Source organism: Macrosteles quadrilineatus, unplaced genomic scaffold (genome assembly GCF_028750875.1).
Source record: "Macrosteles quadrilineatus isolate MER2022 unplaced genomic scaffold, UCM_ALF_1.0 Scaffold_1__1_contigs__length_201487025, whole genome shotgun sequence".
Lineage (NCBI taxonomy): Eukaryota > Metazoa > Arthropoda > Insecta > Hemiptera > Cicadellidae > Macrosteles > Macrosteles quadrilineatus.
The window spans coordinates 79,119,284-79,263,462 of record NW_026542594.1 but is presented as its reverse complement, the minus strand read 5'-3'; the positions used below and the strand labels follow the sequence as shown (position 1 = coordinate 79,263,462).

Here is a 144,179-nt window from a genome sequence, read left to right as displayed (position 1 = left end):
AAGGCAAAAATTGAGGGTTCCCCGACTAACATTGCCTTATTTTTACAGAAAAAACGTAATATTTCAGTTACCTTTTGTCCGATCTTTTTGATCTTGGTATTGTTCGATAGGCAATTAAAAATGCTAAAAGAAACTACCCTTAACTTTTTTCATAGAATTAGCCGTTTTTGAGTTACTTAAGTTAGAAAAATTCAAATGGCCGCCATTTTGAAATTTACAATCGGAACAAATTTATAATTTTTTCTATTATAGGTATTGTGTATGTTAACATGTTTACCAAATTTCATAATCATCGAATAAAAAACTTCACAGATAAAAATATTTTTGTATAAAAAACAAAATGGCGGATATCTGGGTAAATATGCATTTTCGGACATACCTTCCCATAAACTTTTTTCTTCCTTTTAGTATGGGGATCCATTTCCCAAAGTCCTGAAACGTTTTTTATGGACACCCTGTATATCTCAAGTGTGTATTAATGTCAATTTTATATAATACTAGCTGACCCGGCGAACTTCGTATCGCCTAAGTTATAGGTTTCCCCTAAGACAGACCGATGGAAAGAAAGTACCGTTACGTTTAATTTTCAAGATGATCTCGTTCGGATCGCTCAATCACGACCTGGTTCAAGTTCGTTCGCTACGCTCACTAACCTTTGGGTTGGAGCTCGTTCGCTATGCTCACTCACCTTTAGGTTGGAGCTCGTTCGCTGCGCTCACTTGCCTTCAGGTTAGCTCGTTCGCTACGCTAACTCGCCTCCAGGTTGAAGTTCGTTCGCTACGCTCACTCACCTTTTGGTTGCAAATTAGCTGTTGTCATTAATGTAAAAGAAATAATAGTGCTGCACCCTGTACGTTTAATTTTCAAGATGATCTCGTTCGCATCGCTCAATCACGTCCTGATTGAAGTTCGTTCGCTACGCTCACTCACCTTTGGGTTGGAGCTCATTCGCTACGCTCACTCACCTTTTGGCTGCAAATTAGCTGTTGTCATAAATGTAAAAGAAATAATAGTGCTGCACCCTGTTGGTAATCCTTGTAACTTTAATGCTATTGAACATCATAGAACAGAACCAACATGTTTAATTGAAACAGCTGTTAAGATTCATTAATTCCATTTCTCATAAGGTTAACATGGGAAACTCCAGAGCCACTGGGGCGGAGCCCTTTTAAGAATTTCGAAACGGGAAATAGTTTACTTCCTATTCGCATACCTACAGAATTTACACACCAAATTTCATAACGATCGGTGAAGTCGTTCCGGAGGAGTTTGCAGACAAACACTGTGACACGAGAATTTTATATATTAGATTTAAAATATATTAAATATATAAAAAATATGTTTTTGAATCTATTAAATATTAAAAAAATATGTTCCAATAATATATTTTAGTGAATAATATTTAAATAAAAAATGTATTTAATATCTCTTCCAAACATCCCATGGGGCCTAAACATAAAAACACAAAATAATAATGATTTAGTATGAAAAACACAATTATCAGTTGAGTAAATTGATTAAATAGTTCATAAAAACAAATTTTGAAAAAATTACTGGATAATCTTTTGAGCTTATGAGCCTCCTACCTTACCTCTGAGCTACTTGTGACTGTTGTTAGCATTGGTTTTCAAATGGCGAAAGAGTGGCCCTCAGTTGCAATGGTTGCAATACTTGAAATATTTTTGATACTACAGTATAATATGATTCTGTTAATCTGTTTTGGCATCAAGTAGTTGAGTTGAATAGTGCTGTAGTGAATAGTGAGTAGTCTCCACGAATACAAATACAGTAAACTACAAAAATTAATTTAAATACTATGACAAATATTATGTTATTTATGGCATATGTAAATCAAATAATTATTTTCAGAACGTCATATACAACCGTAATTAGTTTCTTAAAAGGTTGCCAGTCACTAGCACCCTTTTCTAGCCAATCATTCGAGATTTCTATGATCACATTCATTGTCACATATTGCAATTAAAAAAATAAAACCCATCAACACTTTTTTTCGTTTGACCCTAATGTAGCTGTCGAACATGTATACTGCCTCTTGACTATATGCTATTTTTTTCTTTACGTGTATGATAGAGTGACACCATTCAGAGTACGTATAAATATTAACTTAATTTTAACGCTTTCACAATAGCAATTACAAAAAATGCATGTATAAATTGATAGACACTATAAAAAACAAAAAGATGCAAATTATTTATTTGCTAATTATAAAAGATTATAGGCTATATATTCTACAAATATAATATTATTTTATTAATAAAAATATCTGACGTGTTTCAAAATATATTTATAAATAATTTAAATATAAAATATAGTTTCCAAAATATTTTATATATATATATTTAAAATATTCTCAACACATATTTTTTTAAATATTTAATAGGAAAAATATACATATAAAATATGTATATTATAGATTCTATACTTGTTTTCTATGTAAATAAAATTAGAGTTTTGTCTGTACTTTGCTCAGAATTATATACTTTTAGGTTATGTTTACGTTTTATACATTAAAGAAGCAGAAACGAGTCTTATCTCTATTTCTGTCTGTCTGTCTGTCTGTCTGTCTTTCCCTTTGTCTGTAACACTCAAGATGGCATTTTACGCAATCTTCTCCGTGAAAACCAGAGTACCTATCAAGATCCAAGTCATTTTAATGTATTCACTGGATTGGCGAGAGTGTCTTTAGTGGTTTAAATATAGCCTCACTACTTTGTAAATAAAATTACGGACGTTCAAAAATGCAGTTTTGTGCGATTTTTGTCAAATTTTTGTTCAATTTTTATCACATAATCGTCTATGAAATAACGAACAGCTGTTCGGATCAAGATTATTATTTCTAGCTGTCAATGATATGTTTACAAATGTTGTTTTCAAATACCGCAACCATTTCGAATCACGTTTTGAAAGCAAATCCCAACCAAGTGAGATTAAAAACATTTTTCTTACATAACGGATTTAATTAATCGCAAGTGCAATAATATAGTCTAATAGTGTAACCGTAAATGAAATTAAATAACTAGACATCGTCCAAATCAGAACCAGAAATTCTTTGAGTATAAAATGTTTCTTGAGTTTTGACAACCAGAAAGAAGACCTTGAATCAGTGTTGTATAGGGCTGGGACACTGAAATGATCGTCGCCAATAGCTTACAAAAAAGGTTTCCACTCATTGACGGCGCTTCAATGGCGGTTGTGTAAAGTGTTAAGTAAAAAATCACAACTGCAGTGGGTGATTGTAACAGAGGTTTAACAGAGGAAGTGCTAAACTCGCTTTTCCAATGTGTCACTTTCTGTTTCTACTCACCGTGTGATGCAATCGCTGGACCATACAGCCAATAGGCCCATAGCTCATATCTTGGGTACGTAAGCCTACATATTTATTCATAACAACCTTTTTGACGACGATCCTTGATACCGGTACTTTTCCATAGAATACATGGCCTACCTACTTAAGAAATATAATTACAAATGACCAAAACCCCAACATTGTGTGATTTTTGTCACATTTCCTTCTAATGTTAATAGATATACTAATCATTGTTTAGAGAATGCGTAATCTATTAAATAACAAAAAGTTGTTTGGGTAAGGTTGTTTTTTTTTTTTCAAACTGACACCGATAAGTTTACCCTATAACTTTTTACGAGAAAATCCAAAAGCAAGAGATCAATAACCTTGGGACTAGATATTAATGTATTTAATTGGTCGGATGTACTATAGTTCTTAGGTAGGTTCTTACGTAGGTACTGGTTCTTTTCCTTAGAATCGTTGGTTGCTGCTAAAATCATTTTTACGTAGGTACCAACACATCACTGTAGTTTACAAATTAGTTATCGTTGGTGTTGCACCTTATTTATTAGAGCCGTCCGTATTCAATTTAAGTGATGTCTTAACTCTGTATAAGTTTTGCTTTTTCTGTCTGGATTCCAAATCTTAGCTTACCCGGTATGCTAAGAAAATGATAACCTATTTGAGTAAAACATTTGTTGGGCAAACCATCATGAATTGCAGGGGTGCCCATCCCCCCTAGACTCATGACGCACCCCCCCCCAAATTAAGCAACAGCCCCCCCCATAAATGAGGTACACAACAAATGAGAAACATTATTTCCCCGCCCAGCACTATTTGTAAAACTAAAAGAAGTTTTATACATTTTTTTAGATATTGAAAACTTAAACCCATTTAATCTATATAAAAAAGTTATGGTTTTTTCTGTATATTGCTCAGAATTATACATATTTTGGGTTATTTTTACGTTTTATACATTGAATAAGTTGAAACATGTCTTATCTCAATTAATGTCCGTCTGTCACGGCCCAGAATGCATTTTACGCAGCCTACTCTAAAGAAAACTAGAGTACCGATTATGATTCTAATGGTTTAATTGTATTCACAGGATTGGCGAGAGTGTCCTTAGCCATTAAAATATGGCCTCACTATTATGGAAATAAAATAACGGACGATCAAAAATCCAATTTTTTGTGATTTTTCTAGTTTTTTTCCTCCATGTTTACTACATACGTAATTTATGAAATACTAATAATCTGTTAAAAGAACAAGTCATATATTAAATTACGAACAGCTGTTTTGATAAAGATTCATTTTTCTAGCTGTCACTGATATATTTAAATAAACTAGCTGTTACCCACGGGCTTCAACCCGTTTGACTTCATAAGTATTATAAAAAACTATTGATTGGTTAAGTTAAGCTGAAATAAAACAAAACAGAATCAGTTATTTATGAAAGGGCTGTTGTCATTGAAACCAAATTTTTGGGAAATCAAGAAAAACTGTTTGGTTGCTAAGTTACAACACTTAGTTTCAGTTTTTTTGCTATTTTAGATATATTAATCCTTTAAAATATTAGAATTTGGTTTTTGTAACTTTAATGTTATATTTAATTTTTATACAAATTTTTAAAAACTACTGACATGAGCCCTTTCATAAAAAAAGGTTTGAAAACATAAAACCCATTTTTTATTTTCAAGCGTGACTAAAATACAAATTTATTTTTGGTAAAAAAAACACACATTATTACATTTCATAATGAGTTAAAATAGAATCGAGTTAGAAAAAGTCTTATTTAACTGTCTTTCTCAATTGTTGGCCAACAAACAAGCTCATGGTAAAAGGCTAGGTGTTCTTGAGGAACGTATTGGACAAGCTTCTTGATGTCATCCATTTTCTTCTTTGGTATAGGAACTTTTTCTTTATACAGAATGTCAGTGGGAGGTGAAATTTCAACCTGTTGATTTGATTGGTTAGCAAGATTAAAGGTCTTTGAAGGAAATCCACCAATAAAATCCGAAACAACCACTTGACCTTTCTTGGAATGGTGAAAAGAAAACTCATGATAAGAAGTTATGGTAAAATACTCCCTTTTCCCCCTCTTTTCAGTTTTGGTTTCCTCTGAGAAAGTGCTTTTTTTATAAAAGTTGGGCCATCACTTTTGGAAATCCAAAATGTCATCTTTGTCTACCAAGTCCACCGTAAACTTCCCTTGTACTGAAGCACTTATTATCATTTCCGTTACCTCTTTTACGGTATAGTAGCGATCGCATCTTCTTAATTTTCTTTTTACAACGCCGAATACCCTATCACATGGCAGGTACGAGTGTCCTCTTATTGGAAGTCGATACACAATTTTTTTAAATCTTCCACTGTCTATGAGATATTGCAAAAACCTGATCATGGTGTGGTTTTTGTTTTGACCTGTGCAGTTATCACTGTATAGGTACAATTCATCAACATTTGCAGGTACATTGTCATTAATGTATTTTTGTATGAAAGAGCAAACTTCATTGCAACCTTTAGCAGCAACACCTTGATGGTATAGGTAAAAAGTTGCTGAGTCATTATTGCTATTGTGAATAGCGAATGGGTAAACTGACAACTGTCTGAGGTAATACACGTCCTGAACTGGAAGGGTTGGCAAAGATATGTTAGCACAGTAGTCAAAACATAAAAGTAAAGCGTTTTTGTGTGAGGCGCAGTAATCTTTGGTCTCACTAATTGATTTATAAAATTTGTTACTACGCTTCTTGTGAACTAATAGCTGTGCTTCAGCTACTCGTTTAGCAGTCTCATTTAGTTGAGGGTTTTTAATGCGAGTATTAAGCATTTCACACTCACAGCATGTGTCAATCTGGGGCCTTCCAAACCGATAGTTAAAATGCTCTTTAAATACTTTATAATAGTAGCTATAAACTACATCGCTTCCCTCAAATTTGTCTAAGAACAGATTGTACATTTTCTTGATATCAAGGTTGGCATCTAAGTACTTAATTTCCTTAGATGAGTAGTGACTTATTTTTAAAGGGAAGGACTCAATGTGCTTTTTTATTTGATCCGTATAATCTTTAGGAAACGTTTTCCTATTCATCTGCTGTCCTCTTAAGTCTCTAGGCGACTTACCTTTTAAAAGTAAATTTTTAAGTCTTCTAACCTTTTTATCGCCTATTCCATACAAACTCAAAAAAGCCTTTTTGCAAACTTTAGTTCTTTTTTCACCAACCAGTACATGAAAGGTAAAAGAACTTTCATGTGCAACAGAATGCTTAGGCTTAGGTTCTTCTTCAGTTTGTGTAGTAACTCTTGATCTTCTAGTTTTAACAGGATGGGCTTCTATTAATGACTGATAAAATAAATCTTGTTCATCTTTGTTTTGAAAGCTTCCTCCTCTATTTAGAATATCTAATTGATCCTCTTCAGTTATACGTTCAAAACATTTCATTCTGCACCTAAAAAAATTAGAATGTATCAGGCCTTAACGTCTTAAGGTCTTTTCGGTTTAGAGATGAATTGGTGACTACATTTTTAACAAACTTTGGTCTCTAGGCTACTATGTATTAGAGAAAATAAAAAATTTGTAGGCCTAAAGTTTTTCCAACAAAATAATCAAATAAAGACATAACCTAATTCTTAGGAAACAACATAATAAAAATTGAAAGGTGATTTGACTTTGTTTCTAAGTTAGGAATGTTGGTAACTTAGTGTAAAGCATAGATAAACATTCAACATACGTGCATGGTATTCCAGTTGTACGTGCTTCTGTAACATTTCCTTTGTAGTTGACGTATTCATCTCCTCGAATTCTGGCCTTTTTAATAACAATTCACTTTATATTTTTCAATATTTCGTACACCTCTTTTTCGTTTATTTGTTTCTTTACCTAGGCCTTCGTCGTCAGGACTTTCACTTTCTAACATTTTAGAAAAAGCACTTGAGTAGGCTAAACGAGTATAAAGTAGCTTGAATACCAAACAAACAGGGCCGGACTTAGGACTTCAGGGGCCCCGGGCAAATTTTCCAATGGGGCCCTAGGATTTCAGTGTGGGGGGCTTCCGGGGGGATTGGGGGGTATGGAATACCCTCCAAGACAAAGGGGGGTCCGGGGGTCCTCCCCCGGGGAAAAATTCTAAATTTAGGCTTCAAATAGAGCAATTTAAGGCCAAATAAGCAATAAGTTATATCAAAAATCGTTCTTAAAATATAACTATTTAAACATTTTTATATATACAGCATCTTTTAATTTTATACACAAAAAATAAAAATGTTTGAAACCTAATCTATGGCATTCACTATTTAAACAAACTCTGACCAAATGTTTCAATTGCTTTGTAGTACCAGTGACGGCATATTTGGTATGGTAGCATGGTAGGCTACCATAATATATTTGGATTAGAAGCATTGATATATTTTTGTTTATTACGTATTTAAATTATCGATTATTGCCGTCGATTTGTATTTTTCAATATTACTACAATGTAGGTGTGATTATTTGATTATTTTATTTTCATAATGGTTTTGGTACCTACCTATGGCATTCTCGTTTTTATAATATGTTATGTTTAAGTCTTAGCATGAAAATTACCATTGAGGACTTTCAAGTTTGAGTTTTTTATTGACGAGCAAAATCTTGCAATGTCTAATAAACACTCACAAGCTAACTATTTATATGAGTAACTAAAAGATGTTTAAATGGTTCCAATATCGATTAATACAACATAAACATAGCATTGAATGCAACATTACTCACTTCAGCTTTGTTTTCGTACTGTTAGTTTGCAGAATTACAATATAATAACTCAAAAAGTAAGACAATTTCAACCAACTTGACGTGACCACTAGTCTCAAAGGGAAATGACAAACTATGGGAGAAAAGTGATTTAAATTGTTTTGGATAGGCGATAAGGCATTTTATGTGTGTGTATGCGAGTGCGTGAGACTGACAGGACTAGACAGGATCCCTTATCAGCTCATTATCATTGATTGTTGCAGCTGCTTCTGCTTATCGCTTGTTTACGATTTCAGTCGACAACGCCCGCCCACTCCCAATAAATGTAATTTTTTTGTTAACATCAGACGACTCTAGTTGTTTTAAAGTGTCTATATAGATGTAAAGAATCTTACTGGCGCTGCATGATTTTGACTCCAAATACTAAATTGGAGATCAGCATTTCGACGCATAACTTAATTAATTACTATTTTACAAAACCTCTAAATTGAACGCATAATATACTTCTACCCCTTAAAATCCTGATTGGTATATACTTATAGGTAAAAGAAAAGAATAACATTTGATAAAACATAAACGGAGCAATGTTTTTTTTTTATTTTTAAAAGTATTTGAACTCCAGTGAATCTCCATTTAACACAACACAATTTTACAAGTTACGTTCTACGTTGGGGCTAGAGTTTTCATTTTTATTGTATTTTTGCCCCAAGCGTGGGGCCCCCTTCAACTCATTCGCCGCGGCCGTACGTTCGGGCGAGCGGCTTCATTGAAACTGAAACTTGTCCATCACAGCCTAGCACATATGCTCGTGTAAACCAGGCCTAAGCGTGGGGCCCAGTGCAACTGAGGAAAAGTCCCTTAGGGTCAAGAATTTCGTTCCTAGTAATGCCTTAAAATGTACCTAACAATAAACTTAAATATACGATAACTAAAATAAAAATAAAGCTGTTACAAAAGAAGGCCATTTGGTAAGTGTCTGATAATTTTTTTTAAGTTATTAATAAAAACTACTGTGCAAGGGGGCCCCTGTCGGGGCCCCCCTTGGCCCGGGGGCCCCGGGCGATCGCCCCCTCCGCCCATAGGTAAGTCCGGCCCTGCAAACAAACATAACCTCTAACCTCAACTCTCTTAGAATAGAATGGTGCAGTAGAAAAGTAAGAAAAACAAGCCCAGCAGAAGCTCAGCTGAGGAAAAAACTTCCAATGCGCATGCGCTGCCAACCTAACTTTGTTCATGAAAGGGCTCCTGTCTCTGACATGAGCCGTTTCATAAACAATTACAGATTTCAGCTGGCTTCAATGTGCATTACAACAGGTTTGACAAGAGCCCGTTCATAAATAAATATGCAGATATGTATGTTTTATTGATTTTCGACCAAAAGCCAATTTGTAAAAAAAAATGACATGAGCCCTTTCATAAATAACTGATTCAAGTATTATAAAAAACTATTGATTGGTTAAGTTAAGCTGAAATAAAACAAAACAGAATACAGCAAAGTTACAAACAAATAATCACACCAGATTTTAATAAGGTAATAAATTGAAAGAATAACATACAAATAAGAACAGCTGAGGTATTTTTAACATTAAGTACATGGAAAGTTCCCTTTGGAACGCAATTATGACCTTAAAGGGCAATTTATGAAAAAATGGATAGTTTTGCACAAAGTTTCTCGTCATGACGAACATTTTAAGCAAATGGTTAATGGGAGTGTGAATTGTAGTTTTCTCAAAAGTTCATGGGTACTTTTGGCTTTATATACTGTATAGATGTTTTTTATACGAATACTGTGTAGGCCCTAATCATTTCTGATCACGTTTGTAAGCAAATCCAAAACCCAGTGAGAAAAATAACCGTGTGGCTTTGGCTTACATAACGGGTTTGACTTATCACGGGTACTAAAATGTATATGTAACTGTAAATTAAATTGAATAACTAGCCATCATCCAGGTCGGGAACCGGAGATTCTGTGTGTATCAAGTTGTACTTGAATTTTGATTACCGGGAAAAGGCCTTGAATCAGTGTTGTACAGGACTGGGAAACTTATCTTTCTATATAAATAAAAATAGAGTTTTATAGGTCACCTCAATTTAAGGAATTTTGTATTGCCAGAATATCTGTATAGCGTCCTTAACCTCTGCTTAACGAATTGTGAGCGTCTTTATCTTGATATAATCCCCTCTCCCTCCCTTTGGAAACATCATAGCTCCTTTGATGAAAATGAACGGAAACAACGCTTACGCCAACAATCGGCTGCTCCGTTTTACACTTCTGTCTGCTGTGCGCTATGTTACAACAGATTTCAGATACAACAGCTGGGGGATGATGACGATAATGCTTAGTAAACTGTGATTGAGTGATTAGTAAATATGAATTGAAGAGAAACCTAATAAAGAACCTAAGAACAAAGAAAAGGAATAACAATATTGTTCTCGTCACATTTTTTTAAGAGTGTTTTATTATCTCTAAATATAATTTTACACATTTTTATTACTAATCTATCAACTCCTATGCTGTGATACAGCACCTACCGGTAGCCTATCCGTCTATCATGAGCAGTAGCTTTTAACACTTTCTAAAGGGTCCTTTAATATTTACATTATTTATAGCAATGCAGTGTTTGGCTAGTTATTAGTTGAGTTTGAGTTGGCCGTAATTTAAACGTTTCCGTTTGTACAACTGAACCAAGATAGATGATTTGAAATGTACAATAATAATGATTGTGCAATATTGAATTTCGTTTATAAAAATGCAAATCGTGACGGGTTTGTCATCTGTTTATTTATACTATAATGGATTACCGTATTTTCATTACCCCCCTCCATATTCACTCAGGTAATCGAGTATCTACACAATAGTGTAAAGTATTGTAGCCTATGCTACTTGATTGTATTTTAACGAGTTTTATGTCAACAAAGCGTTTTGTGCCGAGTCGCAGTGTAGCTGGACGTGTCTGTACCACGCGCGTTATCTTTATCTATCACAGCAGTTGAGCCATTCCGTGCCCTCCCTCTTAGATCTCACGTCTTGCTAATCTTGAATAATAACTTCCTACACGTATCCTAAACTATCCTAAAATCCTATTTTAACTAATTGAATTCAATAATATAACTATTGTCATTAATTAATCAACTTTATATCTGGTGACTTCATAATATATTTTTGATTGTCGTCACGTTAAACACTGTTGCAATTAACTTTAGCCACCCCCCCCCCATTTGAAATTTTGCAACCCCCCCCCAAGAATTTCAATGACGCAGTCTGCGTCACAGCCCCCCCTAGTGGGCACCCCTGTGAATTGTTTACGCCTTTATATTGTTTATGTATCAATAGTTCGTGGCCTTTTTTGGATTGTTGTGTGTATGTCTGTTGGTAACGCATTAATGTCTTTATTTCTCAGTGTTTCACGGAATGGACAAGAGCACCTTTGATACTGAAAATGTCAACCGGAATAAAGTGTTAAATGGTGAGGTTGAGGTAGTACTTTACGTTTAAGTTAACCGATGTGGAAAGTAACTTTCAATTATAGGCCTACTTTAGGGCTACGCTTCATGGATCTATAAAACATTTTTTAGTTTAATCATTGGACATATGGACCATAACGATCCGGGTGACATTTAATTGCGAAGCATTTATTTTGGCTTGAACTGTCAGATACTGTATTTGCGAAGGTTTATATATAATAGTTTTGCCAGCATATCTGCAAATATGCAAACTAACTGCTGTTCTTAATCTTAATATAAGAAGGTTTCAACTGACTACTATAAGATCCCCGTGCGTAGAACGGGCACACAGCTAGTATCAATATATATTATGAATCTATTTTATATATTCAAAACTTATATTTAATTTATATTTTGCATTGCTTTTTGGTAATATTTTAAATATATATTTGAATATATCAAACCATTATTAAAGATATATTTTATATATATTTTATTCGAGGTTCTATCAAATACAACTTTAAATATATAAAATATTTATAAAATACATATTTGTGCTACTAGGGTAGATAGGTTGGTTTAATTTTGGAATCTTTGTGTTAAGTATGTTCTTGGAGTCCTTTTTATTGTGAAGATAAATATTTAGCTCCTTCTTTTACATTAAGTTTCTCACGTTCTTTTTCATATTCTAAAATTGTTAGATTTTCTTTCATGTTTTTATAACTGTGGTCTGAGTTCATTATATGGTTGGCGAAGTTCGACTTCATTGATGTTAGATTTTTTGATTTCAATGCTTGTAGATGTTCTTTGAATCTTGTTTTAAAACTTCGAGATGTTTGACCTATATAATAATTGCTACAGTCACTACGGTTTATCTTATAGATTCCTGATTAATTGTAAGAGTTACTATAAAATGATTGTCAACTGATTTCGTAATGGAACGTTAAATTGCAAATCATGGCATAATACAGAAGAAAATAAATTTTAAAATCAGTAAATAACATTGCAAATACTTCTTTTGGACGAATCAATAACTCCCAATAAGCGTGTGTTGTTTAAAATTCAATTTAAGAATTAACAGCTGTTTAATTCAAAAGTTTTACTATCCACATGATCAAAATGTAAACAAATCTGTGGAGGGATCTTTAAGGGCTTCTGGGGCAGAGCCCTAACGGGATTCACTAAGTTTTTCTTTTGATAACTTATCTAGAGGCCAAGACCTTTCTTTGGACACCTCTACCAAGTTTCTACGCCCAGCCGTTCTCTCAAATTAGAGCCTTATTATGCGCGGCCACTCGAGTGGCGCGCGACCGCGACTGCTCAAAGGCCACTTTTAGCGGGCCATGTTATCATATGGAGCTTATTAAGCGGCGCGACTGCGGTGGCGAGGCACGCGACAGTTGCCACGACTGGCCACTCGTCGCGCATCCTCGCTACTAGTCGCGACTGTCGCATCACCAGCGGGCCATGTTATCATAATGCTGTTTATTACGCGCAGCCACAGTCGCGGGCCGCAGCGCACCACTCTCTGCCATCGCCTCAGTCCTGATTTTTGTTTCAACATTTTATTATATTAATTATGTTATCTATATTAATAAATATTGGTTTTCTTTTCCGAGTCGGTTCGGCTCTTCTACCTGACCAATTTTCATAATTTTGGTCTTAAATTAAACGGTTTCACGAACAGATTTGCCACCAAGCATCATTATTCATGTATCTACTGTATTACTCGACCCAAAAAATAAATACGGTTTTTTCAAATTCTTACTTCAATTAAAGCGGTATTGCACCAATTCTGATTAGGCCTACATTATCCTATATATTTTGGTCTAAGAACCTTCAGTGAAATGCCAGCTTTAATTTTGAGCTGTTGATTATTATGATTGGGCGTACGTGAAGCACGCTAGTGAATCACGAATCAACAATAATTACTATTATTTTAACAGTTATCTGAAATCAATGATACGTAACTCCATTTTTATTTAAGTTATTCTACATGTCTTGGTCTTAAAATAAGCTACCCGTCAAAACAAAGGCTTTCATTGGAATGTTGGCCATTTGAATAAGTTAAGTTCAAGTAACTGTCTGTATTAGCCTACTCAATTATTACCATTATTGTGAATTTTATGTTAACCCGGGTAACGCCGAGTTTTGCTGCTAATATTGTATTAATATTATGATTATATCAAATCAAAACCATTATAATATATTCAATTTAAGGTAAGTGCTAGACACTCCTTAGCTGAAATAAAATTATTCATTTTCTTTTGCGATACGGATAAGTTGCCTTCTATTTTTCCTAAAAGGTTATCAAAAGAACGTCTCGTCTCCCGAAAACAACCAAAATACATCTTGTCATCCTCTCTGAGATCATTATATATAAAAACTGAAAAATTCTCCTGAAGGTCTTACTTTTAGCAACGGATTGCCTCCCAATACTTTTGTTTCGTCTACGTTTACGACGCTTAAGTAAAACAGTAATAGTAAATAAATAGTTCAGCTTCTTTACTTATTCACTCTGAGAAAATACATGCAAGTCTGTATAAAATTCGGTTAGACGCGTGACCTTGCCACACCTGTGGCAACCCTAAGCGACTGGCAGTCGCGGTCGCGCGCGTCTCGAGTGTCGAGTGGCCGCGCATAATAAGGCTCTTAGTGGAGACAAAGTTTCCAATTAAATATTTGGATTCCCCCTTGTTAATCTTATGGGAGAAAACCCAACTTTGATGGATGATCCTGCACAAACTAATAGATTTCAAAAAATGAAAAACATTTTGCAAAACTACAGATCAGGGCTATTATTTTGACTTTTTAACCATTAAAATCGGTCCAAAAATGAGGGAGGAGTTCTGTTCACAAAAATTGGCTTAGCGCATTATAGTTGTCTTTATGTGAATCTTTGTTATATTTGTTTTTCTCTATTATGGTTTCAACTGTTTCAAGTAACTTTGGCAGATGAATGACCTATAATCTATTCTATATATAATCTTACTAATATTATAAATGTGAAAGTTTGTGTCTTTGTTTGCTTGTTTCAAGTTCAATCACGCATTAACAACTGGACGGATTGGGCTGAAATTTGGCATGATGATAGCTCACATTCCCAAATAACATATAGACATATTCTTATCTGAAAAATCCTTTCGGGCTCCGCCCCAGTGGCTCAGTAGTTCCCCATGTTAACCTTATGGGTACTCATATTTAAATGGAATTAAAGAATTTAGTCAGCTGTTTCAACTAAAAAAGTTGGTTCTATGATTTGCAAAAGCAATAAAGTTATCAGATTTACTAACAGGGTGCAGCACTATATTTTTTTGTATTTATGAAAACAGCTAATTTAAACTAAGCAGCAACAAAAACTGTGATACGCAATGAGAACTAACTGCGTCAAAGTAGGATTGTTTACAGTTAAGTTTATGTTTTTAATTTCATCAATAATTTGTGATATTTTGTGAATTATTTGATGACTTATTTTTCTCTATTGATTAGATGAAGTGGTAGAACATTATGGCTATAGTAGATGTGTAATACTATAGAATACTGTAAATTTAAGGAAGCAAATTTTATCAAACTGTGTTCTCCCTTATTGCAAACGCAAAGCTTGAGTATAACTGCAATAATAAGCATTTTTATACTTAAATGCCAACCCTGTACGAAGGACCGGTACTCTGATAGTTCTATATAATTCAGTTTTAAAAATCTTTGTACAACTAAATCTAGAGTTCTACTGGACCGATTTGATTAATAAATGGGTCGTTGGAAAGCTTAATTTGAGTAGATTTGCAAATAATTATGAAAGTTTGTTTTTGTTATGATTTATGGAGTAAAATTTAAAAAAAACATGTTTTCCATAAGGAAATACATTGAAAACGGTGTTTTACACTTTTAATTTGGGTGCGACTTTTGGCTGCTTATTTTGAGTATTTCTAAGAAGTGCATGGTATCAATTTGTAGGAAATGTTATTCTCTTTCAGAATATCACCTTCCATTATAGTCAATTTCCTCACCATTTAAAAGTTATTTGCATAAAAGCTAAGCAACCTCCGAATTTATAGTAATGAGAAAATACTGAGTTAGGGATATTTTTGTTAAACTTTGTACTGTACAACTAAATCTAGACTTCTACTGGACCGATTTGGTTAACTAATAGGTCATTGGAAAGCCCAACTCATGTAGATTTGCAAATAATTATGAAAGTGGGATTTTAATTAATATTTGTGGTGAAAAAGTAAAAATAACAAATATACATTAAAAACTGCCTTTTCAAGTTTCTGTTTTGAAGTTTCTATTTGTAGCCAGCTTTTGGCTGCCTTTATTAAGCATTTTCAAGAAATGCATAGTAGTTATTTGTAGTAATTTTTATTCTCTTTCAGAATATTACAACCACTTTGATCGATTTTCCCTCCATTTAAAAGTTATTGGCAATAAGCTTAGTGATCTCCAAATTTGTAGTGGTGAGAAAATACTAAATTAGATAAATATTTGTTAAACTAACCGGACCCATTTTGTTACTTAATGGGTCGTTGGACTAATTTGTGTAGATTTGCAAATAATTATGAAAGTTTTATTTTATTACATATTTGAGGAAAAAAAATTAAAAATAAACAATTATACATTTAAAACGCCTTTTTTCCAAGTTAATATTTCCAAGTTTATATTTGTAGCCAACTTTAGGCTGCCTTTATTGAGTATTTTCAAGAAATACTTAATAGTAATTTATTTATTTATTTTTTAATAGTAATTTTTTAAAGCTTTATTTTAAGACCAAAATTATGAGAATCGGGCGGGTAGAAGAGCCAAACTAACTCGAAAAAACCAAATTTTACTCCCATAAGAAATGTACAGGGACGCATTTTGTGCATAACTCAAAATATACGTCAAAATGAATGCCGATGCTTGATGGCAAATCTGTGGTGTGTCTATACCTTTAGTTTAAGGCCAAAATTATGAAAATCGGTCGGGTAGGAGATATAACCCGACTCGGATAAGAAAAACCAAGAAATTTTATAGATGAAAATAATAATTGGTTTACCAGTATGCATAATATAATCTTACGAAACATGTGTTAATAATTTGACAGCTTATTGTTATATTGTTATTTAATTGATTTTTCTTTGATTAAATGTTATTTTTAACATTTTACATTTGTGTTTAAAGTATGTTCCTTATATTAAGTGTGTGATTCTAATGTTATGTGCTTAATCTGTACCATTAATATTAGTGAGTAAAGTGGTGTATGGATTTCATAACCATTATTTTACTAGAGACCGTTGTATTTGACCACAACAGGCTCTGTTGCTAGTCCATATAAAGCCCAAAGTACCCATGGACTTTTGAGAAAACTACAAGTCATACCCCCATAACCATATACTTAAAATGTTCGTCATGACGAGAAACCTTGCGCAAAACTATCCATTATTATTTTATAAATTGCCCTTTAAGGTTGTAATTGGTTTCTAAAAGAAACTTTTCATATATCTAAATGTTAAAAATGCCTCAGCTGTACTTTTGTTTGTTATTCTTTCAATTTATTAGCTTATTAAAATCAGAGTGATTATTTGTTTGCATTACTGTATTCCGATTTGTTTATTTCAGCTTAACTTAACCAATCAATAGTTTTATTAATACTTATGCAGGGGTGAAGCCCCAGGGTAACAGCTAGTTGACTATAATAGGGGATTAGAGGTAGAAAACAAGTTTTTTTTTTCAAAAACTGTTTTGGTTCAAAGTTATGTATTTGTTAACGTAGAATCCGATTCTGTGATCGAAATTGGTAGTTTACATCTAAAAAAGTCGAGTTCCGGTCTGAAAAAGCCCCCCACTTCAAATAAGATTTTGGAATAGAAATTATCACCGTTTGGTAGAACGTGCCCAATTTATCTAGTTCTGAGTTCCCAGATAGCAAAAAAAAATTGCCATGACAAATTCTAATGTTTGCAACAAAATTGTCATGGCTTCATAGTTTCATAGGGGCAAAGTTACCTGCAAAGTTGTCATCCAAATTTGCAACAAAGTTGTCATGACAAAGATGAAACAAAGTTGTCATGGCAACAATGCAACAAAGTTGTCATGGGAAACATGAAAAGTTGTGTCAGCTTTGTGGCAACTTTTCCAGTTTCATAGGGGCAAAGTTGTCATCCAATTATCATACGTATATAGGGCCTATCATGAAATGATAAACTGTTAAAATAGTTAAAATACCTTCAATCTGGTTTTAGCTTGGTTCAGCCACATTGTCACATTTTTCTTGGTAGTTGCCTCGGAGAAACCATCTTTGAATACCCTTTGTGTAGCAACTGAAATCAAGAAAGGAAGGCAAAATAATGTCTGACGAGTGACTTGGTACAGTTGTAGTATGAGGCATTGGCATATAAGACTTGCCTGAGAGTGTTTAGAGAATGGAGTTAAAGTGAATTGTGAATAATTATTTGCTATTTCCTTGGAATTAGCTTTGTAACTATGTAGTTGTTAGTGCTGGGCCTAGACAATCCAACACAATTGGTTAATCAACTAAGGGCTAACTGAGTCATTATTCAAAAACTTAATTGGTTTAATGCTGAGATAGATAACTATGAAAGGAATATGATACAGTTGTAACTGCACTGGAAATAATCACTTTCAAACATTCATTTCATCACACCAAACTGTAATCAAAACAACACGATAATTTAGTAAAATATGATGTAAGGTAAATACATTCAACTATTTACAAACAATTTGTTGTCAAGTTTTGCTAGGAAACTCTTTATTTAAGAAACAGATTTAGTTAACAGATGTTTAGATAAAAATATAAAATTCCGGCTTTGCTCTGGAATAAATAAGTCCTGCAGTCTATGGCCAAAATTAAAAACTAATAATAAAAAGAATTAAATATTTATTCTTACTAAACACTTTGTTGTCTAGTATTGATAGGATGCTCTTCATTATGAACCAGACTTAGTTAACAGATTGAAACAAAATATAAATTCCAGCTTTGCTCTGAAAGTTTTAAGTCCTGCAGTCTGTGGTTAACCTTAAAAAGTATTTCAAACTATGTCCATATTTTATTTGTAAACAAAGGGAAATGAGTTTGATCAAATGTCAACAGATGGCGCCGCCTTCCAAACTTTAGCCCTTAACTGCACTTAAGTGGTGCCCTTTCCAAATATTCTGAGACGTATTTGCACATCTACATGAAAGTACCTTTAATTTGACACCTCAAACTTTGAGTTATGACTGTGAAAACAAAACTGCTTGCGTATTAATATATTTATCTAATGTATTACTCAACAAAAAATATGAATTTGATTTTAATTGATTTTTTACTTAAATTATAGATGTATTCCAGCAGTTCTAATTACATTATTACAGTACCGGTACCCTATACCTATGTTTTGGGCTAAAATACTTCAGTGAAATACCAGCTTTCATTTGAGCTATTGATTATTAAGATTCCGATCTTAACAATTCTACCTAAAGCACACTGCTGGACCACAAATCAACAATAATAATAATAATCGTTTTAGTACTTATCTGCAATTAACGATACGTAACTAAAATTTTATTTAAGTTATTTTATATGTCTTGGTCTTAGAATACTTCAAAGGCTTTCACTTGAGATATTGATAGTTTTAATCAGTTAAGTTAAAGATATGCTGTATCGCTCAATCAGAAAACATAAATTTTATTATATCTTGAATATGGAATTTAGTTTTAGATATATTTTCTCAATTCTAATAATTACGTTCTTCTATTTGTGTTGACCTAAGAACCTTCAGTGAAATACGGTACCAGCTTCCATTTAAAATATTGATTATTAAGATCGGACGTACCTAAAGCACACTGCTAAATGGAGGAGAAATCGACCAAAGTGGATGAGTTATTCTAAAAGAGAATAAAATTTACTACAAAAATAACAACTGAACTATGAATTTCTTGAAAATGCTTAATAAAGGCAGCCAAAAGCTGGCTACAAATAGAAACTTGAAAAAGTAGTTTTTAATGTATTTTTGTTATTTTTACTTTTTCACCACAAAGATATAATAAAATCACACTTTCATAATTATTTGCAAATCTACATGAGTTGGGCTTTCCAATGACCTATTAGTTAACCAAATCGGTCCAGTAGAAGTCTAGATTTAGTTGTACAGTACAAAGTTTAACAAAAATATCCCTAACTCAGTATTTTCTCATTACTATAAATTCTGAGGTTGCTTAGCTTTTATGCAAATAACTTTTAAATGGTGAGGAAATTGACTATAATGGAAGGTGATATTCTGAAAGAGAATAACATTTCCTACAAATTGATACCATACACTTTTTGGAAACGCTCAAAAAAGGCAGCCAAAAGTCTCACCCAAATAAAAAGCGTGAAAAACACTGTTTTCAATGTATTTTAATGGAAAACATGTTTTTTTTAAATTTTTCACCATAAATCATAACAAAAACTTCATACTTCATAATTATTTGAAAAATCTACACGAATTAAGCTTTCCAACGACCCAACCCATTAATTAATAAAATCGGTCCAGTAGAACTCTAGATTTAGTTTGTACAAAGATTTTTAAAACTGAATTATATATAGAATAGATGTTTACATTCGGGTGAGTGGCATCATTTTTCATGTTTACGATCCATACATGTTAGTCAGGCATTCGATAAGGTGCGGCATGTCGGCTTATTATATAAAGTAAAAATGTTGTTGTAAAAATGTGTTGTTATCCATGTGACAAGGTAGTCATGACATAAATCTCAAAAAGGTATCACACTATTTAAACACAGGAAAAATTTTAAAAGAACTTGGATTAAATGACACTGGGTTTTGCTTAATGGATGGCTGTGTGTTCAGAGGGAATAGAAATATGTGTACCTTTAACAATAAAAGCTAACAAGAAAACAAGTTCTCAACGAGTTGCATGCTGGTCATGGGCATGGGGAAGATGAAACTTCTGGCTAGAAGTTACTGCTATTGGCAAAATATTGATCAGGAAATAGAAAATTTAGTCAAACATTGCGATTCATGCCAACAAAAACTCAAAAGTCCACCTAAGGAAACGATCCACCCATGGGAACTTCCAAGCGGGCCATGGGAACGTATTCATGTAGACTTTGCATGACCAATAAAAGGCTGGAGTTACTTCATTGTTGTCGATGCTTACAGTAAATGGGTAGAGATGATCTTGCCTAAATCGACAACAACTGACTGGTGCTTAAAACAACTAGACAAACTATTTACAACATTAGGTTTCCCTCATGTCCTTGTTTCAGACAACGGGACTCAGTTAACATCAACTTTGTTTGAAAACTACCTCAAGAAGTATCAAATAATACATAAAACCATCGCTCCTTTTTGTCCAAAATCTAATGGTCAAGCAGAAAGGGTAGTTCAAACTGTGAAGAACCTCTTACATGCTTGTGGGGGAGGTCACAATAATGATAAGATAAACACGATACTGAAACAGCTAAGGAAGACCTTTGACTATTAATAAAACATTCTATCCCCATGTTAATGTTGTCGCCAGGTTTTTGATCAAATTTGTCTTAGTTGATGTGAGCCACCTACAGATTGCACTGATATAAATTACTGATTGCTGCCGATTACACGATAGTTTTTACCAAGTCGAACAAATGGAATGACTTATTATGACCTATAGCAACTGTTATGACCCAGTAACCATGTCAGTAACAAAAAATAAGGTACAAAATAGTTTTAGACACTAGAGCAATCTGTGACTGGCTCAAACAACTACATTAGTTTATAGTAAAATACCCCCGCCGCAGCAAACCTGCATACTAAGCGAATTTCCATTTGTCTGAGTTGATTTTTAAATAAATCTACTTAAATAACATATATATCCATAAACTAAACAAGCAAACAACAACATTTTAAAATATTCTCCATAAGAATAACATGGGAATTTTAAATTTACAATTTTTTGAATTTTCTCCGTTACCAATAATTGTACAAAAACACTTTAATATACTAAATTATTTGTTTTTTTAAGCTCTTTAAAAAGGTCTAGAGAGAAATTGGGAAATTTTGTATTTTGAGGGTCAAAAATGAGAAAAACCATTTTTTACCCCATAAAACCCTGTTCCCATGGTCCGATCATGCTGCTTCGCTAACTCATTCAAGTTTATCTCGCATTACACCTTTAAACTAAATTTCATCAAAATCGGACAAAAATTACTCAAGTTATCGCGTTCACGGACGTATATATATATACACACAAGTCTATATATATAGGCCTATATATATAACATATATAAAAATTTGAACGAATGGTGTTTTTAGCCTCTGGGGACATCAAAATGAAAAAGTAAATCGGTCCCAGGCCTGGGTCTTACCGTGCCACCTACAGTAATAGCTACTTCCCTATAGGGAAATTCGCTAAAATTGGCGACAGCTGATCCATATAGATGGGATGTCTTCTTCTGTATCCAATAGTCAATGGGAAGACACACCATTCAGCAACAACATCTAGAACCAAGCTCTCGAATATTTTCACCAATGCTGACTGGATAACTAAAAGCCTATTATATTTGTTGGCGTCATTTGCATTACCATCCTTGTGAATACGGACTACAAATTAAGGCTTAAGGTTACGTGGAAATATGCCTCTTCTAAGTAGGGAAGAGAAGAGGGGCCAAGCTGTCGGAACAAAACTTGAGTGCAGCTGGAGTTAGGTTGTCAGGACCTGCACCAGTAGAGGAGACATTTAAATTCTTGAGTTTCTTTTCCACATCTGTAGCAGAAATTTGCCAGAATGAGAGAGTTGGACCTGCCATAAGTGAACAAGGAGCAGGATGAGCTGAACCAGGATTCTTATGAGTGGTTGAAAAGTAATCAGCAAACAAGTCGCACATCAGTTGATACACCATTGTACTACCATTGGATACTACTGGGAATGCTTTTGATTTTGTTTAACACACTCACTCCCGTGTGGAGAGAGACCTTGCATACAGAGGAGTGTGTCGTTTGTGTCGGTTGGGACTGAACCTGTTAAAGATTTTACATGACCCCAGAAATATTTTTTATTAGATGGAGTGTGTGCCACCCAGGAGTACCAAGATTTTACCACTGGACTAGATCGGAAAACTTACCTTTTTCATCCATGTTTTGCCTCCTGGATTGACCTTTTTCACTGGAAGAAGTTCGTCGTACTACAGCACAAACTCGAATTTGTGCTTAACTTAAGCCCATGTTTGGCCAATATGAAGACACGTTAATCAAAGCTACAGCATATTTTGTGTGTCTGAACTTTGACTTTAAGGCCCAATTCCAAGAGCTACACAAAACAAGTTACTGTAAATATTAAATATCTTAGAGGAGGATTCAAGATATTCATTTGCTTTCCCCTGTCGATACATGAATTGTAATTGAGAAACTGAAAGAACTCATTACAATATTCAGTATACCTTCGTTCACCCTTTCAGATCGAGGGACATCATTAATGTCGCAAAAATTAAAATCTTTCCTACAAACTCATGGCATTGCGTCAAGCCACTTCCCTGCTTATAATCCTAGAGGGAATGGCCTGGCCAAGTAGGGATATTCAATGACACTACATAGAAGACCATTATGGTTGCTTTTTTTTAAAAGAGGTTGGCGGCCTCTTTTCTGCCCGTGCGTGTGGATCGTCTACAGCAGTGGAGTGAGCCGGTACCATACAAAGGTGATCTGTACTGATAAAATGTTTTTAGCAGTAACCAGGATCCGAACCCACGACATCGCTGCCTTGGGCCTGAAGTCCGCGACGCTACCGACTGAGCCAACAAATCACTATGCTCTCAGAACACAGTACTTACCTAAGTATTAGAAACAGTTCTTCCTGAAGCACTTTACTCAATATGATCGTTATCATGCACATCAACCAACACAACACTTCATGAACTGATGTTTAAGCACCCCAGGAGATCATATTATGGAGGTTGAGTTTCTTATTGTTAAAATCAATTCAGATTGAACATTAATTCACCTAAAACAAGGAGTAGAGAAGGGGAAGGAAAGAAGCCTTTAACACAAATATCTATTTAATCATTTTATACATTTACAACAGGGTATAAATACAGCTCTTTTAAATAGATTTTAAGATATAAAAGTAAACAAATAATTATTAGTAAAAAAGCATTTAAGTATTGTTTATTTTTTACTACAAATTATAAAACCTGTATACAGAAGGAAGATAGAGATACAGAAAACCACGAAATCTCGCAAACTATTTATATTTACAATATTTACAACGCATTTTTCGAATAAACATAATTACAAAAGACTTAATCATTATTAAATATAATACTTAATCAATTAATTTGTTGGATACCTAAAATAATTTAAGAAAAATGCACTTTATTAAATGGGGAAAACTAAAATTTTACATCAGAAATAAATAACACTACTCATATTATACAGTCTTAAAGACAAAGCATCTCATTCTTTGAATGCTGGAAAAAAAAAACTATACAATAATCACTAATTGATTTTTATTTTGTATAATAAATATGAACAAATAACACACTTTGTCATAACAAATTTATTAATATCACAAAAAGAAAATATTTAACTAAAATGCAAATATATGAGTTTATTATCTATTACCGGAGGTCAGCGTTAACAAAATTAACTACAGTAATCCTAATCATCTTGTGATATTCTGTTTTCATGGAGGGGACCTCTTGTCAAATCTGTGATGTAATCGAGATATCCGCTTGTGTTTTGCCATGGTTAACATGATGGTTGAATGAGGCCTGTGGCCATTACTCGACCATCTCACCATTTTCTTTATTAGTGTTACTAGTAGGTGATTGGTGTACGCCATATCACATACGATCTTTAGTTCGGCAAATGTTTTGCTAATTAGTTATAATAAAACGCAAGTGGATCAATCGATAATTTCACAGAATTACCGAAATTTATGACTTTTTAAAAACAAAGAAACATGACAACGCAACTGTAAGAGATTGATTTACTATAGGCCTATATAATGATACTTTAATCAACATTATTTGAATACAATATGATGACAATATTTTGGTGTGAATATAAATACTTTAAAACTTGGTTGATAGAAAAAGTTATAAACGGTAATTTTGACAAGATTAGGTAAATAGAAAAAGGTTGTTAAGATAAGTATGCATCCTACTTGTGAATCATGTCATAAGCGTAAATAACAACTTTCTGGACAAGGATAAGAAGTTGTAGGTTGCAAAAAAAATACTAACTATCTTTATAAAGAGATCAACTGACTAAAAAGTTTCTGAAAAATAATGAAAAGAGTTACGAAGAATCTTTTACCAAGGGAGGAAGAAAAAAGATTATGACAAGCAATAATATGAAATATGAAGAGGGACCTTTCAACACTAGAACCTAAAGAACTGAGTTTAAAAATAAATTGTAAAAAAGTAGAAGGACAAATCTATTTGAAAATAAATATAATAATGAATTATGGAATTGTTTTGTTAAATAATGAATTAATTTATTATTCAACCCTCCAACTGGCTGCCCCGACTATTATGGTCGCGTTTTGCAAGGTTTTGGTTAACTCCGAATAAATAGTTAAAAATAATTGTAAAATGGAATAATTTTTGTATCGTTATAAATATAAGATTCTAAACTTGCACTTTGTTTTATAGATAAACTTAGTCTCATTTTGTATGTCTTAAATTTCACATAAAGAATTGTTGGTTCATTCAGCAAAGAGCAAAGTTTTACTTTCAAAAATATTCAATTTTTTTTTTCCATCTTATGTCAAGACATACCTGTTCTAAATATTTATTTTGTTGCCATTTTAGCGAATTTCCCATATAGGGAATAAGCTATTACCGAAGGTCTCATGGTAAGACCTGGACCCGGGGCCGATTTACTTTTCCATTTTGAGGTCCCCAGAGGCCAAAAACACCATCCGTTCAAATTCATGTGTGTGTCCATTAGCAGGATAACTCGAGCAAAAATGATGCGATTTTGATTAAATTTGCTACGAACGTGTAAGCCTAAATTAATTTGATCAAGTTCGCGAACCAGCATAATTGGACCATGGAAACGGGGGTTTATGGGGGTTTTATGGGGTAAAAATGGGGTTTTCCCATTCTTGACCCTAAAAACAAAAAAATTTGCAATTTATTTTTAAAACTTTTGTAGAGCTTAAAAAAGAAATAATTTAGTATATTGAATCGCTGTTTTATGACTAACGGTCACGGAGAAAATTCGAAAATAGTGTCATTTAAAATTCCCATTTTATTCTTATGGAGAAAATGAAAACTGTTGTAGTTTACTTGTTTACGGATATATGTTGATAAAATTTGGAAAATTTATTTTTTTCATCCTATACTATTGTCGTATGGTCAAAAAACACTTTTTACCTTCCCCGTAGCAGCAAACCTAAGCACTCGTTAAATCTAATGTTATTTAAATTGGGAATAAATATGTCTTATTTATGGAAATATTTGAGTAATAATGTAATCAGACAAGTTGAAATTCGCTTAGTCTGTAGGTTTGCTGCGGCGGGGGTATTAAAATTCCTCATTTCATTACAAACAATTTAAGTATTAAGTGCAATAGGTTTGCTCTGTTGGTTTAGTTTATATGAATTTTCTAAAATATGACTGAAGAATTGCCAAAAATGCCTTGTCACTACAGAGTTTGCCCATTGCCAGTTGGAGGGTTAATTTTTAAGTCACACATGATCTGTTGAATTATCATTTACATTAAAATTTACACACTGGAAAATGCAACATACAATTGTTGGGTTAATCATTGACATAAACTGGAATCAACCAAATAATAAAATATTTACAATATGCAAGCAATGACAGAGTAATACAGCTGGGTTATTAAAACACTACCAGTATCTTAGTATCACATTGGAACAGCAACAACAGATGCTGATGACGCCATGAGACTACCGGCATAGATAAAACACTCCCTTAGTAGATTTGTCATCCTTATGGAACAGCTGAAGCCAATTTTATTGTTAGTTCTGTACGTCCAACTGTAGAAGTTATGTTTTGGAAATTTGTTTCTTGATATTTCAGTCATTTAAAACATCATTTAACCAAATAAAACTGCATAATCATAAACAATAACTGGTCTTCTAGTCATATAACCAAATAGTAAAGCACAAATCATGAAAATAACACTTAAATAATAGAAACAAAATTTTGTTTACACTAGCGATCTGCGTGGACGTACGTACATGAACTAGACACAAAAAACAAGCTTCAAAATGTACAATGGGATGAGGAGTCTACTTGTGTTGATTAGTCTATGCTACCGGCACAACATTGGCTTACACTTCCCACATGATCAAAGGTTATTGGATGAGAACAAAAGGAAAGAAATGGAAAAAAGGAAATTTCAGTCCCATCTACTCTCAAGTACAATGAATGCAGTATTTGTACTTAACAATTAATTCCAGAGCTTTAACAGTACAAAATAGAATTCCAACACAGTGTTTAATATTTAGTAGAGTTTAGATTATCTGACCTTCTGTAGTATATCACCCTTCCTACAAAAGATCAAGAATACCATTTCAGTGCAGTAAGACAACCACTTTTGAAACTCTGTCTGTACTCCATTACACAGTTTTTTAACACTTTGCACTGCATATCTCTCTGTTACACCATACTTCTTATGGTCTTAGTGGGAACGGGAGACCTGTGGCTGAGCACTGCTCGTGTTATATTTAACAGTTATAGACATGCAGTTTTACTTTGTTGTATTTTCTTTTTTTTTTGTTATTTGTGATTGCTTCAAAAAAGAAAAAAATTGTGGTTTAAATGTTGGGTTAAATGAATATGTTTGACAACAAGTAACTTTTATTCATTTTATGATTTACAACAAGTTTACAATTATGATTATTTTCCATAATTATCTTTCCGCTTATCCGACATGGCTCGACTGGTTTAGGTCGGATAATAAGAGTCTCTATTATCCGACCTAAACCAGTCGAGCCATGTCGGATAAGCGGAAAGATAATTATGGAAAAAAATCATAATTGTAAACTTGTTGTAAATCATAAAATGAATAAAAGTTACTTGTTGTCAAACATATTCATTTAACCCAACATTTAAACCAAAATTTTTTTCTTGTAACTGTAATGTGTTTAATCGTATAGTTCATATCTTCATGGAGGCCTACATTTGACTTTAATTTCTGTAACTTCATTGTCTAGCTTGAGTGTTAAGGCAGCAAGAGAAATAGCTGATTATTATTTATTCAGTAATAACTATATACAATCCTGGTAATGCTAGTTAAAGTCACCTTTCTTCTATCTATATAAAACCCTCTTAAGAATCACAGATACTCAAATTTATGCATTTATTTTGATAATTATACTTTTGAGCAGGAACCCGTCACTGATATCCTCTGATTTATAACCCAATAATTGTTATCCCTCCCTTGCCTAATTAATTGGTAATTTACATTAAAGCACACTTAAAAAACTACATGTTTCTAGTTGTTTGAGGACCTTCCAAGATTACAACATTAGATTTATATAACTGACAATATGGTTTGTAATGTAAGTAAAGGTGTGTCAGTCTGGTATTTTCAATTGGGTCAAGCTTATGATCAAATATTTAGGACTTTACCTTTTTTTAAAGTTAAGCATTGCATACAATTGCAAAGAACTGGGTTTAAAAGATAGTTAAACTAACAAAATACGCCTAGGAATTGAAAATAAAATAAATTAACCTAAATAAATGTGAATTAGCATAAAAATTATTCAAAACTAAGGGAAGAATTAAAATCCCTTTAGAAATAAAGTAACCAAAAGTTTATCATAATAAACCATTATTTAAAAGAAATAAAAATTATAAAAAATCGCTGAGGAGATTTCTTAAAAGTAGGATACGTCACTCAAGCCTCTAATAAAAAAAGGATTTTGCGGACTGACACTTTTAGTAGGTGGTGTTAGAAAAACATCTTAATAAAACCATAATACCCCCGCCGCAGCAAACCTGCAGACTTAGCGAATTTCCATCTGCCTGATTGGAGTTACATTAAAATGTCTCCTTTAAAATATCACATTTTATTCCCTATTTAAATATAATTAGTTTAACGAGTACTTAGGTTTGCTGCAACAGGGGGGGGGGGGGGTAAAAAGTGTTTTTGTTGTAAAATCTTAATAGTTTAGTAAGAAATGAATGTATTTTCCAAATTCAAACAAAATTTGTTCATAAACAAGCAAACTACAACAGTTGACTTATTCTACATAAGAATAACATGGCAATTTTAAATTTACAATTTTTTCTCCGCAACCATTAGGCGCATAATAACACTTCAATATACTAAATTATTTGTTTTTTGAGCTCTACAAAATGGTTTGGAAAGAAATTGTGAAATTTTGTGTTTTTAGGGTCAAAAATGGGAAAAACCTATTTTTACCCCATAAAACCCCTTATAAACCCCTGTTCCCATAGTCCGATCATGCTGATTCGCAAACTCATTCGAATAAATGTAGGTTTACACGTTTGTACCAAATTTCATCAAAATCGGATCATTTTTGCTCGAGTTATCGTGCTGACGGACACATATATATATATATATGAATTTGAACGGATGGTGTTTTTGGCCTCTAGGGACCTCAAAACGAAAAAGTAAATTGGTCCCGGGTCCGGGTGTTACCATGAGTACTACGGTAATAGCTTATTCCCTAAATGGGAAATTCGCTAAAAACCACTGTCTACAGTTGGCGTCAAAGTAGTGTTTTGTTCACTTGATTTGATTTTGTTAATTTGTTAGCAAAACAGCTGAGTTTCAATCATATTACTTTGCCCACTACTGTTGAATTATTATCAACAGAAACTAGGCTGTATTTAGCTCATTCAAAATTTTATTTGAATAATGGATCATTTAATTATAATTAGCAAATTACTCATAAAGGTAATAAGCTATTACCGAAGGTCTCAATGTAAGACCCAAACTTGGGGTTGATATTTTTTTCATTGTGATGTTCCCAGAAGTAAAAAATACCATTTGTTCAAATTCATATAGGCCCTAAATATATATATATATATATATAGGTATGTATGTACGATATATGTGTATGTGTGTATGTATCTGTAATCACAGTAAAAATAAAAATCATCCGAGTTTGATGAAATTTGGTACAAACGAGTTAACAAACCAGCATGATCTGAGGGAACATGGTTCTTCAATTTTCATGCTCAAAATATAAAATTTTACAATTTCTTTCTTAAACGTTTTGTAATATTTTTCTGAGATCACAGAAGACGATTATGTTGTCACAATATTACCTCGTCCCTCGAGTTTCAATTGATTGAGGCACACCACTAATAATAAAATTTTCTTTTTGATATTTGTTTATAATTTCTTTATTTTCCTTTGATGTAATATTTTTTAATGTGTTTAAAGGGGTTTAAATTTTTATTGGCTAGTAAGAATTTTTCATTGCTGGATTATTTTTTCTTTACTTGAAAAACCTCAATTATTGACCTTTAAATTGCTTTGTCTGAGAACATAAAGATAAGGGTTGGTGTAGCATAGCATAAGCAATTCATAAAAAAAATTGGTGGAATTGAAAAATACCCCTGCCACAGCAAACCTGCAGACTAAGCGAATTTCCATTTGCCTGATTGGATTTACACTAAAATGCCTCCTTAAATATATCACATTTATTCCGTACTAGCTGTAACCCGCGGGCTTTGCCCCGTTTAACTTCTTCCAAGATTATCTCGATCGCATGGCTCAATCACGTCCTGGTTGAAGTTTGTTCGCTACGCTCACTCACCTTTAGGTTGGAGCTCGTTCGCTGCGCTCACTTGCCTTCAGGTTAACTCGTTCGCTACGCTAACTCGCCTCCAGGTTGAAGTTCGTTCGCTACGCTCACTCACCTTTTGGTTGCAAATTAGCTGTTGTCATAAATGTAAAAGAAATAATAGTGCTGCACCCTGTTGGTAATCCTTGTAACTTTAATGCTATTGAACATCATAGAACAGAACCAACTTGTTTAATTGAAACAGCTGTTAATATCCAATAATTCCATTTCTCATAAGGTTAACATGGGAAACTCCAGAGCCACTGGGGCGGAGCCCGAAAGGATTTTTGAAATAAGAATATGCCTATATGTTAATCGGGAATGTGAGCTATCATCATGCCAAATTTCAGCCCAATCCGACCAGTATTTTTCGCGTTCACTTGTCACAAACATACATCCAAACTTTCTCATTTATAATATTAGTAGGATTTAAATAGAATTAGTTTAACGAGTACTGTACTTAGGTTTGCTGCAACAGGGAGGGTAAAAAAGTGTTTTTTGTTGTAAAATGTTAATAGTTTAGTGAAAAATTCATGTATTTTCCAAATTCCATCAAAATATGTTCATAAACAAGCAAACTACAACAGTTGATTTATTCCCCTTAACTATTATTAAGAATAACATAGGAATTTTAAATTTACAATTTTTTGGAATTTTCTCCGTAACCATTAGGCGCACAATAACGCTTCAATATACTAAATTATTTGTTTTTTTTAAGCTCTACAAAATGGTTTGGAAAGGAATTGTGAAATTTTGTGTTTTTAGGGTCAAAAATGGGAAAAACCTTTTTTTACCCCAATAAACCCCCCATAAATCCCCGTTCCCATAGTCCGATCATGCTGGTTGCGAACTCGTTTGAATGAATGTAGGTTTACACGTTTATGCTAAATTTCATCAAAATCGTATCATTTTTGCTTGAGTTATCGTGCTAACGGACACATATATATATAAATAAATATAAAAATATATATATAAATATATATATATATGAATTTAAACGGGTGGCGTTTTTGGCTTCTAGGGACCTCAAAACAAAAAAGTAAATTGGTAAAATCGGTTCTGCGTCCAGGTCTTACCATGAGTACTACGGTAATAGCTTATTCCCTATATGGGGAATTCGCTAATATTGCCTATATGGGAAATTCGCTAAAAAGTAATTTCATCATGATTATACAGTAATTTTTAAGGATTCTTATATAATTAATGGAGTATACCAAATGTTAATAGTGTTATAGTTATGTTTAAATCATATAAAATAGTAACGTAAAGTATTAATTTGTTCATGTACAATAACATATTTACACATGAGAGAACACAGAGTAGAGAATGAAGGAAGGCTGCATGTAGAACCATTCAGCTGAAGCAAGGCACAGACAGGAGGCTATTGCCAGGCTATGCAGTCGTCAGCCTGCATCCTTGGACAGGTTTAGAGGTGTATCTGTGAACAAAGTGAATATGATTAGGCAACATACACACAGAAGTATTAACAAGGCTTCGCTGCTGTGTTGTCGACTGAGGCAGCATGTGAAGAGTGCACAATGAGGATGAGTAATTTAAAACAATGAAGGTCATTTAGAGCTTGGCGAGTAAATTAATTAGTCCGTTACTGTCCTATCTTGGTAATAACTTAGTATATATTAGGTGCATCTAAAAAGCTCAAAATGTAAAACAACTCATTGTAATATTTAAACAAACTAAGAATCAGTGGCGACGTTAGCGGGGTTAAGGGGCCCGCGAGCAAGGGGTCCCGTGAGCCTTGACCGGGATTTTAGGTAAATTTTACCGGCACACGGGCCCGCGATAGTGTGACAGGCTCAGCCACACAGGTCCCCTATCATGACAATATAATATTTATATGAGAATTAAAATACGTTTTTTATTATGAAAATTTGTTCAAACCTATAGTTCGAGTAGTTTACAACAGCTAAACTAACACTATTATTATATTTTACTTGACCGATCGATATAAATTATCTACCAACCTACCAAGTAAAAGAATTGTCTTCAGTCATGCAGGTTGCATTAACTGTCCTCGTGGATTGTGTGAAGGCGCAGTCAAAACTGGTTGCATAATAATAGGGCCGTATTTATAACCAATGTGGCCTCTGGCCTAGGAAGATAAAACATTAATGTTAATCCTCCTAGCCCCCAGCGGGTGACACCATTAAGGATCCGAAACTGCACGGTCACAATATTTGATGGCTCTTCTCCGCTGGCGGAATCCGCACTGCTACTGCTCTCAGACCAGTATGATTTCTCCGCCATGCGGAACGGAAATTTCGGGATGCGGAATCCAGGGTGTCTACTACATTCTGGATAAAAAATTCATGGACAATTCCCGTACATTTAAGGACACTTTGCCGTAACCTTTGTCGGTGTCATTAGGCCTACCGAATAATTTTCCTGATTTGTCAAACTGTATTAATCTTGTTATTCACTGTAGTTGTACCAGAGAGAAAAGTAAATAATAATAGATAAAAGTTAAAAATTACAAAATAGAAATTTATTGAAAGTAACACAAACATAGGCCTACCTATACTTTAGGTAAAGCTTTTATAGTGTAACAGAGAAACGCAATCATTGTCTCCTGCGATAGCGACAAATATCTCCATCCATCACGTAAACTTCATAACATAGCTTATCCGATCCAGGCGGATTAATTTGGCATGATTCGCCCTGGCACAACGTTAGGATCTCGACTACTTTTGAAAAAAAAATCTTTAATGCATATTGTTACTCAATTCTTAGTACAAAATCAAGGTATGGTAAGCGGCTATTAATAAGCAATAAGCACAGAGTAAGATTATTGTATTTTCATTTGTAAAGTTAATATCGACACATAGCTATCATTAGTTGTTTATCTTAGGCTCAATTACATTTTCTTAATATATTATACAGCTCTTTCAAGAATCAAAATACCCAGGCCTAGACCTAATTATTTAGGAGGGCCTATATAAACTGAGTAACAAACAATGAGGTTATAATAGCAGCAAAGTTACTATCATCATTCTAGTTCATAAGATTTTGATTGCTTAAAGCATACAACTCAATAAATAAATATATGGGAAACAAAAAACATTGAAACCTGAATAGCCAACAATATAAGACAAAGATACAGAAAATGCAATGACATAATTTGAAACCAAGCAGGCCTACATAGTGATAAAACATTAATGCAAACAACAATGCTTGTGGTTTTGTCAATTGAAAGATAAAATGTCCATAAAAAAGGGTTAACTTACAACAGCCATTATAAAGCTATTATTTTCAAGATAAAATAGGTTTGGGATCTAATAATAATTACCCTAGTAATAAAAAAAGAAGTTGTAAAGGAATAAAAGTGATACAACTTTTATGAGCTAGCTGCTGAGTCAACAGTTCTTGGAAGTACTTGACTTGACACTTGATTGTGATAAAATATTAATGGGTTTGAGATTGTTAATGGGATTTTTATTGCATAATTACTCTAGTAATAAATTATGAAAATGTAAACAAACATCTGATAAACCTTTTATGTGCTCCTAACCAACTAGCGATCAATAAAATTATGGCCCATCAAACATTTAAGGACATTGTCTGGCATTGAGAATGAGAATGAGAATGAGATTTTTATTTGCCAGTTAATATTCCATACAAATACATTGGCACGTCAAATTAGTCATAAAATATAACATTAATTGAAATCTAGTGGAGTCAGTGTTCTTGACATATAATCTTCTATTGAATATAATGGCTGATTACAAAGAAAGTTATTTATTTTAATCTTGAAATCCTTATCATTAAGTAATCTTATGGCTATTGGTAACTTATTGTAAAATTTACTGCTTAAAATTAATGGTTTTTTATCAGTTTTAGCAAGTCTAACATAAGGAAGATTTATATTACATTTATGGCGAGTATTATGGCAGTGTATATCTCTCCTATAATCTAACTTATCTAATTGTGGTCTTAAGTATAACAGGCATTGCTTAATAAATAGAGAAAACAGTGTTAATATTTGGTATTCTTTAAAAAATTCAGTGCAATCATGGTGCCTATCTACAGCAGCTATTACCCTAATTGCCTTTTGCTGCAAATTGAAAATTTCTTTTGCATGAGCAGAAGACCTCCAAACAAGCAACCCATAGCTTATATGGCTATGAAAAAGTCCATAGTATGCCTGTATGAGAGAAGGCCGTTCTAGTTCGCCACATAATTGTTTAAGAGCAAATATACTTGAACTCAGTTTATTTTTTAAAACTATAACATGGTCATGCCAGGTCAAAGTAGAATCAAAAGTTAATCCTAAAAATTTTGGATTTCTCTCATCCATTGGCCTACTGTGTACTTCACGAAGGTTAAACAAAACAGTTTTTGTCTTATCATTATTTAGAAGAAGATTATTAGAAATTTATCAGTTTTCAGCTAGCTTTAGATTATGCATAGAGTCAACCAAAAGTTGTTCATGATCTGCATGTCTAGTAATGATGGTTGTGTCGTCGGCATATAATACAATATTTGCAGGGATATTAACACTTAAATCATTAACTACTACCAAAAACAACAGAGGCCCAAGCACAGATCCTTGGGAAACTCCACAATACACAGGCTTAATAGATGATGCATCCTCTCCCAAAACTACATACTGTGTTCTGTTTGACAAATAAGATCTAAATAAATCTAACGGGTCTATCCATATCAAGTTATCCAACAGGGGTTGCTTGACCATTTTTAAAATAAATAATATTTTTATCCTAGATACCTTTATCAATTCTGGGTTCAAAAGTGATTTTAAAAATTTTTTATCTATTTTGTTACTCCTACGGCGGCCATTTTTGTTTTGCGGAACACACAAATTTTTGCTCATGTAAGGGTTTGTGTTAACTTGCACAACTCGGTAACCATGAACACTAGAGTGATGAAACAAAAAGCATTTTAATCTGGAAGAAACAGCCTAAATATTATGTTCAGTACATATTTATTGAAATGTGTATCAAAAACAGTTTTAAACCCATCTCAACATTTCATAAGAAAACGGGAAAATTTCAACTTTTGAAGGCGTATTACCATTGGAACGAATAAAATCTCAGACTTGATTTTTTTTGTGTGTGTAGCAACTCAGTAGAACTGTTTGTATTTCAAATATCAACCATGAGACTTAATTCCTTTAAAAGTTATCATTTTTCAAAAACTGAAATTTTTTGAAAAATTCAAATTTTGAGTCTCAATATCTTTGTTGGGACAAAGTTAAAAAATCTGAATTTTTTTACCAAAAACCCCTCTTATGGTTGTTATACTGCTGTATGAATTTCATCTTTGAAATTTACTTTTAAGCTAAGTTACAGTATCATGAAAATCGCAAAAACCCCATAAGCTCGGCCAACGCGGCTAGTACTGTAGATAGCTTAAAAATTAATTTATAGGTGTAGGTAATTATTTTATTTAATGTAAACTTACCGAACTTACTTTAAAGTAATGTATAGCCTTTTCTTGCAAATTTCTTGTCTTATGTGAAATTAAAAAAAAACTTTTTATCAGATTATTTTTATTCAGGTTTACACCTTTTTTCAATAGGCCCAAATATTTTGAACTCATTTATTAATTTATTGAACCACTTTCATTTTAATAAAGAATATTAGAAATTTCACATACAAAAGCTGTTTGAAAGACAAGTTCTTAAAGTATACAACTTTTTTTACTTGTTAGTGTTTTTTTGTTCTACTTTGGTCATGCTAATTAGGAAGTTTGGATGTTTCTTCATTCAGTTTGGGTTTGTCCTTCCAGTGGTTTTTTTCAGTTAAAAGAGATTTAATTTTCTCAAAACTTTGTTTATAGGCACCCAAGCTTGGTCTTTCTAATTTGTTTTAAAGGCGGTTGGTTGTTGGTCCTGCTGGATCTTTATTTTGATAACTGATGTAAATCACCTCTGCCACCCACCACTGTCATACACAAATGCAATAGAGTCTTTGGTATGAAGTGTAATTTTTACAGCTTTCAGTTGCTAGTGAGGTTACAAAGCGCCTAACATTACTACTGTCCGGTACAGGAATAAAACAATGGAAGCTTCTTGTTCCAGTAATCTTTAAACAGTTCTCAAATCGGTCAAGGTGATTGTTGTTGTAGTGTTGAGTGATTTCTTCATCTGTTATCAAAATGAATTATTTTGTTAAGAAAAACTGTGTTTTGTGACTCATTTACGACTTCTTGTAGGTACTGGAGACTGTATCAGTTCCCACAGAATATGAGTTATTTTTTTTCAAAATACCACAATAAACACTTTATTGATTTGTGTTATACAGGTTACGGTACATTAAATCTAAATGGAAAATAAATTTTAAGACCTCAATATAAATAGAATTAACTAAGTTTTATTTAAGTTAAATGATGAATAAAACTTAAAATTTAGAAGGATTTTATTTATTTTTAGTACCGTAGCGGTACATATAGGCCTAATTTGTACTTTGGGCACAAAGTTTTAAGTTAAAAATCTGTTTTGGATTTTCGAAATGTACATTAAGATAAGTTTACATTAAATAAAATAATTACCTACACCTATAAATTAATCTTTAAGCTACCTACAGTACTAGCCACGTTGGCCGAGCTTATGGGTTTTTTGTGATTTTCATGATACTGTAACTTAGCTTAAAAGTAAATCTCAAAGATGAAATTCATACAGCAGTATAACAACCATAAGAGGGGTTTTTGGTAAAAAATTCAAATTTTTTAACTTTGTCCCAACAAAGATATTGAGACTCAAAATTTGAATTTTTCAAAAAATTTCAGTTTTTGAAAAATGATAACTTTTAAAGGAATTAAGTCTCATGGTTGATATTTGAAATACAAACAGTTCTACTGAGTTGCTACACACACAAAAAAAATCAAGTCTGAGATTTTATTCGTTCCAATGGTAATACGCCTTCAAAAGTTGAAATTTTTCCGTTTTCTTATGAAATGTTGAGATGGGTTTAAAACTGTTTTTGATACACATTTTAATAAATATGTACTGAACATAATATTTAGGCTGTTTCTTCCAGATTAAAATGCTTTTTGTTTCATCACTCTAGTGTTCATGGTTACCGAGTTGTGCAAGTTAACGCAAACCCTTACATGAGCAAAAATTTGCGTGTTCCGCAAAACAAAAATGGCCGCCGTAGAAGTAACAAAAGAGATAAAAAAAAATTAAAATAACTTTTGAACCCAGAATTGATAGAGGTATCTAGGATAAAATTATTATTTATTTTAAAAAATGGTCAAGCAACCAATTATTTTATTTCTGGATCACTTGATATGGATTGACCCTAACACTTTACCTTTAATGTTATAATATTCTAATTTTTTTAACAAAATTTCATGTGATACTCGATCGAAAGCTTTACTAAGATCACAGAATGTAATTGCAGCAAAATCCTTATTTTCATAACAGTCGAGAATTTCATCAACCAAGGAAGTAATGGCATGTGTCGTTGAAAGCCCTTTACGAAATCCAAACTGTTCTGTACAAAGGAGTTGATTTGATTCTAAGTATTGCATTAACTGTTTACCAATAACTATTTCAAGAACTTTAGACAGAACAGGAACAATAGCAACAGGCCTATAGTTACCTATTTCATCTTTTTTTCCTTTTTAAGGAAAAAAAGGACAATTAAGGAATTTAAGGAAATTAAATTCCTGAAATATTTAAGGAATTTAAGGACAATTCCCGTACATTTCATGGCCAGTAAAAATGTAAGTACAATTCCCGGTTTTCCCGGATTTCCCGGTTGGTAGACACCCTGGGAATCGCTAGTCAGTGGAACCGCATACATGGGAACTCCATTAAACCAGTGTCGTTTTAATTCCGCAGCGGAAAAAATCGCACCGCACGGCGGAGATTCCGCATCCTGTGGAACCATAGCTTTAGCCAAGTGTTCGCATCTGTGCCTGCAGGATATGTTCAAATAAGGAAACAAGATGGATCTCAATAAACAGACTATAGAGGACTATAGAGCAGGTGCTCATTTGCTTAATGAAAAGCTATGTAGGTTTGACTCGGGACCGTGGTATAACTGACACCGTGCTCACCCGATGGACACTAGGAACGATATAATTTATTTGTAGAATATAAGTGCTGAGGTTGAGGAGTAGGCCTACTACAATGTTAAGGCACATACAAATGAGCAGCATGTGGAAATAAGACCCTCACGAGTCACTCGAGTTGAAGCGGATACAGAGAAGCTGTGTGACTGGTTACTTTGTCACCCTCCATTCCCTAATACTGATGTTATAATGTTCTTAAGCAGTGGAATTGTTGGAGGGAAACTGTCAACTGTCATATGGCTAGAGATATTGGCAAGGAAGCGATGTTGAGAGTTTTATGAGGAAAATATGAATAAGTCAGATACAAAAGGAAGAATTAAGTAGTTGTATCTCTTTCTTCTGAAGTTAATACTGTGACTGTTGGCAATATAAAGGCGACTATTGACCCGCTCATACTGTTTCACAGGGTATGCGTTCTCTGTAGTTTTAAAGTAATTATGGTTGTTTTAATAAAAAATAATGAGAAAGTTATGCTTAAGGGTTAACGTTAGCCAAACTTAAAAAAGTTCAAAATTTGGTAATTTTATTTATTATTTGCTGTGCCATATCTTGAAAACTATTAGGCCTATATTAACCATTTTGGTCTTAAATGATAGGTAATCTAATGTACTTTTAAAATGGTTACGGTAGTTTTCTATGAAAAAGTGATGCTTCAGGGTCAAAATCGGACAAACGTAAAAATAGTGCAAAATTCCGCCAATTTTTAAGGTTTTTGGAGGTGATCCGGGAGGTTGCCGAGGTCGAAAATTTGGATTTAGCATCTCGGTACTATTACAAACAACGTAAGAAACCTACTACCCCATTTCATGCAAGGTAAAATGTGTTAGGTTACTGGGTTAAAAGACAAGTGTAATACAATTTTCTGCAAGTTTAATTTAGTTTTAATATTACAGTATGTTATTATGGTTACCACTGTTTGGTCTCTCAGCTTCCAGTCCGGCCCGACTTCCTCTCCCCTCAATTTTTTCAACAGCTGTACTGCATAGACGAGTATTAAGCACATTTTTATCAGTTTATATAACTTGATGTAGTATAAAACAATCACTTTACCACAATAATACTAGTTGCTCTGAATGTTTTTTTCTTATGACCCATGTATCTCGTTAAGTGTTGATTTTAGGAACACGATGTAATGAGCATTATTGTTGGAAATTTAATGCTCTTCATTTTTGTATAAGTACATTTTACCGCTAGAGGGCACTGTTTTCGAGATATTTACAGAAAACCGAAAAATTGTGCATTAACACCCCCCTCCACCCCATAGCTCACACCCCATCAGTCAGGACTTTTAGTATGTTGTTCAGGAGGGTATCCCCTACAACTGTGCAAAAATCCGGGACTACACCATTTTTTCCCACTCATTCAGCTTCGTTGACTGGACTAAAATGAAGGTTTACTTATAACTAGCTGTTACCCACGAGCTTCACCTCCGTTTGACTTTATACGTATTAATAAATTATTGATTGGTTAAGTTAAGCTGAAATAAACAAAACAGAATACAGTAATACAAACAAAAAAGTACAGCTGAGATATTTTTAACATTAGATATATGGAAAGTTCCCTTTAGAAAGGAATTACGACCTTAAAGGGCAATGTATGAAATAATGGATAGTTTGCGCAAGGTTTCTCGTCATGACGAACATTTTAAGTATATGGTTTATGGGGGTGTGACTTGTAGTTTTCTCAAAAGTTCATGGGTACTTTGGGCTTTATATATAGATTTTTAATTATAAAATTAATTTGTAAATGTTTAATGATAAAATTAAACTGTCTTAACCTAACCTTACCAACCAAACTTGTTGATGATATAAAAAAAGATATAATATAATTTTTCTTAAGTCGACGTGAGGATCTCTCGCACAATGCCAGACTTCTTCGCAGAAGAGGTTTACATCGGCTTCTGACCAGGCGCCTGAGACGTCAGTCTAGGCGCGCCGTGTCCTATTTTTGATTATCGACTCTACTCGGACAGTTGAAAACTCGGACACTTGATATTTCGATATTTTTTAAAAATAATTTAATAAACTCGGACAAATGAAAACTCGGACAGTTGATTTATCTAAATATTATTAGTTATTTATCAAAACTCGGACAGCTGATTTTTCAAATATTTTGTAATTTTTTACAAACTCGGACAGTTGAAAACTCGGAAAAATTATGTGATCCCCTCTTAATAAGTCATTCCATAAGTTTGACTTGGTAAAAATCATCGTGTATTTTAGAGAAATTAGTCATCAAGATCAGCACAATCTGTTGGTGGCCCACATCAACTACGACGAATTTAATTATCACTCGCGACAACTTAACATAGGGATGGAGTGTCTAGTTGTAAATCAAAGGTACAGGCTTCTCTATTTTCACCACACGCTGTAAATAGAACATGTGATTGTATAATTTCTTCCATTTGTTTTGATTTTCTGTTGATATTTCGTTGTTATTGAGTCACCAGCATAGCAACCCATAAAGCCCATGTTATTTTTTTTTAATTAAAAATTCATTTTTTGTGCTTAGGCCTATATATGATTTTAATTTTTAAAGAGATTCTGCACAACTACAGGAAAAACAGTATGCGTAGATTTTCCCTGCGATGCACACGAGCTGAGAAAAAAGGTTTTAAAGAAACATGCTTGCCTATTAATATGTAGATGGATACCATAAGGAATGTGTAGATAATGAATGTGGATAATGAAGTAGAAACGAGTGTAAATCAAAGATGGGAAGTTTAAAAAAAGCTTGTACAAGAAACAGCTAAGGAAGTGTTCGGAAAGAAAAAGAAAGTAAAGAAAACACCTTGGTTTGATAAAGAATGTAGGGTTTAAATAGAAGAAGGAACATCAAACAAAAGGATGTGGTTGGAAACACAAACTGAAGAAAGCAGAATGTTGTTTAGCAGGATACAAAATGAATCTACCAAAATGTTAAGAAAAAAGAAGAGGGATTATATTAACAGTCTATTAGAAAGAGCTGAAGCAAATAACTCCTAAAAACCCTAGGGACTTTTACAAGACAATTAACATTTTCAAGAAGGGATACACACCAAGTTCATATGGCGTTAAAATGAATGGAAGTATCACTACAGAAAGAAATAAAATTCTTAATGTGTGGAAGGAATATTTTGAAAACTTGCTAATACTTGGTTAATAGGGACATGCCATTGTATCAGGATACACAAACTGAAGTTGAATAAATAAGGGACATGTACCATTCCCCCATTCCCCAGACATAGTAGGAGAAACAACGAGCAGAAGACTAAGGTGGGCTGGCCATGTATGGAGGAGGGAAGATGGCAGACTAATAAAAGAAGTATGGAGACAATACCCACCAGGAAGAAGACCCCAAGGAAGTCCCAAGAATCGATGGAAGGAACAGGTGAAGAAAGATTTGCAAAGATTGAGAGCAAGGAAAGAAGATTCAGAGAACAGGGAGAGATGGAGGCAACTTATTGGCGAGGCCAAATACCGCCTAGGGTATCCATGGCCATGGGAATAAGAGTAAGTAAGTATGTATAAGCAATGTTTGTGTTAATTACTGTTTTTGAGTTTTATAGTAAATTTTTAAATAAATTTATTATTTTACTACCCAAAAGTAATATTTTTTTAGTAAATTTTAGGGATGGACAAGTCCTGAAATTTCGGGAATTTTTCGGGAAGAGGTTTGATCCAATCGTCGGCAATTTTGCCACTTTGCGAGTGACGATGACGCGGCTATCGCTAGAGATGTTCATGCTATCGCAGGAGGCGAAGTCATTTCGATGATCGCGCTGTGACCGCAAGTCATTTTGACGATCACCCCGTGACCGCCGAGTCATACCGACGATCACACCGTGGCTGTGAGTCATACCGACGACCACACCGTGGCCGTGAGTCATACCGACGATCACGCCGTGACCGTGAGTCATACCGATGATCACGCCGTGACCGCGAGTCATACCGATGATCGCAATGTGACATCGGAGTCATACTGACGATCGCGCTGTGACCGCAAAACCATACCAATGATCACGCCGTGACCGCGAGTCATACCGACGATCAAGCCATGACCGCGAGTCATTTTGTAGATCGCACTGTGACGGCGAGTTACTTCGACCGCAAGTCACAAGTAACTATACATGTACATTTTTACCCATTTTTTGTTTTTATAGATCAGTACCACAAATGGTAAAATTGATCTTGTTGACCTTGAAACATAAGGAAATTCCAAAGACAAAGCAGTAATGGTGAATCTGCGGTTTCCTTTCACCATTCTGTCAACACGTTGATCAGGTCATCTGAAATGACAGATTTGCGTCCTTGTCCCCCTTCATCGTGCACATCATTACGGCCGTATTTAAACTTTCGACACCATTCACGCACAACACCATCACTCATAAAGTTTTCCCCATACACACGACTCATTCTCCGATGGATTTCTGCAGCACTATGGCCTTCAGCCTGTAGAAAACGAATAACACTTCGCAATTCACACTTAGCGGGAGCATCAATGGTGGCAGCCATGTTTATGTTGCTGTAGCACCTCGCCAACTGACACGCGAATGTCAACAATGGCAACAGCTGTAGTGGAAGAGTTGCGCAATCGCCTACGGCGCATGCCCGCCTTCTGCCTCCCGCGTAGCGTCTGCACGGAGCGATCGGAGGTTGAAAAAAAAACAACCCTCGTACATTTTAAAATGCTCTGTATTTTAGCATCTGACTTGTGTAGTTCTTTGCTATCGGTCACTTGACCTAAGTACTCAATTTTGGCCTGAAAAAACTTACTCTTTTCTCTATTTAACCTCAAATCATTTAACTTCAGTCATTCAAACACCTGTTCCAGTTGGCGAAGAAGCTGTTCCCGGTTTGATCCTTCAACAATTACGTCGTCAAAGAAACATTGTACGCTTCTAAGTTATGTAATGTTTTGTCCATGAATCTTTGCCATAACAAGGCACTTTTACTCCAAACATTTATCTGTTCACTTTAAACAGCCCTTTATAAGTCCTGATTGTTCGCATGATGGCACTGTCTTCGACCATCTCCAAGTGCAAGTATGCGTTACTGATATCAAGAGTACAAAACATCGTTTCACAATGCATCTTTGACATGATATCATCGATCCGAGCAGGGTGTCCACAGAAAATTTGTCATTAATTTCCATGACTTTCCATGACTATCCATGACCATTTACCATCGATTTCCATGACTCACGAACTTTACTCAAATTATAATATAACAAACACACACAAATAAAACTGCCTAGATTTTGCAGAAACTACTGAAATATGTATTAACAGACAACAATGGAGTACAATGGTACAACAATGAACTAATACAAACTCAAAAATCATAAAATAATACAACTGTAATAAATTGAATTGTCGAAAATTTTTGAAAAATCCTGAAAAATGCTACAGTAGTTGGAGTTACGGCGGACTAGAGCATTGAATAGTTCCCATCATGGGGAATTTCCATGACCTTTTGCCTATTTCCATGACTTTCAATGACCAGAATTGTTTTCCATGACTATCCCTGACTTTCCAGAATGTGGACACCCTGTCCGAGGTATAGGATAATGTTTGTCTTTAATAACTTTGTTCAAAGTTACCTTGTAGTCAGCACATATTCTGACTGAACAATTGGGTTTGACAACCGGCACAATGGGTGTGCCCCAATCGGATGATTCGACACGTGTGATTATACCCAAAGTCTCCAGTTTTTCAATTTCCTTCTCTACTTTTTCTTGTAATTCATATGGCATGTATCGAGGTTTGATGTAAATTGGCAGGGTTTTGTCTTTGACATTAAGCCCGCTACACACGGTCAGTTTGGTGTGTTAATTTCTAACTGTCACTTCTAACTGAACGCAGCATTTGCATCCACACGGTCAGTTCGGTGTGTCAGTTCAACGTGCTACCTGGGGGTGAAATCCTCCCAGGTACGCTTCCCTTCCTGGGAAGTCGTACTCGTTCGTATGTATTTTCATAAAAATGTTTATTTTCCTACACACGACAGATTTGTTGGTGATGAGATGGATCTCTTTCACCTTTCCCACAATACCTAAAAGAATTATATGATTACTAAAGTTATTATTTGTTGTGAATTGTATATGACTTAAATGACAATAAACAAACTGTAAACAAAAAATGACATCTACAGTACACCGGACAGAACTAACAAATAGGCTAAATTTTCTTCAGCTTATTCTTAAGTATGAGAATTCTACTAAGGAAGTGTATTTTATCTATGGTATAGGTTATACAGGGTGACCGTTAAGTCTTAGGACGACTTTATAACTTTTAAACTACAAACGATATCACAACCACATTTGGTATAACGTTACTGGAAATTGTAAGCTACTTTTCTGTGTACATGGTGGTCGGATATCACCTTTGGGGGACGGCCCGTCGAGGGTCAGAAGAAAATCTTTAATGACAGCCTATGTTGAGTTGTACATCATTTTAAAGGTCTACTTCAACTGAAAACAATGCCGCGAACCGCACTTCAAAAGGTTGATCCTGCGCAAAATGGCAGATGTTCAAAGATTTTCAAAATTAGCCAATTTATTTAAATTAAAACATTTTTTTTATCTTTAAACAACTGTAATTTTTTAATGGATGGTCCTTTTGAAGTACGGTTTGCCGCATTGTATTCTACTAATAAATCCCTTTAATTTGATGTGGATATCAACCTATGCTTCCATTCAAGATTTACTTCCGACTCCTTGTGGGCCGTCGCCCTGAAGAGTTATTTGGATCACTGAATGTGAAGTTATGGGGATCATTTTAAAGGGAATTTTAAGCAAAGAAGAATGCCGCAAACCGTACTTCAAAAGGAACATCCATTAAAAAATGACAATTGTTTAAAGATTTAAAAATGATGTACAACTCAACATAGGCTGTCATTAAAGATTTTCTTCTGACCCCCGACGGGCCGTCCCCCAAAGGTGATATCTGACCACCATGTACACAGAAAAGTAGCTTACAATTTCCAGTAACGGTATACCAAATGTGGTTGTGATATCGTTTGTCGTTTAAAAGTTATAAAGTCGTCCTAAGACTTAACGGTCACCCTGTATAATGACGCTGCGTATGCTCAAATACCAAAATTTGACTAACTGAACTGACGCGGCGGTACACACGCTCACTTCGGACTGACATCAGTTCGGTGTGTCACACCGAAATGATGAATTTTCATCAGTCCATCAGTTCAGTTTTTTGATGTGAGCTCACATCGATTTGGCGTACACACGATCAGTTCGGTGTGTCAGTTTGATGTGAACACAACAAACTGACACACCGAACTGACCGTGTGTCTTTAAAATGACCCTTTTTGTTTGGTATTTTCCCAATGCCTTCTTTGATATCAATATCGAATATTGTATCGAACAGGGTGTCTAGTTTATTTCCATTATAAAATTCAAGACTAATTCCAGACTTTTCAAGACTAATTCCAGATTTTTCAAGACTAGTTTTTAAACAATAAGTGGCTGTTGATACACAAATTTATCAATTCTCGATTCTTGATACCGATACCAATTTTTATAGCTTAACCAAATTTTCTAAATAATACTACACCAACCCCTGTCTTTGTCATAAAGTAGTATTATGATAATGTGGTATTTTCAAGTAAAGAAATATTGCAGCAATAAAAAACTCTAACTAGCAAATTTGGTTTTTTTATCATGTCTACTGGAATCTTCCGCGTACTGTACATTTAGACATCATCATTGACTGCAGCGGTTACAGAAACGTGATCGTCGTCGTCCGCGATCACAGCAAAATCATGAACATTTTCCGCGGCCGTGTAGACATCATCGTCGTCTCCCGCGGTCACGGAAACGTCATCGTCGTCTCCCGCGGTTACGGAAACGTCATCGTCGTCTCCCGCAGTCACGGAAACGTCATCGTCGTCGTCCGCGATCGCGGCAAAATCATAAACATTTCCCGCAGCTGTTTAGACATCAGCGTCATCTCCCGCGGTCACGGAAACGTTATCGTCGTCATCCGCGACCACGGCAAAATCATGACTATTTCCCGCGGCCGTGTAGACATCATTGTCGTCTCCCGCGGTCACGGAAACGTCATCACCGTCGTCCACGATAGCGACAAAATAATGAAAATTTCTTGCGGCCGTGTAGACATCATCGTTGACTCCCACGGTCACGGAAACGTCATCGTCGTCCTCCGCGATCGTGGCAAAATCATGAGAACATTTCCCTCGGCCGGGTAAACATCAACGTCATCTCCCGCGGTCACGGAAACGTCATCGTCATCTCCTGCGGTCACGGAAACGTTATCGTCTTTGAGATCAAATTTAAGACTAAATCCCGACTTTTCAAGACCATTTTGAAATTCAATACTAATGCCCGACTTTCCCGACAACTAGACACCCTGATCGAATCATCAAATCATCTAGTTCTTGAATGTTTTAGTTTTCTTCACTTGAATTTAATGAATGTATGTCAACTGCATCAAGTTAAATCTCTCTTATCCATTCTCTTCCTATTATAGAGTCTACACTTGTTAACTATGTACAGTTTTCCAATAAAACTTTGATCTTTATACTGAACATTTACAAAAACAACTCCTCTTGGATTAATTATTTCCCCAGTGTATGTCTTGAGTTGAACATTTCTCTTGAAAATCCTTTAAGGATGATTTAAAAGCCTAAATGTATCATATGATACAATGCTAAGAGCCGCTCCTGTATCTAATTCCATGTCATGAGTCGTCCTTCCACATTTACCTCGAGCATTAACATGTCATTTGATTTTGAATGAAGTTGGTAAATTCCATGTTCTGCGGTTTCATCTGATTTATTCATTTATTCATGTTAATTGTAACAAATTACACCATGTACAGAGGAGTTTCCTCAATGGTAGATGACATGTCAAAAATATGATACAAAAATGTTAATAACTAAATTAAAATGTAACTTAAACATAATGAGAAAACAAACTCTCCACATGAACAATTTACAAACCACTATCTATAATATTAAAACGAAACAGTGTTTTTTTATTTCACGATTCTAAATCAACCACTCGATGGATTTTCATGATTTTTGTGTTAAAAGGAAGTTAATTTTGAGAACTAGGGAATGTCGAAGCCATAGTTTTAGTTTAGAGTCCCAGTTTTTTAGAAATTAAGATTTAATTTTTAAAAAGTCTAGCAGCCGACGCTAAGATTCTAAACTAGCTTTTGGCATAAAATAATTTGCTTAACATAACAGCTGTAAACATTCAGCTTTTGTGTCACAAATTTAGCATTTGGATAAAAACGTAAATACATACTTAGGGTTGACTTATTTATACAATGTGTATTGCTAATCATTGATACGTTCAATTCTTCTGTATGAGGATGACAGATTAATTAAATATACATAGTAAAATACTAGGATGTTCAAATTATTTTTTAAAGCAATCTTTGTAATCTTCGATTTGTTTTAGAGCAATATAATTTGTTTTAACTCACAGCTGGTTAAATATAAACTATGGAACTATGATATTATTTTATTTCCTCTTATTTTGTCATTGATAATAGGAAATAAGTAAGATTAGTAGAGATAATTAGACCACAGTTTAAAATAGTTTAGACCAAAATTAATTAAACCACAGTACAAATCGAGGCTCTGTACACGAGTCTTAATAAAAAAGGATAAATGCAAATTATTTTACTGCTCCACTTTTCAAGGAAAGAATAGAAAAATAACAATGTTTACATGTTTTAATTCTTCATGGTAGCTTTTTGTTTACAATTAATGTTTGTCTGCTTTAACTTTGTTTGGATTAGGCCCGGAAATATTGATGTCATAAAAAGAAGATAAAGAATAATCAGGAATCACGATTTTAAATTACCACCATAACCTCAGCCGGGTTTTATAAAAAGATAAACAGATGGATGACATAAATTGAACACAACGTCAACATTGACCTAGGATAATGCAATGAGACAAACCGCATCCTTTTATGAAATCGTGTTCAGTTGTGGTTACGTTTTGGGGTGCCTATATCAGCGCCCCCAAACGTGAAAATATCACTTTTATTTCAACTATGAATATATTGTATTTTAAATTAACTAATATGGGAAATTACAATGTACATTTATTCAATGAGGGTGGGTAATTATCAAGGATAGAACTGATAACGGTATGGATAATAAACATTGACAATTACGTCATTAGTTTTACTAGCGTGTCAATTTACTTTTTATATTCCTGCTACATGTGACCATCGATCTCTAATAATAGAGATCGATGCATGTGACCAGTTCTTTTTTTCAAATAAATGTTATATGAACCAAACAGCTGTTTCAAAACAAACTGTTATTGTTTTTACTTCTTTACTTTGTTTACACTTATTTATTTAGCAATTAATGCAGTGAAATTTATATAAAGGATAGGTGTGACGATTAGTTTTGATGTTAGGACACCAAAGTTAAATTATGTGTACTGTGAATTTTATTGGATATCATCGTTTTATTTTAGGTCGTTTCTATTCAGACCTACTGGAAATTGTGTATAGTAGTTGTATTGTGGTGATAATAATTATGGAAGAGGCAGGTATAGGATGGAAGGTGGTATCGTTGACTAGGTCTATACACTTCTCAATTGACTATTACTCTCTCTACTGTAGGCTACTTATAATCAGTGTATCAGTGTGCGTCTGTGCGAATCGGCTGCAAATCTCACTTCAACGCTTTTCACATAGTAAAAATTGCAGAATTGCTGTTTTATTGTAAACTAGCTGATCTGAATTGTACACGGTTTTAACTGACTACTGAATTCCCGTGCGTAGGACGGGCTAACACCTCGTTTATTTTAAAATGCAACGAAACGCATTGAGTATATTGATTTACTATGAGTTTGTGTGAACATAACCCCCAAGACGGATCGTGTTAGTATGGTTGTATCTTAAATTTGTGTATTTATCGTTGTTTTGTGTCGTTATGAGGGATCGTATTAGCATGATTGTAACTTAAATTTGTGCATTTATCGTTGTTTTGTGTAGCTATAATTTGTTTATTTGTTGTTTTTTCTTTTAAATGCCTCTGACGCGACGACAACGAAACATAGACAGAAGGCGTAAACGTGAAAACAACCGCAGCTACAGGTGGTGCATAGGTTACAAATGCGCCCTACCCCAAAACGACTTTTCGTTCTCAATAATTGACCCTCTATCAATGACCTGTGTTGCCTGTACATACAGCGAGGCATTTTGAGAAGAAAAAACTGTTCGGAATGCTTTAGGTTTATCAATAACAAAGATACACAAGGTCTGAGTTACACACCGGTAATCTTTGAGTTGACTCTTACTCATTGTAAATATGACTGTTATTCGTTTTTAAATGACTCCTGTATTACTTTGCAATTGCTCAAATTCGAGCAACATGTACACTAGTTACTATATAAAATGAAATCCTCTACTGAGTAAAACATATGGCTCTTTAGATAGTTAACAAGTTTTCTTTTAAATGCTTTGGCAAAAGATTCATTGCGAATATGAGAAGGTAGTTTATTAAATAATCGGCTGCCTGTATAGAATGGTGTCTTTTCAAAAGCTGCTGTTCGATGTATCGGCAAAGAAAGATTACAATTACGTGTAGGATAGTTATGTGTAGATTTTAAAAGAGTGAATTTGTGAAAATTTTCTTTAACAAATAGAAGGGTATGTAGAATGAAAATGCAAGGTAAAGGCAGAATATCTAGTTTCCTGAAAATTGGTTTGGCTGATGCAGTATGGGGGGAATTTGTCATAGCACGGACAATGCTTTTCTGAATCTTAAATATTGCCGGAGAAGACTGTGAGTTGCCCCAAAATATCACTCCATATGTTAAGTTTGAATAGATATATGCATAGTTAACCATTTTCAAAATGTTTATCTCCAGGATTTTTGATAAGTTTAGAAATAGAAAATGACCTTTATGGAGAATTTTTGTAAAAAAATTTACATGCTCATCCCACTTTAAGGAAGGATCAACGTGTAACCCTAAGAATTTATTACTATCTGCTGTCTGCAATAAGAGTTTGACATAAGAGTCATCAGAGTATTTTGAATTGGAGTAGTTGGAATGAAAATTAATAGCAAAAGTTTTACTTTTATTTAAAAGAAGGCCATTAGCTTTAAACCAAGAATTCATAGCAGATAAGTAATTGTCTAGCATTTTAAATAAATTAACCCGGATGGGGTGTTTACATAAAAGAGTAGTATCATCTTCATATGTTATTAATTTGGAGTTATGAACTGCATTTGGTAGATCATTAGCAAAGACTAAGTAAAGGAATGGCCCCAGAATTGATCCTTGAGGGACACCAGCTTTAACAATGGAATAATTACTTTAAGGTGACACAGTACTCCCTATCCCGCCCATATTAAAATGACAGTTTTTAGGTACACATAACTTTTACAAATATTAACCTATCAACTTGAAATTTTTGTACTAAGTTTAATACATTATTACCAACAATAATATGAAGCAAAAAAGGTTTTTGAGCAAGATTAAATTGTTAGTATGATTCTAAAATTTTTATAAAATATTTTGTAATTTTTTAACATAAAATAGTTTTTTATTTCAAAGGTTTTTGGTTGTCATGGAAACTGATTCGTATTATTGTTCCTTATCATATGAGGGACACACACACAAATTTTTATTGAAATTGGATTATAATTGAGGGAGAAAAGTGTACCTGACTAAAAACCACTTGACTTTCGGAAAACGGCAAAAGTACCCCGTGTCATAGGTAGTAGTAGGACCCTTGGGCATGATAAAGTAAGAGTGTATAAAAGTCACTGGATAGCTTTAAATATTTTTTCAGGAAAGTGTGTTCTACAAAACTAAATAATAAAAAATGTTAAAAAAAATTTAATATTTGACGGCGTACCGGTACCCTCTTAATCTTGATTAGTAGTAGGACCTTGGACATGCTAAATTAGGCTGCAATAGTTTATAAAAGTAGCTGAAAATTTTAAAAATAATTTTTTTCTTCCTTAATTTTTATTATCTACGTGTTCAGAAAAGTCTGTTCAACAAAACTAAATAATAAAAAAAAAATTTAAAAAATTTTATATTTGAGTACTGTGTTACCTTAAACAATATTATCTATTTTGACTGATTGTTTCCTATTATCCAGAAAGGACTGAACCCATAGGAGTGCATTACCACTCACTCCATAGTAATTCAATTTTTTCATGAGCAAGTCATGGTCAACACAGTCCAGATTGTTTTACTTCTTTGTTTGGTTTTCTTAGACATACTATACTCATGCTGAAACGTTTACAAGAGTTGAATTCTGCATTTTTGATCTTACATTGATGTGCTCTATGTGAATCATCACCACATCTATAGCATTTGTTCCTCAGTTTCTCCAAACGAGATTGATACTCATAGAGTTGTATGTTAGATTTACATGATTTACTATCTGGTTGTTTGTTCTTGCTCGATACTTGATGTACTTCCTCTTGATATTCATTTGTCTTAACTATTCTGCTCTCACTTTTTGCTAGTTCCAATGTAGCGACCTTTTCGACTACTCCGTTAAATGGTTGCAATATTTATCTTGAAGAAGTTGAAGACGTATATCAGTCTTTTAGTCTTGCATTCAAAGTAGAATTTCAGTAGGGATGGACAGGTCCCGAAATTTCGGGAAATTTGCCGGAAAAAATATTCCTGATTTCCGGGACGGGATTACATTTGATTCGGGAAATTTTCGGGACGGGATTTGGTCCGATCGTCGGCGATTTTGCCGCTTTGAGAGTGACGATAACGCCGCTATCGCGAGAGATGTTCTGCGAATGAAGGAGGCGAAGTCATTTCGACGATCACGCCGTGACCGCGGAGTCATACCGACGATCACGCTGTGACCGAAGAATGCAAGACTAAAAGACTTATATACGCCTTCAACTTCTTCAAGATAAATATTGCAACCATTTAAAGGAGTAGTCGAAAAGGTCGCTACATTGGAACTAGCAAAAGGTAGTTCTCTTGAGAGCAGAATAGTTAAGACAAATGAATATCAAGAGGAAGTACATCAAGTATCGAGCAAGAACAAACAACCAGATAGTAAATCATGTAAATCTAACATACAACTCTATGAGTATCAATCTCGTTTGGAGAAACTGATGAACAAATGCTATAGATGTGGTGATGATTCACATAGAGCACATCAATGTAAGATCAAAAATGCAGAATTCAACTCTTGTAAACATTTCAGCAAGAGTATAGTATGTCTAAGAAAACCAAACAAAGAAGTAAAACAATCAGATGAAACCGCAGAACATGGAATTTACCAACTTCATTCAAAATCAAATGACATGATAATGCTCGAGGTAAATGTGGAAGGACGACTCATGACATGGAATTAGATACAGGAGCGGCTCTTAGCATTGTATCATATGATACATTTAGGCTTTTAAATCATCCTTAAAGGATTTTTAAGAGAAATGTTGTCAAACCCAATTGTTCAGTCAGAATATGTGCTGACTACAAGGTAACTTTGAACAAAGTTATTAAAGACGAACATTATCCTATACCTCGGATCGATGATATCATGTCAAAGATGCATTGTGGAAAGATGTTTTGTACTCTTGATATCAGTAACGCATACTTGTACTTGGAGATGGTCGAAGACAGTGCCATCATGCGAACAATCAGGACTCATAAAGGGCTGTTTAAAGTGAACAGATTAATGTTTGGAGTAAAAGTGCCTTGTTATGGCAAAGATTCATGGACAAAACATTACATAACTTTTTGACAAAACATTACATTTTGACGATCGCACCGTGACCGCGAGTCACAAGTTTCTATAGGTACTTGTAGATTGTTGTAACCAAACTTTTTTTTGTTTTTATAGATAAGTGCCACAAACGGTAAAAACTGATTTCTTTTGTCTTTTTTGGTAACTAAAATACTCAATACTTTCTTTTTATGCACAGGAAAAAATCCCGTCCCGTCCCGAACTAAAAATTTAATCCCGTCCATCCCTAAATTTCAGATACGGATTCATTACAACTTGTACAAGTAAACTGACATTCTACACTGAGCTTTCTAAGAGCATTAGTGCAAGCTTGTACAGATTCATTACATAATTGGGTAAGTGTCGTAAATTTGTGCTGACGAGCCCAAATACTGGGTTTTGGTTGAAGTTGAGCCATTAACATGTGAATCAATTCCTCATATGGCTTGTTATGTGGGTCATCTGGTATGCAAAGATTGTATAGCTGTTCATGTATTTGTGGGGTGATTGCCTGTAAAAATAAATCCACTTTGACTTTTGGACTTAAGTTTACCCATAATTTGGTGTAGTTTTCAAAGCGTCGAGTGAAGTTTTGAAAACTTTCCTCTGGTGTATATGGCTGGAAAGGAATATTAGATACATTTTGAGATGTTGCAGAAGCAGACATTGCTGCATGTGTAATGTACTTTTTCTTTTCTGCTTCCAGGAATATTTTTTTTAAGGAGAGGAGGGAAAATGCTTTTAAGCACACAGGTAGCAAGCCTGTAGTGTGAGACTCCTGAAATTATCAGACTACTCACAAAAAAAAAACCCCTCTACTCTGTTGGACACAGACCTGGAATTGTTTGTCACATTACTTACCTCACCCTCCGTCATCATCGGTATGACCGTGTACACCGACAGCAGTCCTACTAACTGTTGAGCCTCCAGGCGGGGCCTTTCCCAACGCTGGCAGTGGAAAAAGGTATGTTCCACGTCATCGAGAATACCTGGGCAGTATATGCAATCGGGTGACACGGCTTTGCCCATCCTAAACAGGTACGACCGGAAAAAGCCATGACCCGTCAGAAATTGGGTGAGGTAGAAGTTCACCTCTCCGCACCGCCGATTAACCCAAGGTTGGACTTGCTGTATCAGTCTTCTGGTCCAGCGTCCCCGTGTCTCCTGTTCCCAGCTCTCCTGCCACAGCTGGTAGGTGTGGGTGCGTTCCTCTGTTTGTGCCTGGTCCTCCCCTTGGTGCTAGTAAACTGCCTCTCTCTCTGCCGCCAAGAGTTTGACTCCTTATTTAGTGCGTCTGCCCACACCTCCGTACCGTACAAGAGTACGGACTGGACCGAAGACATAGCCTTCTACGACTGGACCGAGGCCCTCCAACATTGGCCATCAACCGGCTAAGAGAAGAAACCACCCTAGCGGCCTTGTCCGCTGTACGGAAGATCTGATCCCGCCAGCTAAGCTTGCTGTCTACCATGACCCCAAGATACTTGGCAGAACGAACGGTTAAACCTCGACGGCTCACACCCTCAACGGCAGGCACGATGGTGTCAATCCGTTTTTTTGTCAAAATCTTGATCTCGGTTTTGCTCAAAGCAAGCGAGAGACCGTGGTCTGCCATCCATGCGTTTATGGTACGCATAGCTCAGTTTAGCTTTAGCTGAGCCAACTCAACGCTGCGTGGAGCTATCAAAGCTGCAACGTCGTCTGCGTACCCAACCAAAACAGTTTCCTCAGGCATTTCAGACCTCAGAAGGCTGTCATAAGCGACATGTCCAAGGAATGTCCATATCTCTCTATATAATATCTTCTAACTGCCATTGAATTTCTAATTCACTTTCAACTGAATTTGTGTGAAGTTCAATATTTGACTGGCAACTTCAATTTCAGTCCATATTGCTAAAAGTTTATCTGTGTAGTAAGTGCATGTATCTTGAGAATGTTCACATGTTGGTAAATCATCCTTGAGTTTGTTCAAACGTAGTTCTAGTAATTTCCTTTTCTTTAGACATAAGTCAAATTCTTTTCTACTTACCACTTTACTCGTCGCCATTGTTGATTCCACTAATTTTACTAATAAAAGATCACAGTTTGTATTAGAAAATAGAAAGTAAGTTTTTATTAAATCACAATCTGTAAGTAAACATAAACAATTCAACAAGTAAACAAAATAATAATTTGAACACATGTTAGAAATAAAATGTAAATAAAACATATGTTAACACTTTATGCATTTTTGGAATTGATTTTAATTTTTACGAGGTGTTAGCCCGTCCTACGTACGGGAATGGAGTAGTCAGTTAAAACAGTGTATAATTCAGGAGAGCTAGTTTACATGTATAAAGACAAATTTTCTTGCAGTTTGAATGTGAAAAATCATCTTGTAAACAAATGCCACGTAACCAAATATGTTTTCATCCCATTATAAGCCTATGAAATTTAAATCCTATAATTTTACAATAAAACAGCAATTGTGTGTATTTGAAAAGCGTTGAAGTGACATTTGCGGCCGACCACACTGATTATACGTACAGTAGAGAGAGTAAGTGTCAATTGAGTAGTGTGTAATAGGCCTAGTTGACGATACCACCTTCCATCGCATACTATCACCTGCCTCTTCCATAATTATTATCACCACAATACAATTACTCATTCTATACACAATTTCCAGTAAGTCTGAATAAAAAATACCTAAAATAAAATGATAATATCAAATAAAATTCACAGTACACATAATATAACTTTGGTATCTTGACATCATTAAACTAATCGTCCACGCCTATCCTTTATTTTCTCTTCATCAATTGCTAAATAAATAAAACAAAGAAAATTCTAAACAATAACATAAAATAGTTTGTTTTGAAACCAGCTGAAATGTTGAAGGAATTTAAAAAGTAAACACGATAATAAAGCTAGTGACGTAATTGTTTAAGTTTATTATCTATACCGTTGTCAGCTCTAATATCCGTGATAATTACCCACCCTCATTGAATCTACGGACATCGTAATTTCCTATATTCATTTATTCAATCTATAAGATATTTAGTTGAAACTAGCTGTAACCCGCGGGCTTTGCCCCGTTTAACTTCTTAATTTTCAAGATTATCTCGTTCGCATGGCTCAATCACGTCCTGGTTGAAGTTTGTTCGCTACGCTCACTCACCTTTAGGTTGGAGCTCGTTCGCTACGCTCACTCACCTTTAGGTTGGAGCTCGTTCGCTACGCTCACTCACCTTTAGGTTGGAGCTCGTTCGCTGCGCTCACTTGCCTTCAGGTTAGCTCGTTCGCTACGCTAACTCGCCTCCAGGTTGAAGTTCGTTCGCTACGCTCACTCACCTTTTGGTTGCAAATTAGCTGTTGTCATAAATGTAAAAGAAATAATAGTGCTGCACCCTGTTGGCAATCCTTGTAACTTTAATGCTATTGAACATCAAAGAACAGAACCAACTTGTTTAATTGAAACAGCTGTTAAGATTCAATAATTCTATTTCTCATAAGGTTAACATGGGAAACTCCAGAGCCACTGGGGCGGAGCCCGAAAGGATTTTTGAAATAAGAATATGCCTATATGTTAATCGGGAATGTGAGCTATCATCATGCCAAATTTCAGCCCAATCCGACCAGTATTTTTCGAGTTTACTTTTCCCATACACACATACACACATACAGCAACCACCTCTTTTTTATAATAGTATAGATAGATAAAAGTGATATTTTGCCTACATCAGCGCCCCCCAAATGTGAACACATGAACACACGCCAAACGACTTTTTAGATTTCATAAAAGGATGGTAAGTCTAATTGCAGTCTCCTAAGTCAATTATAACCTGGTGTTCAGTCTATGTCATCCATCTGTTTATCTCTGGATAAACCCCTTCTTATAAGGTTGTGGTGATGTTTTAAAATCGTGATTCCTGATGTTTCTTGATCTCCTTTCTTGATGACATCAATATTTCCAGGCCTAATCCAAACAATGCTTAAGCATTCAAACATTTATTGTAAACAAAAAGCTACCAAGATGAATTAAAACATGTTAACATTGTTATTGTCTTACTCTTTCCTCAAAAAGTCGAACAGTAAAATAATTTGAATATCATTTTCTTTTAAGACTCGTGAGCAGAGCCTCGATTTGTATACATCACTGGTCTTACTTATATCTGTGGTCTAATTATCCCTACTAACCTTACTTATTTCCTATAATCAATGACAAAATCATAGAGTAAATAAAACAACCTCGAATAGGTCTATAGAATATTTTTATTTTCAACCGCAGCTGTTAGTTGAAACAAATTATATTGCTCTTAAACAAACCAAAGATTTGAAAGATTGCTTTAAAAAATAATTTGAACATCTAGTGTTTTACTACGTATATTTAATTAGGCTAATCTGTCATCCTCTTACTGAATAATTTAACTTATCAATGATATGCATTACACATAGTATAAATAAGTAAACCAGACCTACACCCCTTATTTGTTTTTTTTTAGCCTCATGACACATTTTTTTGCAATTTAACTCTCTACCTGATTTGTTAAGATTAATAATATTTTGTCTTTCCAACTTCAGTTCGTTAGAAATCCACTTGCAGTTAGTATGTTGTCTTAAAAGAGTTGATGCAAAGAATCTATTAAAATAATGCATAAATATTTCATAAAAAACATCATACTTGCATTCCACAGGGCATAAATAAAGAGTACCTGGGGACCGAGCTTTGCTCGGGGGAAATTATTAGTTTACTCTGAAAAGTATTGCAGATACATTAATCCACTCCCAATCTCCAAACTGCTAACCTTCACTACTTACTTCACCACTCCCTACGTCGTGGACCTGTTTGCCCTCCTTCCCTATACCATTTTAGAATTGCAGATACATAAATGCCACAGACAGTTCCCACACTCTGCACTGCTAGCATTACTACTTCCTACGCCATTTCCAACGTCATGGACATGTTTTCCTCCCTTCTTGTAGCATTTTAGGATTGTAGATACCTTAATGTAATTCCCATAAACAGTTCCCAGACTCCAGACTGCTCACCTTTACTACTTCCTTCTCCACTTCCTACGTCGCGGACCTGTTTCTCTCCCTTCCAATGGCATTTTAGGATTGCAGATACCCTAATCTAATCGTCATTAACAGTTCCAACACTCCAGGCTGCTTGCCTTTACTACTTCCTTCACCTCTTCCTACGTCGCAGACCTGTTTCCCTCCATTCCCATAGCATTTTAGGATTGTAGATACCTTAATCTAATCGTCATAAACATTTCCCACTCTCCGGACTGCTCACTTTTACTACTTCCTTCACCACTTCTTGCGTCGCGGACCTGATTTCCTCCCTTCCCATAGCATTTTAGGATTGTAGGTAACTTGATCTAATCGTTATTAACAGTTCCCACACTCCGGACTGCTCACCTTTACTACTTCCTTCACCACTTCCTACATCGTGAACCTGTTTCCCTCCCTTCCCATAGCATTTTAGGATTGCAGATTCCTTAATCTAATCGTCATAAACAGTTTTCACACTCCAGACTGCTCGCCTTTACTACTTCCTTCATCACTTCCTACGTCGTGGACCTGTTTGCCCTCCTTCACTATACCATTTTAGAATTGCAGATACATAAATGCCACAGACAGTTCCCACACTCTGCACTGCTAGCATTACTACTTCCTACACAATTTCCTACGTCACGGGCCTGTTTTCCTCCCTTCTCGTAGCATTTTAGGATTGTAGATACCTTAATGTAATTCCCATAAACAGTTCCCAGACTCCAGACTGCTCACCTTTACTACTTCCTTCACCACTTCCTACGTCGCGGACCTGTTTCCCTCCATACCCATAGCATTTTAGGATTGCAGATTCCTTAATCTAATCGTCATAAACAGTTTTCACACTCCAGGCTGCTCTCCTTTACTACTTCCTTCATCACTTCCTACGTCGCGGACCAGTTTCCCTCCATTCCCATAGCATTTTAGGATTCTAGATTCCTTAATCTTATCGTCATAAACCCAATAACCAGCTTTGCTCGGGGGAAATTGTTCCTTTACTCTGAAAAGTATTGCAGATACATTAATCCACTCCCAATCTCCAAACTGCTAACCTTCACTACTTACTTCACCACTCCCTACGTCGTGGACCTGTTTGCCCTCCTTCCCTATACCATTTTAGAATTGCAGATACATAAATGCAGTTCCCACACTCTGCACTGCTAGCATTACTACTTCCTACGCCATTTCCAACGTCATGGACATGTTTTCCTCCCTTCTTGTAGCATTTTAGGATTGTAGATACCTTAATGTAATTCCCATAAACAGTTCCCAGACTCCAGACTGCTCACCTTTACTACTTCCTTCTCCACTTCCTACGTCGTGGACCTGTTTCTCTCCCTTCCAATGGCATTTTAGGATTGCAGATACCCTAATCTAATCGTCATTAACAGTTCCAACACTCCAGGCTGCTTGCCTTTACTACTTCCTTCACCTCTTCCTACGTCGCAGACCTGTTTCCCTCCATTCCCATAGCATTTTAGGATTGTAGATACCTTAATCTAATCGTCATAAACATTTCCCACACTCCGGACTGCTCACTTTTACTACTTCCTTCACCACTTCTTGCGTCGCAGACCTGATTCCCTCCCTTCCCATAGCATTTTAGGATTGTAGGGAACTTGATCTAATCGTTATTAACAGTTCCCACACTCTGGACTGCTCACCTTTACTACTTCCTTCACCACTTCCTACATCGTGAACCTGTTTCCCTCCCTTCCCATAGCATTTTAGGATTGCAGATTCCTTAATCTAATCGTCATAAACAGTTTTCACACTCCAGACTGCTCGCCTTTACTACTTCCTTCATCACTTCCTACGTCGTGGACCTGTTTGCCCTCCTTCACTATACCATTTTAGAATTGCAGATACATAAATGCCACAGACAGTTCCCACACTCTGCACTGCTAGCATTACTACTTCCTGTTTAATTTGATAATGATAAAAAGTAAAAAGTATTTTTTTAACATTCAAGTTGTTTCTCTTTATTCTATTACTGTTTTCAATCAATATCATTGCTTAATTATTATTGACAACATATGTTAAACAAATTATTTTAAACAAAGACTTTTAAGTAATATACAAACATCTCCCTTTTTTAGCCGTCTTGACTGTCCTTCTTTTTTAACATAGATTTAATTTTTCTTATATGGTGTGTGTTTCTTCTTAAAACAATATTACTTTCTAATTTTACCAAATAAGAACGAGGTTCCGGTAATTTTTTAAAAATCACACCAGGATTCCAAAATTTTGTTTTAATATCCTGTACTAAAACCTCTTCTCCAACTTGGAATTCATCTTCTTTTTTCAAGGCTGATCTGTTATACATTTGTTCTTGATACCTTTTGCTTTCATTTATGCTTTCATGTACCTCAAAAGAAACTGTTTTAGGCTGTAAATAACTGTTTGGTATAGGTAGTTTTGATCTTATGTGTCTGCTGTTTAAAAGCTGAGAAGGTGAATAGTCCAGGTTTGCAACAGGTGAGTTTCTATAATTTAATAAGAAGAGTTCAAAATCCTGTTTACTTTCAGCACTCTTCTGTAACATTTTCTTTACAATTCCTACAGCCTTTTCTGCTAGTCCATTACTTTTTGGATAGTGAGGACTTGATGTGATTATTGTAAAATTCCAATTTATAGAAAACTGTTTCATTTCATAGCTATTAAATGGTTGATTATCAGCCACCAAATACATAGGGATCCCATTTCGACTAAATAGCTCTTTGAATTTACCAATTATTGTATTACTGTTTTCAATCAATATCATTGCTTAATTATTATTGACAACATATGTTAAACAAATTATTTAAAAAAAAGACTTTTAAGTAATATACAAACACTTCCTACACAATTTCCTACGTCATGGACCTGTTTTCCTCCCTTCTCGTAGCATTTTAGGATTGTAGATACCTTAATGTAATTCCCATAAACAGTTCCCAGACTCCAGATTGCTCACCTTTACTACTTCCTTCACCACTTCCTACGTCGCGGACCTGTTTCCCTCCATACCCATAGCATTTTAGGATTGCAGATTCCTTAATCTAATCGTCATAAACAGTTTTCACACTCCAGGCTGCTCTCCTTTACTACTTCCTTCATCACTTCCTACGTCGCGGACCAGTTTCCCTCCATTCCCATAGCATTTTAGGATTCTAGATTCCTTAATCTTATCGTCATAAACCCAATAACCAGCTTTGCTCGAGGGAAATTGTTACTTTACTCTGAAAAGTATTGCAGATACATTAATCCACTCCCAATCTCCAAACTGCTAACCTTCACTACTTACTTCACCACTCCCTACGTCGTGGACCTGTTTGCCCTCCTTCCCTATACCATTTTTTAATTGCAGATACATAAATGCAGTTCCCACACTCTGCACTGCTAGCATTACTACTTCCTACGCCATTTCCAACGTCATGGACATGTTTTCCTCCCTTCTTGTAGCATTTTAGGATTGTAGATACCTCAATGTAATTCCCATAAACAGTTCCCAGACTCCAGACTGCTCACCTTTACTACTTCCTTCTCCACTTCCTACGTCGCGGACCTGTTTCTCTCCCTTCCAATGGCATTTTAGGATTGCAGATACCCTAATCTAATCGTCATTAACAGTTCCAACACTCCAGGCTGCTTGCCTTTACTACTTCCTTCACCTCTTCCTACGTCGCAGACCTGTTTCCCTCCATTCCCATAGTATTTTAGGATTGTAGATACCTTAATCTAATCGTCATAAACATTTCCCACACTCCGGACTGCTCACTTTTACTACTTCCTTCACCACTTCTTGCGTCGCGGACCTGATTCCCTCCCTTCCCATAGCATTTTAGGATTGTAGGTAACTTGATCTAATCGTTATTAACAGTTCCCACACTCCGGACTGCTCACCTTTACTACTTCCTTCACCACTTCCTACATCGTGAACCTGTTTCCCTCCCTTCCCATAGCATTTTAGGATTGCAGATTCCTTAATCTAATCGTCATAAACAGTTTTCACACTCCAGACTGCTCGCCTTTACTACTTCCTTCATCACTTCCTACGTCGTGGACCTGTTTGCCCTCCTTCACTATACCATTTTAGAATTGCAGATACATAAATGCCACAGACAGTTCCCACACTCTGCACTGCTAGCAGTACTACTTCCTACACAATTTCCTACGTCATGGACCTGTTTTCCTCCCTTCTCGTAGCATTTTAGGATTGTAGATACCTTAATGTAATTCCCATAAACAGTTCCCAGACTCCAGACTGCTCACCTTTACTACTTCCTTCACCACTTCCTACGTCGCGGACCTGTTTCCCTCCATTCCCATAGCATTTTAGGATTGCAGATTCCTTAATCTAATCGTCATAAACAGTTTTCACACTCCAGGCTGCTCTCCTTTACTACTTCCTTCATCACTTCCTACGTCGCGGACCAGTTTCCCTCCATTCCCATAGCATTTTAGGATTCTAGATTCCTTAATCTTATCGTCATAAACCCAATAACCAGCTTTGCTCGGGGGAAATTGTTACTTTACTCTGAAAAGTATTGCAGATACATTAATCCACTCCCAATCTCCAAACTGCTAACCTTCACTACTTACTTCACCACTCCCTACGTCGTGGACCTGTTTGCCCTCCTTCCCTATACCATTTTAGAATTGCAGATACATAAATGCAGTTCCCACACTCTGCGCTGCTAGCATTACTACTTCCTACACCATTTCCTACGTCATGGACATGTTTTCCTCCCTTCTTGTAGCATTTTAGGATTGTAGATACCTTAATGTAATTCCCATAAACAGTTCCCAGACTCCAGACTGCTCACCTTTACTACTTCCTTCTCCACTTCCTACGTCGTGGACCTGTTTCTCTCCCTTCCAATGGCATTTTAGGATTGCAGATACCCTAATCTAATCGTCATTAACAGTTCCAACACTCCAGGCTGCTTGCCTTTACTACTTCCTTCACCTCTTCCTACGTCGCAGACCTGTTTCCCTCCATTCCCATAGCATTTTAGGATTGTAGATACCTTAATCTAATCGTCATAAACATTTCCCACACTCCGGACTGCTCACTTTTACTACTTCCTTCACCACTTCTTGTGTCGCAGACCTGATTCCCTCCCTTCCCATAGCATTTTAGGATTGTAGGGAACTTGATCTAATCGTTATTAACAGTTCCCACACTCTGGACTGCTCACCTTTACTACTTCCTTCACCACTTCCTACATCGTGAACCTGTTTCCCTCCCTTCCCATAGCATTTTAGGATTGCAGATTCCTTAATCTAATCGTCATAAACAGTTTTCACACTCCAGACTGCTCGCCTTTACTACTTCCTTCATCACTTCCTACGTCGTGGACCTGTTTGCCCTCCTTCACTATACCATTTTAGAATTGCAGATACATAAATGCCACAGACAGTTCCCACACTCTGCACTGCTAGCATTACTACTTCCTGTTTAATTTGATAATGATAAAAAGTAAAAAGTATTTTTTTAACATTCAAGTTGTTTCTCTTTATTCTATTACTGTTTTCAATCAATATCATTGCTTAATTATTATTGACAACATATGTTAAACAAATTATTTTAAACAAAGACTTTTAAGTAATATACAAACATCTCCCTTTTTTAGCCGTCTTGACTGTCCTTCTTTTTTAACATAGATTTAATTTTTCTTATATGGTGTGTGTTTCTTCTTAAAACAATATTACTTTCTAATTTTACCAAATAAGAACGAGGTTCCGGTAATTTTTTAAAAATCACACCAGGATTCCAAAATTTTGTTTTAATATCCTGTACTAAAACCTCTTCTCCAACTTGGAATTCATCTTCTTTTTTCAAGGCTGATCTGTTATACATTTGTTCTTGATACCTTTTGCTTTCATTTATGCTTTCATGTACCTCAAAAGAAACTGTTTTAGGCTGTAAATAACTGTTTGGTATAGGTAGTTTTGATCTTATGTGTCTGCTGTTTAAAAGCTGAGAAGGTGAATAGTCCAGGTTTGCAACAGGTGAGTTTCTATAATTTAATAAGAAGAGTTCAAAATCCTGTTTACTTTCAGCACTCTTCTGTAACATTTTCTTTACAATTCCTACAGCCTTTTCTGCTAGTCCATTACTTTTTGGATAGTGAGGACTTGATGTGATTATTGTAAAATTCCAATTTATAGAAAACTGTTTCATTTCATAGCTATTAAATGGTTGATTATCAGCCACCAAATACATAGGGATCCCATTTCGACTAAATAGCTCTTTGAATTTACCAATTATTGTATTACTGTTTTCAATCAATATCATTGCTTAATTATTATTGACAACATATGTTAAACAAATTATTTAAAAAAAAGACTTTTAAGTAATATACAAACACTTCCTACACAATTTCCTACGTCATGGACCTGTTTTCCTCCCTTCTCGTAGCATTTTAGGATTGTAGATACCTTAATGTAATTCCCATAAACAGTTCCCAGACTCCAGACTGCTCACCTTTACTACTTCCTTCACCACTTCCTACGTCGCGGACCTGTTTCCCTCCATACCCATAGCATTTTAGGATTGCAGATTCCTTAATCTAATCGTCATAAACAGTTTTCACACTCCAGGCTGCTCTCCTTTACTACTTCCTTCATCACTTCCTACGTCGCGGACCAGTTTCCCTCCATTCCCATAGCATTTTAGGATTCTAGATTCCTTAATCTTATCGTCATAAACCCAATAACCAGCTTTGCTCGAGGGAAATTGTTACTTTACTCTGAAAAGTATTGCAGATACATTAATCCACTCCCAATCTCCAAACTGCTAACCTTCACTACTTACTTCACCACTCCCTACGTCGTGGACCTGTTTGCCCTCCTTCCCTATACCATTTTTTAATTGCAGATACATAAATGCAGTTCCCACACTCTGCACTGCTAGCATTACTACTTCCTACGCCATTTCCAACGTCATGGACATGTTTTCCTCCCTTCTTGTAGCATTTTAGGATTGTAGATACCTTAATGTAATTCCCATAAACAGTTCCCAGACTCCAGACTGCTCACCTTTACTACTTCCTTCTCCACTTCCTACGTCGCGGACCTGTTTCTCTCCCTTCCAATGGCATTTTAGGATTGCAGATACCCTAATCTAATCGTCATTAACAGTTCCAACACTCCAGGCTGCTTGCCTTTACTACTTCCTTCACCTCTTCCTACGTCGCAGACCTGTTTCCCTCCATTCCCATAGTATTTTAGGATTGTAGATACCTTAATCTAATCGTCATAAACATTTCCCACACTCCGGACTGCTCACTTTTACTACTTCCTTCACCACTTCTTGCGTCGCGGACCTGATTCCCTCCCTTCCCATAGCATTTTAGGATTGTAGGTAACTTGATCTAATCGTTATTAACAGTTCCCACACTCCGGACTGCTCACCTTTACTACTTCCTTCACCACTTCCTACATCGTGAACCTGTTTCCCTCCCTTCCCATAGCATTTTAGGATTGCAGATTCCTTAATCTAATCGTCATAAACAGTTTTCACACTCCAGACTGCTCGCCTTTACTACTTCCTTCATCACTTCCTACGTCGTGGACCTGTTTGCCCTCCTTCACTATACCATTTTAGAATTGCAGATACATAAATGCCACAGACAGTTCCCACACTCTGCACTGCTAGCAGTACTACTTCCTACACAATTTCCTACGTCATGGACCTGTTTTCCTCCCTTCTCGTAGCATTTTAGGATTGTAGATACCTTAATGTAATTCCCATAAACAGTTCCCAGACTCCAGACTGCTCACCTTTACTACTTCCTTCACCACTTCCTACGTCGCGGACCTGTTTCCCTCCATTCCCATAGCATTTTAGGATTGCAGATTCCTTAATCTAATCGTCATAAACAGTTTTCACACTCCAGGCTGCTCTCCTTTACTACTTCCTTCATCACTTCCTACGTCGCGGACCAGTTTCCCTCCATTCCCATAGCATTTTAGGATTCTAGATTCCTTAATCTTATCGTCATAAACCCAATAACCAGCTTTGCTCGGGGGAAATTGTTACTTTACTCTGAAAAGTATTGCAGATACATTAATCCACTCCCAATCTCCAAACTGCTAACCTTCACTACTTACTTCACCACTCCCTACGTCGTGGACCTGTTTGCCCTCCTTCCCTATACCATTTTAGAATTGCAGATACATAAATGCAGTTCCCACACTCTGCGCTGCTAGCATTACTACTTCCTACACCATTTCCTACGTCATGGACATGTTTTACTCCCTTCTCGTAGCATTGTAGGATTGTAGATACCTTTTAATGTAATTCCCATAAACAGTTCCCAGACTCCAGACTGCTCACCTTTACTACTTCCTTCACCACTTCCTACGTCGCGGACCTGTTTCTCTCCCTTCCAATGGCATTTTAAGATTGCAGATACCCTAATCTAATCGTCATTAACAGTTCCAACACTCTGGGCTGCTTGCCTTTACTACTTCCTTCACCTCTTCCTACGTCGCAGACCTGTTTCCCTCCATTCCCATAGCATTTTAGGATTGTAGATACCTTAATCTAACCGTCATAAACATTTCCCACACTCCGGACTACGTCGCGGACCTGTTTCCCTCCATTCCCATAGCACTTTAGGATTGCAGATTCCTTAATCTAATCGTCATAAACAGTTTTCACGCTCCAGACTGCTCGCCTTTACTACTTCCTTCATCACTTCCTACGTCGCGGACCTGTTTCCCTCCATTCCCATAGCATTTTAGGATTGCAGATTCCTTAATCTAATCGTCATAAACAGTTTTCACCCTCCAGACTGCTCGCCTTTACTACTTCCTTCATCACTTCCTACGTCGCGGATCTGTTTCTCTCCATTCCCATAGCACTTTAGGATTGCAGATTCATTAATCTAATCGTCATAAACAGTTTTCACGCTCCAGAATGCTCGCCTTTACTACTTCCTTCATCACTTCCTACGTCGCGGACCTGATTCCCTCCCTTCCCATAGCATTTTAGGATTGTAGATAACTTGATCTAATCGTTATTAACAATTCCCACACTCCGGACTGCTCACCCTTACTACTTCCTTCACCACTCCCTATGTCGTAGACCTGTTTGCCCTCCTTTTAGCGAATTTCCCTATAGGGAAGTAGCTATTACCGTAGGTGGCACGGTAAGACCTAGACCCGGGACCGATTTACTTTTTCATTTTGATGTCCCCAGAGGCCAAAAACACTATTTGTTCAAATTTATATATATATATATATAGATTTATATATATATAGACTTATATATATATATATAGACATATATATATATATATATATACGTCCGTGAACGCGATAACTTGAGTAATTTTTGTCCGATTTTGATGAAATTTGGTTTAAAGGTGTAAAGCGGGATAAACTTGAATGAGTTCGCGAACCAGCACGATCGGACCATGGGAACGGGGCTTTACGGGGGGTTTTATGGGGTAAAAATTGGTTTATCTCACTTTTGACCCTCAAAACACAAAATTTCCCAATTTCTCTTAGACCTTTTTAAAGAGCTTAAAAAAACAAATAATTTAGTATATACAAGTATTTTTGTTCGATTATTAGTAACGGAGAAAATTAAAAAAATTGTAAATTTAAAATTCCCATGTTATTCTTATGGAGAATATTGTCAAATGTTGTAGTTTGCTTGTTTATGAATATATTTTGATCAAACTTGGCAAATTTATTTATTTTGTACTAAGCTATCAATATTTTACTCAAAAACACACTTTATTAGTTTCCTTGTAGCAGCAAACCTAGGTACTCGTTAAACCTAATGTTATTAAAATATATTTAACTGAAAATCAATTCAGACAAATGGAAATTCGCTTAGTCGGCAGGTTTGCTGCGGCGGGGGTATTTTATACTATTTTAGAATTGCAGATACATAAATGCCACAGACGGTCCCCACACTCTGCACTGCTAGCCTTACAACTTCCTTCCCCATTTCCTACGTCATGGACCTGTTTTCCTCCCTACCATTACATTTTAGGATTGCAGATACCTTAATTTAATCGTCATAAACAGTTCCCACACTCCAGACTGCTCGCCTTTACTACTTCCTTCACTACTTCCTATGTCATGGACCTGTTTTCCTCCCTTTCCATAGCATTTAAGGATTGCAGATACCGTAATCTAATCGTCATAAACAGATCCCACACTCCACACACCGCTACCCTTGACTATAGAATCTAGTAATCTTCAGTATAATCTTTGCTCAATAGTAACAACTGATGTTTTTCCTTTTGTACTGTATTTTGTTTTGCTATTGTACTGTGGATAGACAAATTACAAGTTTTTTGTTTACTTTTTCCTTGTTATTTAATTCAGCCAACATGGTTACCTAGCAACCCATAAGACTAATCTTAAAAAAATGTGATTTTTAGTTTCATTTTTCTACGTATTTAGATTTTTGTTGGCAGTTCTAACTGCAGTATACTCGTTTTTAGGCCAGAAATAAACTATTTACAACATTTGAAGAAAATCGTCGGTGCCGTTTTCGAGATCTTGGTACAAGCAAGCAAGCAAGCAAGCATACATACATACAAACATTGCTCGTATTAGAGTATAGGATTAAGCCATGACTCTGTTGTAAAGCAGACATAAATTGTTTGACGTTTTTATCGTTAAAATTTCTTTTAAATTAAAAATAAACGGAAGAATTATTCAGGCTATTTTTTCTATTTGTATACTTCTATCAAATTTATCAAATTTTCTATCAAACTTACAAATAACTCTAACCGTCATAAACATTTCCCACACTCCGGACTACGTCGCGGACCTCTTTCCCTCCATTCCCATAGCACTTTAGGATTGCAGATTCCTTAATCTAATCGTCATAAACAGTTTTCACGCTCCAGACTGCTCGCCTTTACTACTTCCTTCATCACTTCCTACGTCGCGGACCTGTTTCCCTCCATTCCCATAGCATTTTAGGATTGCAGATTCCTTAATCTAATCGTCATAAACAGTTTTCACCCTCCAGACTGCTCGCCTTTACTACTTCCTTCATCACTTCCTACGTCGCGGATCTGTTTCTCTCCATTCCCATAGCACTTTAGGATTGCAGATTCATTAATCTAATCGTCATAAACAGTTTTCACGCTCCAGAATGCTCGCCTTTACTACTTCCTTCATCACTTCCTACGCCGCGGACCTGATTCCCTCCCTTCCCATAGCATTTTAGGATTGTAGATAACTTGATCTAATCGTTATTAACAATTCCCACACTCCGGACTGCTCACCCTTACTACTTCCTTCACCACTCCCTATGTCGTAGACCTGTTTGCCCTCCTTTTAGCGAATTTCCCTATAGGGAAGTAGCTATTACTGTAGGTGGCACGGTAAGACCTAGACCCGGGACCGATTTACTTTTTCATTTTGATGTCCCCAGAGGCCAAAAACACTATTCGTTCAAATTTATATATATATATATATATATATATATATAGATTTATATATATATATAGACTTATATATATATATAGACATATATATATATATATATACGTCCGTGAACGCGATAACTTGAGTAATTTTTGTCCGATTTTGATGAAATTTGGTTTAAAGGTGTAAAGCGGGATAAACTTGAATGAGTTCGCGAACCAGCACGATCGGACCATGGGAACGGGGCTTTACGGGGGGTTTTATGGGGTAAAAATTGGTTTATCTCACTTTTGACCCTCAAAACACAAAATTTCCCAATTTCTCTTAGACCTTTTTAAAGAGCTTAAAAAAACAAATAATTTAGTATATACAAGTATTTTTGTTCGATTATTAGTAACGGAGAAAATTAAAAAAATTGTAAATTTAAAATTCCCATGTTATTCTTATGGAGAATATTGTCAAATGTTGTAGTTTGCTTGTTTATGAATATATTTTGATCAAACTTGGCAAATTTATTTATTTTGTACTAAGCTATCAATATTTTACTCAAAAACACACTTTATTAGTTTCCTTGTAGCAGCAAACCTAGGTACTCGTTAAACCTAATGTTATTAAAATATATTTAACTGAAAATCAATTCAGACAAATGGAAATTCGCTTAGTCGGCAGGTTTGCTGCGGCGGGGGTATTTTATACTATTTTAGAATTGCAGATACATAAATGCCACAGACGGTCCCCACACTCTGCACTGCTAGCCTTACAACTTCCTTCCCCATTTCCTACGTCATGGACCTGTTTTCCTCCCTACCATTACATTTTAGGATTGCAGATACCTTAATTTAATCGTCATAAACAGTTCCCACACTCCAGACTGCTCGCCTTTACTACTTCCTTCACTACTTCCTATGTCATGGACCTGTTTTCCTCCCTTTCCATAGCATTTAAGGATTGCAGATACCGTAATCTAATCGTCATAAACAGATCCCACACTCCACACACCGCTACCCTTGACTATAGAATCTAGTAATCTTCAGTATAATCTTTGCTCAATAGTAACAACTGATGTTTTTCCTTTTGTACTGTATTTTGTTTTGCTATTGTACTGTGGATAGACAAATTACAAGTTTTTTGTTTACTTTTTCCTTGTTATTTAATTCAGCCAACATGGTTACCTAGCAACCCATAAGACTAATGTTAAAAAAATGTGATTTTTAGTTTCATTTTTCTACGTATTTAGATTTTTGTTGGCAGTTCTAACTGCAGTAAACTCGTTTTTAGGCCAGAAATAAACTATTTACAACATTTGAAGAAAATCGTCGGAGCCGTTTTCGAGATCTTGGTACAAGCAAGCAAGCAAGCAAGCATACATACATACAAACATTGCTCGTATTAGAGTATAGGATTAAGCCATGACTCTGTTGTAAAGCAGACATAAATTGTTTGACGTTTTTATCGTTAAAATTTCTTTTAAATTAAAAATAAACGGAAGAATTATTCAGGCTATTTTTTCTATTTGTAAAAACTTAAATTTTTTGGCCATAATAACAAGGCCTTTGGACAAATAGTATTCGCACAAAATGATTTTAGTATTTTCACAAAGATATATGTAAAATTACTAAATTAGTATAATATGAATACACATATGAGCTAAGGATGATGATATCAGACTAGACTCCGTTTGTTTTGGCACTGCTTTATCGTGTCAGTTTTAGTGGTTATTTTAGTTAGAAAATCAAATAAAATACGGTTGATTTCATGATTATCAATGCAATTATTGCATTATTGTGCAAACTTACAATTACTCAATATCAAGAGTTGGAAGTACTGCTACCAGCAGAAGGATTTGTAATTTTAAAATAAACGCAAGTGTTTAAAATCTATTTAAGAATGTGTAAATTTGACCCAAATTTCTTTTTTTTACCGGAACCGACACATCACTACCCTTAATATTAGACTGTGATGACGATTTCTAGTAACAATCAAAAACAAAAAAACGCACAGAAGCAGCCCGAGTTGACGTCCTAGTGACATGTGATGGCGAGTCGGAGAACTAACGCATCTCAGCGCTGAACTAGCCGTGTGGCCAAACAAGTGAAAATCCAACCAGGCAAATGAAAATTCGCTAAGTCTGCAGATTTGCTGCGGCGGGGGTATTTCTTTACTGCTATCTGCAAGAATATTTAATCTACAATTTTAAACAAATAATTCTTTTGTGTGGGGAAAACTACTGTCCCGTCCTAAATATTGGGAAGGAAATAAATATCACGTCTCATCCCAAAAAATCGGGAAGTAAATAAAAATCCCGTAGCGTCTCCAACCAAAAATTCAATTCCGTCCATCCCTAACATTTAGGTATATGAATTTGAAAAGATAGTATTGTTGGCCTCTGGAGACATCAAAACGAAAAGTTAATCAGTCCTGGGTATAGGTCTTACCATAAGACCTATGGTAATAGTTTATTCCCCATGTGGGAAATTACATTTAAGCTCAATACACTTATTTGCTATTAGGAAAATACAACATCTACAGTAAAACACACTTGTTTTACAGATTGATCGAGTTATTTTTTTAATTCATATGGTAATAATCTAGCGAATAATAACTTTGAGACTTGCAATACACCACAGATGGGGATCTATACTGTACTGAGAGAAAATAGGAAAATGTTTTTCTTATTTTATTGTTTAGTAAATACAAAAAAAAATATAATGCTTATACATACAGAGTATAATTACACAAAATTTACCTGAAGTGCAGTCTTCTCTTTTAATGTCAATTGGCTGGTAAGGAACATTCCAAGGTGGCGTAGTGACGGGTGTAAATGATGGGACTGGGTAAGAGTTTCTCAGGGGGTAATGATGCATGCCCCAAACACTGGGGGATCCTCGGTAGCTAGGGAGAGGGGAGTAGAAGTTGGAGGTAGGAGACACGTATGATGGAGAAGGTGAGGAGTAAGGGTACAAAGGATGAATGGTGGGTGCGTGAACAGGAGGAGGAGGAGGAGGAGACGAGCGCAGGAGACTACGTAAGAAGGAAGGTTCGTCTTCACGGGCCAGGATGGATGTGATACTGTGGCTACCGACAGCTGAAGGCTTGGGTTGCTCAGGACTTGGCCGCGCACGCTGACGCTTTGAGTTGTTCTGGTCTTCCAGAGTCACTTTCTCCAGCTCCCTCAAAATCCTTTTTCGTGGTGATACAATTCCAGGATCGGCTCTTACTACCCGCTCCCACAACATTTGAGTTACCTGAAAAATGATGGAAAACTATGAAAATTGATTCTGTGAAAGACTAGTCATAATTTAATTGTAAAAATGGATGGAAAATAATTGTCAAGAAGCTAATAATTGATTTAGCTGCAGTATCTATGGATTTTTTAGGTGTAGTAAACAATTTTAAGGTTATCAGTTGCCCAGGTTCTGATCACCTGCCAGTTGAAGTGAGCTCAAGGGTCGTAGTCGAGAATGGGATTGAGAGTGAGAATGACAATGTTATCCTACCTCTGTTACCTAAATTAAAATGGACTAAAATGACAATTTATTTTACAGCCACAAAATTCATAGAGCCATGCTCCAGTTTTTGAATACACCCTTAAAACCAAAGCCTTTAAACTAAAGTCACAACCAAAATCTTATACTTTTATTAGGAAACAGCCTTGGTTAGATAACGAATGGAAGGAATTTAGGCAATTTAGACTCGCTCAAGACACAGCTGTTCGGTCTGATAGAGGAAGAGCGGCGCGCATGGAAGGGGGAGTGCGAGGGGAGTTTAGTATAAAGTCCATAATGGAAGTTTTTAAGTAGGACTGATGAAAACACAGGATGACACAACACCAAATACTATCGATGTAGGCCTACTACCAAGTTTAATTGATTTAACATTTAATTGTAATGACGATTAGAATAGTTGTAAATAAGTAAACAAGGAGTGTAAAGCTAAAATTAACAGACATTTTAGGGAAAATTATTTTTTATTTGCCATTTTAAGGTCAGCCAAATCAGGGTTAGGTTTGTTGTCCTGATCCTTAGGATTGTTTTCAATTCAGGTTCACTTAGCTTGGAAGATCTGTATTAAGATAGCTCGATCACTAGGCACATACTTACAGCTAATTTCATTTTATTGAGGAAAAACGTGGAAAGTGTGAGAGATGTACTATACACATATTTAAAAAGGGCATCTAGGTATCCAGCCAACCTGTGCACCGAGAATCGTAATTGAATTCGGTATGGACCAAGGACTACAATGATCACCAATAACTAATAAGTCTCCATTCATTGACAACGTTCCATGGGCTCTCTTTTAACATCATAAGCAAATCACGATCAATGGAGATCATGACAGAAATTTTACTGATATCACAAGAGATGTTCACAGTGCAGTCCCAATGGCGGGAGACGATCGTGGTATCACCAAGACCACAAAATATGCACGTGTCGTGAGTGTCGCGATTGTGAATGAGGATCACTTTATCACCGAGACCACAACATTTACTTACGGGTATTGCCGCGACCATGAGTGAAGATCATGGTATCACCGAGACCACAACATTTACTTACAGTTATTGCCGCGACTGTGAGTGTCGATCGCGGTATCACCAAAGCCACCAAATAATAAAGTAGACTCCCTCTTATCTGGACTAGGACACCTTTTAACCGGACTACACTCGGCTGACATGACATCTCTTTAAACGGAAAATTTTTATCAGCACATTGGTTTAACCGGACTAGATCAGCAGGAAGTGGGCGGTACTGAAACGACTGTTCTCGTGGGAAAGATTTGAGTGATCTGAAGTGATCACGTGTCTAAATACAATGCTCTCCTAAATTTAAGTCAAATACTGTATACAGTATGCATTTAAACGGTCCGTTTTAACAAGTTTTTGGGGACGTCGGTTTAACTGGAAAAACCATATCCCAGGATAAGAGGGAGTCTACTGTATGCTCACGAGTGAGGCCACAATTGCGAATGACAATCACGTTATCACGGAGACTGCAACATTTACCTACAAGAGAAGTCATGATCGCGAATACCGACCGCATTATTACTGAGACAGCAACATTTACTTACGGGTGTTGCCGCAACTTTGACGATCATCAATTTATACCGATAATATAAAAATAATAATTTCCCAGTAGGCCTTTGTGTGCCGGTTAAAATCTGTTCGTGGGCTGGATGTGGCCCGCAGGCCGTAGGTTGGAGACTCCTAGAGTGTTGGTAGGGTATACCGTATACCAATAATGATAGTGCAGTACACTGTTAGGTCTTATATGCGGCTGAGAAGTGCAAGGGCTTGTCTCATTGGCCAGCACCATTGAACAAGAGATTGAATCTCATCTCAGTAGAGGCTGTGAATGATTGTGTCTGAGGCAGACCTTAATTAAAATAAATGGTGGATGGCCATTCAATGTACACATTTGAATGTGTCTAATGAATTAGATTATTTGAATTTGACTTTGATGTATGGATTCTTTCTGTAAGCCACATCTCTGATTTGTCATTTTACTACTCTCTACTAATCCTTATTATGTAAGTGTCCACTAAAAACTATTTTTATAATAAAATAGTATTTTTTCCAAGTTTATAATATAAGGAAGGAGTTATAAAGTTGGGTGTGATAAATAATTGGCCAATGAATGATCCTTGAGAATCAAAGGGCAATGGGACACAAACACACACACACATAATTCTTCATCACGTACAACTCAGCTTAAAAAAGAATCTGGCATACAAACAAGGAACACTCAACTATTATCTAGCATTGTCGGCTAACGGAGGCTGAAGAAGTATATATGAATAATTTGACAACAACACAGTCTGAATGGTCCAAGTACTACTTCATATTGCTATTGACATCTTTGGTGATGACAGAGGTTATTTTTGTGTAACTTCAAAACAAGAAGCGCATCTACAAGCACATTGGGGCATTGATATTATCATTGGCATGTTCAGCAGATAGTTATTTCTTAAATTTTGATACCTAATGCAATTGGGGGGCCACCAGTCGACCGACAAGATACTTGGTCGTTTGCCCACTAGACCGTCTTTTTAAATTAAATAGATAAATACTGAAAACCAGTACGTCGACAAGTTATTTCATCGTCAGTCCAGTTGGCCGGCCTGTAAAACTAAATTATTATATACGAGAAACCAACTGCTCTTCAATGGACATGACCGACAAACCACTTGGTCGTCTTTTATGTGGGGATGTGGTGAGCGGCAGCGCCAGCAGCGCGCGCAGCTGTGGAGGGAGCTGCAGGCGTACCAACTTCTGTATCTTGTAGCTTGGCGGTTTTTATTCAGACAATTTTCAGCTATCATAATGCAGCGGACTAGTGAGGTTTTTTATTACGTGTAATTGTTTGTTTCTCAATGGATATTTTTTTATATACAGCACAGTGAATATAAATAGGCCTATATTAATTTACTTGGTGTCAATAGGATAGTTAAATTAGAATTCTCCGCGAAGAAAGTTAAAATGTTCAGATCATTTGAAGATTAAATTAAGTAATATATTTATGTAATAGGATGGTCAAATATTGTAAACATTGTTGAGGCAACTTCCGTTACATTTATTCAATGGAGAAATAAATACAAATTGATAAAACCGGTTATTTAAAGCCTCGTTGTCTTTATTTCTCTCTTAACTTAATACTATTCAATGGATTGTTCTTTTGCACAGTAATAATGTATAACGTCGGAAGACTACCACGCAGAGGTATTGTTTCTCAAAATGAGAACAACAGGCGCCAGATTTGGCACGATATTAATGGAATAAGAATAAATGAGCATCGGATGAACATGAAGTTATTCCTGTGTATAGATGACCACTTTTAAATGAGATTGCATTACACAGCATATGACCAATGAACGATGGGTGCATTCAATGTGGAGTATTGCGCAATTTGATTTGGTGAAATTGTGGCACAGGCCGAACCTTCACAAAAGTTGGCATTTATTTGAAAACCCCAGTGTTAACCCGTGCAGGTAATGCGGCCATATGATGTTGAAATAGTACTAGAACCAAATAAAGACCAAGGAATCGACCAAAAAAATACTATACCGTACAACAAATGTTGTTTTCAGAGAGATTTTGTAATAGAATTAGCATTTTACAATTTGGATGATGACATTATCTCTATGTGTTTTTCTAAGTGAATTTGTCTATATTCAAAGAAATCGATATAGATTTAATTAATAGTCAAGAAGATTAATATTGAAAAATGTTCCTTAGTTTTATTATGATTAAAAAGTTTATATTATAAACACACTGCATGTCCTTTGGAATTTTTTTTTAACAGAGCAGACATCAAAATGCATTATCCAGGTATGTAATAACTATTATACTTATTATAATATACAAAAATGTTCAACGATAATTCAAGGTAGTAAGGCTTGTGCCTTATATAAAAATACTAAGACAAAATAAGTTAATTAAAAGAAGAGATTATAACATTAAACACTTTTGTATTAAGAAAGAACTACAATAAAAATCAAATATAACATTTACAAACAGTCCAAAAGTCAGCTTATCATATGATAATTTTTACATTCAAAGTACAGTTGTGACAGTAAGTAGCAGATTCATATTTATGGCAAAACTATGTAGCCACATACAGTAGACCCCCTCTTAACCGACCCTAATGGGACCGGACCTAGGTCGGATAACTCAAAAGGACGGATAAAACGGGCAATCCCTAAAATCATAACATAATGAAGTGCTATTCATTTGGAATTATATAATCATTATTTTGAAGCCATACTTGTATTATTTATAAAATAAACTACTCTTATCTCCTTTTTCATATTTATAGAAAATTCACAAATAAACACAAAACACGGTTAAGTCAAATAGGCCTACTTTCAGTGGAATATATTATAATACTAGACAAGAGTCAATAAAATTCCTATTTAAATAACTTTAGTACTGTAATGTATGAATGGATGCTTTCCAAAAACATCGTAATACGGTACAGAACCTTTTGTCGGCATTAAAGATACAAGCGACCATTTTGTTACAAAACAGGACGTTTATTTATAGCCTCTCACTGGAGGCTTGAGGCACAAAAACTATCTTGACCTTGGAGTTGTTCCCTGCCTTCCCTACAAGTTGCGTTGTTTGTTTACTCCGGTGATAAGATAATCAGTAATCAGTTCTCAAAATCGTAACGCATTTTATGATGTTATAAATTTGCCGCATAGATAACAAATCAGATCAGATGTGCTCGAGCTACGAACGATGATGACAAACTGACAATAGGCTATGCAATATTTTTTGTGATCAACACAAAATAACTTATTGTTAGTCATATCCTGTGGATATAAGCGTATGGTTCAGTTCTCATCGCCCAGCGTGGGAGCGGAAATGCCGAGATTCCTAGAAAGCGGCGGTTAAACCGAGCTGCTCTCAAAGCAAGGTCGGTTAAAACAAACTGTATTATTTTACGATCGAAGGCGGATAATCCGATTATCGGTTAATACGAGGTCGGTTAAGAGGGGGTCTACTGTACTCCCCTCCCAGTGTCAACGAGGAACGTAAAGGAATCTACGAAGCTCAAGAATGGTTTCAGGAAGTTTGCAACTAACAATAGTTTCAACTTTATCAGGAAGAGGAGATATTCCTTGTTTAGAAACTGTGTCTCAGTCACGCCAAATACGCTCTTTGACGTATTAATATTAATGTGATGCTTATTAAGTCTATCAAAAACGGTTTGCAAGTGATTAATATGTTCATCTTCTGATGAGGATGCTACCAGGATATCATCTAAGTAACAAAAGGTAAACTCTAGATCATTCAAAAGAGAATTAATATATCTCTGGAAAGTTTGTGCAGCATTCTTTAATCCAAATGGCATTTTTATAAATTCAAATAATCCAAAAGGCGTTATGACAGCAGTTTTTGGAATGTCATCAGGAGCTACTGGAATGTGATGAAAAGCCTGAACAAGATCAATTTGGGAAAATATAGCTTTTCCATTTAACTGGCTGTTAAAATCATGCAAATAAGGTATAGGATATCTATCAGGAACTGTTTTTGCATTTAGGGCACGGTAATCCCCGCAAGGTCTCCATGTACCATCAGTTTTAGGAACTAAATGAAGTGGACTGGACCAACAGCTTTTTGAAGGCCTGCAAATGCCTAACTCAACCATCTTGTGAAACTCCTTTTTAGCTACCGCAAGTTTTTCTGGAGGTAAACGTCTAGCTCTAAAGTTCACTGGCTGACCTGTTGTCTGAATTGAGTGAAAAACTGGGTCCTGTGAAACTTGAAAATTTGGATTTTCTTTCAGTAAATTAGGATATTGGTTGATAAGTTTTGAGTATTTACCTTTTGGGTCAAGAACCAATACAGATTGTTGATTTGAAAGTTTTTGAATTCCAATTACAGATAATTGAGTCCTGTTATCGATTAGTCTTTTATTTTTTATATCAACAAGTAAACCACAATGTGATAAAAAGTCTGCGCCAATTATGGGTTGGGTTACGTCTGCAACTATGAAAGACCAGGCAAACTTTCTTTTCAAGCCTAGATCAAGTTGTATGTCTTGTTTACCGTACGTTTTGATAACAGAACCATTGGCAGCATATAATTGTCTATTACTTACAGCACATTTGTCTTTGTTTGTGAGAGGCAAAACAGATATGTCTGTTCCAGAATCCTCGAGAAACTTACGACCACAGGGTAAGTTAGTTACAAATAAGCAGCGAGATTGAAAGCCCCTGTCATCCTGAGCCGCATTTAGTGACGGGGCAGGAAGTTTTCCTGTTGTGCATTCTTTTTTGGTGTGAACAAACAAGGTTGAACACATTTTTTAGCATTTTCACCAAATTTGTTATGATATTAGCAAATTTCACCTTGATCATTTCTCTCTTTAGGATAGTACTTGTTCTTATGTTTGGCTGGAAAGTTGCGTTTACTTAACTTAAGAAGTCCATCAATAGACTGAGTTAGTTCACTGACTTGTTTTTCTAAGTTAACAATCCAATCACTAGATTGCGCTACATCTCCATGAGCACAAACGTAGTTGTCGATAGCTGATAGTTCAGCTATTTGATCACCTAATTTAGCTAAGTCATCTAGAGAATTGGTTTGAGAAGCAGCTAGAGCAGTACGAATGTGATTAGGTAGACGTTGTAGAAAAATAACTTTCAAAAAACTGTCAGTTACCTGTGTGCCTGCTAAGATTCTCATTTCACGAAGAAGAGTTGTCGGCTTCTTATCTCCGAGAAAAACTTCTGTTGTCAGTTGTTTTAGTTTGGCATTTTCTGAAATTTCATATTCTGAGCAGAGCCTTTCCTTTAATTCAAAGTAGGGAGTTTGAGACAAAGGTTTGGTAATAAAATCTGAAAGGTGACTTGCAACTTCATTGTCCAGTGAGCTCATTACATAATTGTATTTAGTTCTTTCCTTTGAAATTCCATGAAGAGAAAACTGACATTCAATTTGATGAAACCAAAGTGAAACATTTTTTGTCCAAAATGGTGGAATTTTCACTTGAATTGGTGAGATTTGTAAAGCCTCTGGTGTACCAGGAGTTGGAGAAGATTCTTGATTATTCATTGTGGTCTAATTGAATTAATGGCAGTAAAAAGTACTATAAGGGGTCACCAAATAAGGCTTGTGCCTTATATAAAAATACTAACACAAAATAAGTTAATTAAAAGAAGAGATTATAACATTAAACACTTTTGTATTAAGAAAGAACTACAATAAAAATCAAATATAACATTTACAAACAGTCCCAAAGTCAGCTGATCATATGATAATTTTTACATTCAAAGTACAGTTGAGACAGTAAGTAGCAGATTCATATTTATGGCTAAACTATGTAGCCACAGTAGGTGAATTATTAGTGCAGATACAACTTTTTACCCAAAACCCTTTTCTATTGGCCATATTTTTTGGATTAAAACTACGTTTTAACCGATGTCCTATCTCGTACCGTTATCGAGCTACAGTCGTTTCAATGCATAGCGCGTTCCGCCATCTTTGCCCCCATCCCCCCAAGTTCTCGACCACCTAAAAAGTAGGCGACATGCGTATTTTTTATCACCACAGTCCATATTACAACTATCAGCAAAGATATTTGATATTACAGTACTTCTTTGCGACACTCACAAATTAATTCTACTTTCGGTAAAAAAAACTACACGTAAAGTCCATTATTACATATTTTATACAATAACTTGTTTATTTATAGAGATACGACCTCGGACTCAATAACCATTATTGTAGTCCACATTTTTAGAATTACAACGACGTTTTAAGCGATGTTCTATCTTTTACCGTTTTCGAAATATCAGCGTTTTAACGCATAGCGCAAACCGCCATGTTTGCCCCCTCCCCCCCCCACCTTATCGACCACTTTTGAAATAGGCGACATACGTAATTTTGATCACCACAGTCCATATTACAATAATCAGCAATAACATTGCGTACTACTTTCATGCATCCTCAACCCCCCTCAGCTCCTGGACTATAAGCTAAAATAAACAAAACAGAATACAAAAAAATTATCACACCAGATTTTAATAAGGTAATACATTGAAAGAATAACATAGAAATCAGTACAGATGAGGTATTTTTAACATTAGGTATATGGAAAGATTCCTTTAGATAGAAATTACAACCTTAAAGGGCAATTTATGAAATAATGGATAGTTTTGCGCAAGTTTTCCCATCATGACGAACATTTTAAGTATATGGTTTATGGGGGTGTGACTTGTAGTTTTCTCAAAGGTTCATGGGGCTTTATATATGGATTGTTTTTATTTAGTTTATGTTTATGAACTTGGCATTTAAGTTCATGTATATGTATTTATACTATATGTAGAATGTATATTCTAATGAAAGGGTTTACTTTGTTAAACAATTCATTACCATTTTAGAAATTTTAAACAGACTCTAAACACTTAAAAACTATTTCCTTGTTATGTTAGTTTGAGGTTTACGTTTGCTAATTTGAGTATTATATTAATGTTTTTGCTGTACTTCCAATGTTAGTTCATAACTCTTGGTTAGTGGTTTCTCTTTTAGTGAATTTCCCATACTCATGGTATAGTACTCATGGTGTAGTACTCATGGTTAAGACCTTGACCCAGGATCGATTTACTTTTTCGTTTTGAGGTCCATAGAGGCCTGAACAACAGCAATCATGATAGCGAATGGTTCTTATTCAGAGAATTAAGATAGTTTACTTATACCTAATGTACTGGAATAGCAATAATAGCATGTAAATGGTCTAAAATGAGTATCATCTATACAGAAACCCCTTAACTTTTCAACCATTTGAGATATTTGAAATCTGTTTGTGGCAACCTTCTTAGCTATAAGGGGCTACAATAATTATGGACAATTTAGAAAATATTGCCCTTAGGAATAGCGAGGATAGGGGGTAGCTCAAAATTTTCAAATGGTAAGTACAGACGAGTTTGGTATCATTTTACTCGTCTTGACTAAACATAACAATTGACATAAAGAAAACCAAATTCAACCCACTTATAACAAAATGGCACCCTAAAATTTTTTAAATCCAAATAACCATGAGGATGGCTGAAAATTAACTTGCACCCCCTTTAACTATTTAAAATATTTGGAATCGGTTTGCGGCAACTTGTTTGGATATGACGGGCTACAATAATTATGGGCAATTTAAAAAAAAATTCCCTTAGGGTTAGCGGGTAGGCGGGTAGCTGAAAATTGTCAAATAGTAAGTATAGTCGAGTTTGGTATCATTTTACAGGTCTTGACGAAACATAACAATTAACATAAAAAAAATAATAGAAATCGGATATTAATAACAAAATGGCAGATAAAATGATTGAGACAATGGTTATTAAAATTTATTTTGAACTGCCATTTTGTTATTAATGGTCTGATTTCTATTTTCTTTATATTAATTGTTATGTTTAGTCAAAACCTGTAAAATGAAACCAAACTCGACTATACTTGTCATTTGAAAGTTTTGAGCTACCCCTATCACCGCTATCCCTAAAGGAATTTTTTTTTTTTAATTGACCATAATTATTGTAGCCCCTCATAGCTAAGAAGGTTGCCACACACAGATTTCAAATATCTCAAATGGTTGAAAAGTTAAGGGGGGGGGGGGGGGTGGTGTGTAAGTTACTTTTCAGCCACCCTGTATATTAATAGTCAAGCATGTTTCTTTAAAACCAATTTTCTCAGTTCGTGTGCACCGTAGGGAAATTCTACGCATACTGTTAGAAAGATATTTTTCTGTAGGTGTGCAAAATCCCTTTATAAATTAAAATAGGCTCAAAAATAAGGACAAAATACCCCCGCCGCAGCAAACCTGCAGACTAAGCGAATTTCAACTTGTCTGATTACATATTCACTCAAATATTTCCATAAATAAAACGTATTTGTTACTAATTTAAATAACATTAGATTTAACGAGTGCTTAGGTTTGCTGCTACAGGGGAGGTAAACAGTGTTTTTTGAAAAAACATCAATAGTATAGTATGAAATAAATAAATTTGCCAAATTTGATCAACATATATCCATAAACAAGTAAACTACAACAGTTTTCATTTTCTCCAGAAGAATAATGTGGGAATTTTAAATTTACACTTTTTTGAATTTTCTCCGTAACCATTAGGCATACAAAAATGCTTCAATATACTAAATTATTTCTTTTTTTAAGTTCTACAAAATAGTTTTGAAAGATATTCCAAAATTTTATGTTTTTAAGGTCAAAATTTGAAAAAAAAAACCCACTTTTACCCCATAAACCCCTGTTCCCATGGTCTGATCATGCTGGTTCGCGAACTCGCTTGAATAAATGTAGTTTTACACGTTTATACCAAATTTCATCAAAATTGGATAGTTTTTGTTCGAGTTATCGTGCTAACAGATATATATATAGGCTATATATACTTTTGTACCCACCCGGAGTGGCAGTCACTACGCTGGTAATTTACTCGGTGTGGCAGTCACCCGCCCGAAAGCCAGTCAGCTCTCCCATAAGCCAGTCAGGTATGGCGTGCATTTTATACGTATGAAACAGCTTACCCGGTGCTGCCGCCTGTGTCGATAAGTGTAACTGCAATACCAATGCGGAGACTGTCTCATCCTCATCGTGTGTAAGAATGAACTATCGTGGAGTAGTGACGGCACCCTCCTCGCCTACTTTGTAGTGGTAAAACCCAGCGGTCTGTAGCCTTCGTTTACTCCTTGTTAACTATTTATGTTGGGATAGTGATTAACTACAAGTTAATTTTTAAACATGTTCATTATCCAAATAAATATGATACACCTCTAATAAGGAACGTCGAATATTAATTAATTATAAATGGTTGAATGTTGATCCTACCCGTTCATCATCTCATATTTTAAGTTTTCTATTTTAGCGAATTTCCCATATAGGGAATAAGCTATTACCATAGTACTCATGGTAAGACCTGGACCCGGGACCAATTTTATTTTTCATTTTGAGGTCCCTAGAGGCCAAAAACACCATTCGTTCAAATTCATATATATATAATAATGAATATATGCTATACCCTTAAAGCCCTTCACAAAGTAAACCCACATCAAACCCCTAAATGCAACCAACTGGTCTTAAGAAATTCTGAATTGGCTCACCAGTTGGTACTGAAAACGAAGTTCTCCTCTGGTTTAAATTTAATATAGTAAAAAAGTGATTCAACTCAGCTGAACTCTAATTTTCTTTTAGGCTGATTTTATTATTTTCTTTGATCTGTACTAAATCATATGTTCTCAAAATTCAACTATTTGTAAACAGTTCATATTTATTTGTTTTGTTCATTTTTACATTTTTCATTAATTTCTCTTTGCTTGAAAACGTTTGTATTAAACAAAAATTTGCAATGTTTCATGTTTCATTTATCATAAACTCTATCAAGATCTCCTCAAGAATATACATATTTATAATTTATATCTATACTAATATATAAAAATGAGATGGTGTGTGTTTGTGTGTCTGTCTGTTACCTAATAACGTAAGAACAACTGACCCGATTAAAATAAAATTTCGTATGAAGGTAGCTTATATGCCTGGTTAACATATAGACCTATTTCTGTTATTATATTTCCCTTGGGCTACGCCCCCTTAATATTAATTTAAGTCAGCTGTAAATAATATAATTTGACAGTTCAAACAGCAGAGGTTAAGAGGTACAGGTTCTGCTCCCAAGATTCTAATGTTTTACGATTATGAGAATAGTTTGATTAAAATATTTATGAAAATATACTTATTTTCATGAAAACAGAAGGATCATTACAATGTATAATTTTGTTTAAATAATTTTGATATGGTAGTTTTTTGTTTAAAAATTTGAACTAATAAACAAATGATTGGATCAGGATTAATAATTTTTAAAATTAAAAGATGTATCTACAGTACTGGTACAGTTTTTGAGCGAAGCTCTTATACGTCGACTCTTATGCATTTCGTAATACGCAAACTCCTCCTAGACGGCTGAATCAATCGTTTTCAAATTTTGCATGGTGATAAAGACCATACCGGTGAGTGCCAACATCTATATGGCGTTCAAAAAGTCTCTCAGGAATCCACCCCACTGGGTCTCAAAGTTTCAATGTAATCCTTATGGAAGCAGTATTTGACACATAAACAAAGACATGATCAGCTGTTGACTTTTGAATGCAGTAGATAAATAAATAGCTGATAGAATTATTCCACAGATATTAGAATATAATCGGTGGTATGGATCATAAATATAATCAAATGACGATACAGTACTAGCTTCAGGTCCGTGACGTAGGAAGTGGTGAAGGAAGTAGTAAAGGTGAGCAGTCTGGAGTGTGGAAACTCTTAAAGACGATTAGATTTAGGTAGGTATCTGCATTCCTAAAATTCTATGGGAAGGGAGGAAAACGGGTCCGCGACGTAGGAAGGGGTGAAGGAAGTAGTCAAGGCGAGCTGTCCCGAGTGTGGAAACTGTTTATGACGATTAGATTATTAAGGTATCTGCATTCCTAAAATTATATGGGAAGGGAGGAAAACAGGTCCGCGACGTAGGAAGTGGTGAAGGAAGTAGTCAAGGCGAGCTGTCCGGAGTGTGGGAACTGTTTATGACAATTAGATTAAGGTATCTGCAATCCTAAAATGCTATTGGAAGGGAAGGAAACAGGTCTGCGACGTAGGAAGTGGTGAAGGAAGTAATAAGGCTTGCAGTGCAGAGTATGGGAACTGTCTTTGGCAATTACATTAAATGTATCTGCAATCCTAAAATGCTATGGGAAGAGAGGGAATCAGGTCCACGACGTGGGGGTGGTGAAGGTAGTAGTAAAGGTGGGCAGTGTTGAGTGTGGGAATGGATTAATGTATCTGCATTGCTAAAATTCTATGCGAGGAGACTGGTTAAAATGATTATGAAGCACGAATCGTTACATTTTTCGATACGTATTCAATCGTTTACAATAGACATTTACAACTGAGTTGACAACAGCTGAGTTTAACTCCATAGAGGACAAATTTTATTCCTTAAAGAGTGAAAATGTTACTTTAGACCCGCAACGCATGCATCAATGACAACTGTTTTTCCTGCAGTATGACAAAAACAATATAATATTAACCCTTCATGACCCCGCTGAATTTTGTGGATGCATCTGTGAATGCCACCTAGTAAAAATTTAACTGACTTTTACACTTTTATTTGTGTTTTAATTCAATTTACAAACTAAATTTTGACTATAGGCCTACCTACTTTTATTCTGTAAAGAGGTAACACTACATATACTTCACATTAGCTTTTTTTACATTTACAGAAATCTCCTAAGTAGTTGTGTTTTTACAACACTGCTTTAATTTGACTATGGAAAATATCACAATACTAAGCTGCACACGCAATCTACTTTTGTTTATAAAATCAATTAAATATCTGTAACATAACGATGTTTCTTTAACTTACTCAATGTTTCAAATAATTATGTAAATTAATGCAAATACATATACGTTTTGAACTATGGAACGATTTAAAATAATAACTGTTATGTATTATGTTGTTGATTTATATTTAAATTAATGAAATTTGTGCCCTAATTAACAATAGTAGTGGTTGGTTTTCTAACTCAAGTTAATGCAAGTTTTCTATTAGTTTATTTTTGCTTATTATTGTGATATACAGGGTGTTTGGTACTCAGTATGAAAAAAAATTTTTGGTGTAAGTACAAAGTAAATGCAGTATGATGATGCATATAAAATGTCCCAAGTCTAAAAATGAGCTTCCCAAAGAATTATTTTATGTTTTTAAAAAATGACTATGTTTTTAAACTTAATACAGCTATTTCTCAATTACCTGTAAATGGATTTGAGTAGACAATGTCATTTTCGTGTTCTACATTAAATTTTGAATAAGAATAATACAAAATGACAGAGGATCAGTTGTAAAAACTCCATCGTAAATAGATTCAAAGATAAAAATTAAGATGTTTGGTAAAAATTCAAAATACATTGGTCAATTGCATTTGTTCACACCCTGTATACAAGAAAGTGTCGGAATATGTTAAAAACTGCGCCATTTTATAAGCTTTCCAACCATATGCTACACCATTGAGCTTTCTGTCTGCTTATGTACGCTTTCGTGGTTTGAAGACTACAAAGCATGGCGTCTTTATCATTTAAAACATAGAAAGTCAGCATGTATTAAGCAAAAGTTGTATTTTTGTTTCAGCTTGAACAGTAAAAACAGTAAAAAAGTTCCTTGTTTTCTGGCATTCAAACCACTAAAATAAACAAAAAAATATCTAAACCTCAATAGTGTAGCATATGGTTGGAAAGCTTATAAAATGGCGCAGTTTTTAACATATTCCGACACTTTCCTGTATACAGGATGTGAACAAATGCAATTGACCAATGTTTTTTGCATTTTTATCAGACATCTTAATTTTTATCTTTGAATCTATTTACGATGGAGTTTTTACAACTGATCCTCTGTCATTTTGTATTATTCTTATTCAAAATTTAATGTAGAACACGAAAATGACATCGTCTACTCAAATCCATTTACAGGTAATTGAGAAATAGCTGTATTAAGTTTAAAAACATAGTCATTTTTTAAAAACATAAAATAATTCTTTGGGAAGCTAATTTTTAGACTTGGGACATTTTATATGCATCATCATACTGCATTTACTTTGTACTTACACCAAAAAATTTTTTTCTCACTGAGTACCAAACACCCTGTATACACACTGATCTGCAGGTAAAGATTGAACTTTGAAAAAGCACAGTAGCTACGGTAAAACATATTATTTGTATGTGAAATCAATATCAACTGTTTTTTTTTTTGTTTTTTTTTGTTTTAATACAGTGCTTTATGTTGTGAGATTTTTTCCTTATTTACTTTATATGTACGTTTTTCTACAAAATAAAATAAGCTTATCATTTGAAATTTGAATCGTATGGGTACATTATTTACAAAAATCCGTCAGTGCCTCTTATAATTCGTACTAGGTAGACTTATAAGTTAGCCTAGCCTCAAAGAAAGATATTTTTCAAATTAAGAGTTTTAATTGAGTTATGTCCCTGAAACAAAAGGGAAATGTGTAACTATTTTATACAACGGAATTCATGATAAAATTATTTGCTTCAGTGTCCTCTCCGTTGCGGAGTTTAATGATGTATATAAAACATTCCAACTCTCAAAATTGGCTTGGGAACAAATTTATTTCACTTTTCATAAAATACTGTTGTGTTGAAACTTAAGGATACAATTTCTCGCCCACTACTACACATATCAAAGCAACTGATACCATGAACATGATCTAAATTAAATTTCCAACAAAGAAAAAAACAATTGTTTTGAGGTTTAGGGAATAAAACAACATTTTAAATTGTGTCAAAGTAAAAAATTACTATGTTTTTTGAAACTTGTAACATCTTTTGTCTATTGCACTTTTTTACACCCTGTATACGAGAAGTGTCAAGTTACATAAAAAACTGCGCCATTTTATAAGCTTTCAAACAGTATGCTACACTAATACATTTAAGTTCAACTTGTGCTGTCTTTAGTAATTTGAGTGTTAAAAAACGTGGTATGCTTAAAATCGGTAAAATATAAATTAATGTAAAACGTTAAGTTTGGTTGAAGAGGTTATACTTTTTTAATTGTAATAACCAGCTTTAATTGATTTTCAATTACATTTACATTATTTAATTGATATAGCAAACACAAGCAAATTCCTAATGTACTAAAAATGTGCATTGGCGCTTGAGAAAACCGTTACGCTTTCACTTTATTTTATGTTCAAATTGCCCTCCGTTTTCCCTTACACAGGCTCTTGCTCTTTTTCTAATAGCGCGCACGAAGACATTGAATGTCAGTTTATTTCTCACTTTGTTTGCAGCTTCAATAATGCGATTACGCAAGTCATTTTCATCCCGAACAACGGTCTTGTACACTTCACTTTTCATGTACCCCCAAACATAAAAGTCCAAAGGGGTAAGATCTGGAGACCTGGGTGGCCAAGCAACAGTACCTCCACAACCTATACAAATCGGATAATTTTCTGTCAACCACTGTCGAACATCGTTGTTGAAATGAGGGGGTGCACCGTCTTGCTAGAATATTAACTCTTCTCTTTGCTGTTGAGTGAGTTGATCAAGAAGTTGAGGCAGGTTGTGCTGCAGAAAATCTAGATATTTTACTCCCGTCAAGTTTCCTTCAAAGAAATGCGGCCCTACCAACACATCACCAACAACTCCAGCCCACACATTTAAACTGAATCGATGCTGGAAAGAAGATTCCCTCATTGCTCTTGGATTCTCTGTTGCCCAGACATGCATATTGTGATAGTTGAAAACTCCCTCTTGATCGAATCATGCCTCATCTGTCCACAGTATTTTTTTCAAGAAGTGTTACTCTTCGATGTCTCTGTTCAGGAGCCAGCGACAGAACACCATTCTAGCTTTATAATCATTCGGTTCAAGAGACTGGACCTGAGTGAAATGATATGGATGATACATATTATTTTTCAAAATTTGTGATACTTTCCAACGAGAAAGACCAGTATCAGCTGCAAGCCGCCTTGTGTTTATTTCTGGATTACCTTCGACCCTCGCTAAAATATCTTCCTCTGCAAAAACATCAATATTAGGACCTACCTCTTTTAGCGAATTTCCCATATAGGGAATAAGCTATTACCGTAGTACTCATGGTAAGACCTGGACGTGGGACCGATTTTTTTTTTTCGTTTTGAGGTCCCTAGAGGCCAAAAACACCATCCGTTCAAATTCATATATATATATATATATATATATATATATATATGTGTGTGTGTCCGTCAGCACGATAACTCGAGCAAAAATGATCCGATTTTGATGAAATTTGGTACAAACGTGTAAACCTACGTTTATTCGAACGAGTTCGCGATCCAGCATGATCGGACCATGGGAACAGGTGTTTACGGGGGGTTTTATGGGGTAAAAATAGGTTATTCCCATTTTTGACCCAAAAAACGTAAAATTTAGCAATTTATTTCCAAACCATTTTGTAGAGCTTAAAAAAACAAATAATTTAGTATATTGAAGCGTTATTATGCGCCTAATGGTTACGGAGAAAATTCCAAAAAATTGTAAATTTAAAATTCCCATGTTATTCTTATGGAGAATAAGTAAACTGTTGTAGTTTGCTTGTTTATGAACATATTTTGATCAAATTTGGAAAATGTTTTAATTTCTTACTAACTATTACCATTTTACAAAAAAAAACAAAAAAAAAACAGCTTTACCCTCCCTGATGCAGCAAACCTAAGTACTTGTTAAACTAATTCTATTTAATCAGGAATAAATGTTATATTTTTAAGTAGACATTTCAGTGTAAATCCAATCAGTCAAATGGAAATTCGCTTAGTCTGCAGGTTTGCTGCGGCGGGGGTATTTTGATATTCTTAACAGATCCTGTTTCTAATAGGCGTTGGTGGAGTCTGGTAAATAATTGTGAACTTGGAACAACACGGTCAGGATAGCGAATGCCGTATTCCCTCTGGGCCGCCCGCGCGATACCGTCACAAAATCCATAGATGTAATGCATATAAGCTTACTCCCGATTTGAAAAAGACATAGTTGTAATTTGGTTAACTACTTTGGACTGACTGAGCGAAGTGTTTTATCTGAGCTGTACTATTCGTCATTCGATCTGGATAATAATGGGGACAGAAAGAACAGGCCTAAACTTCTTTATCTTATCATATTGTAGAAGATAAGCTGGAATTAAAATATCTGATTCTGTATTAGTAAACAATCTTGCGTAAAAAGGCTATGCTAGATATGTATGCAGTAGTCACTGTATTTTATAGTAAAGAAATATAAAGTTGTCAATTAACACAGTTAATTACCAAGCATGTACCTGCAAAGGTAATGCTAGAAAAAGTAAATACACATTTTCTAGAAAAAGTAATCGAGTTTCCTAGTGATAGAGATTTTAGTCAAGTACAGTGTGTAACCTTAGTAAGAGAGAAATTGTTAAATGGGGCTCTAAAAAGAAAGGCAAAGTTTGATAAAAAAATTAAGCCAGTAACATTTTTAATAGGTGATAAAGTCCTGGTTAAGACTCATAATTTGTCAAATAAAATTAATAAAAAGATAAAGAAGTTCTTTCTGCTCTTTACTGGACCATATATAATAGTTAAGATTAAAATGGAAAATGCCTATAAGTTAAAGGAGTTGAACTCAGATAAGATAGTGGGAACCTATAATGTTACACAATTGAAGAAATATTTTGAGTAAATTTAGTTGTCCAAGTTACAATAGCCTCAAAAGTATGTGTCTAGTTGCTTGGATAAAAGGGGCCGGTTGTGTTTGAGGTACGATTTCTGTTTTTGGGCCCTTACAATACAAAAATCACGAAAAAGGTACACATGAGATAAAGTTATTCCAATACAGTACTTTGTAGATAGTCATTTATAGTTTAAAAAACAAAATAAATAAATAAATAATACCTAAATAATATGAGATGTCAATAACATTTTGAATAATGGTCAATGAATATTCCATTAATGGGTATGAAGATTTATTAAGCATATTAAAAGGTTGTTTTTGTATTATAATAATTTTAAAAAAGTATTATGTTAACATGTTATTAAGATATGGTATTGTATAAATAAAAAAGGTTTTAGATAAGAATATTTAGACTGTAAAAAGCACATCAAGATAGATGGACAATGGACATAATTTTTATGATATTGAATAGTACCTATAGCCCTGAGTACCTTTAGTTAGTGAAAAGTGAGTTTGTGCATCATAAAAAACAGTGAAAACAGTGTTATCAACAGTTACTTTGGAGCAAAATTTTAAGCCAGGAAACATTTGGAGCCTGCAATGTCAATTTAATCCACACATTGATGGAAGAAGGGAGAAAATAGGATCCAAAATACAAACTGCTGGATGTATTAAACAAGTAAATCCAAGGTAGAGGAAGCACAGTCAAAAATACAAACTGCTGGAGTTGGTAAAAACCAGTTAAATTCAAAGTAGAGGATGGACAATAAAAAAACAACTAAAGGTACATGATAATTATTCAATTAAATTCTTTATAAAGGACCAAAATGTCAAGGATGTGACTTGTACAGATACTAGGGAAGAAAGACACTTAGTGAATCTAGTGATGTAATTACGGCCTAGTGAAGAAAGAGACATTTACAAGAAATGACCATTGTTAGATTTTAAGAATTTATTATAATATGTTTTTTTTTTGATTTCAGGTATGTTTTATTTTATCATTGGATAACATTTGTTTCATAATATACAGGGTGGTAAAAAAGTCCCAGGACAGTTAAATATTTTAAAAAATAATGCAGATAGAGCTATAATACTTAGTACAAAGTTACAGGGCATAAAACTCTATTTTAACACATATTCAGTGATCCAATAACTCTTCAGGGGGACGGCCCACAAGGAGTCGGAAGAAAATCTTAAACGGAAGCATTAGGTCAATATGCACAACAAATTAAAGGTCTTTTTTAGTAGAATACAATGCCGCAAACCGCACTTCAAAAGGTTGATCCTGCGCAAAATGACAGTTGTTCAAAGATTCATTTAATTTACATTGCTATTATACGCTTACTCCTCAGGGGGCACAGCCCTAAGAATCGGAAGAAAATTGTTAACATAAGCATAGGTCGATATGCACATCAAATTAAAGGTCTTCACTAGTAGATTACGATGCCGTAAATTCAAGCTCAAAAGAATGCCTGAGTAAAAAATGGCAGTCGTTCAAAGATTCAAAATAACGGATTCAAGAAATCTTTGAACATCTGCCATTTTGCGCAGGATCAACCTTTTGAAGTGCGGTTTGCGGAATTGTGTTCTACTAAAAAATACCTTTAATTTGATGTGCATATTGACCTATGCTTCCATTTAAGATTTTCTTCCGACTCCTTGTGGGCCGTACCCCTGAAGAGTTATTGGATCACTGAATATGTGTTAAAATAGAGTTTTATGCCCTGTAACTTTGTACCAAGTTTTGTAGCTCTATCTACATTATTTTTTTTAATATTTAACTGTCCTGGGACTTTTTTACCACCCTGTATAATAAACTATGAAAAATGTATGTTTTCAGGTGTGAATGTACTGTAGTTAGTTGTAAGAATTGTAGATGAAATGTAATTGAAATTTTATTTTAGTAAAAAATTGACTGACTGAGCCGTTAAATGAGTAGGTAGTGAGTCATGTAAAGCAATACTACGTCATTACTTCACATAACTCAGGGGGGTTTTGTAACGGGTATTCCAAGTTGAGAGTAAACTAAAATTTAGTAAAAAAAAGATACAAGCTTTCAGCTGTCAAAACATTGCATCTAAAGATTGATATTGAACATAGCCTTCGTAATGAATTGTCGGGGAGGTCAAAATCTGTTAAAATCATATGTTAGAATAAATTAAAATAGGCCTATTGTGGAAAAATAACATATAGAATAACTTGAATATCTAAAAAACTACTTGTCCTATTGAGCTCAAAGTGTTGCCAAATAAAATCATATGAAATTCCCTAACTTGTGTTAAAAAATCAAAATGATCGGACAAATTTGAGAAATTAAGTAAAAATTTAAATAAAAAATATTAATTTACAAGGTCCGAGAAAAACCGCCATGACGTTGCGCGGAGCAAAAGTGACCAAGAAAATAGTCCGAGACAAAAATGCAATAAACTCTTAAATTACAAGTCTAATCAAAAAACTAAAATCAGATGAAAGTGATTAAATATGTTTCTGAAGACGATTGTATGGATTTCATAAAGAATAAATAAAAACTATAAAAAAGTGTAGGAATGGTTTTTAATTTGGCGGTTATGGCGCAAAAAAGATGGAAGAAGTGGGAAATAGTTAAAGTTTTTAAAGCAAATATCTCGAAAATTACAGGTCCGATAAGAGCCAAATTAAAATAGAATGACTTTTAGAATTTTCTCTAGCTTTGTTGTAAAATTTGTAACAGCAACTTAAAAATTAAAGCAACATGCATTTCTGAATAGAAAACACTGGTTGTAACGGTGAGTACACTCGTACACTTCTAGAGATGCCGTGTTGGAGAGAAGATGGGAGTTTGTCTCCTCGCTAATATAAATCCGATAGCCTAGGTAGCATAAGCTACTGAGATGAAGAAAATCAAGAAATTAGCATTAAGTAGTGAAAATAAATAAATAGTGAAAGTTAAATCAGTGATAAAAGTAGCCTATTAAGCTGAAGTTGTAATCTAAACTCATGCCAAAAAGACGCCATGGATCCTCAACACCACAAAGCGGATAAGTAACCAAACATAGTGATTAAACATCTTGAATAGGCACTTATAACAAATTCTAGAGTCATATATATATAAACATTTTCTTTAAATACTTTTACCAGGGCTCGGCTCAGTCATAATTTAAATTTGGTACTCAAAATCAATATTTTAGAACAGCAACTTACTAGCCTAGGCCAAGGACAAATTAAGTAAAATGCTTAACTATCTTGATGATGCTAGGGTGTAGGCCAAAGGGCATTTTATAGTGGACGGACATTATTTTTCATGTATGTATTTAGATTAAGTAGTATTTTGATAAAATAAAATACATTTTTGTAAATAGGTGTTTTCATTGACTCTGCCTAGGTTCACTAGCTTCACAAGAACCCACAAGTCTTTACATCTTTGAAATAAAAGACCGGACTTCCCTAATAAAAAGAAACTCATGCAACTACCCTGACTATTTTCATTTAAGATACAAATTAAAAAGGTATTAAATAAAATATAAACTAAGTTAAGAAGGCATAACCACATTCAAGAAATAAAGGTGAAGGTTACATGATTAGGCCTATTTTGATAGATTATGTAAAGTTAATCGCACCTTTAAGAGGAATACAACCACATAAACTTACACTAATTGTATTTTTTTATGTTGATCAGAACAAATCTAGGATTAAATTTAGTCAATGCAATAACTTTACTTTACGCTAATTGTGTTAAGCCTTAACAAAAGGAGTATAAGCTTAAAAACATAAACTGGGTAGGGATGTTAATTTAGCGGTTTTAACTAAGAACTAAGCTTGTATCAACACACCTTTATTTGCCTTTTCATATTTGACGAAGACAATTTCCAAAATCCAATCAGGGAAGCCGTTTTTTATCACCATTAACCACAAGACCAAAGCTACCTTAATAAACCAGTATTTATTCACAAACAATTTTTATGTTTGCTGCCTTTAGCAGAATTAAACCTATGGAGTGATTCAAATTGTTGGATATTTTAAGTTTCATGATTTTAAAATCAAACAATTCCTTATTTATATTTTTCCGTTTCAAACAAAATCTAGCCCAAGTAATTTTCTACTATTCAGCCGCTCTTCACGATAAACAAAGGTATGCAGCCTTTGCCCTCAACGCTGATATCATCATATTTTCTATCGTCTATCCGCATCATCTTTTGATCATCCCGCAATTTTTACCTTTCTACTTTTTAAATTAATCAGTCTGTACAGTGCTAATACAAGTGACAATAGTTTTGTTTTTATCTCAAGAAGAAATTATTTTTTTGTTTATTTAACGGACAATTGTAATAGTGCAAGTAGTTCAACGTGTACATGGACAGTCCTCATCGACACCGCCATTACCCAGTGCTTCAAGTCAGGTGGGGTACCCCAAACCAAACATCTCTTCAGCTTCCCTAAGGTCTGTGACAGTAATTCAACATGGTTTAGCACTTTAAAAATTAGCCTAATTAAGACTGATTAATTTCATTCTAAGTACATATATTTTTCTTGTTATACCAAACATTTTTTGGGCCTCATCGAACCGGATTAATTTACTAGTTTCTGGTTAGAACATCATTTTATTTATTCCCTACCATGAATACTTGTAATATCACTTCATTTACGTATTCTAGCTGAATGGTATTTCATTACGATTTCTTTTCTCATTGCGTGGAATAATTTTGCTCATTCCGCCATTTTGTATTTGTGCTCCTTTTCCTGTACGATTGTGAGTCAAAATTGACATTCCTGTTCCTGTTTCAAATAGACTATTTTAATATTCCTTCCTGGAATTTCCTGTCCGCTAACCGCTACGTCACTGCCACAGCCATCTACGACGTCGAGTGTCTACGGCTACAAATATCAAGACTTCAATACTGCATCGCTTGTCAGCCTGTCGTCAGTTCACTTGCTGTCAGCTGTCAGATTTTTGTTTACATTTTGATCTGTGAGTGATAGTCAGAATAACCTCAAATCTAGTGAAGATTGACTTCGATTTCTAACTTATTGACTGATTCAAATAATTATCATTGCAGTTAATAAGTAAACAAATAATATAATTGATATTATTTTAAATTATTTAATGTGCACTGGATATTAGTATGAGAAATATGTGAATATTTTTCTGATGATAGATTATTACGACAAGTAAGTTATGCTGCACATATACTTGGAAATATTTCTTAAACTAAGAAGCCACAAAATAGTTTGGATTATTGGTATAAATAGTTAACCTATTTTGTTAAGAAAGCATCTCTTATTAATAATGCATTTGATAGCACACCATTAAGTTGTACTACCTATGCAGTCTTGCTTTTGTCTGTGCTACCCATAGCCTAAGCATAGACTATAGGCCTAACTTGTGTATTTGAGAATTTGATTACATTGAGGAAAGTCAAATAATATTTTATTGTCTTATCATTACCGCAGATTTGTTTTGTGCTGAATATTTCCTATGTTTAATTTTCTTTTAACATGAGGTTTTCTTCCTTCACCAAACAGAGTGAGCTTATTCAAGCTAGGCTTGAATCAATAAATAAACAAATCAATGCATTGAAAGAAATTCAAACTGTAGTTTGTTACTTCCACCAGTTAAGCTTGAAGAGTCAGGCCTAAATGACTCTACTTCCGAGGTAGGCCCTACTACTCCTGCAGTTAATCTGACTGTGAAATTGCCGCAAATCAAACTGCCAACATTCTCTGGCAATCCTGAGCAATGGGTCTCATTTCATGGCCTGTTTGAAAGTACTGTACATAATAATAAAACAATTTCTAATGTTGAGAAATTCTCATATCTCATAAGCTGTCTTTCAGATGAACCTTTGAACTTAGTTAAGTCTATGCCACTAAATAGTGCTAATTATGTAATTGCTTGGCAAACCCTGCTTAAGAGGTACCACAGTACAAGGCTCTTGATTTCATTACATTCTACTAACATCTTGGACCTACCGCAGCTTGCTAAGCCTAATGTTAAACAACTTAGGAATTTTATTTCAATTTTTAACGGAAATCAGCAAGCTCTTAAAGCACTTGGCCATAACATAACTGATGACAACCTGATCTTAAGTACACATATTTTGAGAAAGCTTGATTCCGCTATGCGTTCAGATTTTGAACAAAAACGAGATGACTCAAAACAGGTTCCTTCTGTCACAGAAATAATAAACTTTCTGGAAAATGAGTGTTACTACAGAGAGGCGGCTAACTTAGGCTCGACCTCACATGCTAATTCTTCCCTTCAGTTAAAAAACTATGGAAGTAGTAAGAACATGCCTTATCTAGGTAGGCAAACCACTAGTCCCAAGCCAAGCAAAGTTGTAATGCTTTCTTCTAATGACAATGAACAAGCTCATACTTGTGCTTACTGCAATGGAGCATTGCATAACATTTTTCGCGGTGATGTTTTTGGTGCCTTATCACCACACGATAGGTTCAACTTCATTAAGAACAATAGCCTATGTGTTAATTAATTGTTTAGGACGACATTTCTTAGGCTCATGTAAGTCATCCAGTTTGTGTCAAGTTTGTTTTAAGCGACACCATACGCTACTGCATTTTTACAAAACGGACCAGCCTATACTGAAAAAATCTGTTAAGCCCTCCAATAAGACTCAGGCCAATTCCACAACACAATTGAAGGCTCCTGTACCGCAAGGTTCTGAATCAAATACACTCTCTGCTCATGTAGACACTGGTGCTGCCAGCCATAACTGTACTGTACTTCTTGCCACTGCATTGGTAAAAATTTCTACCTCGAATGGGCATAATATTATTGTCCGAGCTGTGCTTGATAGTGCATCACAACCGAGTATAATATCTGAACACTGTGCCAGTATGATTCACATTCAGCGTTCATCTGTTGGCGTTCATGAGATAAAGGGCATTTCCTCAGCTCGAGTAAAGCCTAAGGGACTTTCCTTTATAAATATTTCTTTGCTTAACGGGAAAACACTTGCTTCAGCACATCCTGTCCTCATACTTGATAGAATTACCAATGATATGCCTAGTGTCAAGATATCTTCTGAAATAAAGGCTCAAATCAAAGAATACGCTCTTGCCGATCCCAACTTCGACACTCCTGGACCTATCGATTTGCTCATCGGTGCGGATCTGTTTGCTCAAACTATTATTGGATCTGCCACCAGTCTTGGTGATCGTATGCCATACACTATAAACACTATTTTTGGATATGTTGTACTTGGGAACGTGCCTACTTCACAAGACGGCCAAACCTTCAGTGGATTGACGACTTTACTTTCCATCAATGATCTTACACTTCATGAAACACTTCAGCGATTTTGGGCATTGGAAGAACCACCTGCTTGTTCTAAGCTATCCCCAGAGGAAATGGAATGTGAAGATCATTTTTTGAAAACTCACTCTCGCGATGAGACGGGAAGATATGTTTGTCGTTTACCGTTCAAAGAAAATCCAGTAAAACTAGGAAATTCTTCTACAATTGCTTTACAAACTTTCAAATCGGTTGAACGTAAGTTTCAATCGCAACCTGATTTCAAAGAAAAGTACATTGAATTTATGAATGACTACGAATCCTCTGGTCACATGAAACCCTCAAACTTATTTGATCTAAATGACCAATCTCATTGCTTCTTACCACACCACGGTGTCTTTAAGGATGGAAAGATACGTGTTGTATTTAATGCGTCCTCTCAAACTTCAACTGGTGTAACACTTAACAGTCTACAGCATCAAGGACCCAAGTTATATAATGAAATAACAGACATAATTCTACATTTTCGTCAAAATAGGATCGCCTTTGCATGTGATATCAAACAGATGTTCTTTATGATCCCTATTCATGAACAAGTCCAACGTTTTCAACTCATCTATTGAAGAGAAGAAATGTCACAGCCGCTTAGAGTTTTTCAGTTGACAACCGTTACTTATGGTATGACTTCTTCGCCATTTTTGGCTAATCGAGTAATACAACAATTAATTCATGATGAAGGAAAGAATCATGAACTTGCTTCTCATGCACTTAAACGACAAATTTACGTAGACGATGCGCTACTAGGCAGCGATACTGTTGAAGCTGCAAAATTACAGCAAGATGTAATAAACCTTTTACGAAAAGGAGGCTTCGAACTCCGCAAATGGGCGTCTAACAATAGCCAAATATTGGAAAATTTACCCCCTCAACACTGCTTATCAACTGACTCACCTTGTGTTAGTATTCTTGGACTGAAGTGGAATCCACACTCAGACACATTCTCATATGCAATTTCTGAAGCTCCATTGATTTTTACCAAAAGAGCAATTTTGTCTTCCATTGCTAAGATTTATGATGTAACAGGCATGCTTACCCCTGTTATTTTTTGGGCTAAGGCTCTCATGCAGCATATATGGTCACTAGGCCTAGATTGGGATGATACTCTTCCTAGTGATATTATCGACAGATGGTCAACTTTTGTCAACGAACTTCCTGAGATTGAAAATTTTGAGATTGGCAGGTACATATCTCTGAGTGATGCGGTTAATATTCAGTTGCATGGATTTTTAGATGCAAGTGAACTCGGTTTTGCTGGATGTGTTTATCTACGAACTGAGAACACGCAAGGCAGTATATCTGTCAACTTATTAATAGCCAAGTCAAGTGTGGCACCCCTGAAACGTATCACGATTCCTCGCCTTGAACTGTGCGGAGCACATATTTTAGCCAAACTGTTACACTACTGTGTTGATCAACTCTCAGACCGCTACAAGATAGATTCTGTTACCGCTTGGAGCGACTCCACTGTGGCTCTTTCATGGATTCACACCCCTTCTCATCGTTTGAAGTTATATGTTGCAAATCGTGTTGCACGGATTCAAGATTTGACCCCTTCCTGCATATGGAAACACATTTCTACTCTTGAAAACCCCGCTGATGTTGCCTCTAGAGGATTAACCCCATCTCTTCTTATTCATAACAAGCTCTGGTGGTCTGGACCCACATGGCTTAAGAGTTCATTGGATTCATGGCCTCAACCATCGAGTCATCTTCCCGAAGAGGAACTCCCAGAAATTAAAACCACAACACTAAATCTTCTTACGACAGCTGAAGATCAAGATCTGAAGTTTATCAATAAATTCTCTTCATGGACTAAACTACTCCATGTCATGGGCTACGTTTTACGTTTTATTTCCTGCTCGAAAACTAAGCAAAGGATTACTCATTCTCTCACACTTGAAGAGTTAGAAGTATCGAACAAACGGATTTGTTGGCTTGTTCAAAGAGAGAGTTTCTCTGAGGATATTAATTCCCTGTCAAAGAAGAATGTGTGTTCTTCTCGCATTCAATGCCTTTCTAGTCCAGCAGCTAGCTATACTTTAGTGTGCAAACTTGCGTATACTCAATATTCTTGCATAACGTTTTAGTTTGATGTCTAGGGAGTTTATAAAACCTGGGTGTTTACCTCCTACCCCCCACGTTTTCCGGCTATGACGTAATCAAAATGGCGGCCATTGATTTTTAAAAAGCGTATATTTCGCAAACTATTTGTCGGATCGGAATGAACTTTTTTTTATTTGAAAGATAAGTTTAAACGCTATCTGTTTTACATTTACACATTTGTTGTATGCTTAGTAAATTTTTCGTAATTTTGCAAAAACCTGTATTTATTAATATTTTTGTGTTATTTTTGTTTGTAACGTTTTATTGATACAGTATATCAAAAACCACCAATGGAAAAAGTTGTAGAACATTTCAAAAGCTTTACAAAAATACCAAATTCGATATGTTTTACTCAAAATATTACGTCAGGAAACTAGATAAATCTCATAAAAACACATATTTTGGCGCAAAAACACCTATTAGTCCGGCATCTAGGGCAGTGCACAAGTCTTATATAGACAGTTTTACCATTCAATGTTGATGTATGTGTCTAAATAAGTGTTTTCAACTCGGGTGTCACTTAGGCACCCACTGCAGTTTCCGGTTATGACGTCATCAAAATGGCGGAAAGGGCTATATTAAAAATAACTATATTTTACATACCATGTATCGGATCGGAATGAACTTTTTTTTGTTTGAAAGATAAGTTTACATGCTATCTTTCATACATTTACACTTTTGTTGTATGTTAAGTGCATTTTTCGTAATTTTGCAAAAACCTATATTTTTAAATATTTTTGTGTTATTTTTGTTGATTACGTTTTATTGATACAATATATCAGAAATAACTTAAAGAGAAGGTTGTAGCACGTTAAATGGGCTTTACAAAAATACCGAATTCGATATGCTTTACTCAAAGGATCACGTCAAGAAACTAGAAAAATCGTACAAAACAACCTAATTTGGCGCAAAAACTCATATAAATCCGACACCGATGGCTGTGTACGAGTCATATATAGACAGTTTTACCATTCAATGTTGATGTATTCAGGGTTGTCAGCAGGATCTATAAACGAAATTCACACATTTTTCCCGGTTTTCCCGGCTAAAAAGTACGGAATTCCCGGCGTCTATTATACTTATAAGAACGGCACAACACAAGTTACACTTATCAGTAAATTTAAAAAAAAGCAAGCCAAATTGCCCAAGGGACTACGTAAGCCCCGACCGATGAAACGGTGAACACTTCGTGACACATAATTAATTAGTGACGCACTGATGGTCGGGCGGGTAAGGGGTGGGTCATTATGGGTGCCATTTTGATAACATCCACTCATAATACTATATTTGGCTGACCGATGAAACGATTGGACGATTGGATTACTGGAGTGCCGGAGGGGTACAGTGCCGATTATATAGGGTCTTCTGTACAATAGTTTATAATTAAAAAAATGACGGCAGCTGGTACATATAGTGTCTACTTCAGTATCCAATAGTCATTGCGTGTACATTACATATTTTTGGTGGATTTTTCAATCTTTGGACGACCACTAGTATGCTTTATTCTATAAGTTGAGTGTAGTTTTATTAGCTTGATTTATTTTATTAAAATTACGTCACACAGATTAATAGTGGTTTAGGCAACTTGTTTAGATTTCAGAACAGTAAAAGACTAATTTTTAGTAGTAATACACCAATATTATTCTCTACTTTAGAGCCTCCAGAGGTGTTGTAAACTGCAATTTAGCACCATAAAATACCAAAATTTTTCGGTCCTGGGGGGTATTCCATGCCCCCCAGACCCCCCGGATAAGGCCCCCCCCAAAGCAGAATCCTGGCTACGCCACTGCCCGTGAGTTACTAATAATATGAGAAATGAAGATCCGATGAGTCCCCAAAATTTTGGGCGTCCTAAGGCCCTTTTTGATCCGAAGGGCCCTTGTTCGTGAATAATTTTGTTTTTACGTTTAAGGTCGAGTGAGGTGTGGTTTTCGATGGCTTTAGTTATTTTAAATCGATTGGGACTAGTTTTAAGTGTATTAAACCACTCTATACAGGGTTTTTCGAAATGTTATTACCTTTTACGATATTTAAACATTTATTCATAAAGTAATAAAATTAGTTACCTCCATGCTCTATATAAAAGGGGATTTTTGAAAATAGCTGTAATTCTTTACTATATAAGAGGGAAGGATCACAAGGAGTAAGAGAAAATATTAAATACCCCCGTCACAGCAAACCTGCAGACTAAGCGAATTTGCCCGATTTTCAATTAACTAAAATAGCATTGAGTTTAATGAATACTTAGGTTTGCTGCTACAAGGAGGCTAATAAAGTGTGTTTATAGTAAAATATTAATAGCCTAGTGTAAAACAAATAAATTTAACAAGTTTTATTAAGACATATCTATAAACAAACAAACAAAATCATTTTACACTATTCTCCTTAAGAATAACATGGAATTTTCAATTTACAATTTTTGAATTTTATTTGTAACTAATACACTTACAAAACGCGTTAATATACTAAATTATTTGTTTTCTTTAAGCTCTTTAAATGCTCTAGAGAAAAATTGGGAAACTTTGTGTTTTGAGGGTCAAAGATTACAAATTTATACCTCATAAAACCCTGTTCCAAGGACCGATTTTGCCGGTTTCGTTAAAATTGAACCAAAATTACTCGAGTTATCATGTTTACGGACACGTATGTAACATGGATATATTATATTATATATATATATATGTTTATAAACCCTTTATGTAATATTTTGAGTTATCTCGCAACCTTGTAAACAGCAGTCCTCTAAGGGTGCTTTAGGCTTCTGGGGGCATCGAAATGAAAACGTAAATCGGTTTCGGGTCTATGTTTTACCATAAGACCTTTGGTAATAGCTTATTTCCTATATGGGAAGTTCGCTAAAAGGGGATAGATTAAGTTTTACACTATAACATAATAACATAGGTTACTACGCAAAAATTTCAACTTTTAAGGTGATGTGAATAATCTTTTAATGTGTTTTTCATGCAAATCTATTAAGACTAATTTAAAATTGATATGTATTTTTCTTAGGTAGTTATTTAAGTTTTTTTTTTCTTTCTTTTTTTTCACAATTATTAAAAATTAAAACAATTGTATTTGTATAAAACCTTACATTACATATTAAAATGAAGTACTTAAACTAAAGCTATTTTTCTACAATTCCCGTAGTATCTCTCTTTACAATTTCATCATCACAATAATTATTCTCAGACGACTCATTAACAATTTTATTATTCTTAGCAACTTGTCCATCTTTACTGATTTTGTCCAAGTTGGTGCTCAAGCAGGATTCCCCTTTACAAACCTTGCATATTGCAGAACAGGCAACACCAATCTTAAAGCACGAACAATGTGATTTGGTACAAAAACACCTTTCATACATAATGACGTTTGCAGCTTGTATCTTAATTTGCTCACAATAATTTTCACTCAATACAAGTACGGTTGTCTTTCGTGGTTATGACGACCAGGACAGCACTAAGACATCAGAGCAGCATTGTCGGTACAAGCATTTTTGTCCTGAACAATGGGAACGAGGTTTATAGGGTAAAAATTGGGTTTTCTCATTTACTTCACCCTCAAAACACAAAGTTCCCCAATTTTTCTCTAGAATAGCTTTAAATAGCTTAAAAACAAATAATTTAGTATATTAACGTGTTTTTGTATGGTTATTAGTTACGGATAAAATACTAAATTTGTAAATTTAAAATTCCCATGTTATTCTTATGTAGAATAGTGTAAAATGATTTTGTTTCCTTGATCAAACTTACTTGTCAAATTTATTTCTTTTATACTAGGCTATTAATATTTTAATATAGACACACTTTAATAGCCTCCTTGTAGCAGCAAACCTAGGTAATCATTAAACGCAATGCTATTTTAGATTTAATTGAAAATCAAGTAAGTAAAGCCGAATTTCGCTTAGTCTGCAGGATTGCTGTGACGGGGGTATTTAATATTTTCTCTTACTCCTTGTGATCCTTTCACCTTACGTAGTAAAAAATTACAATTATTTTCAATAATCCCCTTTTATGTAGAGCATGGAGGTAACTAATTTTATTACTCTATGAATACATGTTTAAATATCGTAAAAAGTAATAACATTTCTAAACACCTTGTATAGAGTGGTTTAATACACTTAAAACTAGTCCCAATCGATTTAAAATAACTAAAACCATCGAAAACCACACCTCACTCGACCTTAAACGTAAAAACAAAATTATTCAGGAACAAGGGCCCTTCGGACCAAAAAGGGCCCCGAAAAGGGCCTTAGGACACCCAAAATTTTGGGGACTCATCGGATCTTCATTTCTGATATTATTAGTAACTCACAGGTGAAATTTCATGAATGTACAAATTTTGTTGTTTATAAAACCCTATTTTACCTGTACTAATAGGGAAATTCGCTAATAACACAAAAATATTAATAAATACAGGTTTTTGCAAAATTACGAAAAATTTACTAAGCATACAACAAATGTGTAAATGTAAAACAGATAGCGTTTAAACTTATCTTTCAAATAAAAAAAAGTTCATTCCGATCCGACAAATAGTTTGCGAAATATACGCTTTTTGAAAATCAATGGCCGCCATTTTGATTACGTCATAGCCGGAAAACGTGGGGGGTAGGAGGTAAACACCCAGGTTTTTTAAACTCCCTAGACATCAAACTAAAACGTTATGCAAGAATATTGAGTATACGCAAGTTTGCACACTAATGTATAGCTAGCTGCAGGACTATTTCACCGTTTCTGGATGATGAAGAGGATGATGAGAGGATCTTTTTGGATGTTAAGAGTTGGAGGACGACTGAAACATTCTGAGTTGCCGTACAGCGCCAAGCATAAAATTATCTTACCAAAGGATCATTTTGTTGTAAATTTGATACTTGATTATCATCATCACATCTTTCTTCACTGTGGACCAACACAACTACAAGCTGTTCTTCGTGAGAAATATTGGATACTTTCTGCTCGTAGTATCATACGCTCCAGGATTTTTAAGTGCTTAAGATGTTTCAGAATGAAACCTAAGCCAAACACACCATTGATGGGAGACTTACCTTCCCCAAGAGTGGTAGCAACCCGACCTTTTAATGTTACTGGAGTTGACTATGCCCGACCATTTACAGTGAAATTGTATGTCCTAAAAAGGCTTCAGCCTATTAAAGTTTATTTAAAGTTTGCAACGAAAGCCGTACACTTAGAAGTTGTGTCGGATTTGTCCTCAAAAGCTTACATAGCAGCTCTTACACGTTTTATTTCCAGACGTAATTCAGTGAAGGTAATTCATAGTGATTGTGGAACCAACTTTGTCGGAGCAGCTGCTGCACTTCACAAATGTTTTAACAACCTCCTTTGCAATCCAGTAACTCACCGTTTTGCCAAAGAAAACATTTCTTTCAAATTTCTGCCTCCACACGTGCCTCATCAAGGTGGCTTGTGGGAACGAGCTGCTAGGAGTGCTAAGCATCACCTTCATCGAGTAATCGGTGGCCAAATCCTGACTTATGAGGAATTCATGACTCTCGTGTCACGTGTCGAAGCAATATTAAATTCAAGACCGCTTACCCCTCTTTCTGGAGATCCGAATGATTTAGAGCCTCTAACCCCAGGACACTTCTTAACTGGTGGACCTCTGAAATCCATGGTTGAACCTCAATATGATGAAACTTCTTGTAACCGCTTGAGGAGATGGCAATTAGTTCAGGCATTCTCTCAACACATCTGGACTCGATGGTCACAAGAGTATCTGCATACTCTACAGCATCACTCTAAGTAGACGAGTAAAACAGAGAACCTCAAGATTGGTGACCTTGTTGTTATGCATGAGCCTAACACTCATCCCCTACAATGGAAACTTGCAAGAATCACCGATCACCGCAGTATCTCCAGGAGCAGACGGTATTGTACGAGTGGTCCATCTACTCACCGCTACAGGGAACTTCAGCCGGCCAGCCGTCAAAGTTTCCCTTCTTACTACCAATTAGTTCCTAAGCATTCCCTTTCACCCCCTTTCAATTTATTTTCATTCGTCATTTCCCATTTTTCAGTTTTTTCATTGAACCAGGTTGGTTCCAGGGGGGTTGATATGATGGATATTTTAAGTTTCATGATTTTAAAATTAAACAATTCCTTATTTATATTTTTCCGTTTCAAACAAAACCCAGCCCAAGTAATTTTCCGCCATTCAGCCGCTCTTCACGATAAACAAAGGTATGCAGCCTTTGCCCTCAACGCTGATATCATCATATTTTCTATTGTCTATCCGCATCATCTTTTGATCATTCCGCAATTTTTACCTTTTTACTTTTTAAATTAATCAGTCTGTACAGTGCTAATAGAAGTGACAATAGTTTTGTTTTTATCCCAAGAAGAAATTATTTTTTTGTTTATTTAACGGACAATTGTAATAGTGCAAGTAGTTCAACGTGTATATGGACAGTCCTCGTCGACGCCGCCATTGCCCAGTGCTTCAAGTCAGGTGGGGTACCCCAAACCAAACATCTCTTCAGCTTCACTAAGGTCTGTGACAGTAATTCAACATGGTTTAGCACTTAAAAAATTAGCCTAATTAAGACTGATTAATTTCATTCTCAGTACATATATTTTTCTTGTTATACCAAACACAAATTGTTTATTGAAAATAACTCAACAAAAGCAAACAAAGACAAACAACAAACGGTTTTTACACAAAAGATATGGTGTACAGGGATATCTATTCTGACACATAAATAATATATTTCTGAGTGTGTTAAAATATTAGAATAATATGTTTTGCATTATTGAGCTTTTTAGGGACTTATGTCCCTACAGGCCACTAGTAGATATATAGATTTGTTGTCAAGTCTTGCCAGGAAACTATTAATTTATGAACCAGACTTATTTAACAGATGTTGAAATAAAAATATTAATTCCGGCTTTGCTCTGGAAAAAAAAGTCCTGCCAGGCACATTCTTTGTACTATTAATTTCAGTTATTAAACTTTTTTGATATACACAAGGTAAATTGACATCCATGTTACCCATACAGTAATTATACACAGGTCCTATATATATATATATCCCATAATACCATATTACCAAACTACAAATTCAATTCTACAATATACGGTACGTATTTTTATCCAAACAAACTATCAAAAACCAAGAAAGAAATAGACTCAATGCATATAAGCGAGTCTCAACTTATGCAGATTAAATAATACAATGGCTGAGGAATGCGCGAGACCAAGGACAAAGTCACGGCACGGTTGCTGTAGAAACTTACAATCGCGCGCCAATATCAACTACAGTACAACAAACTGTCTTCGCACGGCGGATTGCATAAACAAACACGCCGTGTGTGTACTGCTTGACAGAGCTAGCACTTTCAGTTGGCAATACTGGCTTCTAGCCTCGAGTGACGGGGTCGACCATGGGAAGCGCCTCAAACTTCTGGGTAATCCCGGTTAGCTCCTCCCACTCTGCCCCACATCCCCACCTAAAAGACGACCAAGTGGTTTGTCGGTCGGGTCGATTAACGTCCAGTTGGTTTCTCGTATATAATAATTTAGTTTTACAGGCCAGTCAACTGGACTGACGATGAAATAACTTGTCGACGTACTGGTTTTCAGTATTTATCTATTTAATTAAAAAAGACGGTCTAGTGGCCAGACGATCTTGTCGGTCTTTGGTAGGCTCCCAATGCAATTAACTATTATAGTAGTTCTCATGTGCTAAACTCTACTTTACCGAATTAATTTTTGTGTTTTCTCGCTTGACTGTGGCTGTTGGAAGGAGCCTTTCATTCCAATCAACTGTGCTAGTGTCGTAAGGGCGTCTTCTTTTGCGACGTACACTCTTTGGTGTGTATTTTAATCTGTGACCTTTTCGTCTCAGCATCACAAACTCCATCCCTCGCCCTGCATTGTGTACAGGAGCAGTTTGCTTCCAACAATGGTCTCGTTGCCATGGAGAGGATTGAACGGATGAGTTGTCATCAGAAACTGTAAAACACACCCATCAAAATTGAAATTTTTTATTAAGAGCATTATATGCCTACACATAGTGTATGTACAGAGAATATTTTAATTATTATATTAAATATAAAAATGAGCCCGTACCATTAGGAGATGTAAAATACGTTTTGGATTATTCCCCATAAGACTGTCTACCTAATAACACCATAATAAGAGGCCATATTGAGTTTTTTATGCCTTACATGTGCAATTTGAACCTCCAAAATACTGTTAATACTGTTCAATGAAATGACGACCATACGAAGTAGGTATTTTAAGCCAAGTATGAATGGAGATGAGTGTAGGATGAGTGGCGCGATCTTGTAGTCTTGTTAGTGACTAAGGGCGACATTCCTTAGCCACAGCTGTTAATTACCCCATACAGCTAAAAGCAACTAAGGGACCTACAGTGGAATCCGAACCACATTTTTGCCTTGTAAAAATAAAAATCTCTACTGATGTAAAATATTCAATACTTGGATTATTACAACACAAAAATAAATAAAGCAAGTCATGTTTTTCAAGAAAATATAATTTTTCAATCGTCATTATGAACACAATAAACAAAATAGGCTATCACGTTATAAATATCAGTTTCTAATTGGATTTTTGACAAACTCAACATAGCCTCTTATTTTGGTGTTATTACGTAGACAATCTTTAGCAGGGACGGCTCCAGCACAGATTCTCAGAGGGGGCCATTGCTTGGAATCTTGGGTTGTAGGCCGTTTATAAACGACCCCTAAACACCGAGGAGTCTGGGAGGTATGGGAGGTAAAAGAGGGGTCCTGGAAACTGTTGAAAATTCATACCTACAAACTCGCGTTTTAAGGCTATTTAGAGACATATAAAAAAGATTTTTTAGTTGAAGAATAAAATGTTTAATTTTAAAAAATCAAGTTTTAAGGTCAGGTGGGTTGAAACCCCTGAAACAAAAAATTAATCATGAACATCTCCAGCAGTCGAGGAGACATCATCATCTCCCCCCCCGCGATTGAAGCCAAATCCTAAACATCTCCCGCGATCAAGGGGACATCATCATCGCCACGAGCAATTGCGGCGTTTATTGTACAATACCCCACGGTCCTAAACCACGGCATAGTTGTAAATCCAACACTGTCTACCACCACTCATAATTCAGTAACATTTGATATTGATTGAAGGTTTACATTTCAGGCTTCAAGTATTTAATTGTAATATAAAGTAAAAAGCAAATTAACGTTAAGCTTTGTGCCATTACATTTTTAAGGTCATTAGTAGCTGATCCTTATCAAAATCAGATCTCGGTATCAGTAACCTCACTACCTACAGTAAAGCGTGGAAGCCATGCTTAACTCTCGCCCCTTAACACTTCTCTCTGCGGATCTTTCCGATCTCGACCCCTGGACACTTCCTCATTGGTGCCCCCCTGGTAGCTGTCCCGGACGTAGATCTCCAGGATCGTCCAGACAACCGTCTACGCCATTGGCAATTAGAACAAGCTCTCCATCAACGGATTTGGAAACAATGGCATGCCGAATATCTGCATATACGCTGCAACAACAGGGAAAATGGACTACTCCTTCTCCAGAGCTTCATGTTGGAGACCTCATCCTACTTCAGGAATCATCACCCCACCCCCTTCAGTGGCCCCTGGGACGTATCACCGCAACACATCCCGGAGACGATGGTATAGTGCGTGTAGTAGACGTGCGCACCAACCAGGGTACATATCGAAGGCCTGTCTCAAAGGTCTTCCCTCTACCCATAGACTAAGTCTAAGACATGCCGGCCATTTAATTAACTGTGTGCATAGGTTATAACATGTATTTGTTTATTAGTTAGTATTTGTGTAAGTCTGTAAAATGAATTCCACTCTACTCACACAAACACACCACGGTAACTCCCCTCCCTCATGTTCTCCTCAAAATCATATGATGCCAACGTCATATGGCGTGATGTATCTGTCTCTTTCCCCCTCATGGAAAACTCAAATTTCTCCACGATTTTATTCAGTTAGCGTCTCAAACCTTCCTCGATCGGACGTATGTGCCGCGCCGCGCCGTTTTTCTGGCAATCTCGGTCTTTTGATCACCTCGTGGTGAAATGTTCCCACTTTAAAACCTCCTTCTCTTGTATCAGTGATTAATAATACTAAATTCCCCCTTTCGAAGTGTGTGCAGTGCATCAGAACTTCCAGATCTTCTTGTGTGTCCCTCAGCGTGGTGAGCTCACCCAATCCCCATTCCCCCTGCTACCTTCCAGTGTTGGATTGTCTTATTGAAAGGTATGCGCAACTGTTTTTTTATAACTCTTATTAACTCCCATATCAATTAAGTAGAATAGTAGTTTTCTACTGAAAATGGATAGCTGCTACGCACTAGAACATCGGCCTATAGTTTAACTCAATCAATTATGCCGTTATCACCCCAAAGACAGTAGTCTTCCTCTTATCTGGGCACCTTTTAACCGGACATCGGTTTAACCGGACTACACTCGGTGGAAATGATATCTCTTTAACCGGGCAATTTTTATCAGCACATTGGTTTAACCGGACTAGATCAGCAGGAAGTGGGTAGTACTGAAACCACTGTTCTCATGGGAAAGATTTGAGACCAGTGATCACAATTCTAAATACTGTACAATGCTCTCCTAAATTTATGTTGAATATTACAGTAAACGGTCCGTTTTAACGAGTTTTTGGGGATGTCGGTTTAACCGGAAACCCCGTTATCTGGACTGGCCTCGGTCCCGAGGAGTCCAGATAAGAGGGAGTCTAATGGACATTGATTTGACATTAAGTTACCAATGTTAAAATTAAATTATATTATCTTTTACCACTAAGCGATGTGGAGCATTCCTGTTTTGGAGTTCCAACAGCTGGCCAGAATGTCTTTTTTGGGACAGGAATCCAACATGTCCTCTCTCCTTCTTTCCGATGAGAGAGCTCCAAAATGAATTTTCCATCTGTAATTAAGAAATAAAGTCAGAAATAATTATTCCTATAAGCCTCTAGGTTTTTTTTATCTCCAAAAATACTTTGTGTGTCTTATTAAAAAAACGATATAGGCTACTTTTAAAAATATTAAAATGTAGACATAACAAGAAAAATATAATATGGGACAGTACTAAGGGGTCATTTAATTTAGTGACAACAACATAATAATAGTCATGGGTTTGACAAAAGAACATAATTAAAATCAAATAAACAATTTAATGATTAGTTAAAATTAACCTTTGATTGTATTAGCCTACATTGTCTCTCCTCTATGAGATATGCTTGTATGCCTTGTACGAGTTTGAACATGGTGAACAATAGTACAGACGATTCGCCAGCACCGTGTAAAAGTTGTAATAAACTAATTAAACGCAGCTGTCCGGGTATATACTGCGAAGGCTTTTGTGCAGGATGGCATCACCCAGTTTGTGTTGATGTTAACGAAGACAATTATGATAAAATAAGTGAATTATCTGAACAAGTGAAGTGGTACTGCAAGTCGTGCACTGGTAAGGTGGACAAGGCGATTGCCAACGCTACTTTAATTGACGAAATCCTAAACTTACGTGGATGTGTTGATAGACTAGTAAACTCTGTAAATGACTTAGTTTCCGACAATAAAAATATAAATAGGTCGATTGAAGTATTATCTGCCTCTAATAAGAGGTTATGTAAATATCTTGTTGATGGACCCGAGACTACGGTAGTCAAGAGTATAATTGGGGGTAGCAACTTCAGCTCGTTATTGACTTCAGCAGTGGTCAGATCCGGCGCCAGAGCGAATCAGACTGAGACTTTTGAATCTGACTTGGATTCAGGACTTGTGCTGAAGGGTGACAGTAGGAGTGACCGAGGCCACAACGATATTAGTCTGAGTCAGAAGAGTCAAGATCAGACTGAATCTGAATCCATTGCACTTGTAGCACCGAATCCATTTGACATTGACAACGAATGTTACGATGAGCAATTTCCACCAATTCATCAAGTGAATAACGACGGGATTAGAGACAATTCGGATTGGAAAAGAGTCCCAAAACGGCGAAATCGAGGTCGTGGTATTATTGAGAAAAGGAAGCTAAATAAACCAAAAATTGTTACAAGGACTGACATAGCAATAACGTCCAAGGTGCGTGCTGCTGAGCGGAAGAATTGGCTGTTTGTTTCGAGGTTAATAAGTTAATAAGGGTGACATCGTGGATTATGTAAAGAGCTATTTAACCGACATTGACGTGGACTGTGTTGAACTAAAGCCTAAACATGATTCATATAAGTCCTTTAAGTTAGGCGTGAAGACTGAAGACTATTCTAAAATTGCTGACTGTGGTTTTTGGCCTGTTGGGACCCTTGTGAGGGAGTTTGTCGAAAAGTCTTCTAGACCTATTAAGTCTAAGACTTTTTTACCGAGACCTCAAATGAATCCAGGGTACCGGTAGTGAATTTATTAAATCTCTGCTCGATAAACATCCAGTGTATCAGAAATAAAATATTAGAACTGTAACTTCTGTGTGCACATAATAACCTGGATGTGCTTTGTGTAATGGAGCATTGGCTTCAACCTGATGAAGTTCAATTTTATAGTTGTATTGGGAACCTCAAGCTTGCCTCCCATTACTGTAGGACAAATTCTTATTCTGGTGGTGTTGCCCTATTTTTGAAATCTGGGCTGAAGTTCACCTGCTTGGATGTAAGCAATTTTTGTGAGGATTTCGAGGGTGAGTTTGCTGCTGTATTACTACATGATTTGAATCTTATTATAATTGCCATGTATCGTTCACCTAATGGTTCGATTGATCGTTTTTTTGAACTGCTTGAACTCTGTTTAGCTTTCTTGACTACATTTGGCCTGTCGGTGGTTATAGGTACAGACCATAATATAGACCTACTTAATACAGGAAGGGATTCAATGGACTTTTAAATACCCTCCGTAGTTTTGGTTTTTATAGTAGTGTTTTTGTGCACTAGGGACAAATCATCCATTTGATTCTTTTTTAACAAATATTGACAGTTGGAACTATGTTGTTGTTGTCAGTGATGACATAATTGCGGACCATAGGCACATTTTCCTTCAGCTTAAATGTACTAGGCCCATAGCTCGGGAGGATCGGTCAAGCAATCTGACAAAATCTGTTTCATTCAGATTATTTAACGAGACTAGTTTGAATGTATTTTGTGACGACATTGCGAGTCAAGTAGCAGTGTGGTTTAATGAGACTTGTGGACTCCCAGCAAATGATGCATTTAACAGTTTCTTTCAAAATTTTAAGGGTAAATTTGATTTCTATTTTCCTGTAAAACGCAAGACAGTAGCTTCACGTAACGGTGTATCTAAGGACGGGCCTGCAAAGTGTCATGTTAGTAATTGGTACACTGATGAACTTGCTGACTTAAAAAGGCACATACTTCTTGTTCATGATATGACCAAAAGTAGTCCCGGTGTTACTCCTTATATTCGGGAATTGCGAAGAAACTATCGTCTAAAACTACGAGAGGCGAAGCTGGCTGCAGCGGCTGATAAAATATCCAGGGCTGCGAACCCAGTAAGGCTGCTTGGGACCTGATCAATAAACATGGAGCTGGTTCCTTGGGTGTTGATGGCAAGTTTGCTTCTGCTGAGGAATTCAACCACTTTTTTGTAGACTCAGTGGCTGATATTGTAAGTGGGATTCCTGTGAATGAGTATAATTACATAGATAGCATTCCATTGGCCCATGTAAATTTCCAGTGGAGAATGGTGAATGCCTTAGATATTGTAAATACTGTAAATAGCTTTAAATCCTCTAATAGTAAGGATATTTGTGATATGTCGGCTAATTTTATGAAAAGGATTGTCATTTTGATTGCTCCAATCTTGGCCCATCTGTTTAGCTCCTGCCTTCTGCACGGTGTTTTTCCTGATGTACTGAAAGTATCTAGAACAGTGCCAGTATACAAGAAGGGCCCTAGGGATGTAATGGAGAGTTTTAGACCGGTGTCTTTAATACCGGTGTTTGGTAAAGTATTTTAGGTGATCATGTTGAATCAGCTCTGTGACCACTTAGAGGGGAATAACCTCCTTGCCCCTATTCAACATGGTTTTCGGAGGGGAAGGTCTACAGTTACGGCTGTAGATTCTCTCCTTCAAGTAATCTTGGAAGCTTTTGAGAGCAAGTCGTCAACTGCTGTTCTTTTGTGCGATTTATCTTGTGTGTTTGACTCTGTTCCTCATGACAACTTAATTGAGAAATTTAAGAAGTATGGCATTGGGGGGAGTGCCCTCAAGGTGGTGCAGTCTTATCTAGACAATAGGTCTCAGATTGTAAGTTGGAATGGTAGCAACTCGAGTGCCATTGAGGTCAGATGTGGAGTCCCGCAGGGCTCAGTGTTAGGGCCCTTCATTTTCATTGTTGCCATGAATGATCTGTATCATTGTGTTTCTCATGACATGTTGTTGTACGCGGATGACACTACTTGTTTATGAACCATCCTGTTCCTTATATTGCGTGTAATAATGTTGATGTGTTGTTTAATGCAGCCTCAGATTGGTTTTCTGGTAATAAGCTAGCACTTAATGAGGGAAAAACACAAGGAATATTGTTTAGCCTAAGCAAGAAAGTACTTGAGGGTAACACAGTAAAGTTGTTGGGTTTCACTTTGGACTCTGAACTTGGGTGGAGTGATCACATCGATGGCCTTTGCGTTAAACTTAGTAGAGTCACTCATCTGCTTAGGAGGCTCATGTGTGAAGTTCCCCTTAATTTTGTGAGACTCGCTTTCTTCTCTTTTTTCCAGTCCCACATTTTGTATGGGACAAGGCTCTGGGGTCACTCCCCTCATGTTCGGAGAATCCTGATATGGCAGAAAAAGGCAGTGCGAGTTATATGTGGGGCACACTATCTTGCACACTGTAAGCCATTGTTTGTACAGTTGCAGATTATGACAGTCATTAATGTATATATTTATCAATGTTTAATTGCCATCAAGTCTGAGGAGTCTAGCTTTGTTTTAAACAAGGAGGTACACACACATGACACAAGAAGTTCCAATAGCATACATTTGACTAGTCATAGGCTAAGTTTGACTCAGAAATGTTTTCCTGTTTCAGGCATAAAATTTTTTAACAGCCTACCGATTGAAGTACGGTCCTTGTGTACCTCTAAATTTTGTATGGTCATAAGAAAATGGTTGGTATTAAATCCTCTGTACAAAATTGAGGACTTCTTTGAGGCTGTAAGGGCTAAGCCCATTTCACCTGGATGGTTTTGCCTGTAACTGGTATGTAAGTTTGCTATTTTGTTTTGCTTGGCTTGCTGTTTTGTTTTTTTTATGCATGGTTTGCTGTGTGAGTTTGCATTTTGTAATTTATTATTTGGAATGATCTTATTTATTTATTTTAGCAGGGCCGGACTTAGGACTTCAGAGGCCCCGGGCGAATTTGCCGATGGGGCCCCCAGTATGATTATACGAGAACATATACGGTACACAATGTAACGCATTTACATGCACACTAATTTCAAATAGCTAATTTCAAGGTGAATTAATATGTAAACCTGTTGGAATGCTGTATTTTGCATAAACTAATTGTATGTAATATTTTAAGTCTGAAAATAGCTACAATGTACGGTGTTATTTTATGATTTGTTCTTGTTGTAATTATTGTATTTATAAAATTGTAATATACCTAGCAGGTACCTTACACATTTTTTGCAATACATTAAAATGTAATATCCTTTGCAACAAATAATGAAAACTATAGATAAAATAAAAATAAAATAACACGTACTTGTAAAAGGTTTAATTTAATTTATTTACTGTAATACACATTCTATTTGGTGCTTGAATGAAAACTCAAATGAAAAATAACTAACATTAATTAATGGAATAAGTTATATTTAAACACGTGATGTAAGTCAGAGATAATGCATAAACTTTTAAAGCTTTAATATATTTTATAACTTACTATAATTTTACTAACAAACCTTTTACTGTACTAAGTTTATAAGACACAAGTCAAAACAATTTTAAAGTTTACTTTTTATAGATTAATCATTATAAAGTTTAGAACATAGTTATTTTCCCTATAAATAAATGTCACTTCCTACTCTGATACGTTGGTCACGTTGGCATGGCAATTAAAACCTCCTGCTTTTCCTACATTTCTTGGCTGCACTAAAACTATAAAATCATAAACTATGACTTATGTTTATTTTCATAGTGGTTTTGGCATGGAATTCTCGTTTGTATAATATGTTAAAAGTCCTAGCATGAAAAGTACCATTAAGAACTTTTACGAGTTTGAGTTTTTTTCTTGACGAGTAAAATGTTACAATACAAGTCTAATAACCAATCACAAGCTAACCATTTATATGAGTGAACTGAAAGATGTTTAAATGTATTCAATATAAATTAATACAACACAAACATAACATTCAATACAACATTAATTTGTTCTTTGTAGTGTTTGCAGAATTAATAATAAAATACAACACAAATGTATGATAATGTCAACCAAAAACACACTGGGAGTGATTTAAATTGTTTTGGATTGGCGATAAGGCATTGTATGTATGTGTATGCGCGTGCGTGAGACAGACAAGACTAGACAGGATCCCTTATCAGCTCATTATCATTAATTGTTGCAGCTGCTTGTTGAGCGCTTTTTTACGATTACAGTCGACAACGCTCGCCCGCTCCCAAATAATGTAATTTTTGTTAACATCAGACGACCCTAGTTGTCATAAAATGTCTATATAGATTTTTTATCCTACTGGCGCTGTATGATTTTGACTCTTTGATTTTGATTTTGATCGACTAAATTGAAGATCCGAATTTCGACGTATAACTTAATTACTATTTTATAAAACCTTTTAATTGAATGGGTAATATAATACTTCTGCCCCTTAAAATCGTGAATGGCATATACTTAGAGGTAAAAGAATAACATCTAATAAAACAGATTTTTCAAACAATGTTTTTATTTTTCAAAAGTATTAGATCTCAATTGAATCTCCATTTAACCCCAACACAATTGTACAAGTTACGTTCTACGTTAGGACAAGAGTTTTCATATTATTTATTGTATTTTTTGCCCCAAGCGAAGGGGCCCTCTTCAACTTGATCACCACGGCCGTAGGTTTGTGTGAACGGCTTCATTGAAACTCAAACTGGTCCGTCACAGCCTAGCAGCTATGCTCGTGTAAACTAGGTCTAAGTGCGGGGCCCAGTGCAACCCTGAGGAAAAGTCCCTTAGAGTCAAGAATTTTGGTCCTAGTAATACCTTAAAGTTCATCTAACAATAACCTTAAATATAAGATGTAGTAGAAGTCATTATAGTTTCATATATGAACAGTCATAATTATTAGTAACGGAAGAGTTATTATGTTTTGCGGGGTGGCTGCACTGTGCACTGAGCCCTGAAGTGGGATGATTCGTCACGGCTCCTTCTTCTATGTCCACCAACGAACGTAAGTGGTTCTCTTGCTATATCGTCCACTTTTCTAGCGTAACGGTTAGGTTACGACATTTTGGCGCAGTCGGTAATAAACCTTTTTATCATAGTTAGGGTAGTACGCGATAACAGTTGTTGTTTTAGTGCGTATTATAGTTGAGATGATTAAAAATGGCGAGTATTAGTGTTGGCAGGATTTCTGAATTTAATCCAAGTGAGGAGGACATTGTGCCCTATTTGTTGCGCCTGAAACATTTTTTCAAAGCGAACAATGTCAAGAAGGAAAACGAGGTGTCGGTTTTAATTACAGTTATTGGTCCCAGGGTTTTATCGGTCCTATCCGATTTATTATCACCGGTAGAGGTAGATTCTAAGACCTATGATGAACTTGCAGCGTTGTTGAAATTACATTATGCGCCCAAGAAGTTGGTTGTGGCGGAGCGATATGTATTCTACTCTCGTGTGTAAAAGCCGGGCGAAAGCATAGCGGAGTTTGTGGTTTCAATAAAACATTTGGCTAGTTCGTGCAAATTTGGTACCTTTTTGAAAGACGCTTTGAGGGACAAAGTGATTTCCGGCATTTCTAATGAAACTATCCGGCAGAAATTGTTGTCGGAGGAATTGGACTTTGACGAAGCTTATGCGTCAGCGCTCAGGCTGGAACAGGCCGAATCGCAGTCAAGCCTATTTGTGCAACCTCGTGGGGACATTGCGAAAATCAATGTGAAAAGTCAAAATAGGCCTAAAACTTTCATGCATAGGAGTAGTGAAAATCAAAATTCTAGAAACTCTTGCTGGAGGTGTGGTTCTGCGGGTCATTGGCCTAGTGCGTGTGCGTTCGCCAGTTACAAGTGTCACGGTTGTCAGAGAGTAGGTCATCTCAAGAAAGTGTGTAAAGCCAAGAAATCTTCTAGTTTCCATGGTAAAAAGTCGACACCTAGGATGGGGGTCCATCAAGTGGAGGAAGAGGTAGGCCTAGGCCTAGAAGTTCCAATGGCAGAGATAGGTCTGTACAACCTTAAATCAGGATCAGACAACGGCTATAAGGTAGGCCTAGTGGCTAACGATGTATATTTAGAAATGATTCTAGATACAGGCAGTGCCTTGACTATATGTCCTTCTGAGATATTTTATGAAAAATTTTCTAACCTCAAACTTAGGCCAGCAAATGTGAAACTTACTACTTATTCAGGTCATGATGTTCCTGTTCTGGGACAAGTGAATGTCAATGTTAAATATAATAATCAGCAGGCGAGTTTGCCTTTGACAGTAGTTAGTTTAGAAAGTAAGAGTCAGCCGATTCTGTTGGGGCGAAACTGGTTAGGCCAGTTGAGGTTAGATTGGCAAAATGTGTTTTCATGTAAAGCCACTGTGGATCACAGTTCTGATTTGGACATTGCTAAATTGAAGAGTAAATTTAAGTCAGTTTTTCAGCCTGGAACGGGCGAAATTAAGGGTGTTAAGGCTCATATTGTCTTAAAGGAGGGGACAGTCCCTAAGTTTTGTAAGGCGAGACCAGTGCCTTTTGCGTTAAGGGAGAAAGTTGAGAGTGAGTTGGACCGCATGGTTCAAGAGGATGTTGCGTACAGAGTTACTAATTCACAGTGGAGCACTCCACTTGTGGTTGTCCCTAAGCCTAATGGTGTTAGGCTTTGTGCCGATTATAAGATTACTCTTAATCAGTGTATTGAAATGGAACATTATCCGCTTCCTCAGGCTCAAGATATTTTTGCAACTCTTGGCGGTTGCTCAGTTTTTAGCTGCCTTGATCTTTCAAATGCGTATCAGCAATTGGCGGTAGCGGATGAATCGCAACATCTGTTGACCCTAGCTACCCATAAGGGTCTGTATCGTTTAAAAAGGCTACCATATGGTTTGTCTTCAGCTCCTGCAATTTTTCAGTCAGCCATCGACCAAATTTTAACAGGTCTTCCAGGAACGGTGGCGTACTTAGATGACGTCTTAGTGGCGGCTCGCTCTAAGGAAGAGGGGCTTGCCCGTCTGGCGCAGGTGCTGCAACGCCTTGATGAGTTTGGTGTTCGAGTAAACCAACAAAAGTGTAAGTTTTTGCAATCTTCAATCGAGTATTTAGGACATGTGATTACTCGAGATGGTCTCCGTCCACAAGAAAGTTTGTTAACTGCGCTGCGTAAAGCGCCTGAGCCTAGTACTAAGGAAGAGTTACGAGCCTATATTGGTCTAATAAATTATTATCATGCATTTATACCTAACCTGTCTGCTAGAATAAGCTGTTTTTATGACTTATTACATAAGGATCATCCATGGGTGTGGTCGGAGGTGTGTTCTAAGACTTTTCAGGAGAGTAAATCATGGGTGTTGGACTCAAGTTTGTTAGTTCACTATGATGTGAAAAAGCCCATAGTTCTGACGTGTGATGCGAGTCCCAGAGGGGTGGCTGCTGTTCTATCTCATCTTATCGATGGGCAGGAAAGGCCAATTGCCTTCGCATCGAAAACGCTAAGTTCCAGTGAACGGAATTATTCCCAGTTACATCGGGAGGCTCTGGCTTTGATCTTTGGAGTCAAAAAGTTTCATAAGTATATATATGGAAGACACTGTATTCTACAGACTGATCATCAGCCGTTGACGGCTATTTTTGGCTCTAAAAAGGGCGTTCCTAGTATGGCGGCAGCTAGGCTGCAGAGATGGGCCTTGATTCTATCAGCATATGATTTGGAGGTTAGGTACCGGAAGGGAGTGGATGTCCCTCACGCTGATGCGTTGTCTAGGTTACCCTTAGCAGAAGCGGAACCTATAGAGCTGGATGCTAATTTTGTTTCACATGTAGATGTGTGTACAGAAGTGATGAACAATTTCTGTGTTGTCAAGGACATTGCACCTATTACTGCCTTGCATATAGGTAAAATGACGGATAAGGATCCGATTCTTTCGAAGGTCCGAGATTTTGTGATGTACGGCTGGACGAGCTCGGTGGAGCCGGAACTAGCTATTTTTCTAAGGAAGAAGGACGAGTTGTCCGTGGAACAAGGTTGTTTGCTGTGGGGTTCTCGTGTAGTGATTCCAAAGAAACTGTATTCTTCTGTGCTTCAAATGTTGCATGATCAACACCCGGGAGTTACGCGCATGAAGATGCTGGCGAGAAGTTATGTCTGGTGGCCAGGCATGGAAAAGTCGATTGAGGACGTAGTGGCTTCTTGTTCTGCTTGTCAGTTAACTAGGAATTCGGTACCTAAAGTACCGTTGCAGCAATGGCCTACAACATCAACCCGATGGCAGAGGATACACATTGACTTTGCGGAGGATCCAGAGTCGAGACGGCAACTTTTAGTTTTGATTGACACATACTCTAAATGGTTAGAGGTATTTATCATGAGTTCCATGAATTCTTCCAAGGTTATTGAGAAACTCCGTACCTTGTTTTCATCGTATGGATTGCCTGTCGAACTGGTGTCGGACAACGGAAGATCTTTTACTAGTCAAGAGTTCAAAACCTTTTTGCATAACAACAATGTGAAGTTCACATTAACTCCCCCGTATCATGCGGCTTCAAATGGATCTGCGGAGAGAAGTGTTCAGGAGAAACCTTTTGCGTCAAGTGATTGAGGAACATCAGCGTTCTCAGCGTACCACTCTGCAAATGAAATTAGATAATTTCTTGTTTGCGTACCGCAACACTCCAAATACAGTTACTGGCTTAACCCCTGCAGAAATGTTCCTGTCTTGGAAGCCTCGTACTCAGTTGGTTATGTTAAAACCCAATCTCCAGTCATCCATTGATCAAAAACACAGGGAACAAAAAGATGCAGCTGATAGGCTTAGGGGAAGAAGTAGATTTTTCTCAGAAGGTCAGGCAGTCTATGTCAAAACTGTCCGAAATGAAAAGATATCTTGGGTTCCTGGCAAAATAATTCTACAGAGAAGTCCGGTCACCTATCTTGTGAGTGTCATTGGTGGAAAACCCCGATTTTGTCATGCAGACCACTTGAGAGCTCGGTATGCAGAAGAGGAGGAGATTTTTGTATCACCCAAGGATCCCGCTGTATCACCTCAAGTACCCAAGAATTCACCCCCGCCGGAGGATCGACCATCTAGTCCCATGATGATGTCACCTGTACCTAGGCCTACTACCAGTCCCAGGGAGAGCCTAGGGCAAGCCCAGCCTCAGCCAACTCCTGCGTCGCCGCTAGCACAGTGCAGCCCACCACCCTCGCTGAGGAAGTCTGCACGGACTGTGCGAAAGCCTCACAGGCTGGACTTGTAATTATTAATGAATAATGGGAAGAAGAAATTTTGGTTGCATTTTATTGAAAGTGAATTTATTTTATTTTGAAAGTTGAGTTAATTTTGAATTTATGATATTGACTTTTTTTATGGGGAAGACGAGTGTAGTAGAAGTCATTATAGTTTCATATATGAACAGTCATAATTATTAGTAACGGAAGAGTTATTATGTTTTGCGGGGTGGCTGCACTGTGCACTGAGCCCTGAAGTGGGATGATTCGTCACGGCTCCTTCTTCTATGTCCACCAACGAACGTAAGTGGTTCTCTTGCTATATCGTCCACTTTTCTAGCGTAACGGTTAGGTTACGACATAAGATAACGACAATAAAGCTGTTAAAAAAGAAGATCATTCGGTAAGTGTCTGATTAATTTTCGAAGATATTAATAAAAACTACTGTGCAAGGGGCCCCTTCGGGGCCCCCCTAGGCCCGGGGGCCCCGGGCGCTCGCCCTGTCCGCCCCTAGGTAAGTTCGGCCCTGTATTTTAGCAGTTAAGTTATTTAATGTATGAGACAAAGCCTATTGTACATTTTGTATTGAATGGCAAATAAAGCTTTTGAATCTTTTGAATCTTTTAATAACATTTCTGATTTGACCATCTAGGCATTTCATTTTGTTCATAATGAGTTATAGGCTGGGGGGGGGGGGGGGGGGGCTGGTATAGGCTGGTCACTTGCAGGGGTGACTCGAACCAGCAATATTTATAAGCGTCTAGACTGCCAGTGCAACTCCGAGGAACGAGGATGAGATCGGAAAACCCCCCACCACCGCTCCGTGCCGATGGCGTGACGTCAACCATTACCGCAACGATACGGAGCTGAGTCATGAGCCTTGGTGGTGTAGTGGATAGCGTGTCGGGCTGATAATCGGAAGGTGCCGGGTTCGAATCCCACTGATAGCACTAACTTTTTGTCAACAATTTTTTTTCATATCAGCAAGTTTGGTTGGTTTGGTTAGGTTATGACAGTTTAATTTTATAATTTAAAAACTATAAAATTGAATTTGAGACATTTATTTTAAAATTTTATTTTTAGAACAGAACTATTTTTTCGATTAGTAAACCTTCATCCGAGTTTTTCATTATTAGCAAGTTTGGTTAGTTTGGTTAGGTTATGACAGTTTAATTATATTTAATAAAAATTTAACCTACAAATGATACGTTTTGACAGCAACAGTGATAGAGATAACAATTTTAGCGCCTCTGATCCTCGTTCCTCGGATTTGCACTGGCAGTCTAGACGCTAGTGTAATATTTAGTTTTTTATCTTTTACTTGTAACCATGGTAAAAATATATTAAATATAGTAGGCCTACCTACTACAAACACAATATAATAATTTCAATGTAGTACTTTTTACAAAGTGCAAAAACAGTCTGGAGATAATATAAATCAACAACTTGATTCATTATAGGCCTAATCTAAACTTTAACTTCCCTAATCTAACCTACCTTCAAACGACTTAATATAAGTTAGTCACGAATCCACATAGGCTAATTACGCTAATTAATTAGATTCATAACCCCCAACCTAACAACCTCACATGTCTTTTTCAACTTATAAAACAAATTTTTTAAGCTGTTTGAGAAGTTTGGTTGGGTTACGTTAGGTTAGAATAGTGTCAATTTGTTGTTTGTTCATTTTATTAAAACTGCAACTACACTATTGTCATAATGGGACGTAACGGTTACATGGTCAAAACCTTAGCTAAGCCACTTGGTTAAGTACCTAAAGAGAAGAACAAAATAAATTCCTTCTTCAATTTTCATAATCCAGTCCAGACCCAGATTAAATATGTCCGACCTAGAGGTGTTTATTAATGTTACTAATTAATAAATATCAAATATTACGTATAGCCTACTTAAATTAACGTACCTCGGTGTTTACCTGTGTAGGTTGAGAGGGTAATATTTAATTTAAAACATGGCATAATCAATCAATAATTCCATTTTTTAACAGTGTAAACATTGAAGCGCAGAATCAACGTTCCTAATAAAACATTAAAATAAAATTCAAAAAATCTTACAGTAGCCTAGTTAATTCAGTTGTTGTGGCAGCAGAAAAGTTTTTGCACCATTGTTTTCAGGTAAACATCTAGTTTCTAATGATATCTAAATTACTGTAGTAGGCCTACTCTTGGTCACCCCCATCACAATAATTAACGTATTTTTATATATTTATATATACCTATATATCGAGGGCCTAAGTCTAATACCACGTATCTTCAAAATATAGGGTTTTGAGATCTATAGTAAAAAAAATAGATTTCATTGTCCCTCACCTAATTCTAAAACCTCGTAAGTCTATAAAAATTGGAAATAATTTTAAAAAATGGGAAATGTAGACCTCGTATCTTGCAGTATTGGTAAACCTTCCTTCTAGCAACACGTATCTTGTATTGTTTACAGTGTGCAAAAGGTGGTCAGCTGTGCCGGTCTGTTATTGTTATGCAGTTTCATAGTGAAAAAGAGAATTTCAGTGTTCAAAATGTAGTAAATATAAGATAGAATTAACTCAGTTTTGTATATATGCAATTAGTTTATTTGTGGCTTTATTACAATTTATGTAATACGTTGTCATAAATCAGTGTTAAGATACGGGGTCTTAGAAGGAGGAATATTCTTACTGTAAAAATACGTTATAACTTGTTATAAAAATTATTGTATTAACTTTTTTGCTAAGGAATAATTTAATACTCTAATTTTTTCTGCAATACAATAAAATAGTAGTTATAACAATAAAGTTGTTATAATAAAAATGCTTAGTGTTTATTTAGCAATACCTCGTATTTTACAAATTGGTAATTCTAATAACTCGTATACCCAATTTCAATACCACGTAAGTTAACCCTCCAACTGGCACATTTAAAAAAAGTTTAATACAATACCTCGTATCTTACTTTTTTTATATAATAACTCTTTTTAAATAATAAATAAACATAAGAAGTGGTTTGTTTTATCAAATTTAATAACTACATGTACATTCCTATAAAGTAATGAGCTGTTTCTCGTAAAACCATAATAATTACAACGTTTTTTTGCTCTCCTGTAAAGTAGGCATTTTCCTCATACGTGGTATTAGACTTAGGCCCTCGATATAGGCTATGTGTGTATGTCCGTTAGCACGTTAATTCGATCATAAATGATCCGATTTTGATAAAATTTGCCAGTCTCTTTTAACTCAGCTATAGGCTACTAATACCGATTATTAGGAAACCTTCATTTGATGTTTTCACTATCAGCAAGTTTGATTGGTTAGGTTAGATGACAGTTTAATTGGCAAATATTTGATATATCTAGGCTACAACGCGATATCGTGTTATTTTTAGATGTCTACTTACAGTATTTTTCACGCTGAATCCAAAAATGCAATAAGTTTTTGTAGGAGAGATTCATAAGTGGCCGTAAAACGAAGGTTAAAATTACAAAAAATCTAAAGTTCATTGAGATAGCCTAACTAATTTCATTTAACCAAGTTAATTGAGATAACTAATTTTTATCCGTTGACTGATGGTAATATGGCGTGGTCTGGACGGGTCCGTACACGTGGACTGTGGACTGAGTGAGGAGGAGAGCAAACAGCTGTTTAGATCGACTTGATTGCGGAATGAAATCAATTCGTTTTGAAACCAAATAATCATTTCTAATTTAGGCATGTGAGGAAGGTAGGTCGGGTTTTATGCGGATTCGTGACTGTAAGTATTAAGTGTTTTTACCTATCTTCCTCACATGCCTCTTCAGACATAAAATGTGATTTAAAATTAATATTAAGGCTGGGTTGGGTTGGGCTAGGTTAGATTAGATTATGTAACATCATTTATTAGTTGCTGATACATGAAATTATGCACTGTGGCACGTTTTAACTTTTAACCTTCCACCCCTTTTAGTGTTAGTCGCCACTAGAACTTGGACTGGTCCAAACCACAAATAGGTGAATAACTCAACAAAACTTAAGCCTAATATTAATAATAATTTAATATTAATAATAACTGTTAATATTAATAATAACTTAGCTTAATAATTTAACTATACGCCCACTAAGGAATCTCTCCAACAAAAACTTATTGCATTTTTGGAACCAGCGTAAAAATACTGAAAGTAGACAGTTAAAATTTACACAATATCGCATTGTAGGTTAATAAATTAATTAGGCCTAGGTACTGTTTAATTTTATTACCGATATACCTGGTAAATTACTGAACAATATTTTCAATTTGATCGTTTCAATTTATATTAGGATAAGTTAGTCCAGTTAATAAACTGTACAACAGTACCACAAAAAGTTTTACATGCGGCTAAAATCGCTGATTTGTTGCATTTTTCTTGATTTACAAACACGGTTTTCAGGATAAAATAGGCGTTTCCCATTGGTGTGAACCTGGCCAACTTGGCAATAACAAGTGCACGCGCCACCAAAAATCTATTGCTGGTCGTTTTGCGACAAAATACGTCCGCGGTCCATAATACCGATGATGCCAACAGATAGAGGACACTTTAACGGACACAACAGTATCAACATTATGTACCTGGGGAGTAGGTTAAGGGGGGTAAAATCAGCAATAAGTTGTGCGTGCGCCCGCTAAAATCTATTGCCGGTCGTTTTGCGGCAAAAAACGTCCGCGATCCATATTACGGATGATATCAACAGATAGAGGACATTTTAACGGACATGACAGTATCAACATTATGTACCTGGGAAGTAGGTTAAGGGGGGTTAAATCAGCAATAAGTTGTGTGCACGCCTGCTAAAATCTATTGCCGGTCGTTTTGCGGCAAAATACGTCCGCGATACATATTACCGATGATGCCAACAGATAGAGGACACTTTAACCCTAGCAGTGGCCAATGTTAGAAGTGGGGAATGGCCAACCCATTTTGGCGATTTTGCAGACCTTTTTTTGAAAATTCGTAAAAATTCAACCGTACAAGTAAACCTAGCCAACCTCATATTCATTTTGTTCGGAAAGAACAGGAGAATCTAGAAATAGTAATATCACAATGAGATTTAGACAGTGTATTTTATCAAAAAGTGAAAAAAATAAAAAAATTTGATTTTTTTTTTGAAATTTCAAAATCGGTATTTTTTTCTACGGATTTTTTATGGGAAATTCATTATATACATTTAGTAGACAATCTAATTCCCTACATAAAAATATATAGCCTAAGATGTTAGGAAAATATTTTTTTTTAAGTTTTAGGGGCGAAATATAATGACAAACGGAGAACCGAAAAAATTTAAAACCGTACAGTGTTAGTTTATGTTGTAAAAAGTGCTATAATATATGTGTATACTAATAATGATATACATGTTTGTAAAGCTAATGAAGTAAGGAATCAAAAAAAGTCATAAAGTTGATGGTAAAAATAATTTTTTACCTATAAACATACGTATATAAAATAATGTTTTTATATTTTAGCGATTTCTCGAGAAAAAAAATTCACAGTATTTAGTATACAACTTTTGTACCAAATTTTTTTACTTCAAACCAACATAATAATCTTGTAGTGTATTCAATTACCTACATAAAAATGTATAACATGTTAGAAATATTTTTTTTGTAGGTACGTAATAGGGACATAATAATACAATTACCGCAAAACCGCAAATAAGTGTAAACTATAGCCTACAGTGTTTGTTTGTGTTGTGAAACATTATGTAGGCTGGTGATATGTAGCCTACATATTTGTGAAGCTAATGAAGTAAGGAATCCAAAAAAGTCATAAGTATGATGGTAAAAAGTTATGTTCACCTATGATTATGTATCAATTTGAGAACGTTTTGAATTTTTTGTGCATTTCGAGAAAATGGAGTGTACAGTATTTAGTAGCCTATATAATTTTTTTACCAAATTTTTTACACCCAAACCAATATAAACATGTTGTAGTGTATTCATTTACCTTTATAAAAATTTATAACACCTTGGGTAAATCATTATATAGCATATATAGCACGGCGAACTAAGGTCCGTCTCTACAACAATCTCTGAATGTCAGAATCGTCATTTTAGGACATGATGCTAACAAAATACAACCTTTTTATGAACACTATTTCACACAATTCAGTAATATTTATGCATGAAGATTACTGTTATACACACACACAAACTTCACTAACACTAACACTACGAACTAATAACGTATTTAGTAATAAATCGCGGATAACACGAGAACGAACACTATTACCGGCAACTACACAAACAAACAATGGCGAATACAAGACAGCTGACAGACTGTAGCAGTAATGACTCACTTCCGTCGTCTACATGCGAGCATACAGAAATAACCCTGAGAGCAGGGCTGCCACTCTCTGAATCTATATTTCTTCCTCTTCAAAATGACATACTATATGACTAGTAATAATAAATTACACTGTATGTAATTCGTATTTTCCACATCGTCACCTGACGACCATTGGCCATTTGTTGAAAATTACAAAAACAGCTGTTTTCGTAAAATCGTACCGGTTGTGCAATCAATATTACGTTCTAAATATATTACTACCACAATGAAGATAAAATCAATGGCTATTCAGTGGTACCACCCGCAACATCCCACGACGAAAATTACCCGAGCAGGGTAATGCCAAACAAGACGTGTTTTGCCAGTTCCCAAGTGTCGGCTGCAAAAGTCGTGCCACGCCAAAAATTCATTTGATTTCTAATCGTCGTGACATTGTTATATACCTGCTACAGGATTTGTTTCTGTAATAAAATGAAAGTTTAGAATGTAATCTCTCGAATGGTATATATATTATTCTCATCTGAGTTGATAATACGTGTTTTTTTTACCGCTAAAAAAATTTCGGCCCACATCGTCACCAGACGACTTTCGCCATTCTAAGCATCAACGTCAGATCGTCACCAGACGACTTTCGCCATTCTAAGCTTCAACGTCAGATCGTCACCAGACGACGATCGGCCACTACTAGGGTTAACGGACACGACAGTATCAACATTATGTAGGCCTACGTGGGGAGTAGGTTAGGGGGCGTAAAATCAGCAATAAGTTGTGTGCACACCGCCGCAAAACGGCGGAGAGCTGGCCGTTTTGCGGCAAAATACGTCTGCGATCCATATTACCGATGATGCCAACAGATAAAGGACACTTTAACGGACACGACAGTATCAACATTATGTACCTGGGGAGTAGGTTAAGGGGGGTAAAATCAGCAATAAGTTGTGCGCGCGCCCGATAAAATATATTGCCGGCCGTTTTGGGCAAAATACGTCCGCCATCCATATTACCAATAATGCCAACAGATAGAGGACACTTTAACGTACACGACAGTATCAACATCTTACCTATGGAGTAGGTTAAGGGGGGTAAAATCAGCAATAGTGTCCTCTATCTGTTGGCATCATCGGTAATATGGATTGCGGACATATTTTGCTCCAAAACGGCCAGCAATAGATTTTTCATGGCGTGTGCACTACTTATTGCCAGGTTCACACAAGTGCGTTTCTCCCAAAAGTGCCAATGGTAAAAAGTGCTTTAAATACCGGTAGTCTAATTTAGGTAGGCTAGATAAGGCAAAACAAATAATGGGGTACAGTTTCTTAACTGGGCTACGCTAATATCGATTCAAACTATTGATTCGGTGGCAAATATTTACCGTATTTACACTGGGATATGATGTAATTTTTATATGTCTACTTACAGTATTTATAACGCTGAATCCAAAAATGCAATCAGTTTTTGTCGGAGAGATTCCTAAGTGGCCGTAAAACGAAGGTTAGGATTACGAATCTAAGGATAGGTAATTGAGCGGTACTGAAGGTAATGGTAATATGGCGTGGTCTGGACGGGTCCGTTCCGTACTGAGTGAAGAGTGAGGAGTGAGGACTGAGTGAGAAGAGCAAACAACTGTTTACACTTGATCTAATGCGGAATGAAATCAAATCAATTCGTTTTGAAACCAAATAGGCTAATCAGTTCTTATTTAGGCATGTGAGGAAGGTAGGTCGGGTTTTATGCAGATTCGTGACTGTATTAAGTGTTTTGAAGTGAGGTTAGATTAGGAAGGTAAAGGTTAGGTTATAATGAACCGACTCATTAATTTATGCAACTTCCAGACTGTTTTTGCACAATTAAATAGTTTTAAACAGTCTGGAAGTTGCATAAATTAATGAGTCGGTTCATTATAACCTAACCTTTAACTTACCTAATCTAACCTCACTTCAAAGGACTTAATATAGTCACGAATCCGCATAAAGTCCGACCTATCTTCCTCACATGCCTTTTCTGACATAAAATGTGATTTAAACATTAATATTAAGGTTGGGTTGGGTTAGGTTGGATTAGATTCTAGATTATGTAACATCATTTATTAGTTGCTGATACAATTATGCACTGTGGCACGTTTTCACTTTTAGACACAATGGGATTATGTACTATGGGATTATGCACTATGGCACGTTCATTACCAGACGTTGAGGCATTAGTCAATGGTTGAGGATTGGAATGAGGACGATGATCATGTCGGCAGTGGCCTAGCTTCTATTGGGCCTACTTACTGATATTTTCTATTTTGTTTTATAATTTATGTTCATGTGATTAGCTAATATTTTTATGTATGGTAAGCTTATTTGATTTATTGAATTTTATGAATAGCACCAAAGTCCATTTTCTTTTAAAATCTAGTTATTGCATATTGTAACTCTGATTTTGCTTTCATGGCGTTGTGTGTGGTTTTGTCTGTTTAGTGTAGAATGTAAACAACTGACAGCTGTTTCCACTCCACAAACCTTCCACCCCTTTTAATGTTAGTCGCCACTGTCCATACGACAAATTATGTTAATAAATCAACAAAACTGAAGCTTAATATTAATTATATAGGCCCTAACTGTACGTGGCCACTTAGGAATCTCTCCGACCAAAAGTGATTGCATTTTTGGATTCAGCGTTAAAAATACTGTAAGTAGATATATCAAAATTACATCAAATCCCAGTGTAAATAGGGTAAATAATTACCGATTCGATTAGTAAACTTTCATGCCAATTTTTCACCATCAGCAAGTTTGGTCAGTTAAGGTTTGATAATAGATATAGGCTATTTAAAAGTATTGATTATTAATCAATATTTTTAATTTGATAGTTTCAATCAATATTAGCGTAGCCCAGTTAAGAAACTGTAAGTTTACCCAAATATAATGCAATATAACATAAGTAGGCCTAGGCCTAGTATAAGTTCAGTATCACCAAACTATTATTCAGCCTAGGGCCTAGGCCTAACTAACAATCTTTCTACACAATCCTAAGCCTACTGAGCAGTATTGATAGGTCATAGGTCTAAAACTTACTGAACAAAATAGGCTAGCCTACTTATTTAGACCTAAGTTGACTTACCCTTAAAAAACTTAAGTCTTCCACCACTTATGGAACTAACATTATCGGAATCACAATTAGTATTTAAACAAGGACTCGGAGGTCCATTAGTGTCTTGTAACTCTTTTTTTATGCCACCAGTAGACACATCTCCATTCACAGGCCTATTTCTTTCTTCTGACATTTTTACACATGGTGTAGGACCTAATTCTTGTACACGCATCTCACGAAACCCATTACCAGAACAATACTTCCACTAACTTCTCACCAGGCCAACAGTTGTGAAAACTTTTAGAATACGTTAATGTAATCTAATTCACCCATTATAAAAATAATACAGCAAAATTGAAACTCAGAATAAATGTTGGGGTTGGGAATGCTATGAACGGTTAACAAAAATAACTCTCGTTGGTACAAACAACTTTTGAGACCCATTAAAAAACTATTCAGTCAAAACTGTATTGACAAAGGCCTACTTTAAAAAGTTTACAAATCTATGCATCTATACAAAACTTGTGCTTTGTTACTAAACTTTAAAAATATAGTGAACATCCACTATCCAGTCACTTAAGGTAATATCATCATCAACCAAACCAACCAACCGCTCGTCCCTCGTCGTCAACATTTCACTTCACATTCTGCAGTTCCCATTTCTAGTTATTCCTATTCCTTCCAATCCGGTTCAAACCTAATATCCAGTCCCCTAAAAAGTTCTATATAGTATATACTCGCCTTTGGCTCGCCCCAGGCCCCCTAGCTGTTAGTCGTCATTAGTAGATTATTGTTATTGTTATTACATTATTGTGTTGAATTATTGTTATACTAGTCCAGTGCAATTAGACAAAAAATGACCTTGACCCGGACAAAATTGATAACAGGTTGAAAATTGGTGGAAACGTTCAGAACCACTGAGCTAAAATTATAACTGGAGGTAGCACTCCCATGGCAGAAGTCTGTCAAGAGCGTGTCGCTGATTTTGTTAGGTTGGTATAGCAGTGAGTTTTTTTTTACCAATGACATGGCTTCTATAACTAGGTCTGTATAGCAGTGAGTTTTTTCACCCAATAACATGGCTTCTTTATAACTCACACCTCACGCAAACATGGCGGCTGACGACACTCATCTTTGACATTCAGTGCTACCTCCAGTTATAAGTTTAGCTCAGTGTTCAGAACAATGTCCTGAGTGGCCCACACAAAGTCCCAAGAAATCCCAGTTGGGGAACGGCCGCCATCTTGAAAAAACTGCCGCCATCTTGGAAATTTAGATTTTTTGCTGTATCTTTTAAAGTAATTGTCTGAAAGGCATTATTTATGTCTCAAATTAAGCGTTTTGAACTCATGTATGAGGGTAATATATAATTAAAGAGTTTAATACATCCTAAGCATAAATATTATTTATATTAACCTAAAAATATATCTATAATAATGATATAAATTTACAAAATGAAGCTTTTTCTCTTTTGTTCTTAATGGACTTGTTAAAGCCATTAACCCTTTTGACATTTCTTGCAACCCACTATGCTTAGTCTTTGGAATTGGTTAAATACGGGGTGAATAAAAAGTCAAGAACCCCAATATTTTTCTAAGTAAATACAGAAATATCCTTTTGGTGGTCTTGCAATATTAGTAGGAAGTTTCATTTAATGATTTTGAAATTTGTGAGTGTCCCCCAAAAAGGAGGGATTTTGGGGCAACTCAAGAATTTTAAAGTAAATCCTATTCAAGTGACACCTCATCTTGAAGTGTTTACAAGAACTTAAAAAATGGTGAAAAACAAAGTTCGCTATCTCTTCTCTATCCAAAATGGTAGCCCGTCAAAAGTTTAATGACGTTACTGTTACATTAATTTTCTAGTGTAATAAAAAGTAGTTTCCCTCCCTCCAATTTGTTCCTAAGTAAATATTACAGAGTAATGCTTTTGGTAATCATGCACCCTTAGCAGGAAGTTTCATTTTATTTTTTACGATTTTATTTATGATTTTAAAATCGTTGAGTATTCTCCTCTGCCCAAAATGGTAGCCAATATTACAATCACAAACAAATATGACCATTGATTTTACATAACGTTCGACGGGCTACCATTTTGGTTAGAGATAAAATAGCAAAATCTGGTTTTCAACATTCATAAAGTTGCTGTAAACACTTTAAGATGAGATGCCACTTGAAGGGGGTTTATTTTTGAGTTACCCCAAAATCCCCCCTTTTGGGGGAACATTTAAATTCATAAAATGAAACATCTTGCTAAGATTGGACGACCACCAAAAGGACATCTCTGTATATTCACTTAGAAAATATTAGAGAAGGGGGTATTGACTTTTTATTATAGTTTTATTATAGTTTTCGACTTAGGGTGGGGGTATATGGATCTGGGGAGTGGGTATAAAATACGTGTTCTGGGATGTATGAGGGGTTGTGATGTAGTTTTTTACCCTATTTTGGGGTCGAGAAATTCAATGGCGCAAACCCCGTCCCTCCATCATCTATAGTTTTCGATTTAGGGTGGGGGTATATGGATCTGGGGAGTGGGTATAAAATACGTGTTCTGGGATGTATGAGGGGTTGTGATATAGTTTTTTACCCTATTTTGGGGGTGAGAAAGTCAATGGCGCAAACCCCATCCCTCCAACATCCTTAGTTTTCGATCTAGGGTGGGGGTATATGGATCTGGGGAGTGGGTATAAAATACGTGTTCTGGGATGTATGAGGGGTTGTGATGTAGTTTTTTACCCTATTTTGGGGTCGAGAAATTCAATGGCGCAAACCCCGTCCTTCCAACATCTATAGTTTTCGATTTAGGATGGGGGTATATGGATCTGGGGAGTGGGTACGAAATAGGTGTTCTGGGGGGTATGAGGGGTTGTGATATAGTTTTTTACCCTATTTTGGGGGTGAGAAAGTCAATGGCGCAAACCTCATCCCCTCCAACATCCTTAGTTTTCGATTTAGGGTGGGGGTATATGGATCTACAATCAGCAACGACTCTAGTGAAATTCTAGACCGTTAACAACAGTAGCCGAAGACTGAATCCATAATCAATGGTAAAGTGGTAATAAGTGGTGATAATGATGGTAAGGTTCCATCATTGGTAAAATAATCATCGACTAGAGTAAGTATCTTGACCGTTAAGAACAGTAACCGAGGTGATTCCATAATCAATTCAAAGAGGGATTGCACATTAGTTTAATAATCAACGGCTGAAGTTGCAATCTAATCCATTAAGAACAGTAGCCTATGAATTCCATAGTCAACGGTACGGGTACTATAATATATGCAACATATAATATCTATATTTATATTAATAATGATATACTACAGGAAACGATAGATACACAAACTAACACTTTGTATGATATAGATATTGATATTGTTCATGATATATAACAGGCAGTGGATTAGAATTATAAACTAGATTGACCGAAACAAGGGGAAGGCGCTACAACCAGACTACTCTCCTATTGGCCCAGTTTTTAACGCAAAACTAAACTGGCGCTATCCCATTGTTACTATACTCACAAACCACGCCCACTTTACAACTTTAAATACTTATTTCTAAGCAAATGCAAATTAAACAGTTAAAATAATATAACTTTATCCTTAAAATATAACAAAGATTTGCCAGAATAACAATTTACAGTAGAATAAACATCTTTTCTAGGGGTCAAACGAACATTCGCAAGAACGTGGCTAATCTGGGCCGCCCCATAGTTTTTGATCCGAAAATACATTGTTGATAGCATCATCATACACTCTTTCTTTTTTACTCCTCTGATTGTATCAAAATAAATTATTCACAAAAATGGATAATGTTATATGATGTAAAATAATGTACCCAACAATTAATTTTGGTCCTATAATATTTTTCCTTTGCCGTTTTCATTCACATGCCACACAGGAATCTTTTTACTAACAGGTCTTATATATTTGTATTAATAACTTTAACAAATCCATGTTTATGGACTCTAGCTATCTAAAGCACAATGAACGATCTTTTCCCAACAGTTAGATATGGCTGCTGTGCAATGAAAAAGTCAAAACACTCTTCCGAAATCAATTATTTACAAAAATTAAATAATGCCATACGATTTAAAATAATGTGTCCAAAAATTATGGTCATGTTCATGTAACATCTTTTTGTATCTAGTGTAATCTTAAGTTATTTTGAGCCTGAAGTCCAGCTAACGTGTCTTTAGCTCTCAGCTTACAACGAGTTTTCATAATCATAAAACTATTATGTAAAGATCCCCCCCACTTTTTATCGTTTCAAATAGTATTATACTGTACTTGGATGTATAACATATGAAAAAAACCCGCCACTGCAAGTAAGCGAATTTCCATTTGCCATTTGGGTGTACACTAAAAATGCCTCCTTAAAAATACCACATGTATTCCCTATTTAAATAGAATTAGTTTAACGAGTACTTAGGTTTGCTGCAACAAGGGCGGTAAAAAAGTTTGTTTTTCCAAAATGTTAATAGTTTAGTAAATAATGAATGTATTTTCCGAAATTGATCAAAATATGTTCATAAAAAAGCAAAACACAGTTGACTTATTCTTAAATCTTGAGGAGATATTTTGTTGTTGTTGTAGGCCTACTTTCAAAATCTATACGCTTTTTCTGAAGTCCAAATTAATATTGAATATTTTTGTTATTATCTGCGCGGTACTTTGTTAATATATAATATACCGTTTTACTGGACTGATGGCTTGATTCGTGGAGATTAAGATTTGCAAATAATGAATTATGAAAGTTTGTTTTAGTTATGGTTTATGGTGATAAATAAAAAAACCCTGTTTTCCATTATAAATAAAAAAACAATTGTATTTTACACGTTTTTTTTTATTTGGAGGAAACTTTCTCCTACCTTTATTAAGTATTTTCAAGAAATGCCTAGCAATTGTAGAACATTTCATTCTCTTTCAGAATACTGTACCACCTTCCTCTGCGGTCGATTTATTAACAGCCTTTTTTAACCAATTTTGTGTATGTGTGTGTTTCGTGTGGAAATGTTTCTGTGTTATAACAACGTCTTTTAGCCGAACAGTTTGATGATAGCACATTAATGCTGAAACGGCCGTAACATTACAGGAGCTGAGCTGGCTGACGAATGTAACACTTCAATTTAGTTATAGAACCAGCTTTGGGGCAAGAAAATATGAAAAAAGACCCCATAATTATAGTTTAACTTAACATGCCAGTAGAACAACAAATGCCACACGTATAGTTTAGTCATATGGTTTGGCTCAACAACTAATTTAATTCAGCGAGTCTACGCCCCTGAATTTAACTTTCCTCCCGCGGAATGGCAACACTGCCAGGTAAATGCAGTGATGTATTCAGTATTTAGGAACTAAATTTCCCGTTCGAGCCCGTGTCTTCCGACACGGTGGCAAAAAGCTTAATTAATTAATTGTACTGTACTTATTTATTTATTTATCTATATCAACAACGGGGAAAATACGACAAACTCCATAATTAAAAATGCATTCCTTCCTATCCTCCAATTCAAATGATAATAGACCTGCTGTAAGCATTTTGTTTACATCCACCGTTTTTACTTGTCAGAATGGTGTACACTATAAAAACAATCAGAAATGTAACTGTCGCTAAGCGACTGTCGCTCCTGACTGGTCTTGGAGCAGTACCCAGCGACTGCAGCTCGTAGCTCGAGCGACAGTAGCTCCAAGCAAAACAGGACTATGCAAAACCCCTAAGATCACTGTCCCGCGACAGCCGCTCAGCGACAGTCGCTGCGCGACCGTCGCACCTGTCGCTCCAAGCAAAACGTACCTTAAGACCACACCTTAGTCGCTTCTACAACAGCAAACACACGTTTACAGTACGTTTTCTGTGCTTCTACCTAAAAAAGAAATCAAACTGTACAGCGTTATTCTTGCCGTTGATTATAAAACAAAAATTGTTTATTACTTTCCCGTGTGCCTCCAAACCATTGTTTATAAATTGAACCACGTGTTATATTGTTAAATAAATCATTTTTAACTCAATTGCAGAGTTATTCTTGCCTTTGATTATGGTACAACAAATGATTATTACTTCCCCGTGTACCCCCGCACCATTCATTATGGATTGACCAACGTCTAATATTGTTCAACAAATTATCTGACAGCTACAATTCATGTCACTGTCTTATTCCACTGGATTTCATTCTTGTCTGTTATTATCAAGTTTGTCCAAACTAATAATATAGTAATTCTCGAAAACTCCTCCAACATACATAATCTAACTAAAAATTCCGAAACTAGATAAAACATTGAGGAAATATATTTATTTTCTGCTAAAAACGTTATTTGTTTATGTTTATGATCCATACCGGGTATTTTCTAGTATTCGTCAGTGCTAGTAATCTACATTTTATATTACATTACAAAAAAAAAATTATTATTGGAATATTATATTAGTTTCTAAAAATTTAATATTATGATACAACCGTAGGGGAATAATCTAGATTTTGACGGTTACTCTTCAGGTTTTATGTCAAATCAGCACACTGATAGATAAAGATATTGCAATGATAATTTAATTAAGGAAAGATAAGCATAAAAATTAAATTGTATAACTTAAAAAACGTGTTTGATGAATCCGTTTAACACAATATTTAAACTATATGGGGAAAGCAGTTCATATAATTGGTGTGCAATCTTACGGGGAGAGTCAATATTACTAATTCATAGTTCCATCTGCTTTAGAAAATCAATCAGCTTGTAATTGGATTATGTAAGTGGATAATCATCTTTGGTCATATGTATTCAGGTAAGTTAAGTGTGTACTTACCTGTTAGCCAATTATGTCCAATGTAGAAAGTGTTGCAGGGTGTTGACCCCAATCTAACTCAAAATATAAAAATAATATATATTTTATACCCACTCCCCAGATCCATATACCCCCACCCTAGATCGAAAACTATAGATGATGGAGGGATGGGGTTTGCGCCATTGACTTTCTCACCCCCAAAATAGGGTAAAAAACTATATCACAACCCCTCATACCCTCCCGAACACGTATTTTATACCCACTCCCCAGATCCATATACCCCCACCCTAGATCGAAAACTATAAATGATGGAGGGATGGGGTTTGCGCCATTGAATTTCTCGACCCCAAAATAGGGTAAAAAACTACATCACAACCCCTCATACATCCCAGAACACGTATTTTATACCCACTCCCCAGATCCATATACCCCCACCCTAAATCGAAAACTATAGATGATGGAGAGACGGGGTTTGCGCCATTTAATTTCTCGACCCCAAAATAGGGTAAAAAACTACATCACAACCCCTCATACATCCCAGAACACGTATTTTATACCCACTCCCCAGATCCATATACCCCCACCCTAGATCGAAAACTATAAATGTTGGAAGGACGGGGTTTGCGCCATTGACTTTTTCAACCCCAAAATAGGGTAGAAACATATATCACAACCCCTCATACCCCCCCGAACACGTATTTTATACCCACTCCCCAGATCCATATACCCCCACCCTAGATCGAAAACTAAGGATGTTGGAGGGATGGGGTTTGCGCCATTGACTTTCTCACCCCCAAAATAGGGTAAAAACTATATCACAACCCCTCATACATCCCAGAACACGTATTTTATACCCACTCCCCAGATCCATATACCCCCACCCTAGATCGAAAACTAAGGATGTTGGAGGGATGGGGTTTGCGCCATTGACTTTCTCACCCCCAAAATAGGGTAAAAAACAATATCACAACCCCTCATACCCTCCCGAACACGTATTTTATACCCACTCCCCAGATCCATATACCCCCACCCTAGATCGAAAACTATAGATGATGGAGGGATGGGGTTTGCGCCATTGACTTTCTCACCCCCAAAATAGGGTAAGGAACTATATTACAACCCCTCATACCCTCCCGAACACGTATTTTATACCCACTCCCCAGATCCATATACCCCCACCCTAGTTCGAAAACTATAAATGTTGGAGGGATGGGGTTTGCGCCATTGACTTTCTCACCCCCAAAATAGGGTAAAAAACTATATCACAACCCCTCATACCCTCCCGAACACGTATTTTATACCCACTCCCCAGATCCATATACCCCCACCCTAGATCGAAAACTATAAATGTTGGAAGGACGGGGTTTGCGCCATTGACTTTCTCACCCCCAAAATAGGGTAGAAACATATATCACAACCCCTCATACCCCCCCGAACACGTATTTTATACCCACTCCCCAGATCCATATACCCCCACCCTAGATCGAAAACTATAAATGTTGGAAGGACGGGGTTTGCGCCATTGGATTTCTCACCCCCAAAATAGGGTAAAAAACTACATCACAACCCCTCATACATCCCAGAACACGTATTTTATACCCACTCCCCAGATCCATATACCCCCACCCTAAATCGAAAACTATAGATGATGGAGGGACGGGGTTTGCGCCATTGAATTTCTCGACCCCAAAATAGGGTAAAAAACTACATCACAACCCCTCATACATCCCAGAACACGTATTTTAGACCCACTCCCCAGATCCATATACCCCCACCCTAAATCGAAAACTATAGATGATGGAGGGACGGGGTTTGCGCCATTGAATTTCTCGACCCCAAAATAGGGTAAAAAATACATCACAACCCCTCATACATCCCAGAACACGTATTTTATACCCACTCCCCAGATCCATATACCCCCACCCTAAGTCGAAAACTATAGATGATGGAGGGACGGGGTTTGCGCCATTGAATTTCTCGACCCCAAATTAGGGTAAAAAACTACATCACAACCCCTCATACATCCCAGAACACGTATTTTATACCCACTCCCCAGATCCATATACCCCCACCCTAAATCGAAAACTATAGATGATGGAGGGACGGGGTTTGCGCCATTGAACTTCTCACCCCGAAAATAGGGGGTATCCATGGTTTTGTACTGCTTTATAGACAAAATTTCGAAAGCTATATACATTTAGCAAATGGGGGGGGGGGTGTCGCCCCCTTACAGGTCAAGGAGGGCAATATAACTGTTGTAAAGGGTGTATTTGTATTTAGGAAAACATAACAAATCAATATAATAGGGAAGAAAAAATATTTTGGCTGGGGGGGGAATTCCCCCCCTTGTAAGTAGGAAGGGGGGGGGGGTTAGGTCGTCGGCGATGGTTCCATTGGATTTCTCACTCCAAAAATAGGGGATATTTATTATTTTTGTACTGATTTACCGACATATTCTCCAAAATTATATATATTTAGTCAAAGGGGGGGGAGGGTCTTGCCCTTACAGTACAAGGGGGCAGTATAAGTGTTAAAATGAGTTTATTTGTATGGAGGATAATATAATAAATAAATACACATGAAAACAAATATATTTTATTCAAAGAATATCCATCTACCCCTTGTAATTAGAAAGGGGGGGCTCGTAGGGGGACGGCGATGGTCCCATCGAATTCCTCGCCCCAAAAATAGTAGGGCTACATGGTTTATACAGCTGTAGGTACAAACTGGAGAAAATCCCTGAAAGGGATCAAAAGTTTGAAAAAATTTCCCCGGATAGGGATAAATCTCGCCTAAAAAATCCCACTCCCCAGAGCCATACACCTACCCAAAGGCCTACTTTAAAAAGTTTACAAATCTATGCATCTATACAAAACTTGTGCTTTGTTACTAAACTTTAAAAATATAGTGAACATCCACTATCCAGTCACTTAAGGTAATATCATCATCAACCAAACCAACCAACCGCTCGTCCCTCGTCGTCAACATTTCACTTCACATTCTGCAGTTCCCATTTCTAGTTATTCCTATTCCTTCCAATCCGGTTCAAACCTAATATCCAGTCCCCTAAAAAGTTCTATATAGTATATACTCGCCTTTGGCTCGCCCCAAGCCCCCTAGCTGTTAGTCGTCATTAGTAGATTATTGTTATTGTTATTACATTATTGTGTTGAATTATTGTTATACTAGTCCAGTGCAATTAGACAAAAAATGACCTTGACCCGGACAAAATTGATAACAGGTTGAAAATTGGTGGAAACGTTCAGAACCACTGAGCTAAAATTATAACTGGAGGTAGCACTGCCATGGCAGAAGTCTGTCAAGAGCGTGTCGCTGATTTTGTTAGGTTGGTATAGCAGTGAGTTTTTTTTACCAATGACATGGCTTCTATAACTAGGTCTGTATAGCAGTGAGTTTTTTCACCCAATAACATGGCTTCTTTATAACTCACACCTCACGCAAACATGGCGGCTGACGACACTCATCTTTGACATTCAGTGCTACCTCCAGTTATAAGTTTAGCTCAGTGTTCAGAACAATGTCCTGAGTGGCCCACACAAAGTCCCAAGAAATCCCAGTTGGGGAACGGCCGCCATCTTGAAAAAACTGCCGCCATCTTGGAAATTTAGATTTTTTGCTGTATCTTTTAAAGTAATTGTCTGAAAGGCATTATTTATGTCTCAAATTAAGCGTTTTGAACTCATGTATGAGGGTAATATATAATTAAAGAGTTTAATACATCCTAAGCATAAATATTATTTATATTAACCTAAAAATATATCTATAATAATGATATAAATTTACAAAATGAAGCTTTTTCTCTTTTGTTCTTAATGGACTTGTTAAAGCCATTAACCCTTTTGACATTTCTTGCAACCCACTATGCTTAGTCTTTGGAATTGGTTAAATACGGGGTGAATAAAAAGTCAAGAACCCCAATATTTTTCTAAGTAAATACAGAAATATCCTTTTGGTGGTCTTGCAATATTAGTAGGAAGTTTCATTTAATGATTTTGAAATTTGTGAGTGTCCCCCAAAAAGGAGGGATTTTGGGGCAACTCAAGAATTTTAAAGTAAATCCTATTCAAGTGACACCTCATCTTGAAGTGTTTACAAGAACTTAAAAAATGGTGAAAAACAAAGTTCGCTATCTCTTCTCTATCCAAAATGGTAGCCCGTCAAAAGTTTAATGACGTTACTGTTACATTAATTTTCTAGTGTAATAAAAAGTAGTTTCCCTCCCTCCAATTTGTTCCTAAGTAAATATTACAGAGTAATGCTTTTGGTAATCATGCACCCTTAGCAGGAAGTTTCATTTTATTTTTTACGATTTTATTTATGATTTTAAAATCGTTGAGTATTCTCCTCTGCCCAAAATGGTAGCCAATATTACAATCACAAACAAATATGACCATTGATTTTACATAACGTTCGACGGGCTACCATTTTGGTTAGAGATAAAATAGCAAAATCTGGTTTTCAACATTCATAAAGTTGCTGTAAACACTTTAAGATGAGATGCCACTTGAAGGGGGTTTATTTTTGAGTTACCCCAAAATCCCCCCTTTTGGGGGAACATTTAAATTCATAAAATGAAACATCTTGCTAAGATTGGACGACCACCAAAAGGACATCTCTGTATATTCACTTAGAAAATATTAGAGAAGGGGGTATTGACTTTTTATTCACCTAAATGCTGTAATTTGTTATTTATTTATTCCAACGGCAAGATCACCAATTTACAATGTGGATTCAAGAAGCCTAAGTGGTAACAACATGCATTTTAACAGAAAACTTAACTAACTTAAATCTATGGCAGGAGCAGAGCAACATCAGTAACAGGAAATATAATCTTGACTAGGAAAGCAACAATTAAACAATGAAGTACAAAATAAATTATGAAAAAGCAATTCATAATTTAGTTCGTTCCGATCTGAAAAATAGAATCATCATATCGTTGCTATAATTGATTACCATTATATTTTAATATTGCATAAGTATAAACTTATAATGTAACTACTTGCTGTTAAATGTTATTGTCGGTGATGTAATCTTCGTTGTAACTAGCGCGGTTGGCACATCCGTGTTCAGTGCAGTATCCATGCATCGTGGTGCAATTAAGATCATAAGGGTCGTTGTACTGTATTCATGAATCCATTCCAACCTGGACTTGGTTTGTCACTCAGTGGGTGAGTATGAGTCATAGGGTGTCAGCAAGACAAGCATCTACAACTATTTTTGGTTCGGAAAGAGTTGTACTGACATCTGCCAACACTACTAATGATGTCCTAGGCTTAGGCGGACGTTGGTAAGGTGTCACTGGCTGAAAGCCATGAGATAGAAGGACACTTTTTTGCTTTTGGGATTGTAGAACGTGGTACAGGAGCACTTTCATTGACACATTTCGGCTGGTGTTACGCACTCAATGTCATCCATGGCGTGAAGAGTTCCATGTCCATCATACTGAACGTAAGTGCCGTCATCTATTGAAGGTGAGACATTATCAGCCATCGAAGTCTCATAATTGACGACCTTCTTGTATGTCGAGCAAATTCCGAGCTAAGATAGAATGTCTAATGGCAACTTTGAGCCATACCGTCTGTGAAGGTCAAGCAGCAGGGGCGATATGAAAAATCGTGGTTGAGCTGCAGCAATAATTGCATGAGCTACGGTATATTAATTGTCTCCTCTTAAAGCTTTATCATAGTTAAATGTATTTTATATTTAACCAATTCCAAAGACTAAGCATTGTGGGGTGCAAGAAATTTCATTAGGGTTAATGGCTTAAACAAGTCAGTTACGAAAAAAGAGGAAAGGCTTATTTTGTATATTTATATAAATAATTTAAGATGGGGACGCCACTTTGTGCGTATTTTAACCAAATATGAGTGAAGGATGAGTGTAGGATGAGTGTAGGAT

At 35.8% G+C, this 144,179-nt stretch overlaps 2 protein-coding genes across 2 annotated transcripts; both read right to left on the bottom strand.

Moving 5' to 3' along the window:
- Positions 1-5,462: 5,462 nt before the first annotated feature.
- Positions 5,463-7,102, bottom strand: LOC128998206 (uncharacterized). Its single transcript, XM_054424231.1, has 2 exons — positions 7,042-7,102; positions 5,463-6,759 (listed from the first exon to the last, which is right to left on the bottom strand). The coding sequence occupies exon 2, from the start codon at positions 6,750-6,752 to the stop codon at positions 5,463-5,465; it is 1,290 nt and encodes a 429-aa protein (XP_054280206.1). The 5' UTR covers positions 6,753-6,759; positions 7,042-7,102.
- Positions 7,103-30,423: 23,321 nt separating this feature from the next.
- On the bottom strand, positions 30,424-132,101 carry LOC128983650 (protein hairless-like). Its single transcript, XM_054403022.1, has 5 exons — positions 131,511-132,101; positions 111,323-111,451; positions 108,240-108,493; positions 72,168-72,666; positions 30,424-31,673 (listed from the first exon to the last, which is right to left on the bottom strand). Exons 1-5 carry the CDS (start codon positions 131,710-131,712, stop codon positions 31,639-31,641), a joined length of 1,119 nt encoding a protein of 372 aa, XP_054258997.1. The 5' UTR covers positions 131,713-132,101; the 3' UTR covers positions 30,424-31,638.
- Between the last annotated feature and the right edge of the window lie 12,078 nt (positions 132,102-144,179).

Bases quoted from the DNA above. Each gene is read 5' to 3' on its own strand.
- LOC128998206 (XM_054424231.1), bottom strand. From the start codon at position 6,752: ATGAAATGTTTTGAACGTATAACTGAAGAGGATCAATTAGATATTCTA.
- LOC128983650 (XM_054403022.1), bottom strand. From the start codon at position 131,712: ATGCGTGTACAAGAATTAGGTCCTACACCATGTGTAAAAATGTCAGAA. The intron at 108,494-111,322 runs GTAAAAGATAAT...TGTGTTTTACAG, and splicing joins ATGCTCCACATCGCTTAGTG to TTTCTGATGACAACTCATCC. The intron at 72,667-108,239 runs GTAAAGTAGAGT...ATCATTTTTCAG, and splicing joins AAAACACAAAAATTAATTCG to GTAACTCAAATGTTGTGGGA.